This window comes from Oreochromis aureus, linkage group 4 (genome assembly GCF_013358895.1).
Source record: "Oreochromis aureus strain Israel breed Guangdong linkage group 4, ZZ_aureus, whole genome shotgun sequence".
NCBI lineage: Eukaryota > Metazoa > Chordata > Actinopteri > Cichliformes > Cichlidae > Oreochromis > Oreochromis aureus.
In genome coordinates this window covers 26958322-27077687 of record NC_052945.1, presented here as the reverse complement: position 1 = coordinate 27077687, position 119366 = coordinate 26958322, and the positions used below count along the sequence as shown (strand labels likewise).

Sequence of the window (119366 nt, the reverse complement as noted above, 5' to 3'; positions counted from 1 at the left end):
GCTGTAGCACAACTCAACCCTATGATGAGCAGCTTCAGACTGAGTTGTATCAGATGGAGACTGGAAGTGTGTCTTGTTCTTCCTGCGATGTAATAGCAATGTCTCGAACCTCAAAATCCAACCCATCACCCTGATGAGACGAGTCCAGAATGAGGCACAATGGATTAAAAGGGTCAGAGAATGATCATCATAATGTGCTTGTGAGATGTTGATGGCAGCAGACACCTTAACTTCAGGATCTTCATGTGAAAGTTCTTGCAAGTTCTCTGGGTTCACAGGCCAATTGTTCTCTGGCTGTGTAACAAAATGTAGGACCAGATATCCATTCAGTGTCACATAGAAAGGTCTCTGCCTTCATACCTCTGGAGGCAAAGTCTGCAGGGCTATGCGTTGTGTTCACATTCCTCCACTGGGAGGCACTAGAAGCCTTGAGGATCTCTGGCACTTGGTTCGCCACAAAAACACAGAACCTGGAAGTCTCATTATTGGTATATTTCAACACTGCGGTGCTGTCTGTCCAAAATACTGAGTTTAGGAGAGGTAGTCTCAACTCCCTCCTCCACATTCTATCCTCGCGAACTGCTACCACTGCTGGCATCAATTCCATGCGGTGGATTGTGACTGGTTTTAAAGGTGCCACTCTGGACTTTCCCATTATGAAGGAACTGTGTGTCTGTGAGCGACTGGTGTGCAGCAGCAGGTAAGCGCCATACCCCTTCTCACTCGCATCTGCAAAGTGGTGTAACTGAGCAGTGGTTGTCGCTCCAAAATCAGGTTTTAAACATTGTTTGGTGCTGATGTTGTCCAAGAGATGCAATTCTTCCACCCAGCTTTTCCACTCAGGAGCAACCGCCGATGGTATAGCATCGTCCCATCCTATCCCCCTCTGGCACAGATCTTGAAGGATCCCCTTCACTGTGAAGATGACAGGAGCAAGGAACCCCAGAGGGTCATAGAAGGTGCTTACTATGGAGAGGATCCCTCTTTGGGTCAATGGCCTATTTGAGATGGATATGCAGAACTTAAATGCATCTGACTGCATTTAAGTCCCAATGCTCGCTCAACAGGTCACGATCCAGGTCTATGTCCTTAACTTTCTTTGCTCTTTCCTCCTCATGTATAACTGCCAGAATGCTGCAGCTATTACTCATCCACTTTGTTAAGTGGAAGCCACCCCTGGCACAGATATCTCTGAGATCTGAGTAAAGATTGATGGCTTCGTCTTCAGAGCCTATTGAAGCAAGGCAGTCGTCCACATAAAAACTATACAGAATGGTGTCAATCACCTGCTGGCTGAAGTATGCTTTGTTGTCCTCTGCGCACTTCCGCAGGGCATAGTTATCACAGCTCGGAGAGGATGTTGCCCCAAACAAATGAACACCCATCCTGTACTCTTGCATGCTCTGAAGTCACCACTAGGCCACCAGAGAAATCTCAATAGGTCAGCATCTTCCTCTGGCACATGCACCTGGTGAAACATAGCCTGGATGTCAGACATCAAAACAATAGGCTCTTTTCTGAACCTCTTCAGTACTCCAACCAAAGCATTTGTTAAGTCAGGGCCACTCAGGAGCTGTGCATTAAGAGAGACACCCTGGAATGATGCTGCACAGTCGAAGACGACCTGCATCTTCCCCTTGGTAGGATGGTAAACCCCATGGTGAGGGATATACCAAAGCTTCCCATCACTGCCCTTTAATTCTGGTCAGAGAGTGCCAGAATTAATTCTCTAATTCTGGCACTCTCTTTGTGTATCCTCTAGATATGAGATCTGTCATGAAGGCCGTGTAGTCTTTGTGAAAGTCTTTATCTCTGATGAACCTTTTCTTCAAACCTAAGGCACGTTGCTCAGCAGTTGCAGGGTTATGAGGCATTCTTATGTCTCTGTCTTTCAATGGCAGGGCAATGCTGTAGTGCCCATCCCTCAAGGTCACTGTCTTGCAGGCCAACTCCAGGAACTTTGAGTCTTCCTTTGACACCCCCTCTGCTCAGCATGGCTGCTCTCAGGGAAGTCCATCTTGAACTGCTGTTTCCATAGCTTATCCAGTGTGACAGCAGAAACTCTGTTGGCGGCAACTGTTGCCAAACATCCTGGCCTTCCACAGCATTCTCAATTAAGTGGCCCATTCACTGTCCAACCAAGCACAGTCTTAACGGTGAAAGGTCCATCACCAACACTCCAGATGACCTCCAAAGGTTCTAGAGCTCTGGGCATATTCACGCCTATCAAAAGATCCACACTGGCCTTCATTTCTGGCAAATGAACATGCTTCAAATGTGGCCAGTCATCCAGGTTCTATTGATTTGAAACATTATCAATATCTACAGGCATTTTGTGCTGAGTGAAGAGGTCAGGCATATCACAGTATATGTCACTGTCCAATCCAGCAACTTCAAGTTCAGGTACAATGAACAATGAAACTGTCCACCACTTTCTCCTGTCCCATGGTGCGCAGGATGATCATTGTCTTCCTCCCAGCAATATTCAGCTTGTCCATAAGACTCACTGTACAAAAGGATGCTGAACTCCCTTGGTCCAGAAAGTCATATGTTTCCACTATTCTTTGACCTCTCTTCGATTTTACTTTAACTGGCATGATGGCAAGCTTAGAATCTCATTCACTGGCCCCAGTAAGACCACTAGTCTGGATTGTAACATGATTGTTATCTGCCTCATTATCAGGTTTGGCTTCGTTCTTCTCCTTGTGGTGGATATGGAGTATACATGCATGTCTGAAATCACAGGTTTTACATGAAAGACGTTTTCTGCATTCTTTGCTGATGTGCCCAGTATACAAACAGCCAAAACGGATGCCATTCCTTTTAAGAAATGAAATCTTCTCATTATGAGGTTTCTTATCAAGCAGAGCACATGACTCCAGTGTGTGTCCGCCTTTGCAGAACAAACAAGCCTTCACAGTACTGTGGCGATCTTGAGCCCCTGTTTGATTCTGTCTCTCAACATCAGAGTTGTACCAAAGCTACTTCTTTTAGCTCTCGGATGTGGTGAACGTTTCCCTCCATTGCTGCCCTTGGCTGTTATATATGTTGCTGGAACATCACATAGATTTCCAAAGATGGAATCTGTAGCAATTTTAACTTGGTGCTCAAGGAATGAAACAATCTCCCACGCAAACACGGGGAGAACATAACAGCTTGTGATCCACTCATTTTAAGCATTAAACATAAGGAGCATGCCAAAATCCAAAATAAAGGCAACAGCAATTCCTTCAAACTCAGTTGAACACCTGCAGAGCCACAGGACACACACGCGCACCCACCAAATCCAACAACAAACATAGCGGGGGCGTGTCACAACATCATCTTCGGGTGGTCGGAATCCAAACTGAGTTCAAACAAGCAATACGCAACACAAAACACAGGCTACACACCACTGTCATCTTCTCTTTCTCTGTCAGACAAGCCACTTTTGTGGGTGTAATGGCGACGGTGCATGACCTTGCATCAGTTTTTAATCTGCACTGATTGCGGGAAGCTCCATTGTCGTCTCCTTTTTGCTGACAAATGTTGGCGACTGTCAAATCTTTGAGTCGCCGAGCAGCTGAATAGGGAAATAATGTTGACGCGCCTGCTGTTAAAAAAAATTACTCACAGTTCCCATTTAAAACTCCTTTATTTGTTATCAAAATTCCTTAAAATCAATTGAAAAACAGTGATCAAACATTCCAGGTTTGAGCAGTCAGCAAAATTCGAGTTCCCCCATCACCCACTCATTCAGAAAAATTCCCTCGGGAGTCGAACAGGTGATATAGTAATCACTACTACTATTGCCAATACCACATGACCCAAAGCTACGCCTATCCACAACACCAAAGATCGTGGGTTCGAGTCCCATCTAGGGTGGGAAGTTCTTTTGTTTCTTTCCTTGTCCCAAAACTAAAAATCATGCGCTCTTTTTTACTAATTATCTTAGTTGTTCCAGTAGCTTGTCTCGAACTGTTTTCTGTATGAACACTGTTCCCTTTTTACCGCTCCTGGCCGCAGCCAATCAGGAAACGCTGAACTGGCATCACCTTTGGACTTTCCCTGAGTAGAAAACACAGATATCCTCTTTACCTGTGCCACATCTATTCGAACCATTTCTTTGTCCCGCAGCAGTTTTAGTTTTTAGCTCCATTCTCGCAGACATGTCTTCACTAAACTGGTTACATGTCTGTCTCTTATTCAGCGTGGCTGCGACCTTCAGCTCTGCTGACAGTAAGTAGGACGAGTCCATGAGAAATCATGAATGATTGTGTAAGGATCTGAAGAATCAGAATCAGAATGTCTTTATTGTCATTGTCGCAGGTACAACAAAATTAAAAGTGGTCTCCGATCAGTGCATCATCCATAGAAATATAAAAATATAAATAAAAACAATGACATTTAATTAAATCAATAAATAAAACACTTAAAGTGCTAATAAGAATAGTATGAGCAAACATTCACATACATTCCCACACACATGCTTCAGTCAGTGCATAAATCATTTCAAGAGTGGTGTGATGGACATTTTTTTTAGTAGCAGCATTCAGACGTGTTATTGCGGTTGGGTAAAAGCTGTGTTTGACTCTATTTGTCCTTAAACTAATTGCTCTGTACTGTGTGCCCGAGGGCAACAGTTCAAACAGGGAGTGGTGTGAGGTGATCTATTAATCCTGCGTGGTGTTAATGACCCCTTGGAGTTCTTTTCTCTGAGCCACTGTGCAGCTAGTGAACCAGATGCATATACAATAGGTTAGTACACTCTGGATGGTGGCTCTGTAGGAGGACACCAGCAGTGTTGGGAAGGTTGATTTTAAAATGTATTCCACTACAGATTACATGCCCCAAAATGTATTTTGTAATGTATTCTGTTACGTTACTCAATGACACTGAAATATTCTGACGACTTTGTATTACTTAATATATTTAAGTAATCCAAAGTCGTCAAAGTCGTCAATAACCTGTAGTTTTAAAAACTACAGGTTATTGGTATGGCGAAGGTTATTCGCCATACCATTTCCAACTAGATTTTTAAATCTAATATATAATGAGTAACAGTAGGGTGGACATTAATTAAGTGTGCACTGCATTGATCTCATATATAAAACAGGTCCGCTGCATTAGGATGTGGTCGTATGTAAACAGCTGTTATTATGACAACGGTGAACTCCCTTTGCATTTGTCAAACAATCCGTTGGTTTCATTCTTTCAGGAATGAAGTGGTGGTTGATTTCCAGTGTCCGTGCTGCTTGTATGAATGTGCTGTACAGATACTTTATGTCAGCTGTTAGTGTTGGGTCTGTGTTTCCACATGCCCCGCTAGTTTAGAGACTTATTCCTCATGAAGAACAGAAAACAAGACAGAACATCTTCAACCGGCTTTTTAACTCGCTAACGAGGGAAGTTTGGGTCAGAACCAGCTCTTGGAGCTCACGCTCCTCACCTGACCCCAGCCCAAATCCTTCAAAGAGCAGCTTCCCTCGCAGCTATTTATTCCCATGACAGTTACAATACACAATACAACACAACACAAGCACCTCCCACCGTAAAACCCCCCAGTGGTTCTAAGACAAGGCACTATGTGTGTGTATGTGTGTGTGTGTATTGGGGGTGCGTTTGTGGGACCTCCTGCTGACCAAAAGTATCATAAAAGCAGGAAGCTTACAACACAAGAAACAGATCTTTCACATAGGATGTATCTACAATAAAACCTCCCCCAGCCCAGAGTGGCTGGAGAGGTGGTCAGAGACAAAGGAATGTCTTGATCCTATAGATTGAACTAAGACTTTCAAATTTAAGAAACACAAGGACAACATTCAATAATTAGACTCAACAGTTAGGTTTTAAGTTTTTTTGGAGACTGAGTGAAGTGAAGTGTTTCATGCAGGGTGATCCCTAACCTGACATTTAACTTTCATTTTTGTTTGCATCCATTAAATCATCACAGCCAATACTGAGGGGAAAAAATCCCTAAAAGTAAAGGAGCTGGAATTTGTGGCACCCTTTTTGTTAATATTTTCATTATGTTGATGTCTTCTCAGAGCTGACAGCAGCCACTGTGTACTGGGACCCTGATCAAAAGCTTGTCAAGCTAAAGGAGGGGGTGATGGAGGTCGAGGGGGATGCTTACGGGTTCCTGAATAACACCCTATCCAGTACAGGCTGGAGTGTCCTTGAGATCCGAGCAGGGTATGGAGAGACTCCTGAAACGGATGAGATCACTTTCTTCCTGGCTGGCTACCTCGAAGGTTTCCTGACTGCCCAGTAAGTGCTGTCAGTTCTTATTACAACCTTATTTATTTCATTCAAATTCTGAGTCTGGACATTTTGTATTCATTCTTATACTTGTACTCATTCTTCTTCGCCTCTGTCAGTGCGCCCCAGGGCAGCTGTGGCTACAATGTAGCTTGCCATCACTAGTGTGTGAATGTGTGTGAATGGGTGGATGACTGAATGTAGTGTAAAGCGCTTTGGGCTCCTTAGGGACTAAGTAAAGCGCTATACAAATGCAGGCCATTTACCATTTACCATTCTTCCCTTGGCAGATGATGGACCACTACACCAACACATACCCACAGCTAATCACCGACCCAAAGATGCTCGGCCCAGTTCAGAAATTTATAGAGTGAGTCTGTTCCCTTTTCCTTTTAGAGTTACAACTAGAGCAGCGGAAATGTCACATACACTTCACAATCTGTCATCTTTCATATCCTCTTCTGAAAAAAAGTTCAACCAAACATTTAAGTGCTCTCAGTGTTGACATTCAGCCACTCTTGACCACACCTGTGGTCAAGAGGTGTGGGAGAGATTTAGGCAAGGTGCAGGTGGGGGAGAGATATAGGAGAGGTAGAGAATGAGCTTAACCTGGGTGTCTATTGTCTTGTGTAGTTTGGAAGATGATTGGATGATGGCTCGGGTGGGCTGCCCTAGGTTCTGTGGGGCTTGGCGGTGCTGCTGCCGTGGGCCCTGGTCCGGATGGGCCTGTGCCCCCTTGCCCTGGTGGATTCCAGAGAGTAGGGGTGCCTACTGGGGTCAGCGGGGGAGCTGGCCCCAGGGAGGTGCTACTTGCCCCTCCCTTTCCTTCCCTCCCCATCCCCATCCCCATCCCCATCCCCAACTGCCTCCCTCTTCCCGCTCCACCACACCCACCCACACATGCAGGGCATTGGGGTGCAGGTGTGTCACCAGGGTGCAGGGGAGGCATTCCCCCCTCTGTCTCCTTCTGGCCACCTGTGCCTTAATTTTATTCCACAACCTAGACATCTATATTACTCACACTCTCATAACACATACATATAGGGTCTTGGGGGTGTCCAGAGGACGGTCTGTGTATTCAACCTCACCTCTGGCACCGGTGCCGACCTCTCAGTTTCAAATGCACATAGACACTGAGTCTAAGGAGCTTGGAAAGAAAAGCGTCTGGACTTCTTCTCGTCTCCTCCTCTTCTCGAGAAGACTTCTCCTTGACTTCTCCTTGAGAAGACTTCTCCTTGACTTCTCCTTGAGAAGACAGATGGTTTGAAAGAGGAGTATAAGAGGCCATTTATGTCCACTGTGTCCACTGTGAGCGACCATCTTTGAACAGAGGCGGTGGCTTACGACACCAACTGTCTGCCATCTATAATCCAGTTTTGAGATCCCTTCCCAGACGCCTTAACGCCCACTCACACCCTGGGCCATCTGACCTCAGGAAATCACATGATAGGGTGGGGCTAGGTTTCACAATGAGCTCACCCGAAACCCTGGCTGATTGTGACCTACATCCATTTTCACGCCTTGGCTCATGTGATTAGGTAGAGGATCATCAGGGGGTCCTTTGTCCCTCCTTGGGGGGATACTCCCACAGGGTTTAAATCTGGGACTCTCCACCATTTGACCCTAGAACTGAAAAAGCTTCTCAAATGAGAGGTGAAACGTCTTCAAGCAACTTAAAGAAGTCCAGGTGCTTTTCTTTCCAAGCTCCTTAGATTACGATGACCTGGATGACTGAGAACCTTCACAGACATGTAGACATTGAGGGTTCTCGGGAGGGGCCGTGCTGACACCTGCTGCTCTCTGGCCGTGTTTTAAATGCACTTTAAAACAACACGCAGCAACACTACATGTGAGCGGGCGGAGGGAGGTATGGGGTCTTCACACACACCCGTTTCTAGGTTAGCCATCGGAGGGGCTGGGAGGTGGAGCTGGCCATCCGGTTGGGGTCTGGGATACAGGGCCCTCACCAGTACTGCGGAGCTGGGGACGGTCTGCTTGTCTCCACCCCAGGGAAAAAGGTAACATCTCCTGGGTCTAGGTGCGGTTTCCCCCTCTGGGGGTGAGGGTACCTGGACCTGGGGTAAAGAGTATGTTTGGGGAGTGTGATTGTGTGTACAGTGTCCATTTGTGCCTGTTTCGGGGTTGGGTGAGTGACGAGTATTTGTATATGTGTGCATGATGGTGGGAATGCACGTTTGTGTCTGTGTGTGCTGTATGTCTGTGTCTATATGTCAGGTTAGGTCTTAGACTCCACTTCTCTGGGAACATCTCAGGCCCTCCAAGGTATCAAGGCATATCTCCCCTCACCAGACTCCCTGCCGGTGGCTGATGCCCTCAGACATTGGTGTGTTGGTGGTCCTTGGTTTCCGGGGCTGGGCACTCAGGTATGTACCGGCTCACTCCCGGTGGCTGCTTGGCAGGGCCTGGCACCTGTGGCTCAGTCGGGCCTCTTCTGGGGCCTGGGGCTCGGTCCACTCTGGAGCAGCTGACTGCCGGCAGAGCCCGTGGGCATGTTACTGCAGCCCCCTCTGGCTTCTAGTCCTGGATCTCCTTCATGCCTGCTTCATGCCCTGGGGGGCGGGGCTATGGCTCCCCACACCCTCTAGCAGATCGTTAAATGGAGAAACCTTTTGAATTCAAGCACTCTCATCCACACAGGTGTGCACACAGTTGTACACACGGGTGTTCACAAACACAAACTACTCCTTTCTTAGCTGCTACCCCAAAGCACATTGTGCGCTGTCAGTATTGCGTGCTGCACAATAACATTCAATATTTAGTATTTACTGTTGTTTACACTTGGCCAGATTATTGAGATAGTTTTGTGTTTATTATGTTGCTCTCTTTTTTTGCTTCTTTCCTTTTCTTCTCTTCAAATGGACCAATTCGGCAAGGCTGTGGTGATCTACTTGGCAAAGTAAATCCGTTGGACATCTTTCTTGGTCTTCAGAAAATAATTCTGATGGATAAAGAACCAATCGGGATGTGCGAGGAAAAAAAAAGACCACAACAGACCTTAGAGAAGTTCACCCCTAACACTTATAATGTTGCAGAATAAAGAACAGTTTTGATCGTGTTTTTCTACTGATGCAGTGTTACAGTGGGGTTTTTATATAGTAGCATTTATCTGTTCAGTTGCATGTCAGTCTAATTATGATTCTTGTACGTTCAGGGAGCAGGACTCATGGGTCAGACAGCAGGTGAAAGGGAACAAGAGCTCCGATCCTCTGTGGAAACACACCGGCTTCATTGTGGCTCAGCTGGACGGATTGCAGGCAGGAATGGCAGCTTGGGCTGAGAAGCAAGGGAAGAAGGTAGGATAGCCATGTGGCAGGATTTTTGTCCCACAAAAACACAACAAAAAGACAAGAACGGTGAAAAAAAAAAACAACTAACAAATAAATCTGCACTCTGAAATGCAGAAGCATCAACCAACAGTTTCATATCAGGTTTCACAGGCTTAAGTCATGTTAAATATAAAAAGTAGAAGTAATAGTACTCAAGAAGATTTTTATAAATATGCTGTAGAGCCAATAGTGTTATATTAATGGCAGTAGCAGTAATACTACATACCAGCAATTATGAATTCAAATAATTATTTTATTTGCTTAAAGGATCGACTTTGGTTTGCTGTAAGATGTGAAAGGACTTTTTATGTTTTCTTTTCTCATAATTAATTATTTTGTAGCTTTTATTCTGTATGTTTTTGAGGTTTTTTGATAAATAGTTGTCTCACTTCAGGGGCAGCAGCAGTGTTTGTTTGCATTTGCTGACCAGCTGTTTATCTGTTGTCCTTCCCAAAGCCGCTGACGCTGTTTGACGTCCAGTTCCTGAACTCTGCGGGAGATCTGCTGGATCTGATCCCAGCCCTGGTCCCCAGCTCCTACACTTCACCCAGAGACTTCAAACTTCCAGGGATGGGCCACTGCTCTGCACTCATCAAGGTCAGGGGTCAAAACATAACTTAATCACAGACTGTATATAAAAGATGGATATGGAGACCAAAAGTGAAGCTAGTGATGCCTTAAATCAACTCATTCTTTGTTCTGGTTGCAAAAGGAAGTCTGACTTTGAAGAAGCATCTGATCTATGAACTCAGAAAACATCTTACTGATAAGTTCCTCCTCTCAGCGGCTGGTTTCAAGTCTTGGTGGATACATACAAAATGTTCCATAAAACGAGCAGTTAAGTTTACTTTATGAAGATGTGGTGTCTCCTCTTGCTCATCAAGTTTGAGGGGGAAAAAATATGGCAACCGATAAAATGCCAGAACTAGAGTTGGATGTCTCGAGACCAAGACCACTTTTACGTGGTCTTGGTCTCGACGGACTTTGGCCTTGGTCTAGTCTTGGTCTCGCTGTCTCGATCTTGCTGTTTCAGATCGACATAGTGGTCCGGAGATTTGGAGTCAACCATCGGCGGAGCAGGGGGTTGGCTTACTGGGCTTAAGCCCGGATCATTTTTTCAGAAGCCCGGGGTCTTTTGGGGTGTAATTTCTGTCATAGTTAGAGGCCTGACTGGCAACTGTATAAAACAAAAACTACACACAATATATGAAGCACATAGTGCACAGTCGTAAATTCCCCCTAATTTTGATATGAGCCGAGATCAGACATTGGGCGACTGAGCACAGCACTTACGCATGTAAACGAGGGGAGAGAAGCTGCTGCCTGCTAGCAGTGTTGCCAACTTAGCGATTTTGTCGCTATATTTAGAGAGTTTTCAAATCCCCTTAGCGACTTTTTTTTCTAAAAAGCGACTAGCGACAAATCTGGCGACTTTTTCTGGTGTTATTGGAGACTTATTTATGACGACTTTTTGATGTGAAAGCCGTGGGCACCTCGCCCGTGCCAAAGCGCTGATGGGCGGAGGATAGTCCTCCCCCAGCTGCTATCAGGTCAGGAGATGTTCACACCTATGCGTCCAAACTGCAAATGAATCGCGCATGAGCGAAGCCGCCGCTCCCGCACTGACTGTAACACAGTCAGTTCTTCTTTTACTCTTATGCTGTTTTGTGGATCACAAGGTTTAAAACTACTTATAAACACACACACACACAAAGTAACTCCACCAGAGTGCCTATTTCGGGTCACTTTTGCCGGTCCAAGCCTGGGTAAAGGAGCAGGGTTGGAATTGTGACATTAAAAAAACAATAATTGCTAAAAGAAATTTAATTTGTAGTTCTAAATAATTTCTAAATGCATTTAGAACGTTTTTTACTCACTTTATGTCTCTTCCACGATGTTATTTCTCTCTCCAACAACATAGGTTACAATTACATTAGCATGACCAATTATGCAAATTAGGCGATGACGTAATTTAGCAACTTCTAGCGACTTTTAGGACAACCAATAGCGATTTTCCTTACTGAGGAGTTGACAACACTGCCTGCGAGTTTGCTGTTGGAGAAGTGCAGACAGGCAGACAGAGGAGAGCTTAAGTTTGACCAAAGCAAATAATTCGTACTGTACAAATAATGTAAATATGACGGTATCACAAAAGATTGATGTCAAACTGATCACTTGACCCATATTACGTTACTTGCTCTTCGAGTGAATCAACAAATGGCAAATGAAAAGCCGAACAACAATGCTGGGCTTTTTTTAGAGAGTCTTAGCTTACATATGTATTTATTCATATTTTCAGTTGTTACCCTCCACGGCTAAACAAAGCACTCTAAATCGGTTTCAGTTATGTACTGATGTACACAACAATGGACATAAGGGGCTTCTTTCAAAGAAAAAACTCAGGTAGATGTTATTTTATATATTATGCTTTGTATGTTCTTCAGTATATTTCTATGCAAAACAAGAGGAATTTCAATACACAGCAGTGTATTCACAGTTGAAACCAGATATTTACATACACTTTAGGGAAAACCATAAAAACAATTTTTTTTTACTGTTAAACATGAATTTAGAGTAAACTGTTTTAGATAAATAAATATTGAAATAGCTTTTGACTTAGTTAAATGTCAGAATAAAGAGAAATTATCACTTTCATCAAATTTAGGAGTACATATACACTAAGTTTATTGTTAATTAATAAGAAAACTCCAGACGATTCCATTCTGAGCTTAAGAAGCTTCTGATAAGTTAGAGTCCATGTGAGTAAGTTGGTGGCACACCTGTGGATGCATAGAAGGCACCTTTGAGGGTGCCTTCTATGCAGAGCCTGTTTCTTTAACATGGGAAAATCAAGAGATATCAACCAAAACACCAGGAAAGGAATTGTGGAGCTTCATAAGTGTGGCTCAATTCTGAATACAATTTGGTGCCATTTGCAATTAAGAAATACAGACAATTTATCTCTTTACTCTTAAATTTAACAAATATGTTTTTTAGATTTATCAATCTAAAAAAAACATTTAGTCTGATTTGATGTTACAATTAAAAAGTGTTTGTGTTTTTATCTGAAGAGTGTGTAAATATCTGGTTTCAACTGTATATTTGATGATGTTGGTGTTTGGTTTGATTGTCAGCACAAAGAGGGAGAGAGAGGAACAGAGAGGGAGAGAGAGGAACAGAGAGGGAGAGAGAGAGGAGAATGAGGACAAAACAGAGATGGAACAAGAGCAGGTGAGACACACATGTTAGTCAAATGGTTGTTTGCCAAAACTCATCAGAACATGTATCTAGTGCCTAGTGTATCTTTTTAGATACCATTTGTTACTTTTCAAATTCTATATTTATTAAGTTATGCAGGCTTGTTTGCACAACAAGGCTAAATAATTATATAAACTTTTCTGAATCTAAACAGTGTACTTTCGTAGAATTAAAAAATAAGTGTAGTGCAGGTCTATGATGATTTTTAGTGCTACTATCATCTAGTTCTGATTCTGGTTCTGTCTTGGTTAAGTCCTAAGTAGTCCTGATTTTGAACTGTTGTAGTCCTGTTTTGATTCCGGATCAGTTCTGGGTCTGGTTGAATTGGGGTTTAGTCCTCGTGTCTTGATACAGCCCTGATTTTGTTCTGCCTTGCTGCTTAATTAAAAAACTAGTTTAAGGTGTCCTGCATATGTGATATATATTTTTATATATCACATATTCATCCCCCCCTCCCTCCTCACTGACATCAGCTGTAACCTGATTTTCATAGGTGTGCAAAATAAGAATAAGAAACGACCAATTTCCTGTGTAATTGAATGTGTTGGTTAGGGCTGGGCCATATCATACCGTTCACGGTAATACCGGTATAATGTTGGGCAACAATAAGAAAATGAAATATCGCGATAGAATATTGGTAAAACGCGCATGCGCAGTGCCTTTGTTTTCATACGCACATGGCAGAAAAAGCATGGCGGCGATGGAGAATGAGAAGGGCGAAAGCGGATCATTGAATGAAACGGATGAACCAGAATGTGTTTGTAAAAATGCTGCAACTTCAGTGGTGTGGAACTGGTTTAGCTCTCGTCCGTCAGATACACAACAAAGCACTATTTTTGGTAGAGCATGCTAGCGGGCCGTCGTTATTACCGTGTTTTTTGGAAAATACGGCACACTTAAAATCAATCCTTTGATTTTTCTGAAAATCGACAGTGCCCCTTATAATCCCGTGTGCCTTATGTATGAATTCTGGTTGTGTTTACTGACCTGGAAACGATTTTATGTGGTACACGGCGCTCGAAAATCTGTCAAATGTTTTAGTACGACTTTGCTAAGCTACAAAGCCGCACCGCTTGATGGATTGTCAGAGCATTACGGCTATCGTAGGCAGGAGCCTCGCGGAGTGATACGTACTGTGCTTCAACATAGTATTACTTTTTAAGTTTTGTGGATATTATACAGGGAGTGCAGAATTATTAGGCAAATGAGTATTTTGTCCACATCATCCTCTTCATGCATGTTGTCTTACTCCAAGCTGTATAGGCTCGAAAGCCTACTACCAATTAAGCATATTAGGTGATGTGCATCTCTGTAATGAGAAGGGGTGTGGTCTAATGACATCAACACCCTATGTCAGGTGTGCATAATTATTAGGCAACTTCCTTTCCTTTGGCAAAATAGGTCAAAAGAAGGACTTGACAGGCTCAGAAAAGTCAAAAATAGTGAGATATCTTGCAGAGGGATGCAGCAGTCTTAAAATTGCAAAGCTTCTGAAGCGTGATCATCGAACAATCAAGCGTTTCATTCAAAATAGTCAACAGGGTCGCAAGAAGCGTGTGGAAAAACCAAGGTGCAAAATAACTGCCCATGAACTGAGAAAAGTCAAGCGTGCAGCTGCCAAGATGCCACTTGCCACCAGTTTGGCATATTTCAGAGCTGCAACATCACTGGAGTGCCCAAAAGCACAAGGTGTGCAATACTCAGAGACATGGCCAAGGTAAGAAAGGTTGAAAGACGACCACCACTGAACAAGACACACAAGCTGAAACGTCAAGACTGGGCCAAGAAATATCTCAAGACTGATTTTTCTAAGGTTTTATGGACTGATGAAATGAGAGTGAGCCTTGATGGGCCAGATGGATGGGCCCGTGGCTGGATTGGTAAAGGGCAGAGAGCTCCAGTCCGACTCAGACGCCAGCAAGGTGGAGGTGGAGTACTGGTTTGGGCTGGTATCATCAAAGATGAGCTTGTGGGGCCTTTTCGGGTTGAGGATGGAGTCAAGCTCAACTCCCAGTCCTACTGCCAGTTTCTGGAAGACACCTTCTTCAAGCAGTGGTACAGGAAGAAGTCTGCATCCTTCAAGAAAACATGATTTTCATGCAGGACAGTGCTCCATCACACGCGTCCAAGTACTCCACAGCGTGGCTGGCAAGAAAGGGTATAAAAGAAGAAAAACTAATGACATGGCCTCCTTGTTCACCTGATCTGAACCCCATTGAGAACCTGTGGTCCATCATCAAATGTGAGATTTACAAGGAGGGAAACAGTACACCTCTCTGAGCAGTGTCTGGGAGGCTGTGGTTGCTGCTGCACGCAATGTTGATGGTGAACAGATCAAAACACTGACAGAATCCATGGATGGCAGGCTTTTGAGTGTCCTTGCAAAGAAAGGTGGCTATATTGGTCGCTGATTTGTTTTTGTTTTGTTTTTGAATGTCAGAAATGTATATTTGTGACTGTGGAGATGTTATATTGGTTTCACTGGTAAAATAAATAATTGAAATGGGCATATATTTGTTTTTGTTAAGTTGCCTAATAATTATGCACAGTAATAGTCACCTGCACACACAGATATCCCCCTAAAATAGCTAAAACTAAAAACTACTTCCAAAAACATTCAGCTTTGATATTAATGAGTTTTTTGGGTTCATTGAGAACATGGTTGTTGTTCAATAATGAAATTATTCCTCAAAAATACAACTTGCCTAATAATTCTGCACTCCCTGTACATGGTTATGCTGAGGATATGTCGGCCAATCTCCACTGGAAATACCTTTTGGTTAAACTGTCAGCTAGGAATTGCATTTCTACTGTTAAATTTTTATACAACTTTAATGCACATAAAAAACAGCTGCTTGTTTAAGTGAAAATACATTGATGGGGGTTTTTTGCACTAATAAAGTTGTGGAGTTATAAAATAAATAATAATGTATAATAAAATATTTTGTCTAGTGTCAATTATATCATCAGTTATATCGTTATCGCAAATTTTCAAAAGTATATCGTGATAAATATTTTTGGTCATATCGCCCTGCTCTAGAGCTGGTGCATTAGTGCAATAAAGCATTATTCATCTTTATTTCATATTTAAAGAAACTAAGTTTCATTTTCAGTGTCATCATTTAATCAGTGGACAGTTTGTACACAGAGGTGCATATTCTAAAATCTGTAACTTCAAAGTGTTTTTTGCACAGCAGCTTTAACAAATGTATGTTTGTTCTAAATGACAGACCAAATTTAAAAGTCCTATAACGTCACCTGTTCTGACTTCTTGTCTGTTTTGTTGCTTTTCTTGAAGGCAAACTATCGAATTTACAGTGGCTTGCAAAAGTATTCGGTAGTATTGAAGTTTTCCACATTTTGTCACATTACAGCCACAAACATGAATCGATTTTATTGGAATTCCACATGAAAAACCAATACAAAGTGGTGCACACGTGAGAAGTGGAACGAAAATCATACATGATTCCAAACATTTTTTACAAATAAATAACTGAAAAGTGGGGTGTGCGTAATTATTCAGCCCCCTGAGTCAATACTTTGTAGAACCACCTTTTGCTGCAATTACAGCTGCCAGTCTTTTAGGGTATGTCTCTACCAGCTTTGCATATCTAGAGACTGAAATCCTTGCCCATTCTTCTTTGCAAAACAGCTCCACAACTGCTCTGTGACGGCTTCAGATGTTGTCTAAGAGAATATTGGGAGCAACAACACCATGAAGCCCAAAGAACACACCAGACAGGTCAGGGATAAAGTTATTGAGAAATTTCAAGCAGGCTTAGGCTACAAAAAGATTTCCCAAGCCTCGAACATCCCACGGAGCACTGTTCAAGCGATCATTCAGAAATGGAAGGAGTATGGCACAACTGTAAACCTACCAAGACAAGGCCGTCCACCTAAACTCACAGGCCGAACAAGGAGAGCGCTGATCAGAAATGCAGCCAAGAGGCCCATGGTGACTCTGGACGAGCTGCAGAGATCTACAGCTCAGGTGGGGGAATCTGTCCATAGGACAACTATTAGTCGTGCACTGCACAAAGTTGGCCTTTATGGAAGAGTGGCAAGAAGAAAGCCATTGTTAACAGAAAACCATAAGAAGTCCCGTTTGCAGTTTGCCACAAGCCATGTGGGGACACAGCAAACATGTGGAAGAAGGTGCTCTGGTCAGATGAGACCAAAATGGAACTTTTTGGCCAAAATGCAAAACGCTATGTGTGGCGGAAAACACACTGCTCATCACTTTGAACACACCATCCCCACTGTCAAATATGGTGGTGGCAGCATCATGCTCTGGGGGTGCTTCTCTTCAGCAGGGACAGGGAAGCTGGTCAGAGTTGATGGGAAGATGGATGGAGCCAAATACAGGGCAATCTTGGAAGAAAACCTCTTGGAGTCTGCAAAAGACTTGAGACTGGGGCGGAGGTTCACCTTCCAGCAGGACAACGACCCTAAACATAAAGCCAGGGCAACAATGGAATGGTTTAAAACAAAACATATCCATGTGTTAGAATGGCCCAGTCAAAGTCCAGATCTAAATCCAATCCAGAATCTGTGGCAAGATCTGAAAACTGCTGTTCACAAACGCTGTCCATCTAATCTGACTGAGCTGGAGCTGTTTTGCAAAGAAGAATGGGCAAGGATTTGAGTCTCTAGATGTGCAAAGCTGGTAGAGACATACCCTAAAAGACTGGCAGCTGTAACTGCAACAAAAGGTGGTTCTACAAAGTATTAACTCAGGGGGCTGAATAATTACGCACACCCCACTTTGCAGTTATTCATTTGTAAAAAATGTTTGGAATCATGTATGATTTTCGTTCCACTTCTCACATGTACACCACTTTGTATTGGTCTTTCACCTGGAATTCCAATAAAATTGATTCATGTTTGTGGCTGTAATGTGACAAAATGTGAAAAAGTCCCATTACTGATTTCTGTCATCACTTTTAGATGCTGCCGGGGTACGAGAACCTCCTGTTTGCTCATTCCAGCTGGTTCGATTATGCTGTTTCGATGCGGATTTACAAACACTGGGACTTTCACATCACCGAGCCCCATACAGCCACTGGAAAACTATCCTTTAGCAGCTACCCTGGTATGTAAGAAAGCAAGAGCATCAGTGAAAATGTACTTCATTTATTTTGATTTAACCTTCATTTAACCAGGATAACATTACGTTACAAAACTTTGTTAAATGATGTCCTATCCAAGACTGGCAGCATTACAATCACTAACTGCATAGACTAGTGCAACACAGATGAAAATACACAGCAAAAACACACTAAAACTATAAGAATGTAAAAGCGATGGAGTAAAATACAAACACAACCAAAATTTATGAACTGCTGAAACAATAAACAGTCACTGACTTGGGTCAAAAACAGCTCAGTAATATTCATGCAGTACATTTGTAGTAGCTCCCTCCAGGTCATTTAAAGACGCCTTAAATGAATTTGGTAAGATCAGCTTCTTAAGTTTTAGATTTTTGCAGATGATTCCACTGTAATTCAGTCAGTGTCAGCCATCTCCAGCAGGCCAACCATTCATTCTGCTGTCTCTGTATAACAATGTTGGTTATCTCATCCTCTTCACACACGGCACACATGCAAAAGGAACATGTTTATCTTCTTATATCATCCATAAAGCTCATGTTTGTAATGTGGCTTGTTTGTGGCTTCAGGGATCCTGGCATCGCTGGATGACTTCTACCTCTTGGGAAGTGGTCTGATGATGACGCAGACTACCAACGTTGTCTTCAACTCCTCCCTTTACGACACAATCACCCCAAATAGCCTACTGGCCTGGCAGAGGGTCAGACTGGCTCACAGTTTGGCAAAAACCGGAGAAGAATGGGCCAAAACCTTTTCCATGTATAACTCTGGTGAGCATGTCTGACTTATGTACATGGATCTTTATACACGAAGCACAGAAACTGTGATAGAAAAGGCTAACTCATGCTAAGACCTCTTATCAGACGTTTTCTCTACCATAAATCCATCTTCAACTCTTGCAGGAACCTTCAACAATCAGTACATGGTGTTGGACACAAGCAAAGTGAAGCTGGGCCACAGTCTCGACGATGGTGCGCTGATTGTGGTGGAGCAGATCCCCAGCTTGGTGCAGTACTCGGACCAGACACAGACTCTGCGCACAGGTAGCTAATCATTTTCTACTTTCAATTGTATTTTTATTTTATTTTTAGACTTTTCTGTGATTTCCTTTCATCACCACATCCATTTCTGACAGGTTATTGGCCGTCCTACAACATTCCTTTCCATCGGAAGATCTACACAATGAGTGGTTACGTAGAAATGTGGGAGCAGTACGGAGAGGACTTCTCCTATGACCTCTGTCCCAGAGCCAAGATCTTTCGCCGTGACCAGGGTGATGTTAAGGACCTGGAATCCTTGAAGCGCATCATGAGATTCAATGGTGTGTGGCTCCATCTCAGCTTCTTAGTTTTAGCTCATTCTGCTGACTCTTTGTATGTTGCTGTTTCATAAGCTAGATTTTAGGCTACAGTACACTTCATTAGTTACATCTTGTTAGAAGCACACATTCAACATTGTGCTGGATGCAAATCACATCCAGTGGATAAAGTGACTTTTTTGGGGGGGGGTAAATTGTCACTTTCAAGAAAGCAGTTTGAGATGATCTGAGCTTTGCAACGTGGTGCATTGTCCTGCTGGAAGCAGCCATTAGAAGACTGATAGACCATGGTCATAACAGTCATAACAATACTGAAGTGGATTTTGGGATTAAATGAAGCTCAGTTTGAACTTTAGCAGGTTGTCGAGGTACTGCTGTTGTATTGTCTGATTAGATATTTGCATTAACAAGTAGTTGAACAAGTGTACCTAATTACATGGCCTTTTCCTATTTAGCTATTCTGATAGCTGCAGCTTGAGCAAGCATGACAGGGCTCTAGACTAACTTTTTGCTGCGGTTGCACTGCCTAACTGCCTAACGCCTAACTTTTGTGCTGGTGCGCCTACGGAAAAAAAGTTAGGCGCACCCAAATTTTTCAACCGCATCACTTAACACCGCAGTTTTGCATGTGCACTTTTTTGGGGGGGGGGGAATTGCTGTCCATACAGATAATATTGATTTGTAAATGATTAACTAACAATCTTGTTCACACAAAGTTCTTTATTTGGAGCACAGTTTACAAGAAAGACACGTTACTGAAAAAATGCTTGTGCTTAAAGTGCTTTGGCACTCTTTGGCAATATTGTAGACAATATTAAACTTAATCATCACATCGGCCTCCTCTGATGACCTGTTTGCTGCTGTCTGCCGCTGAAAGGCAGTGGGGAGAGGGGACACTTGGGAAGTGCATTTATCGGTGTATATAATGTTTTTTCTGGATACACTGCTTTTTCAACGTTCAGAGATTGATGGCTCCGTGTCAGAGCTGGCTATGAATTTCAGACGGATCAGGCCTTAACTTAACAAAAACTTTAGCAATAGTTCTTTTCATCTTTTCTTATTACCCACAGCTAAATCCACTTCTGTCGGGCCTAGGCTACTCACTAGGGCTGGATATCGTCACTGATTTCTATAATCCATTCGATTCCGATTCACAAGGTCCTGCAAGTTCTGCAGTAGATCAAAAGCTGAAGAATAACATGAATCAACATATGAACATTACCTGATGCTGCTGAAGTGAAGCAGAGCAAAGTTATAGAAGTTTTATTAGAAACACAGGCAAACGTTTTGCAATTTTGCATAATTTTTTAAAAAGTTTACATTTCTTCAGTATTGAACAGCAGAAATAAGGTTTTCTTGTCTGTGGTCATTTAAGTAAAAAAAAAGAAAGACAGCGGCCGACAGCGCTGTAAATAACGATAGACTGCTGGTAATGCAGAAAACAGAGATTTGAGATGGGAAACTGCTCTTGAAGTACAGAGAGAGAGAGCACTGTGTATGAAGGGTGATTTTATCGTGGTGGAAGCAAAGCAGCAAAAGTAAGAGGGAATTTGCTGCTGGTTCAGTGAATTTTGGCTGGAGAGAGACAAAACCTGCAGCTCAGAATCTAGCACAAAAGAGACGTAAACACCAGAATCAGTGAGCTGTCGGCTTTCAGCCCCGACGACGTGTCAGTGTACGTGTAGGAATTTTTTTTGTCGCACCATCGAAAAATTGGTCGCACTCTAGAGCCCTGCATGATATTATATGTTTTTGGTTTGCTTGTTTTCAGACTACAAGAAGGATCCATACTCCAAGGGTGACCCCTGCAAGTCCATCTGTTGCCGTAACGACCTGCAAAGAGAGAGGGCTTCACCAGGAGGCTGCTATGACACTAAGGTATTCCCAGAGCACTACAATAGCCTTTTCATCATTAGCAGTCATGCAGGTTTCATGAATTCCGATGCTTTTAAGCTCTACCCAGCTTTCTTCTTGTTGGCGTCTTTTTCCCTGTGCAGGTGACAGATTTCCACTTGGCTGGGGATTTCCGTGTGGAGGCGGTGAGCGGGCCGACAACGCAGGACGGACTCCCGCCGTTCTCTTGGGACAAATTCAGCAGCATCAGCCACCAGGGCCTGCCACAGTATTACAACTTCACCTTTATCAAGATGCAGCCCATTCTTTTCGATCCATGAGCATCAGTGTGTGACTGTGTGCACGCGACAGCGATTCTTTCAGGGTAATGAAGGTCCACGCCCATCAGTTTTATCTGTCCTTTTCATGTCCATCCAGCAGATGATTTTTTTTTCTGCATGTTTACTATTGCATCCCATGAGCAGATATCCTTTCTTCTCAGCTGTCACTTTTTTATAGGATTTCATTCAGCACTGGTAAACACAGATTTCCGATATATTTCTAAACACTTTTCTTTTTTCCTCAGGGTGTCCTGTGTGCAGCCATTGGTGCTTTTGACGCTGACAGTAGCTTTATGATATGATAAAATGCCAAATCACAAAATCAGCAGATGTGCCATCTTAAAGTAAAATCTTCATTTTTGATGCTTGAATGTCTTCATATATACAAAACACTATTGCTGCAGGAGTAGAGGAAACAATCAGTGCAATGCCGTACTCAGGTGCTGATCATCTCTTGTGATCTGATTTTTGTTTGCTGATTTTTGTTTGCTGCCTTTTTTGTGCTGTGCAAATTAAAAACGTTGCATGTCTACGTTATACCTTTATTTAATTTTTGTTTTACACTTAAATTCTCACAGCCTGGATTTTCAGCTACTTGGTTTAGATTTTTTTTCTGGTGCAGGGTCATTTGACGTGTGAGATTTTAAAACATATGTTTGAGTGATTAGGTTTAAACTTTACTCAGATTTCAGGTTTCCTCAAAATTTCTATTAAATCAGTTCTATTAAATCAGTTCTATTAAATCTACATCAAATTAAATGAGCTCAAGTTTAGGCTTTAAATCAGATCCCCACAAAAAGAAATCAAACCAGGACATTAGGGTTGGAATCTCATCGAGCTCTGCGGTGAACTTTTCTAAATGAATGTGGCTCTAAGCCTCCACCAGTCACTTATCACCAGATTTAGCATGGGAATCTTAAGCCTTTGATCTTTTGTCACCAAAGTCAAATCTAGTGATCAAGTGGATTGTTCATGTGAATTTGAAGCGTTCATAAATATTTAATGAAAAAGTAACAAAGCAAGACAATTTGAAAACATGTCTTCATCTGTAGCGGTCCTCCAAAAAAGTGATTTCTGACAGTTGCCTGTAAACATATGGCAATTTAATTAAGGCTATTAGAACCGGCTCTAATCGCCAAACAAGTAAAAATAACGCCATACCGCTTCATAAGACTTCTCCCACGCTTTACTTCAAGTGGACCAAAATAGTCCACTCCAACAAAGCTAAACGGGTTTCTCAGGGGCCATTTTGCTTTCATGCAAGTCAGCCATCTGCTGCTGGCCTGCAGCTCCATGAAACCTTCTACAGGTCACACACCTCGACATGTTTCTAATCAAACTACCAGCACCAGGAATCCAGTATTTTTGATGCAGCTTCGAGAGTATGTGGTTCCTTTCGCCATGAACCACTTCTTTATAAATATGCTGTAGAATGAGATTAGAAATGTGAAGATCTTTAGCAGTTATGACAGGATGCTTGGAATCTTCTGACATGACAGCCCTACTGAGACGTCATCCTCCAGAATCGATTCAACTTATGTATGTGGCTGCTTTGTTTCACAGTGTCTCCCCTTTGGAGGCAGGAATATCCTTTCGGGATATCTTTTCCTCTGACAGAACTTGATTATTTGCATCTCAGCATCCTCAATTTCTCCCAATGAAAGAAAGCCGTGGCAGAACCCTATGATGAGCACCTTCAGACTGAGTTGTATCAGATGGAGACTGGAAGTGTGTCTTGTTCTTCCCGCGATGTAATAGCAATGTCTTGAATCTCAAAATCCAACCCATCACCCTGACGAAACGAGTCCGGAATGAGGCACAATGGATTAAAAGGGTCAGAGGATGATCATCATCATTTGCTTGTGAGACGTCGATGGCAGCAGACACCTTAACTTCAGGATCTTCATGTGAAAGTTCTTGCAAGTTCTCTGGGTTCACAGGCCAATTGTTCTCTGGCTGTGGAAGAAATGCAGGACCAGATATCCATTCAGTGTCACGTAGAAAGGTCTTTGCCTTCATACCTCTGGAGGCAAAGTCTGCAGGGCGTTGTGTTCACATTCCTCCACTGGGAGGCACTAGAAGCCTTGAGGATCTCTGACACTTGGTTTTCCACAAAAACACAGAACCTGGAAGTCTCATTATTGATAGATTTCAACACTGTGGTGCTGTCTGTCCAAAATACTAAGTTTAGGGGAGGTAGTCTCAACTCCCTCCTCCACATTTTATCCATGCAAACTGCTCCACTGCTGCCGTCAATTCCATGTGGGGGAGTGTGACGGGCACAGATATCTCTGAGATCTGAGTAAAGATTGATGGCTTCGTCTTCAGAGCCTATTGAAGCAAGGCAGTCGTCCACATAAAAACTATACAGAATGGTGTCAATCACCTGCTGGCTGAAGTATGCTTTGTTGTCCTCTGCGCACTTCCGCAGGGCATAGTTAGCACAGCTTGGAGAGGATGTTGCCCCAAACAAATGAACACCCATCCTGTACTCTTGCATGCTCTGACTGAAGTCGCCACCAGGCCACCAGAGAAATCTCAATAGGTCAGCATCTTCCTTTGGCACATGCACCTGGTGAAACATAGCCTGGATGTCAGACATCAAAACAATAGGCTCTTGTCTGAACCTCGTCAGTACCAAAGTGCTCACAAAGCAGAGTCTTTGCTTTTACATATCCAGCACTAGCAGACATATATAGACAGTTTTTAACAAGTTCATTGGGCTGCCCCTTGGTGTACTGTGCAAGATAATGCAGGCAGTCGCCAGCATCGCCAGTCGTTGCTTCTATGGCCTGTTCAAACTAGCGCATAAAAGCTTGAAAATGTAAAGGAGCGCCATCAAAGGTTTGAATCTCCCTTTCTGGCAGTGAAGAAAGACTTTGCTGACGGCCCAACGCACAAGTTAAATCATCTTGTTTTTCCATAATGGACAACGGATTTTCATTGGCTACTGGATGAGCAGCTTGTTGATTAGACAAAGATGGAATTGGTCTAAAAGTGTCAGAAGGCCCCATAAGAGGGGGTGCAGGCCTTTCCCTTTTCATATTCTGTTGCACAGTTTTTACTTCAAGCTCTGCATTCCAGTGATTGCATTACCTTTTGTAAGCATCTGTGAAGCAAAAGTCTCTGCATCCGCATTAAGGATTTCAAGCCCATTTCCTTTTGTTTTAAAATGTGATTCTATTCCACTAGATTTCCACGAAGCAACGCTCCGCACAGTGGAACCAGTTCTCAGCACATTCACTTTTGTAACAGTTGCAGCTATATCTGCTTCAAGCTGAAGTTGTTCTTTCTTTCTCCATAATTGCTCCTCCTGTTCTTCAAGACGGTGTTTTTCTTTAAGCATATGTTGATGAAAGCAGCCATTTCAGCTTCTGCCCTGAGACGTGCAGATGAAGTAGATGATACTCTTGAGCTCGACCTACTGCCTTGATTTGACACACTACTTGCAACACGCGAACATCATTCTGGGGATTAAGAGTGTAGATAACAGTAATGTTATCGTTGTCCATACTGCCTGCCGTTGCTGCTGTTACGGAGAGTTCCAGCAGGTGTCGCTGTGGTGCTCTCTTGGTTATGTGTACTTCCTGTTACGAGTGTACGAATGTTCATGTTGGCTGCTAATAAACGCCTGGCATACAGTTACAGCGGACTGATTATTATAAGCAAACCTACAAAGAGATAACTGATTTTCTTCTCCAATGTGCTCTTGCACCTCCACTTCTCCTCCTAGGGAAGTTTCCAGGCCATCAGCTGCTTTGTCAGATGATGGCCTGCCTGAATGTTTGTCAGTTTCAGAAAGCCATATCTTAACATCCTCCATAAACCCTTTATTGTATTAAGCAGCGCTTGAGAGCCATTTTTTTTTTTTTTATCTTTCTCATCAAATGAGATTAAAAAAGTAGAGATTCAGGCAATGCACTGGCATCCTTAAACAGGACATAATCACACTTTTCTTCTTTTTTTTTAATTTATTTTTTGCGCACATTTACAATCTTTCATTGGGAGACAACATTGATGCAACAACATCTTGAAATGTTGAGTAAGAAAAACGAAATAGGAGAAAACTAACAGAAAAAAACAACAACAACAAAAAATTAAAGCTGCAAGCAGCGATATGAGGGCCCTCGCACCCCCGGCGCGTCGAGCCAAGCCCAACACCTAAAACCAGCGCTTCCGATCTGATGTCACATTGATGGAATTCATGCATTTAACCACCAGCTAAAATTTCATCTCATTCAACCATTATTATAGTCGTCCCACTAGGTGGCGCTCTAACCATTACTGACAAATGGCATAACAAACATTTCCGAGCTCGAGTCTCATCACGCCTGCGACCTTTGGGAGAGATTGGACATTGTGTTTTTGAGCGACAGCAGGTTACTGCTTTTTGGCGAGTGATTGAAACTCCACGTGCCGCCATGACCACCCCGCTTCCCTGAACGTAAAAAAGCTTCGCAATTTAACATCACAAAGGTCTTTAGATTCCACACACAGGAGATCGCGTAAATCTAATGAAATCCCTTGGAGGAGTTCGTCAAAGTATGAGGCCTGAAAAGAGGGAAAATGTCGCCAAATTTACACATTAATTTTAAAATGGCTGACTTCCTGTTGGATTTGGGATATTGCTCCAAGAGACTTTTTGTACATCTTGATATCTCCAATAAGCTTGCCAGGTTTCAAACTCATACATAAAACACAGAGCAGGGGCTGTTGTTTTGAAATTTTGTAGGGGCGCTGTGGAGCCATTTTGCGCTGTTCAAGGAAAATGAACATATAAAAGAAATCCTCATCACATTAGAGGTGTGCGCCAAATTTCAAGACTTTTTAAACTTTTCAAGCCCCTCAAAAGCCACTTCATCTTTCATGGTGAACTGTGTTGCCACCAGGGTGCGCCGTTCAGTTTATAGTCACAATTTTCTCACTGAAGCATCAAGAGGGACTGATGGTGATATTCACCGCTTTTGAGGTGGCCACGATGAACCTGTGAAAATCAGTACAACAAAATGAAAGACATGACATTTCCTGGTGCCACTAGGTGGCGCTCTACGTATTCCTGACAATGGGCATATCAATCTCTTCAGGGCGGGTCTGACATCATCCCTGTAAAATCTGGTACTGATCAGATTGGATTTCATTGAGTTACACTAATTTGTTTCTTCATGGCGAGACCTCAATGTTCGCCATGCTGCTGGGGTCACACCCTTCAGCGAAAACTCACAGTTTTCTCTGTAACCCAAGACCAACTCCTTAAGGCTTTCCTGGAGAAATTTGAGGCTGCAGATGTCACCCATTACAATACTGTACCCCAAAGTGTAAAACATGACATTTCCTGTTCCCACTAGGTGGCGCTGTCCCTGGTGTCAAATATGGCAGTTGAAATATGTTCAGGGGTGGAGCCTTATCATATGTGTCCACTTTGGTCAAGGTCGGACAATGTATGACAGAACGAGAGGCAATAAGATTTTCATGGCGAGTCATCGAAATTCGCCGTGGCGCCACGGCCTCACAGTAACCCGAAAACTCAAAAGCTCCGCAATTTAACATGGCCCAGGGGTGTAGTTGACACTGACCAAATATGAAGCTTGTACGATGAAATTCCAATGAGGAGTTCGCAAAAGTTCGAGGCATGGAAATGGCAAAATTAGAGCCAAAATGTCACCTTCACTTCCAAATGGCGGACTTCCTGTTGGGTTTAGGACATGGCCATAATAGACTTTTACGTGCGTCTCCGAACGTTAGATATGTGTTCCGAGTTTTATACATGTAGGTCATACCCATCTCGGGGCTCGCGTTTCTCATTTTCTAGGTGGCGCTACTGAGCCAATTTTCCCTGGACATGTCTACGGACATTAAAATACGTAAATTTTCACCAGACCTGACGCGTCTGCAAAATTTCATGAGTTTTCGAGCATGTTTAGGCCCTCAAAAGGCCGATTCATTTGCCGACATAATAATAATAATAATAATAATAATAATAATAATAATAATAATAATAATAATAATAATAATAATAATAATAAGAAACAGAGCAGATACAATAGGGCCTTCGCACTTTTGTGCTCGGGCCCTAACAATATAAATATGTGAAGGCCATTCTTATGACATTTAACAATTTCCTTTCTGTGAACACTTTAACATACATGCGGCTTACTTGGTACACCAAACGAAACACATTCATTAAAAGGATAGAAACTGGGTCCCATTTTCACATATCAAAGCAGCATCTTTACATGAATCCTTCAGTAATTCTAAAGATGACAAAAAAGACTTTAGTTCAATCTTCAATGCACTTAGGGAAGGTTTTTTATTTTGCCATTTACACTTATGGATGTGGTACTTGCCCATAATTATAACCATATTGTGGAGCATGGAAAGTTCCTTAGATGGATCACCATTATTGTATAAGACCTGTGTTAGAGTCAGCGGGGTCATCCCATCTATTCTTACACTCAACCAGTCTACCAAATCCTGCCAAAAGTCAGTCGTTACTGAGCAGGAAAAAAACAAATGATCAATACTTTCTTCATTTTGTAAACAAAATCCACATGGCTCCACCTCAAACCCAAACCTTTTTTTAAGCATTTCAGCCGCTGGGTAATATCCGTTAATTATTTTAAATTGCATTTCTTTGACTTTGGGGGGATAGGCCATTTTAAAAAATTGTGTATATTTGTTCGTTATTTTAACGTTACTCCCTTTTAATTTTGTGTTACTGTTAAAATCGTGAAATAATTCATTTTTAAATATTTTGTTTATGATTTTATTATTACACTTTTTATTAGTTAAAGGAATCTGATTTAGCTGTAAAGAAGGTAAACTAATTTGTCCCTTAGAGTAATTTAAATAGCCTTGTATCAAACTTAACAGAGGTAAGGGGATCGCCTTACAAACCTTGTCATATTCTCTAAGGGAACACTGAATGTTAAACTTTGCACTGGGAGAAACTGCCCCTTTTCATCAAGTAAGTCTGTTATAAAGATGATGTTTTTTTCATACCACTCTTTAATGAACAATGACTTCCTATTAATTGTAATGGTCCTGTTATTCCACAAGGTGGAGCAATGTGGCAAAAAGTTATGGGCAAAAACCATCTTCCAATAAGACAAGACCTGCTCATGATATTCTGATAGTTTCACAGGCAACTTCAATATATCAAAGTCACATTTCAGGAGAAAATCCAACCCTCCCACCTTTTTGAAAATATTTTTAGGGATATGGAACCATATGGAGTCAGGTTTCAAGAGGAAGGCTTTTATCCAGTTTACTTAAAATACTCCAACCATTGAAAATCAATTGTCTTTATACCACCTTTGGTGTAATCTTTGACGAGTTGTGATTTTTTAATGTAATGTGTTTTATTGCGCCAAATGAATTGATAGATTATGGAGTTAATCTTTTTAATACTTTTCGGGGTAATGTATAATGAGTAAGCTGGATAAACCATCTTTGAAACGCCCTCTGATTTGGATAATAGATTGCGTCCAAAAATTGTGATATCTCTCGTTAACCAATGATTTAATGTTTTGGACATACCATCAATTTTGTCTTTTAGGTTTTTTGACTCTCTAGTTTTGATGTCTTTGTTTAAATAAATGCCTAGATATTAGAGCAGGGCGATATGACCAAAAATATTTATCACGATATACATTTGAAAATTTGCGATGACGATATAACTGACGATATAATTGACGATATAATTGACACTAGACACAATACTTTACAATTCCTCAACTTTATTAGTGCAAAAAAAAAAACACCATCAATGTATTTTCACTTAAACAAGCAGCTGTTTTTTATGTGCATTAAAGTTATATAAAAATGTAACAGTGCAAATGCAAATTCCTTGCTGACAGTTTAACCCAAAAGCATTTCCAGTGGAAACTGGCTGACATATCCTCAGCATAACCATGTATAATATCCACAAAACTTAAAAAGAGGTCATACACACACAATACGGTAATATTATGTTGAAGCACAGTACGTATCACTCCGCGAGGCTCCTGCCTACGATAGCCGTAATGTTCCGATTGATCAAGCGGTGCGGCTTCGTAGCTTAGCAAAGTCGTACTGAAACATTTGACAGATTTTCCAGCGCCGTGTACAGTAGCGGTTTTTGATACGGGCGACACGGGCGGTTGCCCGGGGCGGCATCGTGGTGGGGGGGTGGCATCACGGGCATCGGCAAAAAAAAAAATTTACTCGTACTCATGCTGCCCCGACATCATGCCAGCGCAGTTTGGGGATGGCATGGGCACCAATCGATTTTCTATCGCCCATTTGCTGGGAGTAAGGGCGCCCTCTGTTTGTGAGGTGCGCCTGCTGCTTGCGGCACAGGGAGGAGAGGGCGGGGCGCCGGGGGATTCTCTGGCTGGCTGGAGCAGCATCTAATAACCAACTCGCAAAATAAAACAAAATAAAAACAAACCAACGAACACGAAAACACCGGACATTATGATACAGACTTATAATTTGCACCGATGTTTTTTCGAAATTCTATACACGAAAACTGAGCGCGAGAGCCCTCGGTGCGCCTGCTCGCTGAAGTCAAAGTAAACTTTATTGTCATCTCCGCTACATACAGTCCAGTATATAGAGAGACGAGACGACGAGGCTCCAGTTACAGCAGTGCAAGTAAACAAACAATAAATATAAGAAGAGTAAGAAAATAAATATACACTTTAGGACTCGGGGTAAAGGGATCAATAACAATTTAAAATGTATAATTTACAGTTTGATGATTTAAAGTCTCACACACAACCCGTCGAAAGGGGAGGAGCCCCGGCTGCTTCCAAATAGAGCACATTTCATTCATAATGTTGTAAATCCAAGCCCATTATGTATTCATGATTTGAATCCTGGGTTGTGCGAAATCCCAGAAATAAAACCTAGACAAAGTGAATCTGTGAACTAAGGTGTAGGTCTATTAGGTTATGTTGTGGTGATCCTCGGGTTGGGGGATGGGTGTTCATACTGGAGTGCAAAATTAAAACCAATGGAAGATGGACTAGAAAAGTTCAAAGCCATCAGGTGCTCAGTTTAGTAAAAAGAGAAAAGAAGAGGAGAAACGAGCAAATGATACAGGTAAACAGATGTGTCATTGGATAATGGCAGGTCATCCTGAAACAATCAGAATCAGAATACTTTATTAATCCCTAAGGAAATTATGTGGGTTACAGTTGCTCCAAGAAGAAACTGTAAAAATAGTAACAGTAACAGACTAAACTCCAAACAATACATTATGTTACAGATTTTACACATTTAAGAAATAGCACTAATATATACAGGTCACTCAATTATAAATATCAAGAATTAACAGAGGTGATTATAAATAACTATCAAGAAAATTGACAAGAATATTACAGAGTAGAAAAGAGTGTGTGTAAAAAGGATGTAACTGTTGCAGTGTTCACAGTGTGTTAGATGGAGGAGTTGTACAGGGAGATGGCCACGGGCAGGAATGATTTCCTGTGTCGTTCAGTGGTGCATTATGGGTAATCTCAGTCTCTCACTGAACATCCTCCTGTGGCTAGCCAGCATATCATGGAGATGAGTGGGAGGTATTATCCAGCATTGTCTTTATCTTGGACAACATTCGCCTCTCAGACACCACCCTAACGGAGTCCAGCTCCATCCCCACAACATTACTGGCCTTGTGGATCAGTTAATTTGGTCTGTTGGCATCTGTGACCCTCAACCTGCTGCCCCAGCATGCAACAGCATAGAGGATAGCACTGACCACAACAGAGATACAACAAGATAACATTAATTAGTAGGGATAGTGAAAACGTCTGTTTACGTTTGTTAGCCACTTGGCTATCATAGTAGACAGTAGGCACTGATGTAGCTGACTGAATCTTTTGGACTGTGTTCAGCACAATATTAATTAGTCATTGTCAATTCTTGATTTGTCCTGTTCTCATTGTATGAAGAATTATGATGGCTGTTTGGTAGCCATTTGCATGCTATGCATAGTCTCTCTCTCTTCATATATGTGTATGGTTCCAACAACAGTTTTATGTTTTACAATCCTTAATATGTTTTATATGTGTGTGTGTGTGTGTGTGTGTGTGTGTGTGTTTTGGGGGGCCAGAGGGAGTGTTCGCCCAGGGCGCCAAACAGGCTAGAACCGCCACTGGCCGTGTACCACATAAAATCGTTCCGAGGTCAGTAAACACAACCAGAATTCATACATAAGGCACACGGGATTATAAGGGGCACTGTCGATTTTCAGAAAAATCAAAGGATTGATTTTAAGTGTGCCGTTTCCAAAAAACACGGTAATAACGACGGCCCGCTTGCATGCTCTACCAAAAATAGTGCTTTGTTGTGTATCTGACGGACGAAAGCCAAACCAGTTCCACACCACTGAAGTTGCAGCATTTTTACAAACCAATTCTGGTTCATCCGTTTCATTCACCGATCCGCTTTCACCCTTCTCATTCTGCGTCGCCGGCACGCTTTTTCCTCCATGTGCGTATGTAAACAAAGGCACTGTGCAGGCGCGTTTTACCCATGTTCTATCGCGATATTTCATTTTCTTATCATTGCCCAATATTACACTTGTATTACCGTAAACGGTATGATATGGCCCAGCCCTACTAGATATTTGACTTCATTTTTCACTGGAATCGTCCTCATGTTATTTTCCAAACAATCATAAAGTGGCAAAAGTTCACATTTCTTTAGATTCAGACACAAGCCTGAAGCTTTAGAAAAAATTTAAATTACATTTAATGCTTTCTCAAGTATTAATTTATCCTTTAAAAATATTACTGTGTCATCTGCAAACTGACTTATTTTCAGTTCAGTATCAAAAATATTTATTCCTCCGATGTCTGAATGGTTCACAATGAGGTAGACCATTAACTGAGTGCAAAGAATAAATAATTTTGGAGAAACTGGGCAACCCTGTCGAATTCCACGGAATACGTCTATCCTAGGAGTTATGCCTGGATTGAGCGAAACATAACTATAAATCTGCTTGTAGAACAGTTTGATCACTTTGCAAAATTTGTTTCCAAATCCAAAAAGTTCTAAAGATCTAAATAAAAAAATTATGGTCTATTGAATCAAATGCTTTAAAAAAGTCAATAAATAATATTAAACTTTCTGAATTAATAAAGGATTGGTAGTCAATCATATCTAATATTAATCTTATGTTATTATGAATCTGCCTTCCTTTAATAAACGCTGATTGACACTCATCAATTAGTTTGGTTAAGACGCTCTTAATCCTATTTGCATATGCTAAGGATAATAATTTGTAATCATTACATAAAAGTGTTATGGGTCTCCAATTGTCTAGCACTTGTAAATTTTTGTTAGGTTTGGGCAATAAGGTTATTAATCCTGTTTTCATTGTTGGGGATAGTTCTTCATTTTTTAATGTCACAATTCCAACCCTGCTCCTTTATCCGGGCTTGGACCGGCAAAAGTGACCCGAAATAGGCACTCTGGTGGAGTTACTTTGTGTGTGTGTGTTTATAAGTAGTTTTAAACCTTGTGATCCACAAAACAGCATAAGAATAAAAGAAGAACTGACTGCGTTATAGTCAGTGCGGGAGCAGCGGCTTCGCTCATGCGCGATTCATTTGCAGTTTGGACGCATAGGTGTGAACATCTCCTGCCCTGATAGCAGCTGGGGGAGGACTATCCTCCGCCTGTGAGCGCTTTGGAACGGGCGAGGTGCCCACGGCAGCACCCGCTGCTTGTTGGGAGTAAAAGCGATACGCGCTTTCACGTCAAAAAGTCGTCATAAATAAGTCTCCAATAACACCAGAAAAAGTCGCCAGATTTGTCGCTAGTCGCTTTTTAGAAAAAAAGTCGCTAAGGGGATTTGAAAACTCGCTAACTACAGCGACAAAGTCGCTAAGTCGGCAACACTGGTCACAACATCATCTTCGTGTGGTATCCAAACTGCTTTCAAAAAAGCAATACGCAACACAAAACACAGGCTACATACCACTGTCGCCTTCTCTTTCTTTGTCAGACAAGTCGTTTTTGTGGGTGTAGTGGCGGCGGTGGATGGGCTCGCGTCGGCGTTAGAGTCGCCGAGCAGCTGAATAGGGGAATGATGTTGACGCGCCCGCTGTTAAAGCGTAAGTCAAAATTGCAATTTAAAACTCGTTTATTTGTTATCAAAAATCATTAAAATCCATGGGAAACAGTAATCAAACATTCCAGGTTTGAGCGTTAGGCAAAAGTCGAGTTCCCCCATCACCCACTCATTCAGAAAGATTCCCTCGGGAGGCGAACGGCTTGCCATAAGTAATCACTACTACTACACGTGACCCAAAGCTACGCCTATCCACAACACCAAAGATCGTGGGTTCGAGTCCCATCTAGGTTGGGAAGTTCTTTTCTTTCCTTTCTTATCCCCAAACTAAAAATCATGCGCTCTTGTTTACCAGCTATCTTAGTTGTTCCTGCAGCTTGTCTCGAAGTGTTTTCACGTGTCCGTACTGTTCCCTTTTTCCGCTCCTGGCCGCAGCCAATCAGGAAACGCTGAGCTCGCGTGACTTGGACTTTCCCTGCGTAGAAAACACAGATTTCCTCTTTACTTGTACCACTTCTGTTCGAACCATTTCTATGTCCCGCAGCAGTTTTAGTTTTTAACTCCATTCTCGCAGACATGTCTTCACTAAACTGGTTACATGTCTGTCTTTTATTCAGCGTGGCTGCGACCTTCGGCTCTGCTGACAGTAAGTAGGACGAGTCCATGAGAAGTCACTCGTGATTGTTTAAGGATCTGTTGGTTTAATTCTTTCAGGAATGAAGTGGTGGTTTATTTCCAGCGTCCGCGCTGCTTGCATGAATGCTTGTGCTGTACAGATACTTTCTGTCAGCGTTGGGTTTTAAGTTATTTTGGAGACTGAGTAAAGTGAAGTGTTTCATGCAGTGTGATCCCTAACCTGACATTTAACTTTCGTGGCATTTAACTTTCATTTTTGTTTGCATCCATTAATTCATCATAGCTGATATAGAAAAAAATCCCTAAGTAAAGGAGCTGGGATCTCCGCCTCCCTTTTTGTTTATATTTTCATTATGTTGATGTGTTCTCAGAGCTGACAGCAGCCACTGTGTACTGGGACCCTGATCACAAGCTTGTCAAGCTAAAGGAGGGGGTGATGGAGGTCGAGGGGGATGCTTACGGGTTCCTGAATAACACCCTATCCAGTACAGGCTGGAGTGTCCTGGAGATCCGAGCAGGGTATGGAAAAACCCCTGAAACGGATGAGATCACTTTCTTCCTGGCTGGCTACCTCGAAGGTTTCCTGACTGCCCAGTAAGTACCGTCACTTCTTATTATAACCTTATTTATTTCACTCTATGGGCTATGGGCATTTTGTATTCATTCTTATACTTGTACTCATTCTTCCTCCTACCGAGGCAGATGATGGACCACTACACCAACATGTACCCGCAGCTGATCACAGACCCAAAGATGCTCGACCCAGTTCAGAAATTTATGGAGTGAGTCTGTTCCCTTTTCCTTTTAGAGTTACAACCCAAGCAGCAGAAATGTCACATCAACTTCACAATCTGTCATCTTTCATATCCTCTTCTGAATAAAAGTTCAACCAAACATTTAAGCACTCTCAGCGTTGGCATTCAGCCACTCTTGACTACAACAGAGCTTAGAGAAGTTCACCCCTGACACTCATAATGTTGCAGAGTTAAGAACAGTTTTGATCATGTTTTTCTACTGATGCAGTGTTACGGTGGGGTTTTTTGTAAAGTAGCATTTATCTGTTTAGTTAAATGTCAGTCTAATATGATTCTTGTATAATCAGGAAGCAGGACTCATGGGTCAGACAGCAGGTGAAAGGGAACAAGAGCTCCGATCCTCTGTGGAAACACGCCGGCTTCATCATGGCTCAGCTGGACGGATTGCAGGCAGGAGTGGCAGCGTGGGCCAAGAAGCAAGGGAAGAAGGTAGGATAGCCATGTGACCAAAAACAAGAACAGTGAAAAATTACTAACAAATAAATCTGCACTCTGAAATGCAGAAGCATCAACCAGCAGTTTCATATCAGGTTTCACAGGCTTAAGTCATGTTAAATATAAAAAGTAGAAGTAATAGTACTCAAGAAGGATAAATATGCTATAGAGCCAATAGTGTTATATTAATGGCAGTAAAAGTAATACTACATACCAGCAGTTATGAATTCAAATAATTATTTTATTTGCTTAAAGGATCGACTTTCGTTTGCTGTAAGATGTGAAAGGACTTTTTATGTTTTTTTTCTCATAATTAATTATTTTGTAGCTTTTATTCTGTATGTTTTTGGGGTTTTTTTGATAAATAGTTGTCTCACTTCAGGGGCAGCAGTAGTGTTTGTTTGCATTTGCTGACCAGCTGTTTATCTGTTGTCCTTCCCAAAGCCGCTGACGCTGTTTGACGTCCAGTTCCTGAACGCGGTGGGAGATCTGCTGGATCTGATCCCAGCCCTGGTCCCCAGCTCCTACACTTCACTCAGAGACTTCAAACTTCCAGGGATGGGCCACTGCTCTGCACTCATCAAGGTCAGAGGTCAAAACACAAGTTAATCACAGACTGTATATAAAAGATGGATATAGAGACCAAAAGTGAAGCTTGTGATGCCTTAAATCAACTCATTCTTTCTTCTGGTTGCAAAAGGAAGTCTGACTTTGAATAAACATCTGATCTATGAACTCTGACAACATCTTACTGTTCAGTTCCTCCTCTCAGCCGCTGGTTTCAAGTCTTGGTGGATACATCAAAATGTTCCTTTTGTGCAACATAAAACGAGCAGTTGAGAAGTTCACTTTATGAAGATGTGGTGTCTCCTCTTGCTCGTCAAGTTTGAGGGGAAAAAATATGGCAACCGATAAAATGCCAAACCTGAGGATCTAAAACACAAGTCTGCGCACTGCTTACAATGACCATCTTTTATATACAGTCTACGATCCTGATCAGGCTCTTATTCTTATTGGATATTATAAAAAATGCACACAACATGAAAAGCAGCTGATGTATATGAGCAGTTCCTCAAATTTCCTTCACAGCAAATTAGCAATGCTTCACTGACATCAGCTGGAACCTGATTTTCATAGGTGTGCAAAATAAGAAGAACAAGAAACTACCAGTTAAGAGCAAATTTCCTGTGTAATCGAATGTGCTGGTGCATTAGTACAACAAAGCATTATTCATCTTTATTTCATATTTAAAGAAACTAAGTTTCATTTTCAGTGTCATAATTAAATCAGGGGACAGTTTTGTGCACGGAGGTGCATATTCTAAAATCTGTAACTTCAAAGTGTTTTTTGCACGGCAGCTTTAACAAATGTATGTTTGTTCTGTCTATTTTGTTGCTTTTGTTGAAGGGACATTCTTGAATTTAAGTTTATTATCTAACTAAACCAATGCTGTTATGTTGGTTAAGCTACATAACTGTTGGACATGACATGGGATTGTCCCATTACTGATTTCTGTCATCATCTTTAGATGCTGCCGGGGTACGAGAACCTCCTGTTCGCTCATTCCAGCTGGTACACGTACGCTGCTACGATGCGGATTTACAAACACTGGGACTTTCACATCACTGAGCCCCATACAGCCACTGGAAAACTATCCTTTAGCAGCTACCCTGGTATGTAAGAAAGCAAGAGCGTCATCATGACAAGTACAACACAGATGAAAATACACAGCAAAAACACACTGAAATAATATGAATGTAAAACTGATGAAGTAAAATACAAACACAACCAAAATTTATGAACTGCTGAAACAATAAATATAAATAAAAGTAAAAGTCACTGAGTTTATTGAATAGTACTGTGCTGTTAATATTCATGCAGTACATTTGTAGTAGCTGCCTCCGGGTCATTTAAAGACGCCTTAAATGAATTTGGTGAGATCAGCTTCTTAAGTTTTAGATTTTTCCAGATGATTCCACTTTGTAATTCAGTCAGTGTCAGCCATCTCCAGCAGGCCAACCATTCATTCTGCTATCTCTGTATAACAATGTTGGTTATCTCATCCTCTTCACACACGGCACACATTCAAAAAGAACATGTTTATCTTCTTATATCATCCATAAAGCTCATTTTTGTTTGTAATGTGGCTTGTTTGTGGCTTCAGGGTTCCTGGTGTCGCTGGATGACTTCTACCTCTTGGGAAGTGGTCTGATGATGACGCAGACTACCAACAATGTCTTCAACTCCTCCCTTTTTCAGACAATCACCCCAAATAGCCTACTGGCCTGGCAGAGGGTCAGACTGGCTCACAGTTTGGCAAAAACTGGAGAAGAATGGGCCAAAACCTTTTCCATGTATAACTCTGGTGAGCATGTCTGCCTTATGTACATGGATCTTTATACACGAAGCACAAAAACTGTGCTGTGTTTTGATAGAAAAGGCTAACTCATGCTAAGGCGTCTTATCAGACTTTTTTTCTCTACCATAAATCCACCTGCAACTCTTGCAGGAACCTACAACAATCAGTACATGGTGTTGGACAGAAGCAAAGTGAAGCTGGGCCACAGTCTCGACGACGGTGCGCTGACTGTGGTGGAGCAGATCCCCAGCTTGGTGGAGTACTCGGACCAGACACAGACTCTGCGCAGAGGTAGCTAATCATTTTCTACTTTCAATTGTATTTTATTTCATTTTTAGACTTTTCTGTGATTTCCTTTCATCACCACATCCATTTCTGACAGGTTATTGGCCGTCCTACAACATTCCTTTCCATCAGAAGATCTACACAATGAGTGGTTACGTAGAAATGTGGGAGCAGTACGGAGAGGACTTCTCCTATGACCTCTGTCCCAGAGCCAAGATCTTTCGCCGTGACCAGTGTGGTGTTAAGGACCTGGAATCCTTGAAGCGCATCATGAGATTCAATGGTGTGTGGCTCCATCTCAGCCTTTAAGTTTTAGCTCATTCAGCTGACTCTTTGTATGTTGCTGTTTCATAAGCTAGATTGACACTGGAGGCCACTTCAGTACTTTTCTTTTTTGTTTTGGTAAATTGTCACGTTCAAGAAAGCAGTTTGAGATGATCTGAGCTTTGCAACGTGGTGCATTGTCCTGCTGGAAGCAGCCATTAGAAGATTGGTAGAACATGGTCATAACAGTCATAACAATACTGAAGTGGATTTTGGGATTTAAATGATGCTCAGTTTGAACTTTAGCAGGTTGTCTTCACCATGTCTATGTGCATAAATGCACCGTGTTACTGCTGTTTTACTGTCTGATTAGATATTTGCATTAACAAGTAGTTGAACAAGTGTACCTAATTAAGTGGCCCTTTCCAAGCTATTCTAATAGCTGTAGCTTGAGCTGATATAGTTTTATACATTTCTTTTAGGTACCTCTTCTGTTCAGACTTGTTGCACATCTGTTTAAACCAAACATGCACAGGTAGAGCATTTCTTCCCAACCAGGACCACGAGTGTCCCAGGGCTTCTTCTGCAGTAGCCAGTGTGATAGCTCAACTGTGACACAGAATCAGACTTAGTTGGATCTCTGTTTAATTTTTGAAATCTTTTCATTTCTTTTTCCAGTAGCCACCCATTTACATTCGCAAGCATGATATTTTTGGTTTGCTTGTTTTCAGACTACAAGAAGGATCCATACTCAAAGGGTGACCCCTGCAAGTCCATCTGTTGCCGTAACGACCTGAGAGAGAGGGCTTCACCAGGAGGCTGCTATGACACTAAGGTATTCTCAGAGCACCACAATAGCCTTTTCATCAGTAGCAGTCATGCAGGTTTCATGAATTCAGATGCTTTTAAGCTCTACCCAGCTTTCTTCTTGTTGGCGTCTTTTTCCGTGTGCAGGTGACAGATTTCCACTTGGCTGGGGATTTCCGTGCGGAGGCGGTGAACGGGCCGACAACGCAGGACGGACTCCCACCGTTCTCTTGGGACAAATTCAGCAGCATCAGCCACCAGGGCCTGCCACAGTATTACAACTTCACCTTTATCAAGATGCAGCCTATTCTTTTCGATCCATGAGCATCAGTGTGTGACTGTGTGCGCGCGACAGAGATTCTTTCAGGGTAATGAAGGTCCACGCCCATCAGTACAACCCAGTGAGTTTCTGGGAGGCAGGTTTTATCTGTTCTTTCAATGTCCATCCAGCAGATGATTTTTTTTTTTCTGCATGTTTGCTATTGCATCCCATGAGCAGATCTGCTTTCTTCTCAGCTGTCACGTTTTTATAGGATTTCATTCAGCACTGGTAAACACAGATTTCCGATCTATTTCTAAACACATTTTTTTTCTCAGGGTGTCCTGTGTGCAGCCATTGGTGCCTTTGACGCTGACAGTAGCTTTATGATATGATAAAATGCCAAATCACAAAATCAGCAGTTGTGCCACTTTAAAGTAAAATCTTTATTTTTTATGCTTGAATGTCTTCATATATACAAACACTATTGCTGCAGGAGTAGAGGAAACAATCAGTGCAATGCCGTACTCAGGTGCTGATCATCTCTTGTGATCTGATTTTTGTTTGCTGCTTTTTTTATTGTGCTGTGCAAAATTAAAAACCTCTTTTTGTATTTTTGTGTTTCTTTCTTTGCATGTCTACGTTATACCTTTATTTCATTTTTGCTTTACACTTAAACTCTCACAGTCTGAACTTTCAGCTATTCGGGTTTAGATTTTTTTCTGGTGCAGGGTCATTTGACGTGGGAGATTTTAAAACATATCTTTGAGTGATTAAGTTTGAACTTTACTCAGATTTCAGTTAGTTTTCCTCACAGTCTAAACTCAGTTCTATTAAATCTACATCAAATTAAGTGAGCTCAAGTTTAGGCTTTAAACCAGTTCCCCACAAAAAGAAATCAAACCAGGACATTAGGGTTGGAATCTCATCGAGCTCTAGGCTAGGCTCCAGCGGCCCTGAAAAGGATAAGCGGAAGCGAATGGGTGGATGGTCTTATTTTACATTGTTGGAATTGCAGCTACTAGTACACAGATTGGAAAACTGATGAGTTACATTTTTTGGTCACCAAGACCGACTATCAATCAAAATGCATTTCACTTTGATCTGCCGACAAAGTAAAGAGATTTCTATGTCCTTTATTGGCTGTGGGACAGAAACATTTAATGTTTAAATGTATCCAGATTACAGTTTCAGAGCTCTGATGTGCACTCTCCAAATTAGAAAAAAACATCAACAAAATCCCAGATTTTCTGCAGCATTAATCTCTTGTCTTGTGTGCAAAGATATTGCATTTAACTGTTATGTTTAGTTTTATATTCTTTATACATTTAATCGTCATCATTTGTGAATAAGTTGCACTCATAGGAGCCTTCTGTTTTTGCTGCGGAAGAAGAGTCATATGACCCGAGAAATGCTCCTTTTTTTTGTTTATGCGAACACAGATCCGGGGTGTACCGGAAGCAGAAAACCCGACTTATCAGAGAAAGTTGATAACGATTGTCGCGACGATGGTTATCTCCAGCTGAGGTTTTGGGGTTTTGTCGATCCAGCTAACGCAAAGAAAGTCTGGCTGTACTGAATTCCCTTCGTAGTATATCCCTCAGAGAGGGTGAGCTGCTGTTTTCATCATTGCTATCGTAGCGAGCGCAATTTGAATTTGAAAGTTGCGGGTCCACTTTTAGATGGTGCCTGTTTTTGTTTTCTCCTGATCACAGTGGGGTTACAGAAAGCCTCTTTACCTGAGCTCACTGTGGTTTCTTTGCGTTAACTGACTGTCCAATATGCTGAACCACATCACTGGGTGCTGAAATTTACTCGGTGATGCGCTTTGAGCATTATAGCGGTTTTTTGCTCTTCTTTTTTTCTTATAGTGCATTATTTCTTACATGTCACTGCATCTCAGTATAAAACACAGTGATGTGTGTCTTTGCTCAAGGCTTGAGGACCAGCAGCATATAAGGTCAAATATCTGAATAATTCTTAGCCCCTCTGTGCAAAGGGGTCTGAAATCTGACCCCATGGCCTGTGCATTCATTGCAAACAATATTTCTAGTGATTGGGGAAAAAAGACTGATAAAAAGCCGTCATGTTGAGATGTCTGCAGTGAGTCAGTTTAATACAAACCTGCAAGCTTGAAAGTCAGGAACTCTTTGTTTTTGAAATAGAAACATGCTCTCTCTCTCTCGCTCTCTCTCTCTCTCTCTCTCTCTCTCTGTCACGCTGTCCCCAGGAGACACATGTAGTGATTCACTCTTTCCTATTAAACGGAGGAACTGAAACGTCTGTTGGGCCTTCTGCATTCATTTCACAAATCCTCCCGTCATAGCCCTCCTCTGAGTCTCACCGCTCTGTGTTTTTGTGTGTTTGTGTGTGTGCAACAAACACAGCATTAGACAAAGGCAACAGTCCACTTTACTTCTCATTACTCACGTAGCACCAGGAATGGATAAGAAGTCTTGTCCTGAGGGAGAAAAGTTTGACAACTTAGTCAACGCGTGTGTGGCCAGCAAGTCACTAATGAGATCTAACCCTGATCCACCAAAAGGTGAGTTTCACTGAATTCTAATTATTTTTTTCTGCCTCTTGGACACAAGTTTGTTCTCTCAGTGTCCTGCTTCTGTCTTGGATTATGTCTCAGTTGTGGATGTCTTTACAACTTTATCATGCAGACTTGAATTTTACCTGGCTACCTAATACGTCCCAGTTATCGTCTTCTTCTTTTTTCTTGTACAGCCGCTTATAAAATGAGTGAGTGAGTCAGACTTGAGTTTGTCCTTTTTCTTTCTGAAACTTTTCTTACATGTCAGAATGCAAACTGTTTAACTGTTGAGGTAGTCAGTGTGTGACTGTCCTCCCCCCTCACAGAGCCGCCCCTGACTGTCGTGAACCAGCTCAAAGCCATAAACACCACTGTCAAGCCCACCTCAATGGTGGTGCTGAGTCCGACTCTGTGGATTTCTGTGGTCCTGGTGGGGTCCATCTTGGCTTTGACGGTTTGGTTTATCATATACAAACGACAGACCAGACGCGGCAGCACCTCCGGTAAGTACAACAAGCTTTTGATGGTTTGTGTCACTTAGAGTGTTACGGTTTATAAGTTTGCCTAACAAGAGAAAGATCCCTGGCTCGATCACAGGAGGAGACACAAATCCCTTTGGGGTAGTGTCAGGAAGGGCATTCGCTGTAAAAATCTACCAAAATCAAACATGCAGACCTCCCCGCTGTGACGACCGCTTGTGAAAAAGGAGGAAGCTGAAAGCGGCTTTTAGAGTTGTTTAAATTCTGCTCATTAGACTAGATAATGAAATACACATCAGATGCTTTAATACATCTCATGATCAAGTGAAGTTATAAGTGGTCTTTTCCTAAGTTACATGTTTTATGAGACAACATGGTTTTTGAAGCTGTGGAGAGAACCCGGTTTATTTAAAAAGAGGAGATCTTACACGCAGAGCTGACAGTCGGGTGGAGGAAACAGGGCTGCAGAAGGGCAGGTGATGAACTGTGACGTTCAGCACAGTAGAAACTCCACAGTTTCTGTTCTCTTCTTCTCACTTGTCCCAAGGGTCAGTCCCGCTCCCTTACCATCTATTCTGGTTTCAACACACATCCGCTGGTTGGGCAAGAAAACTTAGGCACCCCCCACACAACACTGAAAACACATAAACAAACTCTTCCATGCCAGAGTTTGTACAGGGCTGTGAAAAAGTATTTGGCCCCTACCTTATTTTTTGTGTGTTTCTGCTTGGTTATATTTACATGTTTCAGGTCAACAAACAAATTTTAAGATTATTAAATACAAAATGATGTTTTGAAATGATTATTTCCCTTGTTAAGACTGCCTGCTCAACCATTTGGTTTAGCATATTTTGAGAGACTATATATAATGAACTGGAGTACTTAGCTTAACTCAACCTTATTGAGCCATCTCTACCACTTGGTTGAGTTATGTTATCCTAAAAAAAAAACACTAGATGGCACTGTGTCAGGATATGGCAGGCCTCATCTACAACCCTCCAACCAGGAAATCAGAAAGCAAAAAATCACTCTGGACACATGGACTGTTTTGGCTAAAAATTTTAAAGGTAAGTACATTTTTCTGCAGTATAAACATGTCAGAGTCTTTACTGAACATGATTATGTCATTTGATACCAGAAAATAGCTGTAATAAATCCATAATATTTTTTTAAAAACATGCTCAACCAAACAGTTGATTTGTCAATTGATGGTAAGAGTAGCAAAACTTAGCTAATGTTTAGAACTGTTGTTTTAACATATGAAATTGACTATTTACTATTGAATATAAATAATTTAATGATCTATACATGTAAATATGACATGTTTAATACTGACAAATACTGTATGTTACAAAATGTTCTAATGTTTAAAGATTTACTCACTTTCTGTGATTATTTTTTAAAGTACAGTTTTAAATGACACATGGAAATCAAACCAACTATATTTCTACAATTTTATTTTTTTTAATGTTTATTAGATGGATTGCAAATCCTTTTATGGAGCAAGACAACGCACCTACCTGGCCCTTGTACCTGAAAATTCTCAGGACTCCGATGGTGAACTGAGTGATGATGACCCCAATAGAGGATCCAGATTTTCAACCCAATTTTGCAGATGATAGTGATGAAAGCTGCTTTGATGTTTCCCTGGATGAAGATGCTCCTTCAACAAGTAGATCTAATAAACTTTTTGACAACACTTTGCCAAACCATAACACAGCCAAGGCTTTCTGTTGTGTTCTGTGACAACTATTTTACCAGTTTTAAACTGGTCCAGCACCTAGACACCTCATTGGGTGTCAAGTGCATTGGCACTGTTCGACCAAATCGCACAGGTGGAGCCACTTTGATGACAGACAAAGAGCTGATGAAGAGAGGGCGTGGAGCTTTTGACTACAGGTCTGCTGAAGGTGTGATCGCAGTTAAATGGTTTGACAACAAATGTGTGAACCTGCTAAGTAATGCTTCTGGGATCATGCCACTTTCAACTGTCAAACACTGGAGCAAAGAGTCCAAGGCGAAAGTTATGATCCCATGCCCATCACTCATCCCTGCATACAATGAGCATATGGGAGGGATAAATCTCTCTGACATGCTGGTACACCTGTACAAGACCCCAGCCAAGTCTACAAGATGGTACCTGCCACTCTTTGGTTACATGCTTGATCTGTCCATTGCAAATTCCTGGCTAGTCTACAAGAGGGAATGTGGACAACTAAACCAGAAACCAATCACACTCAAAAGATTCCGCCTGGCAGTTGCGCATAGCTTGAAACAAGTCAACAAGCCAGCATCCAAAGTTGGCCGACCATCATCCAGCTCTCCACCACCACCAAAGAAACGATACACCCCAAGACCCTCACAACCACAGCCAGATGTGCGATATGACTGCTTTGGGCATTGGCCACTTCACTGTGACAAGCGAGGCCGATGCAATTACTGTCCAACGGGCGTCTCAAGATGGAAATGCCAAAAATGCAATGTTTTCTTGTGCTTGAATGCCAGTCAGGAATGCTTTGCAGTGTACCACCAGAAGATCTAATCATCAAGGGTATTGGTGAAGTTGCATGAACGGCAAAAGAAAAGAGCCAGAACTGTTTCAGTGTGTTCTCAAATTTTTCAGTGCAAAATGGCAATGGTATATAATATACCACCAGAATTTTCTGGAAAATAAAATAAAAAATGTTAGTGCTGTTCCAACACTACAGTGAAAAGTTTATGTTAACAACAGGTCAAAAGTGAATTTGTATGTTTACAATTTTTTTCGGTAATTGCAGATCAAGTTTTTGATCAAATTTACAATATTTTTGTGTTTTATACATTTTGTGGTTTGTTATTATAACGCCCACTGTTGAAATGGAACCCAACAATAAAGTGGGTCAAACACAAAATTGGGTAGTTATTGTTTTGCAAAATGAGTATAACCTTTACTTTTTTCTACTAGTTATGTCTGTAGAACTTTATGGAGTTGTACCATAGAGAGACATCTCAACCGTTTGGTAGAGGGTAATATTTAAAAAACTATAAGGTGTGTATAATTTTTTTTTTTTTGATTGTGATCATTATTGACCTAAAGGAATAGAAAATATGGACAAATAATTTTTTCATTGTATTTTTCTTGGTGAGGCAGTCAAAGGGCTAAGGGGGAAAAAGTTATCCAAACTCTGTGTGAAAAAAGTAATTGTTTGCTTAAATAGAACTGGTATGACAAAGTAAAGTAGGCTGAAAAATCTCAAAAAACATCACAGCATGCCACTATATAAAAAAAAACTGAGAGACAAAGTCATTGATATCTATTTGTCTCGAAAATGGTTACAAATTCAATTCAATTCAGTTTTATTTATCCAGCGCCAAATCACAATAACAGTCGCCTCAAGGTGCTTTGTATTGTAAGATAGACCCTACAATAATACATCCAGAGAAAAACCCAACAATCATATGACCCCCTATGAGCAAGCACTGTGGCGACCGTGGGAAGGAAAAACTCCCTTTTAACAGGAATAACCTCCAGCAGAACCAGGCTCAGGGCAGCCATCTGCCACAACCAGTTGGGGAGAGAGAAGGAAGACAGGATAGAAGACATGCTGTGGAAGAGAGCCAGAGATTAATAACAAGTATGATTCAATGCAGAGAGGTCTATTAACACAACAAAGCCATTTTGGAAACTTTGGAACTCCACTGAACCACGGTGAGAGCCATTATCCACAAATAGAGAAAACGTGGAGCAGTGGTGAACCTTCCCAGGACTGGCTGGCCCACCAAAATTACTCCGAGAGCGCATCCATCACTCATCCAGGAGGTCACAAAATAACCCAGAACAGCATCCTAAAGAACTGCAGAAAGATACTGGGCAAAAAATGGCATCCATGGAAGAGTTCCAAGATGAAAACCACTGCTGACCAAAAAGAACACAAGGACTCGTCTCATATTTGCCAAAAAACATCTTGATGATCCCCAAAACTTCTGGGAAAATATACTGTGGACTGACGAGACAAAAAGTGAAATTTTTTGGAAGATTTGAGTCCCGTTATGTCTGGCATTAACTAACACAGGAGTTCATAAAGACAACATCATGACAACAGTCAATTATGGTGTTGGTAGTGTGACAGTCTGGGGCTGTTTGCTGCTTCAGGACATGGATAACTTGCTGTAATCAATGGAACCATGGAATCTGCTCTTTAGCAGAAAATCCTAAAGGAGAATGTCTGACCATCAGTCCATGACCTGAAGCTCGGGTTATGCAGCAGGACAATGATCCGATACACACCAACAAGTCCCTCTCTGAAATCTAAAATAAATGTTTTGGAGTGGCCTAGCCAAAGTCTGAACTTAAATCCAATTGAGATCTTTTGGCATGACCTTAAATGGGCCATTCATGCCTGAAAACCCTCCAGTGTGTCTGAATTAAAACAAGTCTGCAAAGAAGAGTGGGCCAAAATTCCTCCACAGTGATGTGAAAGACTCATTGGCAGTTATCACAAACGCTTCATTGCAATTGTTGCTGCCAAGGGTGGCACGACCTGTTATTAGGTTTCGGGGAAATGACTTTTTCATACAGGGCCAGGCACGTTTGGATAGATTTTTTCCCCTTGATAAATGAAACCATCATAATAACAGCATTTTGTATTTACTCAGGTTTTCTTCGTCAAATACTAAAATGTGTTCCGAAATACGCAGCTGTGACAAACATGCAAAAAAACTAAGAAATCAGAAAGGAGTGCAATTACGTTCTCACAGCACTGTATAAGCAGGTCTTCATCTTGAATCCCGGAGGCTGAACATTTGAATGCTACAGATTTACTTTGTGAAAACACAAAACCTGTGAAACTAAAACTGACAGTCTGACAGCCAACAGCAGCTGCTTTTTAAGGCCTCTGTGTCTGATGAAGGCCTGAATCAGACACACGAGTTTTTGTGTTTCATAAATACACCAACATGACTGTGGCCATTTTTTTTCAATCTCCTGGAATGCAGCTCTTATTCAGTCTTAACTTAATTTAAAAGAAGGCGAAAAACAAAGAAAGGGCTGAGGAGAAGCTCAAGTCACTTGGGCATCCTTTGCGTCAGTGAATAATCTGTCGACTCACACCTCTTACCACAGGAAATCTGGAATGTAAAAACATTACTAGCATTACTGCTTAGCTGCTGTTTGTTCTGCACACAATGCAGTGCAGTAGTTCAAACATTTTAGTTGCAGGCCTACATTCTTCCCAATCTTTAGTTTGATAACAGCTCATACTGAGCTTTTTTTTGAAAGTCACAGTAAAAATGTTCTCTAAGGGATGAAAAATGAGGAATTTAGCAAATAGGATGTAAATTAAAAATCATATATGCAAATTATTATTTAATTTTCTTAAATTGTCAGGAGGTTCACTGAACAATCAACTAAAAAAAAATAGAATTTTCTGGCAATTTTTTTAATGGTACAGCCTTTAAATGGGCAATATATTCATCCCAGGCCCGCAGTGAGAAGTCCCACCCACTTTCTGTGCAAACCCTCTGTTTTTGAGGGGCAACCAATGAGAGGAAATCCTCTGTTTCATACAGAGGATTTATAACCTCAACAATCTTATGACCTCTTTAACTGTTTTAATAAACATTTGTGTAATTATTTTAAAGCATGTTATAAGACTTTAATTTAAAAAACAAAAAAAAAACATTATTACCTTTAATATATAAAAAGCACCTTATTGATCAATTGAGGAAATAAGGGGGGTATAATGTTGCGAATGGTTGAGGAGTCTTTCAGGGTGAACATTCAGTGACAGTTTTTCTGTTGTTTGTGTCACAGAGGATGGCATGCCAAGACAGGAACTTCTTCAGAAAGTGCAGCCAGCTGCCAAACTGCACCCTCTGCCCTCAGAAAGAAACGGTCAAGCTGAGATATTTCAGAGAGCGGCGGAGGCCCCATCACCCTGCTTTCACGTGCACTCTGGGAGCCAAACGGGCTCAGAGTGGGAGAATGGCTTCACAGCTTGCAGGGACCTCATGATGCGTGGTGGAACAGAGGTGGGCGGAGGCTTGCCTGCATGCAGCACAATGGCGGAGCACAGGATCCCACTTCCTGCCACAGAGCTGGGTGGCACTGCTTTAGTTACAACTAAAACCATGTAAGGCTGCAGGTGTGTGGTCGTACTCTTTAAGCACGCTGTGGGGAAACACATTTGTTTGCTTACTAACATTGTGGCCACACGTCTTCATTTTGGGGACAAAAAGCAAGTCGTCATAACTTCATTAAGCCTTAGAGTGAAGACTTGGCTTCTGGTTGGGGTACAGCTTTCATGAGTACTGAGAGGGTAAGTCTCCATGAAACGTCAGGTCGAAGTAATATTCTCTAAAGAGATGAAAACACAACTGTGTTTTTAAAACCTTATATTCACTGCATTTATTCTGCACGTTGTACTCAGTATACTGAGATTTCTTTGTTTCTACCATGTTTTTATGGGTTTTTTTAAAATAAGATTACGATTTTCTACAGCTGTTTTTATTCCTCTGCACTGCTTGTGTGAAAAAAGTGTACCAGGTGACTGTGTATAGTTTGTTGTTTTTGCTGTTGTACAGGAAAAGTACAGGAATTGCTTTGAATCTTGTGCCCGTATTTCAAACATGTTTTAATAAAACAAACTAAAAATCAACAGAAATATTTCTGATGCTGTGAAAACGGAAAGGTAGCATCGTTACAATGCGAAATAGTCTTGACGAGTTTGGATAGAGTTCCAGAAAAAGATATTTACACGATAAATATATATTTTTTTATCACATGTTGCTCAATCAGTGAGCTTCCTGCAGGCAACATCAAAACATAAATAGAAGCATGGCTTATAGTAAAGAAGAGTGCACTGGGTATCCTCATCTACGTTATCTGGATCGCTTATGGAGAAATATTTGTATATAAATATGCCACTCTCTGTACCACAGCAATAGCTACTTAACATCTTTAAAGGATCAGTGAGGCGAGTTGATCTCAAGGCGTTAGGCTGTTGGGGATGAAGAGAAGTGCTGCTGCTCCGGCATCATCTCTCCAACCGATGAATGAACAAAGCTGTCCAAAGAAACCCAGCAGTCCTGAATCAAACATGACAAACTTGTACAAAGTCTACGTCTTGTGCTGAAAGCTCTTCCATGATCACAGGTAGGTGCTCGGGTTCTCAGTGACAGCTAGGTGGAAGTACTCTGGCAGGCTGTCGCTCTGCACGCTGCTGTTGGTCTCCCTCCGGCGGATTCTGGTGGACAGCGTCTTCCTCTTTTTGAAGCTGTCCCCTCCACGCTTCTCCAGACTTGACACGATCATTTCTGACAGATCTTTCTGAAGTGACTGGAAGTTCTCCCTGAGACAGTAACATTGTTTTAGATTATTGTGTTTGGATGTAAAACTAAAGTTAGGTATCACACTGATTCTGAAAAAAACTGTGGTGCAAAGTAAAATGTAAATTAAAAACATAATGCTTAACATTAACACACTTTAAAGGAGGTGGTAATTTAATAATATAAAGAACAAAGATTATTTATTAAATCATAATACTGTTTTGTGTTCAGGGTATACTACAGTCCAGAGTTCTTCAACAGTTTGTGTAAAAATAGTTTTTTGATTAAACTTTACTCACGCGGTCGGTGGCGTCGGCAGGTTGTAACTCCCCCCGGTCACGCCTGTTAACCAGTATGTCATCATTTTTCCTTTACCCTGTGGGTGAGGTGTGGGATGCAGACAAACACACACACACACACACACACACACACACACACACAGGAAATATTACTAGTGACCTCTGTTTGTGTGGTTTGGCATTTAAAGTAAATGTCTACATGTAAGTTTTTAAGTAAATTAAAAAGCCCAGCTCACCTTCAGATAGGTCTCTCCTCGTTTTTCATACTCAAACTTGCAGTCCGTCCTCTGCAGGATGTTGATGGTAGACTGGCTGACATGAATTCTCAGAGCTGGAAAGATGATGTGAAAAGCAGCCATCAGACTCTGTGCTTGCGCCGGCCCTCCCTTTGTGCCAATTCAAGCTAAGCCCCTAAACTGCTAGTGTTGTGTGTAAAATGTGTGTGGTTGTCTTACGCAGGCCTGTGGACTCCATGCGTGAAGCCGTGTTAACCGTATCTCCAAAGAGACAGTAGCGAGGCATCTTGTTTCCCACCACTCCCGCTGCACAGGGTCCTGGAAACAATTACATAACAGGATTCAATTTATGCTTTTTAAAAAAAAATTTATTTAATTTTTCATTAGCATATAATTAACATTAACATATACTTATATTATTTGGCCACTAGATGTCAGCAGCTCCATGTCACGTTTGAGTTTTCCTTTGTCTGAGGCCTACACACAGAAATCTCTAAACGTAATGGTTTGTGTGACCTTTAATGACAGAAATGGATCATGTTCTGTGGCAAAATAGAAAATAAATAAGGTTTCCTGAAAGTGAGAGTTCAGTTCCAGATAGTTCAGTTTAAAAATGTTTATTTTTTTAATCATATGCTTTAACATTTTTGGAAATGTATGGCTGCAAATCTTGGAGATATTGCAAATATTTAGCATTAACTTGTTGATAATAACGACACATGGTGCCTCTTTTTAGTAGAACATAAGAAAACATCAAATTATGCTGGCCTTCTAGGATGTGTGACCTCACACTTCCATTGGAACTAATGCACACAGATCAGAGATAGAGAATTATGAACTGAGTGCTGCTGAACACCTGGATGATGCCTACCCTCTCTAATCTGGAGGATGGGACACATCCATGTTTGCAAAAGAAAATTTTGATTCATCTGACTGCAAAAGAGTTTTTCACTTTGGCTCAGCATAGACAGAAGTGTTCCTGCATCATGTTAATGTTTGGCGTCCTTTTTGCATGACCGAGTTCTAACCTGCATTCGTAGATGGCACGGTGAGCTGTGCTCACAGACAGTGATTTCTGGAAGTTTTGCTGAGCCCATGTAGTGATTTCCATGACAGAATCATGTCTGTGTTTAGTGCAGTGCTGCCTCAGGGTCCAAAGATCACAAGTATCTTTGTATTGATTTTCAGTCTTGGCCCTTGCACGGAGAGATTACTCCAGATATCTGAATCTTTGATCATATTATGTAGTGTAGAGATGATGAGATATTCAAAGTCTTCACAATTTCACTTTGAGGAACATTATTCTACAATTGTTCCACGATTTTTCCAGCCTTTTGTTGTCCCACTGCCCATGTTGCTGCTATTAACCAATAGTTGTCAGTAGTTTTCTTAAAATGTTAGATTTTCTCAATTTAAACATTTAATGTGTTTTTATGCTCTGTCGTGAACATCTGATGAGGCTTTGTGAGGTTTGTAAATCACTGAACTTTGTCTTATTCAGATCTTACACAGCATCCCAACTTTTGCAAAATTCAGATGATAACATAGTAAAATCTTTGCGAATCTCTGTTACCTGAATGTACACCAATACGGATCCACAGAGGAATCCCAGGGAGGTGTTCCAGCTCAAACGTCCCCACAAATGACAGGATGTCCAGGGCCATGTGGGCGATGTCCACTGCATGCCTGTTGCCGTTGCGGTTGGGCAAACCGGATGCAACCATGTAAGCATCTCCTATTGTCTCAACCTACAAGACAATAAACACGTAACTTTCTCTATAAAATCCTTATCTTTATTCAAAAAATAAACATCAAAGTGAGTAAAGTTTTTAGGTCTAACCATAACCACATTCTTACAAATTCTAGGTCAATGCTTAAAGGAGTTAAAACACTAAAAACCGACTTGTGACCTCCTTGATAGCAGAGGCCTGGGTTTCTGTTGTCCTGCTAAGCTACCTTGTAGACATCATGGTGATCAAGAATGCTGTCAAAGTTCTTGTAGATTTCGTTGAGCATATCAACCACCTCCATGGGGGTGCTGTAGTAGCAGAGGGTAGTGAATCCCACAATATCACTGAAATAGATGGTGACCTCCTCGAACAGCTCTGGCTCCACACTGCCCGTTTCCTTCAGGGAACGCACCACTGGGCTATGGAGACGCAGAGAGGAAGAAAAATGTGGTTACTGTCAGATATATTAATACTACGTGACTATAACATATAAACATACATGCAAATACAGCATCATGGGGTTTTTTCAACCACAAGTGCTAAAGCTTTTCTTGCTGGAGTTTCAGTCTGGTGTTGTTCCAATGGAAAAAGCACATTCTGCACTCAGTCATGACTATGCAGTTAAATGCCAGACAGAAGGCACAGGGGAGGTGGCAATCATTACTTCAATGGTAAATGCACAAGTGTACAATTACATTTTGGAAAGCATCATTCATGATGGCAAAGTCATTTTGAGGATCATAATCCATCGTTTTGCAGAGCAACAAGTGCTAAAGCTTTTCTTGCTGAAATGCAATCATAGGTTCTGCTGCAAACAGTCTGAATCTCAATCCAAAATAAAATCAACCTACCCAGGAAGAAGCATAAAGTTGAGGCGATCCGCTCTGTCCCTCTCAGCTTTGTACAAAGCCGTTCTCTCCTCCACCAGATTCTCCAAAGTCCTGGAGTACATCTGCAGACGACGGATCAGGTTGTCCATGTACGTCTCTGTGGCTTGGTTATGCAGGTTGCTGCATCAGATCAAAAATATTTTATATTCGCATATCAGCTCTCACTGATCTTCATTTAAGAGAGTACTACAGAAGGACATAGCAGGAGGTTATCCTCTGAAATAAGGCTTTGAGGTGAGGCAGTTAGTCTGGCCATGTGTCAAATTATAAAAATCAGTAAAAGCCACACTGAAGAAATATATGATGGCAATCTACCTGAAAATATTTCCAATTGTTAACTCGATTCTCTTAAAATCTGGCCTCCGTTCTGGATCTTCCTCCCAGCAGTTCTTTATCAGTGTGTACAGCTGTATACACACAGAGTTACACACAAAACACACATAAACAAGACAAGGAAAGAAGAGGAGAAAAGTGATTTTTTTTATCCACTTAATTTACTTTAATTGATCCAAATAATTTTATAAACTCTATAAAAATCGGGGTTTGGCTTTTTTACCTCGGTCTCTCTGTCTGTAACACCCTCAAAGTTTAGGTCAGGTCTGAAGATGTTTTGTCCGACAGGATACTGCACTCTGTAGATCTTCTCTGAGGGATTGCACAACAATCACTTATACAATATAACTATGGGACATGGGTTACTCTGTGACCTCTGTGTTTCACAAGTCTGCAGAATTTCGCATCTTGTATGTGTAAAATCATTTTTGAATTAAAGAAAATTCCCAAATTTTTCACAACTGACTGACAAAGACAGACTCGTTTGTTCAGTTCTGCTGTTTATGGCAGTATAATTGTGGCCTACCTCTAACATCAGTGCAGTACTGCGTGTAGAAAGGGGCTTGTCTCATAACAATCTCATGGGCAATGATGGCGTAGCTGTAGACGTCGCCTTTTTGAGACACTCCGCCTTTGCGAAGATGCTCCGGGGCGGTCCACAAATCTGAGGGGAGAGGACACCGGTTACATTTAGCCAACTATTGGTTCATTTTTCATTTACAACAAGAAAGTGAGAGTTTAACACGTATACAATTGCCATGCCCAACTCCAACCCACAGCACACACACTGATTATTGTAATCAGAAGATAAAATGCAGTTTTTCATCAGTTACTTTTTACAGGATGCCGCCGATTTACCCAAGCAGAATCACACACTTTAATGTCATACATATTTTTATAATATATACATTTTGTTTTTAAATCTTCAGCTACCCAAACCCTGAACATAAGTTCAACATTTACAGATCCAGTCCCCTTCATCTGATTACCTCAGATGCTCATCTTAGCCTGGCCTATTAGAAAGTTCATCAGACAAACCTTCCTACACTGTGTTGCAGACTACTTTTTATTTTTGCAAACCAAAAATAAAAAGACTGTTATCGAAAATTACCCGTAAACCAGTGAGCAACTGCTGGAGCAAAGACTTTGACAGCCAAGTCACAGGTGGTGCAATGTTTCCTCAGGATGACAGAAAAAAAACTGTGATTCTTGCTCTTGGATTTAAATATGCCACATGTCTTTTTGTAGACTCTCCACTCTGTACTGGAGATCTGCACTGCGTGTCTCTTTGGGAGGTTCGTACAGGGACCTCCAGCTGCCCCTAGGAGACGACCCCAGTGCCGACACGCTAAATCAGCTCAACTCAGTGATACTTTGTTGAAGACTTTCAAAGGTACAGTTAACAGAGCCTTCTTCAACACCTACAACACCTGACTATTCATAGTTGAGGTATTTGAAAAGATAATAGTGATTCTTCTACTTCATCCTGCTCCTCCACTGCAGCAGTGATGAAAAGTCAGGCAAGGAGATTAATTGTTTAACTGCAGAATGAGTCTCTATTGCATCTCTAAATAGAACAAGATGAACAATCCTGACTTCAGCCAGCTTCTTCTCAAGAAGTTACTGTTAAGTCTTTGTCTGCAGGGTCAAGGAGAACTTCAAAATACCATCCATGCTACTCTGTGAAGTAACATGGATGCCATTTAAAACCAAAGTTTTTGTTGTTTATGACAGGCATACTGTTGATAGGTGTCGTAGCCACAAAGCAAAATCCTGCTATGTGGCTACGAAGGTGGATCAGACCCTGCGCGCCTCCAAAGCAGGAATCATTCCCAAAGAAATTATTGGCTCTACAACAATAGCAAAGTGCCACATTGTGCTTCTATTAAAAATTCTGTATTCTCATTTCATAATAATGGATTGCATTTATATAGTGCTTTTCTAGACACTAGACAGAAGCGAGGCTGCCATATCGCGCCATCGGCCCCTCTGGCCAAGGACACAACAGCCAGGACAGACAGAACTGGGGATCAAACCGGCAACCTTCCGTTTACAAGATGAGCTTCCCAACCCCCTGAACCACGGTCACCCCTAATAATAATTAGCCTATTGAACTCCTCAAAGTACTTTTAAATTACTCTCTGAATCAAAAGTTGGGTTTCTTTTTTTGGTTTATAACTTTTGTAATAGCAGTTGCGTGTTTTGTGTATTGTTAACAAAAAACTAATTTGTTTTGCCAACTTCCCACCTACAAATAAGTCATTAATTTTTTTTTCTCTCACACTGACTTTAGAAGTCAGAGAAAGACTGACAAGAAAACCTTGTCCTGATTTAGTCGTGCATCACAACGCCAATAAGGTAATGTCAGAGGCCAAACCAGTCATATTTTAGTTAAACTAATGTTTATGTTTGATAAACATTAATCCTCTGCAGTTTATGAGGGGAGGATTAGTATTTGAGGAAGTCCGAAGAAACCCATGCAATCAGAGGGAGAAGAGGCAAACTCCACACAGGCCACAGCCAACAGGGAGGTTCAGACGCTGATGCTGTGGCGTGATGGGGCTAACCACCACACCACCGTGCTGCCCTGACCACAAACATGTCATCCTCATTAGGGAAAGACGACAAGCATATAACACAATTAACCAAGTTAAACTCTCTAAGTCCCGAAATTACATAGTTAAACTCCTCTTGCCAATCCAGTAAGGACAGATGAAAAGATGAAAAATCAAGAAATTCACTTCAAACACTCGAAACCACTCAAACGAATGCCCAAAGTAGAGTAGGATAGTAACCCAGCAGGAGCTTATAGAGGAGCAGGATGATCTCAGAGCATAGATCAATACTCAGCCACAGTGATGATATTTCTTAAAAAATATTTCTTTTAATTTCTTAAAAAGCCCACCGTTTCCTGGTTTCAGGATGGTGTTGCAGCCAAAGTCAGTGATCTTGACCACCATACGGTTGTCGACCACACAGTTGGAGGACTTGAGGCGGCCGTGAACTGCGATGTTACTGGAGTGTAGATATGACATGCCCTATGGAATATATACAGCAGAGCAGTAGTTATTATTTGCTATTTCAACTTCTTTTTTTTTAATCACATGTTTTGGTTGCATTTCACTTAAGAAAATCCAGAAATTTAATGGCGGAGGTGCTTTAAAAACTGTAGTATTTAATAACAAACCAGTTACTCAAAAGAAAACAGGCAAAAAAAAGCATATAAATAAATGACATACTGAGAAAGACAAGTCAAAGAAACAATACCTTTGCTATGTCATACATGACTGATATTTTAAACTCCATATCCATGAATGTTTCATCTGGGTAAGAGATCCTGTCACTGAGAATGTACTGAGAAAAAAACAGATGAGCAAGTTCACGTTTTAGTATTTTTAGAAGTCCGAAACAATTCTGTGTGAATCTGAATCACGTATTCATACACACTGTGTGTCCATAACTTATTAACAAGTGAAAATCAAAGTCGCTGTGAACTATGAGCTCCGCCACATTAAATCAAATCCAAAATAGGCCAAAAATGGTCTTTTTCTGCATGCAGTGTGTGAATGTGACCTTTAAACTGTTGTCCTCGAAAACAGTGACTTTTCATTACAGTCAGTGCGGATAATACAAGAAGTTATTAAATAATAACACAATAAAAAAAAGATATGCGTAGATAAATCAAAGACAAACATGATCTGAAATAGCACATGCCTTACAGAATGTTTAACTAGAAATCACTGAGAGCGGTCATATATCTATTAAGGTTTTGCAATTCAAAGTTCACAAAGTGTGACTGAAATGTTTTCATATGCACCACAATGAAATCATACACTCACTGGTCACTTGTTCAGGTACACTAGTTTCACTGTTTGTTAGTGCAAATATTGGATCAGACAGTCACATGGCAGGAACTTCATGTATTTAGCCATGTAGACGTGTTCAAGAAGACCTGCTGAAGTTAAAACTAAGAATCAGAAGGGAAAGGAAAGTGATGTATGTGACTTCGAACATGGCATGGTCATCGGTGGCAGACGGGCCCGTCTGAGTATTTCAGAAACTGCTGATCTACTAGGATTTTCCCACACAGCTATCTCTAGGGTTTATAGAGAAGGGTCTGAAAATGAAAAAATATCCGGTGTGAGGCAGTTTTCTGGGTTGGATCTTGTTGATGCCAGAGGAGAATGACTAGACTGCTTCAAGCTTAGAGCTGTACTCAAAAAAACACTCATTGCAAATGTCAAACCATGAAGTAGAGGGCCAACAGCAAACACAAAGCTCAAATCATCTCAAATTGGTTTCTTGAACATGTCCACTGTACTCAAATGGGTTCCACCATCACCAGATCTCAATCCAGTAGAGCACCGTTGGGAGTGCTGGAATAGCAGATCACATCATGGATGTACAGCTGACAATTCTGCAGCAGCTGCATGATCGTATTATATGAATATGGACCTAAATTTCAGAGGAATGTCTCCAGCACCTTATTGAATCTGCACCATAAAGAATTAAAACAGCTCTGAAGGGAAAAGATGGTCCAACCCAAAACTAGTAAGGTGTAACTAATAAAGTGGCTAGTGAGTGTATTTCTGTACTCAAAGGTGTTTTTTTATTGTTATACACATTAGAAAACTAGGACTAAACGATAAGATGAACTGATTTACGAACACGTCCTTGCAGCAGGACCTTATATGAAGGTAGTGTGTGAACGCTGGTTTGCTCTTACCCTGAGGGAGCCCCTCTGACACAGCTCAAACACGCCATACACACCATATTCAAACTTCACCGTGCCATAAAACTTGGTCAGATTGTAGTAGTCAATCCGCAGCAGCTGAAACGTGAAGACAGTGGCAGGGATAGTTAATCATTTTTTGATGTAAATACTTTTAATAACCTCTAAGATAAAACGCAGAGATATCATACGGTGTTGAGCTCAATCCTCTGGTCCTCGGTGAAGTCTCCTTCTGTCTGTTTCAGCTCTTTTAAGATTACAGGCTGGAGAACACAGAGAATGGAAAAAGACTGACATGGTCATTTCCCTTTTAATCTTTTTCAAATCAGATATGAATTTTTGGCATTGCTGTTACCTTCTTGTCGTAACGCCCTCGCTGTCGGAAGTACGTACTGTCCTTCCTCTTATCTTCATCAATCTGTTTCATAAACACACACACACAGTTGTCTGATTTCACATTCTTATCTTGAACCGCCATAGATCTGAAAGCTTTTTGATCGTCAATGGTAAAAGCTTGAATTTTAGATGCATTTTAGGACGAGCATAGAACAGGTTTCATTTTCAATAAGATATCTGTAGGTGTATGGCCCAGTTCTGGCACAAGAATCATTGAGCAAAGAGAGAACAGGTCCAAAACAGAGCAAACATCCATGACTTAACATTCACCTTCCCTCTTGATGTATTGTGTTGATCATGGGCTGCAAAGCAGCTTGCAGAGGCATTAGGATCATCTGTTATCAGCTGAGATTGCGTGACTCTTGGCCATCAGTTTCAGTTTTTATTGAACTTTAACAATTTAGCACATACTCCGACATTTTCATGTAGTCTTATCTTATTTAATGTGTATCCAAAAAATTATAGCCTTATTGTGTCTTGTGTCATAGAGCCGTGTTTTATCAGCAGTCAGGAAATAAAATCTGGAGTTAAAGTTTGCTGATAAGGGCATTTACCTTCAGAGATACCTCCTTTTCATCCAGAGGGCCAATCAGGTGAGGTTCGATGTGAGACCATTTCTTCTGTAGAAAGCGCTCTTTCCTGTTCTGCCTGTGAGTTTTTAAAAAAAAAGGCATTCAGCACATGATCGGTACAGATAATTCAAGATTTACTTTAACAGACACTGCATCTTCTCCATTAGTGCCCTGAGCTGCAGATAAAACTATATGTTGTTGCCCAGGTTCAAAATCATTTTGCCACAATTTACAGTTCATACTCAAAGCTGTCCTCCTTTGCCTAAATAAGGCAAATACTGCCTGATTTTGTCAGCTCAGCTCTAGTGATGCACTTGTGCTAAAATGTGACATGCAGCTCTTCTACCACGACTGGGAAATGAATCTGCAGTTTACCTGTAGAAGATAAGAGCGACTCCTGTCACCACCACAACGCTGAGACTCAGAACAATCACAATGATTTCCTGCATGTCAAACTCTGAAAGCAGAAGAAACAGAATAAAAAGAAAACAATTTAGAGCTTTGCCTTGAACAGAGCATTAAATCATTCTATAAATCCTTCTGCCAAAAGTTCATGTGTGTTTTACCGTCCGGAGTTTTTGGCTCGTCGGAAGGCAGCTTATTTCCTGCCCACGGCAGACTGGGGTTTTGGGTGTAATTGATGGTCATATTTTGTGATGTATCAAATAATAGCAGAGTGTTATACTAAATAGGGAGAGAGAGGGGGAAATGTAAGAAAAAAACAACTATTCGTTTTTAAAGCAGCAGTGTTAACTGATTAATAGACAAAGGTTTTACCTTGGCAGTGTTAGCTGATGTGTAAATGACTGAGAAGTTAACGTCTCTGTCCCCATATTCATCAAGCACATAGTGTCCTCCCATACCTGCTTGCACACACAATCATATAAACAGAAAATAAAACATTTTGCATTGTGCTTTTTCAAAAAGTTAAATTTAAAAAATGCTTTGACTCAATGTTCATTAAAAATTTGACATGAAAACCTGCAGATAATTATTATGTTTTATCAATAAATTCTGTTTATATCCTTTATTAACTGTTAGTTAATTGTAGCTATGAAACATGAGAAAATCAGCATTTCTAAATGTCAAAGTTGATCTTTTAAAGCTTTTTTCTTTTTTACATGATAACTACATGGTAAATGGTAAATGGCCTGCATTTGTATAGCGCTTTACTCAGTCCCTAAGGACCCCAAAGCGCTTTACACTACATTCAGTCATTCACCCATTCACACACATTCACACACTGGCAACGGCAAGCTACATTGTAGCCACAGCTGCCCTGGGGCGCACTGACAGAGGCGACAAAACCTAAAAGTTATTTATTTACTGCAATAAAAGACAAAGATAATGCCATGATAGAATATTCAGTTATCAAAATTATTGCCAGGCTAGCGGATTAACAGACAAATCTCACACAAAAATGCAAAAGCATTAACTGAAAAATTAAAGTCATGATTAAGTGGCAAAAACTGCAGTTCCTGAAGTCTCCTATAAGATAGATTACGAAAGTATTTTAAAAAAATTATTCCATGTAATTATATATTCCATATATTATATATAAAAACAACAACAGTTATCTGAACTGTACAATTGAAAAGCTATTCATTTTTTACTGTAGCAATGAGAGAAACCATGCGCATTTCCCCAAACCCTAAAATGTAGGCTTCATAACGCAGAGCCCAGAAATAGGTGGCCTTCTGGTGACTCGTCCATCTTTTATATACAGTCTATGGCATCTCACTATTTCTGTTGGAGTTAGAGTAGAAAATTGAATCACAGTGGAATTGTTTTTTTACCTACACAATTTAACCCTAAAGAAGAATTAAGGAGACTCAAGGACCCTTTTCCTTGGGTACAGAAGAGTTAGCCAGAAAACAATAAAAGTTGCCAAAAAACATAAGATCAAGTGCGAAGTGTGAATAATCACTTTGATCTGATACTCTGTGTAACATCTTTATATACTGTTTTTTTGTGTAATAGTTGCGAAACCTCAACACACAGCAGTAGAATTTTAAAAAGAGCCATTAGTGTTTCATGTGAGAGCCACACAAAATGTCTTGTCATCTTTGTTTCTCTGCTGCAGTCAAACTTTGATGTAACCAGCATCAATCTTGCGGACATAAAATAAAAGAATGTTTAACTCATCCTTTTTTTATTTCAGCTACTTGAGTAGACGTGGTGTCTTCCCAGATACTGCTTATCAAAGTCCTGGCATTCTGCCTCCAGCTGTGTTGAGTTATCTCTGGTAATACGCACCATAAAAGGAGATGTTTCCAAATGGATTATCATTTGAGCCATTATATGTCCTGTTGTTTTTTTGATTGGTGAGCATCCTCTCTCTGAGCACTTTACCAAACAGAAGAGTCCCATCATGATATCCGGCCACATAATCGTTTATCTGCCAGAAAGAATGAAAGATAAAAGACTGTAAATGAGCAGTTATTTCATGTGGTCTTGTTCGTGAGCTTGAGGTGCAACTCACCGTTTCATTGACTGAAGATCCAGTGGTGTAGTTTCTCTGCGGCAGAGTGACCACTAAGACATCTTCCATACCCACAACAGATGTGGTGCTTACATAATAATCAGGGCTGGATGAAGATAAAGGGTGATAAGAGTTTGTTGGTATTCAGATTTCTTGATTCCCGCTTAATAAAAACTTTGTGGTAGAAGTGCATGTGTGAAACAATGAATTCATGTCCAGGCTTACTTGTAAACATCTATGAGAATAAACAGGAATTCTTTGGGAATCTGGCCCACCATCCCCTTTACTGAGACTACCTCATCAGTGTTCCCACATAAGATTAAAACTGAAAGAAAAAAATCAGTTTTACAGTAAACAAGAAGGAAAATTCTTCAGCTGTGTTAGTGCACTTCTTCAGTCTGCTGTAGTAGACTACTGGCTATTCAGCTCTTTCCGTCTTGACTACTGGTACGGCTTAAATAGCAAACTTACAATGAAATCCCCAGAGGACCAAAACACTTTTCTACTTTATTGAAAAACTATAAAGTGTCAAAAACAGAAAAAAATATATATATTCACTGTTGCTGTGTCTTTTCGGAGACTGGAAGATTTTTTTCAGGCCATCCTCTCCATGAATTGTCTCTGTGTTTGTGCCCAGCATAAACTTGTTAGTAGCTGCCGTCAGCGCGTTGATATACCTGTAGCAAAGCAATGAAACAAAGGCGCTGACCCTGGAGTACAGATAAAGCAACAGAGGTTACTTATAATCACTGAACTTGGCTCACCAGAAGCAGTCCTCAGAGACGTTGTTGGCTTTCTTATAGACGTAGAATCGGCTCCATGGCTCCTCCTTGAATGGTAGAGTTTCATTCATGAAGTGAAGGAAAAAGTCACAGATCTTTCGTGCTGGAGGCAGAATTCTGGTCAGTTTAGGCTTGTAGTCGCACGAGAGGCCGAAACTCCCAGCAGAGATGATGGGAATGGTTAAACGCAGGCCAATGTTTTCACTTGAAAAAAACACAAATGGGCAAAAATTAAAAACTCATGAAGCTGCTAAGTAATACAAAAGTCAAAAGAAAGAGATTCATACTTACTCTACTAACTGGTAGGTGGCATATGTGCAGGAAGGCCCCAGCATGACGCATCCAACTTCACCATTAGCCTGCAGAAAATTACAACTGCATTCAGGAAAGTGAACTTGCAGTGCAGTTATTTCCCAGTCCAGTACTTCCATTTACTCATTTTCTTTCAATCCCTCCTTCTACCTAGCTCTGTAATTTTGCAATATTTCCCAAAATCCATTTCATTAGTCCCCAGTAAAATTAGCTGCATCTGCTGCTGTTGACTGTGCTGGACGAAGCAGGATCAGCTGGGGAGTTTGTCCTGATGAGGTAAAACATAAGAGATGCACTGACTGAGCTCACTATGCAACAAGCTGTGTCTACATTGCACTGTGGTTCTATTTAGCCTGGTGTTTGTGGTGATACTTGTATCTTGGCATACCACTGATTTATAAGCATGATAACCTCTATATCGCAAAACCTTCTGGTAAACTTCCTCCTTAGCTCAGATGCCTCTGTGACCTATGCACAAGGTTACCTTGCAGTTTAAACCAAACATAGCTCATGGTTTTATCTCTTGCAAGTGATGGCAGTATCATCTGCCCTTAATCAGAGTCTGCAGCATCAAGCACAAGTCATCCTGCCCCCAGCACTGACTGGCTCTCCGTGAGGCTCCTCGATTAAACACAATATTCTTTTCATTACAAACAATTCCCTTCAGAATAATATTTCAGTATTTCTCTGATCTCTTTCACTTCTGCCACCCTCCTCATAAAGTCTCTGCTTGTCTGACACTGGGCAGTTGTTGGATAATCTCTCCATGATGCAGGCCATATATACTGACTATTGTTTACCTAAGGTCTATGCTGTTGGGACCTTTTGGTACACTAAATGGACAAAAGTATTGAAAGAGCACTGATGAAAAGAGTGGGTTGTTCTAAAGAGCCTGCTGAATTCAGACATGGCACTGTAACAGGTTGCCAACATTGCAAGAAATCAGTTCACGAATTTTCTTCCCTCCTAGATACTCTATGATCAGCTGTAAGTGGTTTTATTGCAAAGTGGAAGCATTTAGGGAGCAACAGAGTTCCAAATCCCTTCTGGCAGTAACATCAGCATAAAAACAGTCCACTGGGAGCTTCATGGCACTCATTGGAGCTTCTGTAGGTGTAACGTGTAGGTGTCCCAGTACTTTTGTCCGTTCGTGATGTTAAATTCATGTTTACAATTAGAACTCTCCTGCTGTAGATGTTTAATAGATGCATAATGATTCCAGTTACAAGCCAGTTTAAGCATAAGAACCTCAAACCCCTCAGACCTGTTTACAATATCTAAAACAAAGGCTTTAAAAAAAACTCAGGGGCTTTAGGACCAACAAAATCACGTCAGAAAGTGTTACGTCTCATTGTGTGCGCTGTGTTTAAGCATGTAACCACACTTACATTTAGTTTCTTGAGTATTGTCAACCCCTCGCACGTGCTGCTCCCGCAGCCCTGCCGCTTGTACAAGTTGGTGTTGAACCCGTTGAAGTTAGCAGTCAAAGTGAAGTTTAAACCTTGAGTCATGGGGAAAAAAAGATAAGACTTATGAATGTCAAAAACAATGAGATTAGATTAGTCTGATGTACTGGCAAAAATAGGTCTAATGGTCAAATCTGCATCAGAAGCAGGAATAACAATAACTTTTTTTTAGGGTCCCTCAATGACAGATATTTTAAATAGGCAGTGCATGTCTCTAAACTAGTTTAATTTGTGTCATATCTGTCGATATGTTTTTTTCCTGCAGAATATGATGCTGAAAAATAACCTAAAATAGTATCATTGCATGCTTTCATCCAGAAGAGCAGCTCCGGATCTGCTTTTAACAGCGCAGCCAAGGCTGATGTGTAAAAGAGTACGTACATCACCTCGCAGAGTCAAATGGTGTTACAGGCAGCTATTAAATATTCCTTTGAACTGGTACTTCTGGAACGTTGATAAACTGTGACTCATCTTTTGTCCTTCTGTTGGCACTGACTGCAGAAATCTTCCATCACTTCTGCTCTAATAATAAAACGAGTAACCTTGAACTATTTAACAACAGATTTGATACATTTAACTTTTTCGTAGTAAACACGTGAGCAGTAAAACACTGGTCAAACGTCAGTGAGCCAGATTCCTAGAAGAATGATTTAAATACGCAGAACACTTTTAAAGCTATTTTAATGGTTTCCTAGCAGGACACGACTATTTCAGCCTCGCCTAGTAAGCAGTAAAAAAAGACCTAGAAAGAGGTAGGTAGGATTTACATGGAGCTTGAAAAAGACGTATTTATATGCTATATCTTTTTAGCCTACGTTAAATACAATTTAATGTCTAAAATAAGATAATAGGACGCATGTCTTACTTTTAGACTAGACAAACAAAAAGTTTTTTTCTAGTTTTTTAATTGTTTTTTTAAGCCGAGTGTGAAATATGAAGTGTGAAGTATAAAGTAAAGTATATTTTGTGTAGCTTAATGTAGTGGCAGAGAATATCTAACAATGACCCTTTCTTTTGTTTTTCTTTTTTCTTTTTTGGGGTGGGGTTGTATTTAGCGGTGCTGGAACAGAAATATTTGCATGGATGCACCGCTGGCCTCCCCCATACTCAAAATATTCTGGAAACAACACTAACACACTCGCTGTATTTGGTTTAATTTAATCTGAAAGCCTAATCAAAAAGCATTTAAGTCACATTTTAAATCTTTCTTCTCCTCAGGAATCAAATAATTTTACTCTTAAGATATCACCATATTTATTAACACCCGTTTTTGTTGTTAAAGTCAGATATCTTTTGTTTTGTGATCTTTTCTGTAGGGTATCTATCTGTCCATACCATACTTATCATTCTCCAGCTTGTCAGTTAGAATAGCTTCTTCCACAGCTGCCTTCACAAGCGGCATGCTCCATTCATAAGTGTTGTCCTCCAGCAGTACAACATTCATGTAGTAAGAACGGTTTGAATTCAAACAGTCTTCGATCATGTCACTTGTGACCATGGCCACTGTAAGCGCTCCCAGGTAAAGTAAAGCGGACATCCTGATCCCCGATATTTTCATTTTTCCCTCTGAATTTTTGGCTCTGGTATACATGTCAAAAATATAGACATCTGCTCAGGTAAACAGGAGGCTAGGAGCACAGCAGGTCCTCTCCAGTGTTGACATAAGTCCAAAAACAGAAGTGAGCACGTCTCTGCAGTAACCAAGCTGAAGTCACTCTCTTGATCGCTCAGTCTTGATCCAATGCCCAGAATCCAGGCAAGAGAAGTTTTGTGTAAGAGCTTGACCTCCAAAACTTTCAGTAAATACAAAGTATCTAGATTAAAGACAAGAAAAAGAAGAATTAGGTTCCTCTTGGTAAAGACTGACTTCAGTAATCGTTCACCTTACTACAGGCTGGTCTACCTGTCTTCCTTTTGTTAATGAACAACTGAGACAGGAGGAAGGCAGGGCAGGAAAAACTCCCACACTCTACCTGGAATGGCACGTTACTTTAAAAAGTGACCAAGATCATAATTCACCCTATTTGTAAACACCATGTTTAGACCTGTCTCCCTGTTACCGTCTAAAAAAAAGTGTATTTCCCTCGTTTCAGCAATGATGACGTTAAGTGTGAGAACAATCTGTGCAGACTTTTAACAACAGCACATTAAATCTGGCTCCTGGAAACAAAACACACCAGTACACAGTGGCACCACTTAAACACCTGTTTTGTCTTTTTTCTAACCGCTTTGTTTCCTGCACTGCAGACTTCTTTACGCAGAGGCCGGGGAGAAGCTTTCATGCTGAGGGGGTCAAAGCTCACAGGAGGCCATAAAAGCGAAGGCTTGTGTGGAGCTGATAAATATTGTCGGCTGTAAAAGCCAGGTGGATTAAGCCTGTAAAATTCTTTGCAAAATGCTCATAAAACCAATGTCACCGCATTTTCAGAAGAAAAAACATTTTAATCCTCAGAGGTGCTGTTCAATGTTTCAAGTAATTTCCATAATCCTCAAGAAAGTACCTTTTAATTTAGATCATCTGTATTTAAAACATTATTAGTGTATAGCTTATAAATAGTGTAATTACGACCCAATTAAGACAGTATTTAAATTATTATCAAAAGCATCACATAAAAACTTATTTATCACAGCAGGATAAAGGTCAAGAGCAAAGTTATAACAATCTAATAACTGCACTGATTTGGTATTTTCTGCTTCCAACAAACTAAAACTTTCTCCACCACAGAGCTCAAAAACAATTAAATATGGATTCACTCTTGTTGCCAGCAGAAAGTCTAGAATGAGTTTTAACTTTAGTCAGTTATCCAACTTTTTCATTAAAGCTAATATAAGGTCAAAATCTTTGACTTTCAATTAAATGTATTATTCAATAGAATATATATTGTCATTAATATCTGTTCATCAAACCCACTAAAAATCAGTATTTTGGCTTTCCCATTGTGAGCCAACACGTAGCTAAAATTATGACAATATACTCGTAATGCCAGTTTCACATGGATTTGTCCAACTTGACCGGATTGATTAAAATAACTTAAGTACAGATTTATGATCTGCATCATCTGGCTCATCTGAGTATTTGAGAAACTGCTTATCTACTGGGATTTTCCCACACAACCCTCTCTAAGGTTTATAAAGAATGGCCTGAAAAGAGGAACTATTCATTGATCATGGGCAGTGAGTTACTAACATGGTACAAAATCTGTTAGCAGCATGATGTTGAATCTGTGCATTGAAGAATTAAGACAGTTCTGAAGGCAAAAGTGGGTTCAACCCACTGGATGTATTCTAATTTCCTCCATCTCCATTCAGGTAAAACTGAGGTTCTAGTGCTCAGCCAATAACATCAAATCATCTGCTAAAACCCTGGGTATCATTTTTGAGTGTGATTTGGAATAAAAACATTTAGACTAAAGTTAATTTTCCCATCAACTGATATTGTTTTATTATTGTGTTAATATAGCACAAGTTTCAGTTAGCTTTGCACAAAAATAGAAACATCCTCCAAAGAGCTACTTTTTTACTTTGTTGCTTTGAGTACATTTCAGAGCCTGAACTTTTTAACTTTTACTTGAGTAAAGAAGTAAGTAGTACTTGTACTTCCACTTAAGTACAGAATGTCAGTGCTTGTCTGATATTTTGCAACTATGCGTGCATGTATGTGTGTATGCTGGAATGGATGATTATTTGTCTGTTTATGTGTCTGTATGTTTTAACATGTGTGCTTATCTTCAGAAGGTGTTTTTTATTTGACCTTTGAAGCACTTTATTTTTTTCTCTGTGTTTTAAAAAGTCCTATATAAATAAAGTTATTATTATTGTTATTATCTTATTATTCTTTTCTAATTTTTATTTATCAAATGCCAGACAGTCATAAAGCACATAGGTACATACAGAAATGTATGTACTTATGTATACAGAATTTTTTTTATAACATTCAGTAAACATAAATAACATAGATGACATGAATAACCCTCCCCCTTCCACCCAATAATTTGAATGTGAATATGTTACAGAAAGATGGGTTAACCCAAACAAAAGAAACAACAACAACAACAACAAGAAAGCTAACAATGAAGTGCTAGTGCTTATCCTTATGGATTAATATTAACATTAATATTAATATTAAAAAATAATATTAACATTAATCAACATTATTTAATATTAATTAATATCAATATCAATGGCTACTTGCTCCTCAGTCAAAGTAAATTGATAATGCTGGTGTATCTTAAATGAAATAATCTTAAGCGGTGGAACAGCCACTGCCGGCAGTAGCAGGAGAGCTTGTGCACGGGTGTATGATGGACTACAAAGAGATTTCTCGTGCTGGTAGTTTTTAAGTAATGGTTTCCAGTGAGTAAAAAAATCTATCAGCCTCTGAGGGAGAATTTTATCTTCTCCAATTTTAGTCCTAGGATGTCATATCATTATTATTATTATCATTATTATTATTATTACTTATTGAACATCACTTCGATGTCTTTGTTAGACTTTTTAGCAAGAAAGAAACTTGCAATGTTGACTTGAACTCATAACCTTGTGCAACTTCAAAGATTCAAAGTGCAACAAATGAGTTAGAATTTAGATGTGAATAAACAGAAAAACCTAAAAAAGTGTTGTTTAGGTTAAAAAAGCTGGATTCAGTGTGACTAGTGTGTATATGACAAGAAGATGTTTTTGACTGTCTGTTCACAGGCATGTAGTAAACCACATTAGAGGTCATTGTTTAAAAAGAACTAAACAAAGAGTGATGCATTAAAATATTGCATTAAAAGAGTCAGATGCAGTGTTGCAGTGAGTTTACCTCATGACTTTCCACTGGGAGGCTGGTTTGGATCTTCGTGAATCCAAAAGTGAGCACTGGCCTTTCTTTACAGTGTAAAGCTCATTCTGTGAGAGGGAATATGCCTTAAATTTAATATTGCACATTTAATATATCCCCCCACCCCACCCCCAAAGATGCCCCACCCCCAAAATCTATTCCTAAATCTTGCTTGTGGCAGTCATTCTCTTTGCTTCAAGAGGAACAAAATTGTTGTTCACATCTAAAGCCATATTTACTTGTTTCTGTGCACGTGAATTTAAATGGCATCCTGTAGAAATAAAGTCTTTCACACAGCTGTGTTTACTTACCTTTAACAAACGCATTATTAATGCCTAACCCTATTTACACAAAACCAATAAACATATCTGGGATAATGCTCATCATTTCTTCCTGTACATCACACAGCCTCCTGTCCGGCTGCCACCTTACAGGGTCGTAAACATCTTAAGCAAACACGCACAAATGACGGTGTAATTGCACAGTCAGCCCAGGGCCACACAGTCATTAGTCCCATTGCAGTCCCATGTGAAGAGGCTTTCTATATGTTTTACTTGGAGATTTATCAGCCACAGGAAATTATAACGTGTTAAAAGGAACACATCTCTTTGTTTTATTGTCTGATCTTGACTGTTTAATAGCAGCCAGAAAGCATTAAGTGTCTGTTATTGTTAGTCAGAGAAAGCTTTAGATCAGGGGTCCCCAATCCCAGTCCATGAGGGCCGGTGTCCCTGCAGGTTTTAGATGTGTCGTTGATCCATCACAGCTGATTTAAATGGATAAATTACCTTCTCAACATGTCTTGAAGTTCTCCAGAGGCCTGGTGATGAACTAATCATGTGATTCAGGTGTGTTGACTCAGGGTGAGATCTAAAACCTGCAGGGACACCGGCCCTCGTGGACTGGGATTGGGGACCCCTGCTTTAGATCTTCAGTATGGGCTTACAGCAACAAGACAACTTTGGATTTGGGATTGGGTTTCCTGTTTTCATGGGCAACAATTAATCTTAGTTTACAAAAGAACCAAGCTCATGCTTTAAACAAAGGTAAAGGCTATAAGACTCCTGTCAGCTCAGGCTGGAGATAACAGAAATTTGTGTCAGAGTAAGATAAACAGGTATCTTAAATATTTCAGTAGCTAATTATTAGTCTGTTTGTAATTAGTCAATAATTGCCCAATGCCTCCCTTCTCATACACTATATTAACTATATCGACTGGCAGCATACTAATAAATCTGTAGCCTATAACTAACGAGTTGAACTTGGTGGCACAGTGTTTTTTTCCACAGCCCTTTCCAAAGAGTTTTATCACTCATATTGAAATTCAGTGCAGTGGGGATTTATGGTTATTGTGAAAGATAAAACAGGTAAGTAATTTATGGTTCCACTATTAAGCCTGGGACTTGTTGCAAAACTGGACATTTCATCACATGCTATTAAGTAAAACTAGGTTAGTTCAGTTTAGTTTAGTCGCTGCAAAGGCATTACAATATTGATAATTGATGACAACAAATCTCACACAGCTTCATTTTGGTCTGTGTCATATATTAAAAGAAATAAACCAATAAACCGAAACAGGAGATAGTGGTGAGTGGGGTTAGATGAGCTAATAGCTAATTTTGTATACATTTGGGTAACCACCTACATTTTGCATCTAGATCTAATGTATTTGAGGAACTGCCCTGAACTTATCTGACTAATATCTCTTTTTCCATTACCACTGCCAACTACTATTCTCACCTCCACTGCCTCACTTACCAGTGGTGTACCTCAAGGTTCTAGTTTGGGTCCATTTCTGTTTTGAATGTGTAAAACTTGTGTCTCACAAAGTTTCTTCAAACCTAATGAAAATAAAACTGACCACAACTGAGACACTCACATTATTTACACTCTTATGACACATACATATAGGACCTTGGGGTTCTGTGTGCCCATTTTGTCTCCATGTTGGACCCTATGAACACAGGTGTTCACACATGTGTACAAACAGGTGCTCACAAATGCACACTATCTTGGTCACATGACGTGTGTCTTTAGTTCTGTATGCTGCTCAGTAACACTTAATATTTATTATTTGCTGCTAGTTGTGCATATGTTGGTTGTTGATGTGACCCTGCTGTGCTGGTTTTTGCTTGTTTTTTTTTTTTATTCAGCAGATACTGAAGCAGATTTTCAGTGTCTTTTCTCTCTCTGTCCCTCTTCTCCTCTATTTTTGCTGTGCATTGCTGTGCAATGCTTTCTGTTGTGTCTAAATGTGTATTATAAATAATTTTACTTGAGTTGCTTACATTTTATTTAAAAAGTGTCTGTTTTTTGTCCCATGCCCTCTTCTGGCAAACATGACTAGTTCATCTTGTTTGAAAAGAGCAGCATGACTGCTGCTGGATGTGACAGTCATCCTGGACACTCTGTGCATTTGGATACAAGTGATGGTGAATGCATTTGCATTTGTGCTTGTGTTCAGGTTTGAATGTGACTGCATTAAAGCTTTCTAAATATACTGTATTTTGACACTGGTAATCTGTGATATTCTGTTCTGCTACTATCGCTCTCTCATTCTGCCCTCTTGTGGCTGCTGTGCTTCAATGACGATGATAAGTTGTGGAGAAGATGTAAATATTCTGTAGTTTGCATGTCAAAATACGAGGTAACACTTTAAAACATGACCCACGAATAAGGTTGCAAGTACCCTGTACTTACATCTAATTTGCAGGCAACAAGTCAGGTTTTTGCAGGAAACAATGAAACAAGTACACTGTAAGCAGAAATGAGCAGTAACGCATTACAAGTAACAAGTTACTATAATCTGATTCAATTTTTTTCAAGTAACAAGTAAAGTAAGGGATTACTACTGCAAAAAAGTAATTAGATCACTGTTACTTTCCCATAAGCACACTGCGTTACTAAACCGTGATTTTGTTTGTGAGAGTTTCTCATGACAATGACGTACGAGCGTGCAACGTCCAAAGTAGCAACAGACGTGTGCAGATCAACAATGGATAATATGGCGTGTGGGAGAGAGTCCGACCATGCAGCGCTTAAAGCTTGGAAGTACTGACATTACTTTCAGTTTGATTGTGACAAAACATTAGCGTCCCCTGTACACTGCATGGGAAAAAACTTTTTTCTACAGCAAAAAATTAAACTTGAAATCTGAGCAAGTACCTAGGACGCTGCAACGGGAATGTGAAATTCACAGAAAAACTCCTGGATCCCCCCACTGACATGACCACTGCAGCACCGGAAAATTTAAGATTTAAGAGCAACAAGACTTATTGCTGCTGAATCTTTGATTTTATTTTATTTTCTTTGATTTTATTTATTTTCTGCTTTGTTTTACTTGCATCTATGTGAAAGACTGAGTGTAAACACACACAAAAATTATTTTATCTGCTGGAATATGCAGAAAATAGGTTAAAATGTTAAACAAAATTTTTCCAGTCAGAGAATGTTGCATCTAATTTAATTTTTGCTTGATGCAATGTGCATAAAGGTAAAAGATAAATAAAACAAGTAATAAAACAATAAAACAAAACAATAAAACAAGTTTTAAAAGGCAACTTTTTCGTTTGATTCAGTTTTATATGATGGATTATGCAGAAAAAATTGAATTGGACTGAAAGGTCTATTGCTTTATTACGTATGTTTTTTTTTAAGTAACTAAGTAATAAAGTAACTAATTACATCACTCAATTACTTCACTCAGAAGGCTGTAAATTCGGCTCACTGGTCAGATCAAAACCGTCCCCCCGGTGTCTCAGTGAGCCTGCCCCTCTGAAATGACTTTATTGATGTGTCTGGGAGGAGTTTGAGATCGCGGCCAGGGGTTATAGCCAGGGGGCTTTTTCTAGTAAGTCAGGTAGGTGAGAATTTCCGGTCACTTGGGGTCGCAGGTTTTGAGCGAGGGTGGTGGTCATAGCCCCCAAACAGCTATTTCACAGAGATCAGGTTAAACCGGACCTCCTCCACTCTCTCACTGGTCAAAGCGAGAGCCTGCCTTTCTGAAATTGCTTTACTAATCAGTGGTTTTTCCCAAAAGGCTAGGGCCACCTCTAATTTTAAATTGCTTTATTGGTGGATCAGGGAGGACCCCCAGTTCGGGGGTCACACTGTGAGTCAGAGAGATTGTCATTTTACCCACACTGGCTGCTGTGTGAAGAAGCATTTTACTTTTCTCTGGGATGCTCGCTCCTATACGACCGTCTCCCACTGAGGGGGAGTGTTTGTAAGTCTTTGATTCTGATTTTCCTTGTTTGGATTAAACAAGTGCAAATGTAATAAAGCTTTCCATCAGGCACGCAGCCTCCAACTCTCCCCATCCTCACTATTACAAAAGCACCGGTTTAACTAAGAATAACTTAAATTTAACTAGAGTCCAACTGATATATAAATAATGGAGCCAATTTGCCAATATATCAGTACTCCCACTTACAACAGCCAAACGATGAATATTAAAAAAGTAAAGAGGAGGTCAGAGAAATGCCCTGCAACACGGGTGTCAAACATAAGGACCCAGGGCAAGATTTCAGTCTGACTTCAATCCTGCCCGCGGCATAGCTCTGGAAAATGTAAAGGAAAACATTTTGGACTTCTAACTGTATTTTGATAGGTTTTACAGCTTTTGCTACATTTATCTTACATCAAAGTAATTAAGTAATAGAAAACAATCAAATGACAGAAAAGTTCTTATTTTTCCCCTTTTTTTCCTTTTTTGTGAATTAACAAAAATCTTCTTATTTATACTTACAGCGCAGTCTGGGCAATGAGCTCCCAGATTCTTAGTCTGCATTTTTACATATGTAGAGAATAGCTTAATCCCACAGAGTCATGCTGACTGATTTCTTTCTTTGCTGGAGCAGCATTTCTTCATCATGTAGAAAAACAGAGATGTGCAGTTGAAATTAGACTTCTTTTTCTATTATGAAGATATCTCAGGGATTAAATGTGTACATTGACAGAAATTGGAATTTCACTAGTGGTGCTTTGTGTGTGTTTGGCACGATATAAATGAGCTGAATTGAACTGAATTGGTCTGGCTTGTTTAAGATCAAAGTCAACTACATGTGGAACACAGTGTAAAATGAGGCTAATGTCCCTGTCCTACAACTATGCTATGACTGATATTGCACAGTTTGTCCAACAGAGGGCACTCTGCAACTTCCCATTTGGAAAAGGGTATTTGGAAGGCCACAAACAACCAGCTGAGTAGTCCAGAGCATAAATTAATTTAGACACAGCCCCCAATTTTCAGAGATTTAAATGTAACCAGACAAACATACATAATTTTAAATATCAGAACTGTTTTTTTAATAGCAGGATGAATTTACAGAGGCAAAACTGCAAAATAAGGCTATTGTGCAAATATTTAAAGACATAACTGCAACAAATGCAGCAAACCTGCCCATGGTCAGGAGACAATGACCAAATCAAAACCAGGGTTCAGGTAATTTGAGCCTGAGGACATGAATATAAAGTAAATGCTATTTGTCATCTATTATAGGGTTATAAGAACAGAATTATCACATTTTTCCCATATTAATTATTGTATTACTACATGGTCACAGTCTGGCAGTGCTTTACAGTCTCTATACTAGAACACTGAAAATGTTTCAGAAAGTTTTACATTAGTACAACTTACTGTGCTTTGAAAACATTGTTTGTTTGTTTTTAAATATATATATGTATATATATATATACATATATATACATCAAAACCTTTTTTACAATGTTTTGGTCAGATAAAAATATATGGGGTTTTTTAAAGTTTTTAAAGTTGCTTTAAAGATTGAGCCAGGAACTACTCAATCTACAGATTGGTTTAAACGAATGGCTAACTCTTGCATTTACAGAAATGTTTATTAATGCACATCTCTGTTAAAAATTTAAATAGAAAATAGAATGCAAAAATCTAATATAGAAAACCTTAAGTATCTATTACAAAGATGCATTTTAAATACATGTCAATACATCCAGACAAAACAGAAGAGCTCCCTATGCATTGTGAAAAATATCCCTGGATCATAATTCTGACCAAGGGCGTAGATTTGGTTTTGGCATTGGTGGGGACGGATGACTCAACCACCGAACCCCGCCCTGTTTCTTTTTTTTTTTTCCTTTTTGTCTTTGCTTCTTGATAAAAAAAGGAGAAATATACTTGCCTACATATGCTATTCTACGTGCTTTTAAACCATTTAAAATTACAATTCATAGTTTTATATGTGAATTATATAATGTTAAATTACTATTAAACAAATGACTAAGTATTTTAGACTTTAGTTTACTTCAGCCATATTCCATATAAATCAGGTATCATACAAAAATAAAAAAAAAGCTTCAAATAGAGTCATGAGTCATGACAATAAAAGAATATGACTTTAAGGACTTAAGAACATTACTTCAGTTATAGTACACCAACATCTCTTACACATTAGCACTAAAGGAACACTGAATGACCTGGTGGTTTTTGTCCATAAAACTACTCATCTAAGATTACCACAAAGTAAAAGATCTCTCAGCAAAATTATGCAACATTTTAGGCACTGTTGCCCCAATCAAATCAGTGAGTTGGGACTTTTTATTCTAAACATGAACTACTGTTACAGCAACACACATGGATTACTGGTGCCCCACACAACAACTCAATGTCCACTATGTGAAGGAGTCTATACTATACTGTCTATACTATACTGTCCTGGTGGACATGGCAACACTTTTTTCATGGTTACATACAGTTTTAGACTGATGTGGGCCAAAGCCTAGCACATACTTGCCAACCTTGAGACCTCAGAATTAGGGAGACATTCAAAGGGGTTTTCTGACATACTGCAAAAACACAAAACTCTGGAGGAATGTGAGAATTAATTCATCTGGATCTGTAACAAACTCAGCCTGATAAACAGAAATGTTCTCTCAAAGCATATTTTAGAAATACTGTGGCTTAATTTTCTAGAAAAACCTGCATCATATGATATCCTGCTGAACCTGCTATTAGCAGACACTCTGAGCTTCCGCAGTTGCAGTCAACACTGTTATTCAGACGCTTCTCATAAACAAAGCTTTGATCAGTGCTTTTACCAAACATCCTCCTTGTTCCAACCACCACTTCAGCTCCTGCTCATCGCTTGTAGGTGAAAGGTCATCGGCCGTTGAATGGCGAGTAAATTAACCTGCCCCGCCTCCTGACGTCACGTATGTCCCCCGGCTGTGATTGGCTGGTCGTTTAATGAGCGCTGCAGAACAGAAACAGAGAAATCCAACACGTACGGCACGCTGCGTGTGTTGAAGTGTGATCAGAGCTGCCTCACTGAGCCAAGCGGACCCGAAACAAACAAGCAGGACTGCAGCTCAGAAGAAAGATAAGGGAGAGAAGAGCCTCGCACTGAGAAAGATAATCATCCTTATTTATAAAGCTGGAAGCTCATTTTATATTTTTATTTTGTTGGTTTTTACCCTGCAGCTGATAGCGGATGTATTTTTTTCTTTATGTAAATGAGATATTTTTATGCGCCTCTTTGCACAAGAGTGGACCTTGCAGTAGCATTTCTGCTGAAAATCTCTAGATAAGAACAGTGAGGGAGAAGAAGAGATGGAGAAAGCACAGGGCTTCTCTCCGGACAGAAACGTCCTCTGCCTGTTTGATGTGGACGGCACTCTGACACCACCGAGAGAGGTGAGCTCGCTTCCCATCGATAATGTTATTATTATTGTTATCGGTTATGATCAGCTTTCATGACAGCTCTCTCCTCTTCTGCCCTCATCATTTACCTCTGATGAGAGGTACCTCACTTTACCTCACTGTAGAGAGAACATCAGAGGAGAACATGGTGTCCTGATGACTTCACGTGCTCTTTCTCACAGTGTTTACTTTCCTTTTTGCGCTCTTTGCGCCTCCTGTACACATACCCAGGTACTGGTCTGCGGGGATGCACATGGGTGTATATCTTCAATGTTATATTAATGGTGCTCCAGGGCGATCTCTGCAACTGACCAATCACAGGACTGTGATGTCATAGTTGCATCTCGGAGAAAAAGACAGAAAAAAGTGCAATAACTGCCAACCAGGAGGTTTCAGTCCAATGTGAATTCAAACCTGGATTCATTATTTTAGGTGTTTTTTACAATTTAATTTCAAAGTTTTTAACCTTTCACAACATCAACTGTGCATGAGAAAGCCGTTCTATCATAAGTTACTGAAGGCAGGCTTCGCCATTCAGCTGCAAAGCCTCTCAGTGAGGTACACATCTTGCTGTGCAGAATATCTCGTAATGCATGGCTCAGCTGGCTTATTGCAGGAAATTTAAAATAACCATTTTTATTACCACTTATGTAAGGGTTAATGGGGCCTTTGGTTTTTGTATCTGGAGCATTTGATTTGTGCACACTCTCTTGTTCTTTTGTCTTTGACTTTCTATGCTCAGGTTCATGCAGGGTCACTGATGTGTGTGCGTGTGTGTGCGCGTGTGTGTGTTTGTGTGTGTGTGTGTCTAGGACGTGTCAGCGCCCGGATATTGCATAATGTGGTCTCCTTTGAGTGCAGCTCGGAGAGTTTTCTTCCTTACATCGGGAAATTTTAAATCTGCTCCAAATAAATGACACTACATCTCTTTGCAAGACAGACTGAGCTTGTTGTTGATGCCAATATGTGTGTTTGTTTAGGTGTGTTTGTGTCATTAAAACATAAAGTGTTAATTAAAGTGTGCTTTTCCCGTTTGTAGAAAATCGACCCGGAGCTGGATGAGTTCTTCCAGACTCTGCGGAAGAAGGTGAAGATCGGCATCGTGGGAGGGTCGGACTACTCGAAGATTGCAGAGCAGCTTGGGGAGGGAGATGATGGTGAGTGGTCTTCTTCCTGTCTCAGCCACAGATGCTTGCGAGCTCCATCACCCAACATGCCGTGATACAGGGTGCAAGGGGTGGAGCTGAGGTTATGATTAATTCTGGAAGTAATTTTGGATTTAAGCTGCAAATTAATCTAAAGCAAGCATCCTTCTAAAAGTGAGACCTGCCATAAATAAATAACAGCGCAAACTGGTTGGGCCAGTCATTAACTTCATGTGTGTTGCAGTTGATGAGAATGGGTTAGTAAATGTCTCACAGTGACTAACAGGTCAAAACATGCTAAGCCTAGTCGCCCTGCACTGTGACTACCATCTGATCTCTCATGGTATGTTCACTTCACTTTATGATCTTGTGATTCCCCAAACCAGCAGCCAAAGCACACATCGTAACACTGGGCATCGCACCAGCAGCCTCTCAGCTGAGTTCACGCCCAGCTGCAGCGGGCAGGCTGATAACCTGCCTGTCAGTAAATATGAGGTTACTGCTGGAATGCAGCTGCATTGTGCCTAAAAAGAGCTAGGCAGTTTCATTTACCCTGCCAAGTGTGCCAAAGGTGAACCCTCACTTACTTTGTGTTACAATGTCACAGGTAAATATTAACATTGCATATATGAAATTCGATACAGCTGTTGTAACTAACGTGTTTTTATGCAGTTCTACATGCTTTTGTTTTACTGGCTTTTGCCACTGTTCAAGTTATAAAAGCGGCTTTAACACAGGCTCAGCTACAGAGCTTCCTCGATGGCTGTCATTGTCTTAGCACAGAGTGAGTGTGAAAGTCAGGAGGATTAAACTTGTCCAGCCAGCGTTACGCTTTAATCTGCTGTTGGGTAAATATAGCAGGTATGTCTTCAGATTAGCGAAGGACCTGCTCCAAATTTAGTATGTAGGCTAAAGAGAAATAGATGAGCACATTTAGGTACATTTGACCCGTCTCTTCTCTTGCAGTGATACACAAGTTTGACTATGTGTTTGCTGAGAATGGGACGGTGCAGTACAAAGATGGGAAACTCCTCTCAAAACATGTGAGTGCTCCTATACTGAGATACACGTTTTTATGTCCTGAATCAAAAAATAACAGTAAAAAGAATACAAGTAGAATTGTAATGAAAGGAAGATTGCACAAAAGCATAAACAAAGTAATTTGCTGTCATAAACCATGTTGTAAAACTTAGTTTTACTCCATTTGTTTACCCGTGTCATTTCGTGTACTTTAATCCCTTCAGGCCATTCAGAACCAGATCGGGGAGGAGCTGCTGCAGGACCTGATCAACTTCTGCCTCAGCTACATGGGACTCATCAAGCTGCCAAAGAAAAGGTGAGATAGTAAAAAGAGCTCACAAGAATTAGGCTACAAGCTATTTTAACCTAAGGCAGAAAGACAAACCTGAATTCCAGCTTTGCAGGAATGTGAGGTATTTTAGCACTGACCTGAGGCGCTGAAGCAAGAGAAAAAAATTATGTTGGGATTTCTCATCAAATATAAAGCTATAACAATACTTTAAAAGTTTTTTTCACAAGTCAAGTATTATGTCCTGACCATGCCTTTCTGCCGCAGGGGTACATTTATTGAGTTCAGGAACGGAATGATCAACATCTCCCCCATCGGTCGGAGCTGCACGCCAGAGGAGCGAATTGAATTTTCTGAAATCGACAAGGTAAACTTCATTGGCAGAAGTACTTTATTCAGAAGCAAACACCAGTGTATTTATTTATTGTCCCTGCAGTCATTTTAGCAGCAGCAAAACTTCTGCAGTGCAGTTAAGCTGCCATTTCTTTGCTACAAAAAAAGAAAAAAAAGCAATAAAACATTTAAAAAAAACATCTGATTAACATCTGACTTCTGGGACAAAGTCGTTTTGACAGACGAGACCAGGGTAACGATGTTTGGTCAAAACAAAACACAGCGTATCAGCATGAACACCTTAGACCAACCATCAAACACTAGGGGCGGTGGAAAAAATTGATAAAGCATAGCATTGCAATAATTTTTGTGCCGATATTGTACTGATAAGGATACAAGGGCAGGTCAATATTTATATTTTATAAATTAAATTAAGATATTCTGGGAATACCTGTGAACAAGACTGAATACTGTGAACATGCACTGCCTTCTAGAGATAACATTAACCAAGGGAACTCACATTAAATCGGTTGAACTGAAAACTCATCCAACACTGAACACGCTTACCTTGACAAAGCTCTCTGCTAATTCAGATCAGGATAAGGGATCAGAATTTCTGCATGAGTAAAAATAGGACCTCCTTAAGTCTAAAAAACAATCTCTGGCTGTCTGCTGATCCTTCTACCAAGCACGGTGATGATTAAGCTTTGATTTACACTCGCAGGACTTGGACACTCGGATATTGAGTTCACCATTAACTCCTCTGTATACCAAAGTATTCTAGACTCAAATGCGAAGCCATCTGTTTAAAAGCTAAAGCTTGGTCCAAATTGTGTCATGCAACAGGGCAACAATCCCAAGTACATCAGCAAATCTACAACAGAACGTCTGACAAGGAAAAGAATGAAGGTGTTGCAGTGACCCAATCAAAGCCCAGACTTTAATTTGATTAATTTGCTGTGGTGGGACCCTAAGAGAGCTGTGCATAAGCAAACATCCACAAACCACAATGAACTGAATCAATGTTGCAAAGACGAGTCGGACAGAATTCCTCCATAGCTCTTCAAGTTATTGCTGCTAAAGGTGTTTCTACAATCTGCTGACTCATGGAGTGCACTAAGTTTTTCACACACTGCATTTGATAGTTTTAGATTTAAATAACTTTAGAAGCTGAAGGACCAGATGATTGATTTTATTATGTCCTGACATATGAACCTCAAAATTAAATATCAAATATCAGTCACTGAGAGTTACAGCAAGTCGTGTTACTGTCTCGGTTACAAAGACAAAGGACGTTAAACAATGGCGAGCTTTCAGGACTGCTTAACAAGCGCCCCATTGATGGCTCACAGAGACAGGCGATATGGAGGAAGTTGAAGGTTAACTCTTCAGTTACCTGCTAACATTTAAATTACTGCATCCTCTGCTGTGTTCATAGAGAAAATGACATGGCTACTGCAGCAGTTTCTGTGAACTTGACGAACTTTCACTTTGCAAAAGCACTTATAATTTGTTTTTTCCATCAAGCTAATTGGGTTGTCATTCCCTCCACAGAGAGAGAAGATCAGGGAGAAATTTGTTGCTGCCCTGAAAAAGGAGTTTGCTGGGAAGGGACTCCGGTTTACTAAAGGTGAGAGAGTTTAAACTCAAAGCATCTTCACACTAGGGGTGGGTTTTTATAATCGTTTTATCGATTAAAATCGATTCTGGCTTGGACAACGTAAAATCGATTCATTAAAATCCTGAATCGATTTTTTAATATAAATTTATTTTGCCCGAAATGCCAGAATCTCAGGTGAAATCTCACAAAATTTCAACAACCACCAAACAGCTAAGACAGTAAGTGAGAGCAGGTACACGGATTCTGCACAAAGACGTAAACACACAGCGCGGATCAGTGAGACGTCGCCTTTCTCACCTGACGGCACGGACACGGTCGGGGCTAAAAGCCGACAGCTCGCTGATTCTGATGTTTCGGCAGGTCCGCGCTTTGTGTTCACGCCCTTTTTGCGCTGATTCTAAAGCTGTTAGTTTTATCTCTCTCCAAACAATATTGACTGAACCAGCAGCAAAAGAAACAACAACAACTCTGACTTTTACTGTTTTGTTTCCACCAGGATGCACAGCTCTCTCTCTCTCTCTCTCTCTCTCTCTGTACTTCAAGAACAGTTTCCCGTCTAAAAATCTGTTTTCTGCATTATTCGCTTGCTTGTTACGCACAAGTCTACTGTTGTTTACAGCGCTGTCGGCCGCTGGTTTTTTCCCCTTTTACATACTTCTGAAAAGAAAACCTAATTTCTGCCATTCAATACTGAACAAATTTAAACTTTTTAAAATTATGCAAAATGCAAAACGCTCAGCCGTGTCTCTAATAGACGTCAGAGTTCATATGTTGATTAATGGTTTTCTTTCATTTTTGATGTACTGCAGAATATTTTTATAAAATCCCAGGCCAGGAAAACCACCTTCATGTTTTTCTGTGTTTTATCTTCAGCTACTTTGACACAAAGGCATCTGCTGTGACGCTCACACCTTTGATAAAGACTTGCGTGTGTCAGCTTCCTTTTTATAGATACAAAAATATGTAAATGTACTGATCTGAATTATAATATTTCTGACTGTCAAAATTTCCCAGATTTAAATTGAATTGAATCGAATCAAATCGAATTAAATCGAATCGTGGATCAAATCGATTCGGGACCTTGTGAATCGGAATTGAATCGATTCTAGAAATCAGTGACGATACCCAGCCCTACTTCACACCCACTGATAAATGTAATAAAACTCTCTGTAAATCCTCCTTCATGCAAGAAAGCTGACATTACTGGGACACACCTCTTGAAGCAATGATTAAAATAGTATGCGACTGATACTTTATGACTCTGATTGTAATGTATTTGTCCTGGTAATCACTTCAGTTATCATCAAAACATCAGCCGAATCAGTTTACCATCATCAGCCTAACACTGGTTCTTTAAGGCTTTGAACTATTTTAAGCGACTCACTCTTCTGGTTTGTCAGACCAGTAAGACCGTCTTACTGGTTGTTTTTATGTTCAGTCAAATCAGTGTTCAGCTCACTGTAGTTTAATGACAAACCACATCTATCTGCCTGCTGTATCTTATCTCAGTTTACAAAGAGGCCCCTCTGTCTCCCACCTGTATGCAGTGTCTTGGACCTTGTGCTGTTGATCAGAGGCCTCGGTTAACTATTACATACATGCTGTTCCCCGTCTGGCTTCATTAAAGTGTGTCAGGGAAGGTGAATCAAGTACTTGATGTTTGCTTACGTGCTCTGTGAGGTGTGAACTTCAGCTGGTGATGCATGAAGGCTGCCCACATGCGAGACAGCTGGCCTTGTTTACCCTTGGCAAACTTGCTTGTGAACATCCTCGGCATGTAGCAGCAAAAGAAGGGATGAGATCTTACTTCCCCAGATAAATGAATAGAAAGATACTGAGCATATAGTTATATTCTCTTATGTTTAAAGCAGCTGTGTGTATGTTTTTTTAATGACTCCTAAAGAAGCAGGTCAGTCGATCCAGCGGATGTGATGCGGTGGTGATTTATTGGTTTGTTTTGCTCAGAGTTTATCTTCTTGCGAATGGCTGCCCCGTTAAGTGATATAGCTGATCTCTGCGATAGGAGTTATGTAACTGAGTGACACTCTATCCAGTCTGCACTGAGAGTACAGAATGTAAGGGACACGCTGCGCACAAACGTTTGACACGAGGTAAAGAGCACCCTGTGTTTTCTTCAATTAAATCATGCCTGTGGTTTAAAGAGGGCTCTGTTTATATGAGGAAGGTGATTAAGAATCTGATTTATAACTATTTAGTTGGAGCAGTTGAGTAAGTTTTGATAAAGGTCAGATGTGTACATCTGTGCAGTGTCAGCAGTCATCTGGGGGCAGTTGATGAGGGTGAAGAATGCATGTCGAGGGGGATTGGTTGATTACAGATGTGACTGAAGAACTGCCCTGTTTAAAGTCTGAGGTTGAAGGTGTTTGGGACAGAGGCGTGTGGAGGGTGTGTGAGGGAAGTAGCGCTCTGATTGGTTGGAAGCTTCTCGGCTTTTGTTGTTGTTTTTGAGCTCTAAAGGCTTTAACTGAAAGACAAGACAGCAAAAAATTTAAGGTATGATGGGGGAAGGATGAGAGAAAGAGGGACGAAAGACGTCCTGCTAAAGGCCTCCGAGCGAGATGTTTCACCCACATTTCACAGTTTAAATGTCACCGGGGTCATTCAAGTCAGCACAGAGCAACGACAGAGCTTCTTCTGTTACATTTAAAGTTAAAAAAATAAAAACTTCAGCTGCAACATAAATCACCCTGCAGCCATGATAATATCTCTGCTCCCATGATCCCACACATCACAAACAGGACTCTTTAAACACAGAAACGTGCTCAACGCTGTTTAGACAAAGATTAACGTAGATAAGTGTGTTTTGGGGACACATTCCTTTTCCTAGTACGGTGGGGTTTTTGTGCCAACAAAGTTCCTAGAAAAACACTCCTTTATGTTGCCAGTAAGAAGCCAAAAGTTTAATTTTTTTCTTTATACTACAAGCTATTCTTAGAAGTTGTCATTCGCGAAACTCACAGTGTACATTTAACGTCTGAGTCATTATAATGACAGCCATGTTTCTTGTCATTATCTCCTCTTAGGTGGCCTCATCAGCTTTGACATTTTCCCAGAGGGCTGGGACAAGAGACTGTGTTTAGAGGTGCTGGAGAGGGAAGGCTTGGATGCCATCTACTTCTTTGGCAATGAGACCTCAGATGTAAGTTCACCACGTTTGCAGTCATAAACGGTTAAAAAGCAGGAATTTCCTGGAGACTACAATACCCCAACTGCATGTGATTGTGAAATAGCTCATTGATTGGCCAATCAAGCTCTCATTTTTCATATTTTATAAAGCTGGATTTGTGCTTTGGCACGTTGAAGACAACAGAGACATTTCCTGTGAAAAACTCTTCACATTGTCACAACTCATCAGCCACAGTGTAACCACTCTCTAAGTAAGGCCCTATTGTACCACTTGTTTTCCTATGGTGACCATAGTTTATAAAATAAATGTCTATTCTATTAAAAATGACTTGAAACTATAACTCGCGAGGAAAGTGTTTATGATTTCCATCTAGTCTGACTTGTTTTTAGCTAACAGATAAGTCCCCCCCTGCTGGCCATCAGAAAGAATGCAGGTTTAAAGGTTTAAATCTTACTTGCTTTCACTTTTATATGAGATATTTAATTGGCACCAAGGAGTTTTGCAGTTTCATTAAGCCTGTATGTATTTTTCCTAGATGTTTTCATTTATGAGCAATTGCATATCTAGAAGAAGTGCAGAAATTTGACAAAGTAACTTCAATAATAGCATTAGATTCTACATGCACTGGCCGCTTCATTAGGTACACCTGCTCAGTCACTTCAGACTATCAGAATGGGGAAGAAGTGACTTTGAACGTGCTGTTGTTGTTGATATCAGATGGCCTAATGTGAGCGTTTACACAGAAAAATAGAAAATATCAAGCGGGCTACAGAAGCAGAAGATTTGTTGTAAACAACATGAAATCCATCCTGCCTTATGACAGTGGTTCAAGCTGCTGGTGGTGTAATGGTGTGTGTACCAACTGAGCACCATTTAAACACATCAGCCTATCTGACTATGTCCATCCCTTATACCATCTGACAAATTTTCAGCAACTGTCTGATGATATGGACCAAAATCTCTCTTTGAATCAGTTTGATAAGTTTTGATCAAAATTCATTTTTACCATATTTGACAGAAATAACGTGGAGACGTATAACTTAGTTTTCTCTATGAGAATGTAAAAGGGTTTAGATGTGGAGAGAAACAATAGCACTGCACTTCTGGGAAACCCTGGAAAGACTCCTGCTTGTTAAGTGTTCATTCAGTTGTTTTGCAATCTCAGTCCAAAGGTCCCAGAATAATCAGGCCTCGGCCAAATGAGGATTTATCTGTTTTTTATGGTTTGTTTTGCTCAGAGAGAACAAAACAAGCCAAACCAGGCGGAACTAATCTAATGGTTTATCTTTTCTCTCTGCAGGGAGGAAACGACTATGAAATTTTCAACGACCCACGGACCATCGGCTTCACGGTCTACTCTCCAGAGGACACAGCTCGGCTCTGTCGGGAGATTTTCTTTGACGCTTTACCACATGAGTCCTGATGTCCCGAACTGCCCCCTTTCTCCTCATGCACAAGCCCCGTCTGAACACGAGTCTGTGGCCGTCTGCCGGCGAGCCCAGGCTTTTTTAAACTGACGAAAGGTACTGATCTCTCCATGTTTTTAATATTTCTATTAAATTTAAATGGACTGAAGCGGGGTGAATGGGCTACACCTGTACGGAAAGTCACAGTTCTTTTTTTAAAGAAAAGAAGGGATGTTGACGAGGGAAGTGTTACATGTGCAGAGGACTGTGCCAGGAGATGTTCTCTGACCGGAGAGTTGCGTTACTGTGACGTGCAGCACGTTCACTTTGAGAGATTGTAACACTTGATGCAGTTTTTAAATAATGTCATTCTCCAGATTGATGATTTGCACTAATGCTGACATAATTTTTTGCCAATAATTGGTATTGTCTTTTTAACTCTGCTGATGGAGGCGAGCAGTGTGAGAGACTGATATTAAACAGAATGATTCTATGAGAATTTCTATGAAAACGAGATCGGATTTAAGGGCCTTTTTTTAAATCTCAAGTTGAGGATACAGAGGAATCATTCCAGATGTTTTAATGTCTGAACTGTACGTGTTTGACTGTTTTACCGTGTGATCACAAGGACGTTGGATTTATGTTTTAACTTCTTTAACAGAAAGAAGCTTGCTGCCATTTCTCAATCTGCTTCTCAAAGCTCTTTAAATCACATCTAAGGGAAGGTTCTAAAGATTCTGACTCGGTGAATTTACTGTAATCAGTGAATTAAGCTACTGCCACTGTATACTTATGTGACTCAATATGGAAACTTTTTCTTACAAGCTGTACTTTTGCCTGCATGTGATACGCGTGACTGCATCTGCTGATGGTTTTCCAGTTGTATGACATCATCAACAGCTGCTTAAAGTGGACCATCAGGCTCATTTCCAGCTGCTTATATTTATTCTTTGACTCATGCTAGTCTTTAGTTATCCTACACTGAACCTTGCTGCAGCTCATCCTCTGTCTGAAACAAGCCACTTTAGCTCCTCTCTTCTTATGCAAACTTTCTTCTGATTGGCTGCTTGTCCTAAACCAAAGGTTTGAGAACAACAGGAGACAATTGAGTACTGAGGATATCCGTAGATGGAGCCGATATTGGAAAAAACTCTGTGAAACTGAGGTTTTAGAGCAGTCTGAAGCCTGAGGTGTTCATTCATGTAAGAGCATTATAGGTCCTCTTTAAAGTATTGCAAAAATGCCTTTTAATCATGTTTAAAATGTGTTAGCATCATTTTTCAGTCACATCTGTTATTGGTCTGAAAAAATCCATCGTACATCATGGATCATTGATGCAAATATGTGGATTTTATGTCATATATGGAACATATCTGTTTCTGACTGTAAGCACTCCTTCAACCTGAAAGACTACAGGGGTTGTGTAGACTGACATGCGCATCTGAATATGAGCCTGTAACACTGACTATACTGTAAGATTGGTAACATATGGATGGAAATGAACCGTATTAAATGTTTATTCATTTTCTGTTCAGTGTGATATGTTGTCCAAGGACTAAAATGTTTTTTCCAGTAAATTTTTATTGAAAATCAAAGTGTGCAGGAATCACTTGTCTACTCATTTCTCCAGCCAGAGCTCTCTGTTGGTGTTGGTGTTTTTCTCAGCTATTTTACATGTGAAGCACTTCAGGCTGACAAAAACTTTCTCTGTAATCTTGTCACGATTCCTTTCCTGGTGGTGCTCACACTGCAGAGACAAAAAAGTCCAGTTCCACCTCTCTGTGGTTGGATTTGAGACTGAAGCCAGATTGGGACAGTAGCTCTTCAGTAAACAGCCTTTACCTGCCTTTCTCCACCCAGCCACTAGATGCCCTCTGACTTAGAGGATTGTCATTTTATTCATGCTTTGTGTTACAGCTCTTTTTCTCGCTTCCTTCTTCTTTGTTGTCATCTTCTTTGACTGTTATCAGCTGATTATCGTGTGTTAAGCCCCTGTTCCTGCACATGATCCACATCCTGCCTTCCACGCTCACCACCACGCTTTCCTCCCACTGACTGGACATGTTCAAGTTGTCCTGTCCACCAATCAAGCTGCAAACATCATCACTGCACTGGCTGACTGTCCACTATGACCCTGAACTGAATGGTGGATGCATGGGTGGATTATAATATCAAGCTGTACTTGTTTATACTTGGTTTTATATTGAATATACCTGAAACAAACCTTAATATAATTTCTTTTCCAGTTAAAATCCAATTAAACCATTGAATATTATATTGCATGTAACTAATTGTGCATGAAATAGTTACTGAGCAATAATAGAGGCTTGTTACTCATAGTCAGCAATAGAACCACATACTTGTATTTAAAATGGGCTCAAAGAGAACTTCTAATGTTTTAGAAGCAAAATTATTCAGTCTCTAATAAACTGTGGTAAATTACCTCTTGTTTAAGGAAAGATCACCTTTTTCCTTGTTTACTTATGCATTTTTTTTTTATCATTGCTTATTTCTTATACATATTAAGAGCTTAACAGTTTAAAACGAGACTCTCCAGCAGCTACATCCACCAAAAACAGGCATTTCCTCTGCAAGCCGTCTACCACACAAGCTGCCTGAGTTGCAGTGGTCAGTGGTCAAGCATTTTTCAAAATAGACACACCTTCCAAGAGTCAACTGATTCATAACCTGCTTTAATGTTCTTTCAAGGCTCAGTAGAAGTGATGACTAGGATGACCACAATGGTGGCTCGTCTACAGAAAGACAAAAACGCCTATTAATGAAGGAAAATTTCACAATGAAAAAACAAAAAACTCGGGCAGTGACACTGACAGAAAGACAGAGACTCAGTGGAACGCATAAAATGATTTACAGTACAGTTTTTAACCTGAAGAACAACAATATGACAATATGCACTATTGGCACCCAGCTCTGCAACTCCGCAGTCAAGTTGGTTGCAGCCCGTTCTCGTTCTCATGGCGTCTAATACTGCTGTTTTGGTAAAGCCACTGGCGTCTCCCAATTACACACACAGTGGCCTTTTAGGTTTAGACATTAGGTGTGTTACAAAAACCCTTTAGGATCACATTTTTCCCCATCTTTCAAGATTTATTTTTGACATTTTTGCATTTGTTAGACGTTACAGTGACAAAAAAGTGGTGAAATAATTAGGATAACATGTCATATATAAACTCGCTGGGAAAGCAGCTCTTTATAAACCAAGCAGTGTTCAGTGCCTAAACATGATTAGTAAGTAAAAGTGAAAATAAAAAGCGCCTGAAAACTAAAATCATCCAGCAAAAAACAAGTAAACCACATTTCAAAGCGTTAAGCTCTCAAACAGGAAGCAAACCACTGAATCCTGGCTAACTAACTTCTGAGTTGCAGCGCCACCATCCCTTCAAGCTCCTCATGTGGACTTTAAAAGAGGGCCATTAACTTGCAGCATGCACAAATGCCACAGGCAGTGTGTCGAGGTCCAGGCATCAAAGGACATGTTATGCATAATTTGCCAACGCTAGCCGCATCTGAGAGAACAGCAGGATTTGACGCTCTGGGAAGAGAACGCATTGGCAGTTCACAATCACAATGACTCAGTAAATCACACACATATATATTTCTATGAATAGAAAAAAAGATTTACACACAAGTAATCCATGGCCCCAGATCCTTTGGCGAAAGGATTTTTTTTTTAAACAAACTAAGACAAATGTCTCGAGTACCGCTGCAGTTTTCATATTGAAAGTTTCTTAAGTGCAACTTTTAACTGCATTATTTGAAACACAAAGCCTGTAGTCTGACATACACACACACAAACAAATCAACAAGCGAACGATAAAATGAAGTGACCACAAACAAGACAATACAGCAAAAGGTGGTTATTCTTAAAGGAAACGCTTGCAGAAGCCTGTATATGTTTCATGTTTTTGAAATGTTACTGTTTGATCTTGTCTGCCTCGGTCTCCCATCACAACAGACAACATTTTAAAGTTTACTCTAACATTGACAATAACACAGAAGAACATTTCCCTCTCAGTTGTGTGTCTTAAAATGGTGATCTGAAACAAAAAGGAGGTCCTGTGAAGGGTGCAAATATGGAAGTAGTTATTGTAAGATTTGTAAGGATTTAGTTTTTGTGGGTTTTTAATACTAAACCAGTTTTAACTTCTTTGTCTCAGAAACAGAGTACTTCAGATCTTTTCAGACTTAATACTCTTAATATTTTTTTTTAATATTTTAACACATTGAATATAAAGTTCCTACTCATCTGTTCAAAGTTGGACATATGAGTATGTTGTGATAAGTGCCAGACATGTGATCCCTGAAACTTTGGTGAGCTGCTATGACGGGAAGTAAAACCGAATCCAGCCTGTTGTTCAACTTTCTCTCCTCAGTTTACTCCTCACTTATGTCAATTTTCAGAACAATATAACAGAGGTGCATGATGTTTTTTCTGTTTTTTCATCCTTTACAGACCCATCCTTTCAAAGCTCTCACAGGTCAGTTTACAATCCCAAACAAAATTCATGAGAGCAGTGGACACTTTTAAACAGGATATGTCAGCTCTGTAGGGTGGACACAACAACAACTTCATTATGGACTCTTTGTAACACCGGGCACGTTTTCTGTGAAAGGAAAACCTTTAAAAAAAAGTGTCAGTCCCAGAGCACCTCTTTCAACGCACACCAAATCCAGTCCAGTGCAGCCCACCAGGCCCACAGCTCTCTCCCTACGAGCTGATGATCTGCCCAGACCAGGTCTCATGTTTCGTTCCTGGCTTGAGATGTGTGATCTTCACCTCCACCGCCTGCACCTTCAGGTTTTTGGGCGGGACCCGGCATACTTTGTATGTGACTTCATCTCCCTCGACTGGGACGTATTCCCCCTCGATGCTGAAACACAGAAAATTCAGGACAATGAAGCAGAATTAGAGCGTTTTGCTTTGCGCTCTCAATGCAATGAGGATAAAAGCTGACAGGAACACAGAGTGAGGGAAATAATTATTTGATCCACAAAAAAAACAAAGCCTCTAATTTATATGGTAGTTTCATTTTAATGAAAAATGAATCAACAAAAGTAATCCAGAAAAAAAGAACAGATTACATAAAAGTTATCAAATGATTTGCATGTCATTGAGTTAAATGAGTATTTGATTCTCGAGCAAAACGTGACCTAGCACATGGTGGGGAAATCTTTGTTGGCTAGCACAGCGGTAGGACGTTTATTGTAGTCAGTCACCAGGTTTGCACACATCTCATGAGGGATTTGTTACTTCTCTTTACTACTTATGTTACTCTTTACAGAAACTCTAAATCTTTTAGGTTTCTTTGCTGTTGCTTGGCAACTCGAAGCACCAGCTCCCTCCACAGATTTTCTATGAGACTGAAGTCTGGAGACTAGTTTGGCCACTCCATGACCTTAATGTGCTTCTTCTTTAGTCTCTCCTTTGTTGGTATGTTTTGGGTCAGTGTCATGTTAGAAGACCCATCATGACCCATCAGTGTTCTGCCTGGGGGAGCGAGGATCTCGTCCAAGATTTTGCAGTACATTGCCACATCTATTAGTTCCTCAACGAACTGAACCTGTCCTGTACCCTTAGCAGAAAAATAGCCTGAAAGCATAATGTCTCCACCTTTGTGCTTGGGTTTGGGGATAGTGTTCTTTGACTTATACTCAGTATTTCTCTTTGTCCATGCGGGTCAAGTTCGAGACCCACCATGGGTCCAAAACTTGACCCATCATGGAGCTAGATTTTGGTTTCACCTAACCATAATCCTTTCTCCTAATCCTTCTCTGAGTTATTTAGGTGTTCATTGGAAAACTTAAGATGGGCTGGTACATGTGCCTTCTTGAGCAGAGGGACTTGCAAGATTTCAGTCCATTACAGCGTGTTCTTGGTTACTGTGGTCCAAGCTGCCATTAGATCATTAAAAAGCTCCTCCCATGTAGTTTTTGGCTGATCCACCATCTTTCTCATGATCATCCTCACCCGGTGAGGCAAGATCTTGCATGAAGCTCTAGACCGAGGGCGACTGATATTATATTTCTTCCATTTCCCAGTAATCATGTAGACAGGTGTCTCCTTCTGACCAAGGTCTTGTAGTCTATTCCAGTCGTTTGCAGGTCTACAGTCTTGTCCCTGATGTCCCTCGGTGGGCCTTTGGTTTTGAGTATCATGGTGGAGAGGTTGGAATGAGAGAAACTGTCAACAGATGTGCTGCATGTACATGAGTTTGGATCATAAACATCTGTAACTGATTGATTGTAAGCTCTGTGCCACATGGGTACACAGCCAATCTGTGAGAGCCAGAGTTCTTGCAGGTTTGTAATGTATCAAAGACTTATTTCACACAATGACATGCCAATCATTAAAGTGTGGTGCTAGAGCACAGAGAGAAAGAGAGAACAGCTTTTCTCCCTCCATTCAGAGCCGTAACATCGACCTCTCATCTCCTCTGAACCCTACCAATGAACTAAAACAGATTTAAAACAGTGGCTGTTGTTTTTACATTTATGTGTACTGTCAGAGAAAGCTACATGCCTCCTCCTTTCACTCTCACAAACAGACATGAGAGTAGTAAAACGCCTCATCTCAGCATCTCATTCCCCTCCAAAATGTAAGACTGCTCTCTTTAGAGGAATTGTTCCCTTTACACAATAAGGTCCAGACATCCGTTCATAGAAAGAAAATTGGGAGACAGCTCCAGGATAACAGGATCATCCTGCATAATCACTTTGCTCAACTCCACACATTGGCGTTTGCAGAGTCTGTACTAACATTTGCTGCATTGCTTGTCAAAAAATAATTAAAAAAAATCACTACAGATGAGCTTTTCCTGGATTCAGAGTCCTAAGAGAAGTAATAAAGTGAGAGAGAAAAATGCTTTCGATTTGAAAATAAGCACAGAGATGTTTGCTCAGTCCTTCCTGTCCTTCCTGTGCAGTTGACACTGCAGATCTGCTATTTTATATTCAGCTAAGACAACATATTAGTCTGCTGTGCGTTCAGCTTTATTTCCACTCACTCTGAGATGTGAACAAAGATGTCTTCACCGCCGTGGGAAGGCTGGATGAAACCGTGACCTTGTGACCTGGAGAAGTTCTTACATACTCCTTTAAAAACTGGACCTGAGTGAGCGCGCACAGTGCTGTGGACAGAAAGAGGAAGGCAATGAAATCGCTTACATCAACAATAAAATAGGCTTTTTATAGTCCAAACGCTGTTCTATTCCTCCAGCGGAGAGTAAACAAACAGGACAAAAAGCAGTTTGGAACAATGCTTATGTGATACATTTTATGGGTCACAATCTTTCAGCCTGACACATGGAGGCGTGGGATAACAGAGAGAAGCATTTAACAAGGAGGTGAGAAAAGCAGATGAAGTGCTGATGAAATCTGCTCCCACACACACTGCCTCACAACGTCACAGCACAACGACAGCAGAGACGAGAGCACCAATCTGCTGACGCACAATCGTTCCACGATGTGTCAGTCCTTGACTCTGCCGATATAGAGCTAATCAAACATTCTGAGTAACAATACTACAATTTAAAATTACTCTGTTGCATGTAAAAGTACTCAGCAACCTGTGGTAATCTGTCAGTCAGTGTTGGATCTGATAGATTAATGTTGCTGCTGTATCGAGTCAAGGTGGAACTACATTAAACTATTTTATATACCTTTAATTACCAGAGAGTTATGTTTTATCACCAACAAGCAGCTTAACCATCAATTAACTTATTTATGACCTTTCGAAAATCTATTACACCAAAAAGATCAAGTGTTTGTATCATACACTTAACACTAAACTTGATGCTTAACCTAAACATTATTCTCTTAAATGTAAGACAAGCATTTTTCTTTAAGTAAGAGATGGAAACATTGAAGTAAGCTGCAAGTCCATGAAAACTTTTCATCTCTCACTGCTTTGTAAATAATCTAATGATACATACGCAGAGTATGTGCGGGTGCGTTTGGTCGGCAGTGGGCTGGGCAGTTCTCGTGGCAGGGGCTGCTCCCTTCCTTCCTCCCACACCCGGCTCCTCTCGCTCAAGAAGGGGAAGGACAGGGTGACAGAGCTGCTGGGGGAGCGCAGAGGGGTCCCAGAGGGCGATGTGAGACTGGGGTCCGCCATGTCAGACGTGATAAAGAAGAGGACGATTTAGGGGTGGGGGGATGTTGTAGATGTAGCTGCTGACACTGCTGTCTGTCTTCCTGTGTATCTGTTAGCCCGTATGCTCAGAGTGGACCGCCTCAGTTTGGGAAACAGGTCTGGGGGAAATTCAGGTCAGCGCTGTTGCCTCGGGTCTGTTAAGAGGACTAGCTGTGAGGAAACAGAGAGCAAGAGAGACCGGGGAGATCAAGGAGCTGTCATATTTGGCCTGATGGCAGGGTGGAGCATCCAGACAACGAAATGATTGTTGAAGCCAAAAACCACAAACAATTCAAAGAACTAGATCCAAATGTATGTCTTCATAGATAGATAGATGAAGTTTGCTGAAGAAGAAGAATTATTGTGCAAGCGATTAGTGTAAATCGCATTAATTAATAATACATACACTATAAATCTGCAGCCCTCCATGCGCATAATGATTCACAAAGCAGGGAAATTTGTCATTGACAGATTAATAAGATGAGCAATGCAACTGGATGCCAACATCTCACATTTTTAAATCCTTAGCAGAGGTCCTATAGCGCAGATGTATAGGACGTAGCACATGATGACACAGTTAAAGCTCAGTTCTTCCTTTCAGGTTAAGAAGAGTCACTAAAAGCATTATATAGCTGTTTCTGTGTTTGGATAAGTGCATAAACTCATTTTGGGATTACCTCTTTGCAACCTTCGATTTTATTCAAATTACAGGTACCTGAATTCCACTTCCAATCAATGTATCAGTGTACCAGTATCAGCTGCAAAAGCAGCTGATCTATCTATCTATCTATCTTACTCAATTAAAACTAATAACATGGTCCTGAAAACTAACATCATAGCCTATATTTCATATAAGCTGGGTAGGATATAGAGCGCGCGCGCGCGCGTGTGTGTGTGTAGGGTGTATTTTTCTTTACGCCCACTCATCTGATGATGCAGGCACGCTACGTGACGTCAAAACAGCTGCAGAAGTCCGCGGAGAGTGGCGCGTTCGTGACGTCAGTGTAATCCCAGAGGACTAACATAAAAGAAGGCCCACTTATACCAGCACCTGATATGTCTGCATGCAAATAAAGAAATAAATGAAATGAAATTTAAAGAAAAGCAGCCCTCTGCGTTAATGATAGGTGACTTTTAAGGTGTTTATCACAGAGGGAAAAAAAGAAACGAAGCGACAGTTTTCACTTTTACGCACATGCAACAGCTGGAGAACATCTGAATGACAAAACGAATCAAGCAAAAAGAATTTAGATGGAAAGGCCTGACTGATTGTGGAGTCTGTCCTCAGAGAATCCACTATTATACACTTTACAACCGGATAAACTGTCGTTTCCTTTGTTTTCGTTTTTCATAGCATAAAGAAACATTCTCCTCGACTCACACCTTCAAGTGTGCAATTTCTGCGAAAAATAAGCGGATAAAGCGCTCTGTGTAAGTTGGAACAAAAGCAGGGTGAAAAGTGGCTTCGTCAACAGTCAGAGAGACGACGGAAGGCGACCGATCCTCCACACAATCAGGGAAACACATATCAAGCCTGTCTTTTTCTGATCCAGCTCTGACTGTCACTCAGGCATGCAAAGAACACAGTACGTCCCGATCCAAGCACAAAGACACACTGACACACACACCCTCTCTGCTGGCACTTACACACGTATGCATTCCCAGAAATGATACTTACTGCATCTGTTCCGTTAGTAGGTTGAGGACGGTCAGAGAGTGAGTGCGTGTGTTTTAAGTCAGTGCGTATTATATAACGAGTAATTAAATAAATAAGCCAAATCCGCGCAGATCGACGGAAAACCCTGATGTGACGGAGAGAGAGGCGGGGGGAGTGAGGGGGGGGGGGGTTGCTGGTGAGTCTGCGCAGCTGGCGGAGATTCCGATGCCGTGATGCGACTCTGTTTGTGTGGGAGAGAAAATGACTTCCCTCATTCCTTGACTTCCATGCCAGCCTCGTGTGGTGAAAGCTGGTTTCACCGTGCATGTCATTTATGCGCTGTCCAGCTACCCTGCTAATGACGGCTTTGCATTTAAAGATTTATATTGATGACTGCTGACAGAGTCAGAATGCAAAGATGAGCTCGTGTTCGCATTATTTAGTACCCTACATAACGCTACTTATTCAAATGGTGACTTAGTTCATATGTAACATTTCTGCTGCTCCCTTTCCAGCGCAGACTGTCTTTGTTTCACAACATCAACTGTCCATGCAGTTGTCACATGAAACAGCCCACTGATTGCACAATATACACATGTGTGTGGGTGTAGACTGACATTAAGTGTGCAGAGGGCAGATCTGACTGTGTCCTTCGCTGCCCATTACACTGAAGGATTTAAAGGCTGCTCACTAATCCGTTCTGATATACTTTCTATAATCACACAGAATGAAAAATTCACAGAGCAGCTCGCTCTCATATTGACTTTTATTGTGGAAAAAAAACCCAGGAAGGGGTGGGTGTGGCACACACTGAGGATGTGTGCAGCAGATCCTGGAGGTGGAGGTATGTCAAATAAAAATAACATCATTTACAACATGCAATGCTGGTGAAATATACTTGTTGATTTTGCCGCTGGATGCAGTTTATATATACAGAAGGGTCACACTTATTTCCCCCACCTGCCTGAAAGATGTTAACTTAATTACATTAAATGGTAAATTATATTCTTGCATAAAGTCAGTACTTCCATACAAACTGTCTCGGTTCAGGATGATCGTCCCTTTTATATTACCCCACCTCTGCATGTGACACAGAAAGGATCTGTTCTGAAACCCCATAAATGTGGGCTGCTGCTCAAAAGGCAGCAAGGAAGAACTGGTTCTCCATCACACGGACACCACATGGGTGGAAACAGGCACCAAAACAGTGGGGTTCAGCAACCTTTGCCGAGGGTCCCTCGTCCGTCGGATCAGCTATGATGTTCGAACAGCTAGCGCTAAAGACTCAGCGCTAGCTGTTCCACCATGACAGCAGCCCGAGCCCCGGCTCACAGATGGTGCCCTGAAACAAGAAATGGAAAAGGTCAGGATGGGTGTGATGCTTCACTTTTAGAAGAGTTCAAGCCACTGCACATCCACAAGGCTGTCTAGGTCTCTTGTTTCAGGAAAACGTATACGAACCGGTCACATCATTCTCAAATTCTTGCCGTAGTGGACACAAAAAAAATCAGTGCTGGCTACGATGCTTTTACATAAAGCTCAAGAGCTGAAAAAAAGCTACTTGTCACTATGGAAGAATTCTGATTTTACAGATCCCACTTACATTATCTATTCTGCTTACAGGTCTTGTTCAATATAAATTTTCCATCAATTTTCTTCAGTTTTAAGCATCAATTAAGATTCCAAATGATCTCTGGGTCTGAACAAAGCAAATAAACAGCAGAAAAAAAGGCTTCCAAAAAGCTAAACCTCCACTGCCACAAGTTTGACATTATTTTGCAATCCAGCATTTAAAAAGTTATCTATAAATAAGCATGTACCTAAGGCTACGTTCACACTGCAGGCGAAAGCGCATCAAATCCGATTTTTTGACCCTATGCGACCCGTATCCGATCTTGGTATGACAGTGTGAACGGCACAAATCCGATATTTTCAAATCCGATCTGGGTCACTTTCGTATGTGGTACTGAATCCGATACGTATCCGATGTTTTAGAAAGCGACTGCTGTGTGAACGGTCAAGTCGCATTAAATCCGTCTTTTACGTCACTGACACAAGACAGACGCCAATTATCAGCGCCGGAGAAGCGCCCGATAGGACATCGCGAATGATTTCTTGCCATCCGGTGAAACTGTTGGGAAGACAACGTTGGAGAAATGTGAACATTTTATTTTTACTGTATTTTCTGCAGATTCTGACAGAAATCTGCAACTATCCTTTGAAGCACCGCTCCTCTAAAACAGCAAAAAGGATCATTATTAGGTCATCTACATTATTATGTAAATAACAAAATAACTTAAAGCAAAAATTTGGAAACATAAAGTCCGAAGTCTTTATATTAAGGGCAATCAGTCAAACAATATTGTTTGCTCTGGGTCTAAACAGAGCGAGTTGTGTGTGACATCTTCTTTTGCGCATGCGGGCCGCTTTGAGCGTTCACACTAGAGCGCGTTTGATGTCGCATTTTATGTGTAGTGTGAACACGCAGACAAAAAAAATCGGATTTGATCAAAAAATCGGAATTGAGCATTAAGACCTGCAGTGTGAACGTAGCCTAATTTTGTATGCATGAGGAAATAGAGAGACAAAACTGATTAGAGCAGAGGTTCCCAAAGTGTGGGGCCCGCCCCCTAGGGGGGGCGCAGAGCCATTGCAGGGGGGGCGCGGTATGAAAAGAAAAAAAAAAAGAGCGCTTGGACACTGTGGACAGGTTTTTGACGGGGCTCCCACATAAACGCAAAGCAGGAGATGAAGCATCGCCAGATATGTTTCCAAACCAACTTCCTTCCAAGCCAAAGACAGGAAAATATGGTGAAGCATATCTTCCCTTTGGCTTCACCTGCACAAGTGCCAAGGTAGGTCTCCCCTGCAAAATTAGTTTCCCTGCATCGGGAGCAGCGCTGGGCTCTCCAAATCACAGACAAACAGTATCCCACATTCTTGATTTTTAGTTCACAAACACTTCTTGTAATAACTAACTACTCCTGACATTTTGGACATGTTAGCTCTTTATACAGTAAAGTTACAGCGGGATACAAATAATATCAGGCTGATCCTGCCGTAATTTGTCCCCCCGGTTCAACAGTATCCCACAGCTGTTTATGTGTTTAAACCCATTTTGCACAGAGAGGCATTTTTTGAAAAATGTATTGATAGCAATGTTGAATATTATTACACAGGAAAAAAACAACTACAGGTAAAATAATTACACCGTGACGCCTCTGCCTTTCTAAATGGAGGGACAGTAACTGCGTGTGTATATGTAAGCGTGTAAAAGCTGAAGATAGTCAGATTAACAGTATTTTGTCTCTATCTGCCATTCTGCAATTCATCTCATGTAAACAATAACGTGGCGCACAGCGTGACGTGAAAAGAGGCACATACCTTTGTCGTTGCGTGACGAACTCTGTATTCCTCGTCCACACGTAAACGCAAAAAAGGAGTTTTAAATAATCTCCGTTTTCGGTGAATCGCAACGCCGTTTACGTGTTGACGAAAAGCCCAAACGCATAGAAACAGCTGAGTTTTCAAAACCCGTGTAGGTGTGGACGTAGCGTAAAAGAGTTAGTAGTATATTTTATTACTACCTGTAATTTATTGCCGTTTACTTGTATTTGCTTAATTGTTTACTAAATGTTTGAGGTGTGAAATAAACCGCAATGGAGTTTGTAAACAAAATATGGGTGTGTGTGTTTGGAGGATGTGTTTGTGCGGGGGGGGGGGGGCGCGAACATTTTTCTTGTAAAAAAGGGGGGCCTGGCAAAAAAAGTTTGGGAACCACTGGATTAGAGGTTGACAGATTTTTTTAACATGCACACGCATAACATTTTAATAGTGACCCATTTCTAGACGTGCATGTAATGATATTTGTCCCGCGTCAGTGCTGCACCTTCCTCTTACTTCTTTGTACACCACGTGTCGATACAGCTGCACCTGTAATGCTAATGTAAATGTCCTGTATCAGTCAGGTTAGATAAAGATAGCAAAGTTTATGGTCTTCTACTGCACTCCAAACAGCACGCCTGTCAGGAGTTAATAGGAAATATCTACTTTAATCAATTGTTTTAGCTTGCTATCTGGACAAAGCAGTCTCTAGATGTCCAAGCTCCCAGCATCATTTTCATGAGACCGAACAGCATGTCCATAAGAAACGAGGTCTACCTCCAAAGGCGCTCCCCCCAGAAAAGCTAGAGAACAAAACTGCTGTTGCCCTTTAAGACCCTTCTTGTTTTTTTTTCTTAGCTTGTGACACTGACCATTTTAACACAGAGGGATGCAAAAGTCTTGATCACTTTAGTTACACAGTGCTAATTACTTCTTTCACTGTCAGCGGTCAACTAGAGCAATGAAAAGGATGGTTTTAAAAAACTTTCTTGTGTCCATTTAGAGACAGTTTGATAAGAAAAACCTGGTTGACTCCTTCAGCCATACAGATGAAGGCAGCGCCTTAATTACCACACGGTTACTGTTAGCGCCGTAATTTGTTGGGCACTTTTTTTGTAGTTTTTGCCCCTCTACATCACTGTAGTGGATTTTATATCGATCAGTCATAATGCGAGCTTTCATTCAAGGGGTTAAAGAAAAGCATTGCATTAAGTGTTACCAGTGTTGGGAAGGTTACTTTTAAAATGTATTCCACTACAGATTACAGAATACATGCCCCAAAATGTATTTTGTAACGTATTCCGTTACGTTACTCAATGAGAGTATCGTATTCTGAATACTTTGGATTACTTAATATATTATCAAGCTTTTTACAACTACATGAATGTACTATTGCTGTGTGATTTATTACTATTGCTGAAGGCTACTCGCCATACCAACACCAACTAGATTTTTAAATCTTAATATAAAATGAGTAACAGTAGGTTGACATTAGGTAAGGCTGCACTTTTTGCAGCGATCTCGTATAGAAAACTATTCTGCGCGAATATAAAACAGGTCCGCGGGTCCGAACCGTAGTAAAGGGACCTCTGGCTAATACGTCGGGTTTATGTCGGGCTCGTAGCCGACAACTAGCTTTACTTTGTTGTCTGGGTCAACTTTGCTAGCGAGAGACAGAGAGAGGCGTTGAAAGGCTACTCAAACGGAACTTATTGTTTGGGAGAAAAACACAAACACGGTGTACAGTCGAGTCTTAATAGCTTACTTACAACTGGGCTACACTATTGCCTTCATATTAAATAACTTTTTGAACAATAATTTTTAAAAATATTTCATCACTTCATTATGTGGGCCGAAAGTAGAGGTGAGAGGCATTAGAGCCTTTTGATGCGTGTTTTGTTTGGGTTTCCACCTGCGTGGAATTACCAAAAACAGAGAGGGCATAGCCTAGGATATGAAAGGCCGTGTAATCCCTTTATTTCAACAAAGTAACTGTATTCTGAATACCACCTTTTTAAACGGTAACTGTAACAGAATACAGTTACTCATATTTTGCATTTTAAATACGTAACGCCGGTACATGTATTCCGTTACTCCCCAACACTGAGTGTTACAGACATTTTTATACAAAGTCCCTCATGTTCAAAGGCTCAGAATTAACTGATCAATAACAACTGGTTGTCATTTAAAAATAGAGATAGTTTTTAATAACTGGATGAAAACAGTTTGTAGTCAGTGACTGTGAAGTCTTGAAAGACCCGTGGTCATCGCCAAATGTTCTGTCTCCTCCTTTGAGATGCTCTACCACATTCAATAGCTGCTTGTTCGTGTTGTACTTGTGGGTGTCAGGTGACTGACTCAGCCACCGAAGAACCTCCCGTTTCTTGAGTTAAATTTACAGTTTAATTCAGGTCATTATCCAGTTTTGCAGCATTTGTCTGAATCTCAACAGCGAGTTCAACACTCTGCACTTCACAATTTATCCTGCTGCTTCAAAAATGGGTAACGTCATCAATAAACACTAGTAAACCAGTTAAACAGGTATGTCTATATGTATATATGCTCATGCAATAACATTTCCAACACTTTGCAACACTTCCATGTTTGACAGGCAATGCGGTATTATGTGGCTTATCACTCCTTCATACTTTCCTCTGTCTGTCAGTCAAGTTCGTCTTGTTTTCTCTTTGTTGCTCTTTTAGATGTTTTCAGGCGAGGTCTAATCTTACCTTCTTGTGCTTGAGTGTAACCAGCAGTTTGCTGTAAACTCTCTGTACTTCCATTAATGAAAGTGTCTCTAGCTTGTGGACTTTAGTAGACTTTAGTCCACACACTTTAGTTGTCTTCTGTGGTCTTTTCAGGCCTTTTGGGGTTGCTAAGCTGGTGAGTTCTTCACCAGCTTGTTGATTTGCCTCCTACTGAGGTTTCTGCTGTGCTTCTCTGAGATGTTTTTATTTTGGTTTTTCAGCTTAATGACTGCTTCTTTCACTGCCATTGACATCTCTTTTGGCCTCATATACAAATTACAGTGAAAAGCAACAAAAATGTGAGGCCACAAAACCAGTTTTCCAATTCCCGTCTGAAAATGTGGACTGTGTATAAATTACTTAAACAGCGAATATAATTTTTTTGTGAAACACTTTGAATTAAAAGCTGAAAGTCTGCATTTCAGTCACATCTTGACTTTTGATTTAAAACCCACAGTTAATGATGTTTATTGAAGAGGATAAAAAAAATTGTATTTTCTTACAATCAGCGTATACGGTGCCTCTTTCTTCTCCCCGCCGTCTTCTTTTGGTGGTGCCGTTGACTGTCCCGGTTGTGCCGCCGTATCAGAGGCAGCAGTGGCTGGGCCTGTTGGTGACGTATCCACAAATACTTCATCTGTCACCCTGAAACGGATCTCCTCTCCTTGGTCCATGTAGAGGTCATGGGCACCCTCATCTGTCTCATACTCCCAAAGCCAAACTTGCTCGGCTTCATCACTGAAGTGGCAACTAAGGAAGCCTAAACATCAGTTTGATTACAATAACAGATATTTGGAAACAAAACTGCACTTTATGTAATTCACAGAAACATATGTCAGGATACAATTTTGCAGGCTGCTGAAGTGACTCTGGTGGAATGAGGATGTCATCAAAGAAGCCCATGGTCACTGTGAAGCAGAGAAGTGGTTTAGAAAGGTACTTTTATATTGTCTGCTGCAGATGAAAGTAGGGACACAGGAAGTTTCTTAAGCAGACTTTAAAGAAAAGCTTCAAGATCTACGATCAGCTTTAAATACCTTGTAGAAAATATTTTAATATATAATATGTAAGACTGCGCAGTGAGAAGATTGCACATAAGATGAAGTGAGAACTAAAGTGCGACCGACCCGCTTGCATATGCACTTCTGGGAGTTTCTTTCTAAAGGCACAAAAATAGGGAGGAGAATATTTAAATCAAGCGTCCAAACTGATTTACTAACATTCACAACACAGTGCTAATTGTTCCAATATTTAAAGCCAAAAAAAATCCAGTGATCATGGTGGTAACGCTCCAGTAACAGCAACTGAAAGCTGTTTGGTATGTACACTTGAAATAGGGTGTTGTGCGGTAAGTCTGACAACACGGTAGAGGAGATCATCCATGATTTTGAATGATGTGGTGGGACTGATTTTGTATTCTCCCGATTTTTTTGATACAGACTTTGACATTTTGTAGGTTCCTGCTGTGCCTTCCATACTGTCTTAATCATAATGGGAAGTTATTTGGAGGGTACCAATGAACCATACATGAGGGTGGCACCTTCTGGCACTGTCAGGTCATTTATATTTTTTACGCAAAAGTTTCCAAAATGTTGATTTGTAGACATTCTCTGTATTACTGCACAGTAAATATCTTAAATACTGGTTAAAAAAACACATCTAAAGATGTCACCCTGAACTCTGGGAAATTTTGATGGTTGGTTTCGAGGCTAATATCAGTCAGCAAGGAGAATGTCTGAGCTTGTTTGTTGCAGCCCTAACCTTCCTCTGAGGGTGTGGAGAATAAACGTGCGGAAACATGTGTTAAAATGTCAGAAATTACCGTAAACTCCCTCCTGACTGCAGTACTTGATCTTGCCGATGAGGATCTCATCAAGGAAAGGGTGAAAAACAACATATCTGAAATGAACTGACACAAAGACCAGAGAAGGTAAAGCTGGGCATACACTGTGCGATTTTTTTCAGTCACGTTATTCAGCTCCTGCTCAAACTGTCCGATTGACTCCCAGGGGTTAGAAGTTCGTAGGTCACGATGCAGGGTCTCACACTATACGGCCCGATGCTCTGATGCAACCTGAGTGCTCACACTGTGCATCCCTAACACGAAGGTTATAACACAAAATCTGTCTCTCGCTCTCTGTCTTTCACTCACACAGACACACACACACACCACCACCATCAACTTTGCTAAATTGCTAATGAAAAACATTGATCAGGCAGCTGTGATTGAGCAGCAACGTCCATCCAACTATTTTCACGGTTGTTGTGGTCGTGACAATTTTGTGAGGCCACATCGAAAAGGCTCAGATGAGCTTGCCAAAGTTCTACATGTTGTGCCTCCATCGCTTGTGTCCAGATCACACGCTGCACTGCCGTGCTGCTCTGTCTTTTCACTTTCATTTGTGTTTGTGCGTGCAGTGTGGGAGGCTGCGTTGACACCCTCATGACGGCCGACAGGATTTCAAACAGGTTTGATTTTCTTACGACCAAACAATTGATGATCGGGAGCTGGTCGTGGGGTGTTAATCGCTTCTCGTTACCCCATGTATACTACACGATGCGTGACACACGATTAAGGCGAAACTCGGGCCGATCCCCAAAACGGTCGCACAACTAAAAAATCGGCTCAAAATGGGCCAAAAATTGCACAGTGTATGCCCAGCATAAGGAGGAGGAGTCACCACTCACCACCATCTGCCTTGTTTGTGCATTAACAGTAGAAAAAGGGTTTTGCTTTAATGTCTGAGGTACTACAAGCAGTATTAACTTTAACTCAACTACACCAAAGCTGTCTCAGCTATTTGATGGTGATCGTCATACCTTTGGTGTGTGAGGCTCCGTCTCCTGGGAATATATAGGAGTCCTCGAGTTTTGTGATGTCGTACAAGCAGATGCAGAGTCCCACGTTATAGACCACCTATTGTAAGCACAGCACTACACAATTTAACACACAAACTTCTGCTAAAAGGACAATATATGTTCAGTATTTTAGCTAATGAACTGTTAGTACAGTGTGTTTTGTGTGGTGAAAATTGATCCTAAGTGTGCTAGAACGGTCTCCATCACCTTGTTGGCCAGCTTCTTGTTCAGTTCCTCCGCCACAGCCTCGTTGAGTTGCCGGTGAAAATTCCACGGCGGAATCCGCACCGTGTCGACCATTTCCACCAGCACGAACATGATGACCGGACACTGGTGACCTACCCACTAATTACCATACGTTCTTATAATATTAAAAGCAATAAAAAATATTAAGTAATGATCAGAAAGTAGTATCCACGTTTCTTGTTTGTTTGTTTTTGCGACAGCTTTTTTACGGCATGTCGCAATTCTAGACGACTACAGCAGGTTTCTGGTGCCACCTAGTGGCTGTAACACTGCAATTGCTAACAAATACCGTAAACCATGGACTCGTTAGTGTAACGTACCACGGCCTGCCACGACATGCCAGAAACTGCCAATTGCTTGGAGGTTCGGGTACTTCATACACCCGGCTGTGTAGTCCAGAAGGGTCAAGTCAAGTCAGAAAAGCTGGTCTGTTGAGTGCAATTACCAAAGTCACCTTGAATTTGGCTGCTACTTTATTACCGAGATTACGGTAAGGGTGCTGAGTAGCTTTAGTCTGCGCTGCAATTTTGAAATTGTTAATTTATTTGCAAATGTTACATTCTGCTACTTAATCCAATACAGGTTTTTATAATAAATTATTATACATACATTATAAATCATAACAAAAAATGCCATGAATCATATATCATGTAATACTTAAATCCTTAAGAGTTGACGACAAATCTGTAAAGAAATTCCATTTTGACTTTCATTTTATCGACAATTACTATTGATTGAGTGATTTTAATTACAAAAAAGATTTAATAGGTTCCTGTAAATTAGTTTTTTAGTTTTAATTAATAATAATAATTATAATTATAATGAATTTTTAAGTTTAACATGTGTCAGTCCATGGTAACTGTCCTATAATACTAGTGTACATTTAAAAAATATCAGTGTTACATGTAATAAAAATCAACAAATCAATCTCGAGGAGTGGCTTTATGTTTTCATAATTTTTACACACACAGCTGACAAAAATGGACACTGGTTAATGCCAGAAATCACAATTGACCATCTGTTCCTCACAATGGTAAATGTTTATGTCTTTAATAATGACAGACTGGACAAAATCTCCTTTAAGAGAGAATTAAGGTGATTTCAATTCAATTTTATTTTAGAAGACCAAATCACAGCAACAGTTGCCTCAAGGCTTTTTATATTGTAAGTAATGACTGTATAATAATACAGAAAACAGAAAAACCCCAACAATCATACGACCCCTTATAAGTAAACATTTTGGCGACACTGGAAAAGAAAAACTCCCATTTTACAGGAAGAAACCTTCAGTAGAACCAGGCTCGGGGGAGGGGTGGTGATCTGCCGTGAACGTTTGGGGTTAGGGGAGGAAGACGGGACAAAAGACACGCTGTGGAAGAGAGCCAGAGATTAATAATTAATAATAACTGAATGCAGTGTATAAACACATAGTGAGTAAAAAAAAGTGAGTGAAGAAGAAACACTCAATGCATCATGGGAGTAGCCCCCATCAGATCTTAAAGCACTGTATCTCACTGATTATATTATTCTGGGTGGTGATTGGATAGGTGGCCCCCGAGATTAGGGAAACAGCAACACAATGCCATGATTAATGACTTTATGGGGGGCAATAATTTAATAGATATTTGGGGGACATTAAATGCCAGGCTTACAGGAGTTTCATGAATAAAACCTAATAGACCGAGTAAATCAGCGTAGGATTAGGCTGGTTAGTGATAACCTTTCGAGTTATACTTCACAGTCTGTAATCTCTAAAGTGCCACTGTACATTTAATGTGACTTTAATGGATAATGATGCTAGATTAATAAAAAGGTTCTCATCTGCTTGACGACAGTGATTTATTCACAGGTTCCTCAAGCCAGGTCTGTTTATTTTGGGCTTCAGCTTTTATATGAATCACAAAGGCAGAATAAAGGAAGGTCAGGCACAAGTAGGGCTTTTTAAAGATAGCGTTTTTATTTGTCATCATAGATCCATTATAACTGCAGGTGTGGATCATCAACTACAAACCTACAAACGTGTTGAACAGCCACACCCTGAGTGTACTTGACTACGAGATCTTTGATACTCAGTTGTTTTTAACACTGCTTTCTTTATGATATATTCATAGGAAAATGTAGGATGGAGAATGTGTAAACATGCGAACAAAACTGAGTAATTATCTGATTCCTAATCTGTGCTTTTTGTCATGCTAGTTGTGTTTGAGCTCACCTCGCTCAGGTTGATCTCAATATTTTGAGCCTTTATCTGGGACCAAGTTGTCTTTCAACTGATCAGCCTGAGAGGCAGTCTCTGTAAAAGAAGTCACAAAAAATATTAAGGTAAGACAGTGTGACTGAAAACTATAATACATATTAATACAGAGACAAGCGGTCAAAGACTGACCTTCACGGCCAGTTTTCTCCAGGTATGTCTTCATACGGTGGGTGTAAAGGAGATACAAATTGATGTGAGACTGAAATAATGAACATTTTGTTTTAAATGTCAATTCTGACCTTCTGCGCACAACGCTGATATTCTCATGCAACTTCTCATAATTAATGCTGGAGCCTGGCTCGAAGTGATTCATGGCCACCTTGGCTTAGGCTCTGAAAGCTGGAGAGACATGTACCCGTCTTGCCCCGCCTCCAAGCACCAGCTAGACCAGGGGTCTGCAACCTTTTACACCCAAAGAGCCATTTGGACCCGGTTTCCACGCAAAAGAAAACACTGGGAGCCGCAAATACTTTTTGACATCTAAAATGAAGATAACACTGTATATATTGTTTTTTATCTTTATGCTTTGTGTGAACAACTGAGGTGTGCTGCTTATGAAATCCATGAAGTGCTACAGAGAAAATTAAATTATATTTATGTAATCAACACATTTTGAACTCTTAAAGAAATATAACAAAAGGAAAGACACCAACCTGAACTAAAATGATCCATGTAGCAAACAAAAACTGTTGTGAGCCACCACCCTTATATCGCCTTTGGGCTGTTGGAGCCTTGACCTGACTCTTAAAAATAATTGGAAAAAGCACTATGCTGCTGAAAATGAAAAATAGATATTTGCAAAATTCTGCCTAAATATGTATTTTACCTGGTTAATGCGTGTAGCGGGCGTGGTTTGCAGCGCCGCTGCAGGGGAGGCGGACGCACCTGAGCGACACCCGCAATCACGCCTCGCCGCCTTTTACGTCCTGCGCTATCTGTGCTGTTGTGTTGTTGGTGGTGTATGTCGGGCTGTGAGCTGAAAAGCTACAGCCGGCTGTATGCGTGCAGCAACCGTGTGTGAAAAGTGCTCAATAAAGAGATGCTGAAAAGCATGCTCATGGAAACATCGTCGGGTCTGCCGTGATTTGTTTACAATGGGACTTCTGCTCCTGAACCTCTGCGCACAGAGTCCGCAAATCGGGGCTATACGAAGTCAGTTTACGCAGGACTGTAAGCTGTCATCTGTCAGGCGTGAACGGTGTTTGTCTTTAACATAGTTCACGGTGGAGAACAGCTGCTGACATCATGTGGATCCGAAGATCCATAATTGGCCTACCTGGGGTTGAAAGTCTCGATAAATGCACGGCGTTTCTGCGGGTACACCGGCTTCCGCCAGTGTGACTCTTATTTTGAGCGATGAAAAAATAATAGAATATAATTTTATTTTTATATTTCAATATCACAATAATCTTCCAATTTAGAACTACGAGTTAAAAAGAACTAACATAAATAAACTACACTTCAGCTAAATACTTCTAATTTATTTGCCCAAACCAGGCGGAGCCGCAGTATAAGGACTAAAGAGCCGCATGCGGCTCCAGAGCCGCAGGTTGCCGACCCCTGAGCTAGACAAAGGGAAACAGAATATATTTCAGAGACATAACACCATAGAAAAAGGCTTCATTATACAGTTAAGAAGAGATACAGTTCAAATTTATTCAATAATCTTGTGTTTAAAACAGTTTCAGTTTAAGCGCTGTTTTCAATAAATTGCATGCTCCAAAAAATGTCTCACTCCCATTTCTTCTTGTTGCATGTTGAAGCTCTACTTGCAACCTTGTTAAGCTCCAACCATGCAAAATATGATTTTTTTTTTCCATTTTTCAAGTGGTCTTAAACTTTTGATCGGGACTGTACTTGTTATTAATCTCTGGCTCTCTTCCGCAGCATGTCTTTTGTCCTGTCTTCCTTCTCTCACCCCAACCGGTCACGGCAGATCACTGCCCCTCCCTGAGCCTCGTTCTTCCGGAGGTTTCTTCCTGTTAAAAGGGAGTTTTTCTTTTCCACTGTCTATATGTTTTTCTCTTTATGTATTATTGTAGGGTCTACCTTATAATATAAAGCGACTTGAGGCAACCGTTGTTTTAAGTGGGTGCTGTATAAATAAAATTGAATTAAATTGGACAACTAACTTGAGCAAACTAACTCTTTTATTCTGCACTTATGTGCAGAGGATTTTCATGCAGACTTTAAATAGCACATTTAGTCAACCTCAGTTTGTTTTACAGCCCGTTTCAAAATATATTTTTTTAAAAAACATTGTCACATGTACAGACCCAATATCTGGTTTAAAAACATGAGGACTTACATGTAAGCTTTAAATTTCCAGTTTATCAAATTCCACTGAGCAATCCTTACCTTTAATCCTTTAATCCTTACCTCTATTCTTCCTCTCCTGTCCTATCTTTCTTGTCTTCTTCTGGTTAAGAAGGCCAATCAGCACGTCTTTTTCTTGAGGACACTGAAGAGGAACCACCTGTCTGCTGACATACTGGGTAACTTCTACCGCTGTGCAATAGAGAGCATCCTGACCAACTGTGTCACAGTATGGTATGGGAATTGCTCTGTTGCTGACCTCAAGGCACTGCAGCGGGTGGTGAAAACCGGCCAATGCATCACAGGGACTCCACTTCCTTCCATCGAGGATGTCCACAAGAAGAGATGTCTACGCCGAGCACGCATCATTCTCAGGGACTCCTCTCAACCTGCCAATAAACTATTCCAGCTCCTCCCAACTGGAAGACGCTACAGGAACCTACAGACTAATTGCAACTCTCTTCTGCATGGTCTCTCCCAAAAATCCCTCCATAAGCTTCAATTGGTTCAGAACTCTGCTGCTCGCATTATCACCAGAACCCCCTCCTACCACCACATCACCCCTGTTCTTCAGGAACTTCACTGGCTCCCTGTGAAATCCCGGATAATATTCAAACTTCTTCTGCTCACCTTCAAGGCCATTCATAACCTCGCTCCTCCTTACCTTTCTGACCTGTTAACCACTACCTGTTCTGCCCGTTCACTTCGATCTTCCTCTTCTATCCAGCTTGCTGTACCTTCCTTCCGCCTCACCACCATGGGAAGCAGAGCTTTCAGCTGCTCTGCTCCCAGGCTGTGGAACTGCCTACCCCAGAAATAAGAAACATTGGTTCTCTCCCCAGTTTAAATCCCAACTCAAAACTCATCTGTTTAAATCTGCATATTCACTGTGAATCCACTGTTTGTTAATTTTATCTTGTGCTTTGTTTTATTGTTCTTATTTTTATTGTTTTACTATGTGTCTTCCTATTGTAAAGTGTCCTTGGGTGACTTGAAAGGCGCTTATAAATAAAATTTATTATTATTATTATTATTATTACTAAAACCAGCAGATTTAGGAACAGCTTCTTCCTGACAGCTGTCACCCTACTGAACTCAGTCCCCTGCTGAACCTTTCCATCCACACTCACTTTTCCATCCACACCCTCCTATCTCTCCCAATGACCATGATAATGACTGTTATTCATTCTCAACATTCACCATATGGTCACATTGGTTACTGCTATAGTTTAGGACACTGACATCACATAGTCTCTGGTATAGTGCATACACTGTTCACTATTATAGTCTGCTCAGAGCACTATGCTTCCACTGCTGTAGATATATTCATAGGACTCTGTAGATCTGTTTACCACACATCGGTACATCTGTATATATGTAGCACATCTGTATATATTTAGCAAATATGGTCTAGCTGGCGCTTGGAGCTCCCAACTAGACCACAACCGGTCGTAGCAGATGGCCGCCCCTCCCTGAGCCTGGTTCTGCCGGAGATTTCTTCCTCTTTTTTCTTCCTGTTAAAAGGGAGTTTTTCCTTCCCACTGTCGCCAAAGTGCTTGCTCATAGGGGGTCATATGATTGTTGGGTTTTTCTCTGTATGTATTATTGTAGGGTCTACTGTACAATATAAAGGGCCTTGAGGCGACTGTTGTTGTGATTTGGTGCTATATAAATAAAATTGAATTGAATTGAATTGAAATTTGTTCATAACACATCTGTATATCTGCCCATCTGTATAGCAACATAGAACATCTGTATGCTATACAGATCATCTGTATATCTGTACATATGTATACACATTACATCTGTACATTTGTCTGTAGTCCATCTGTATATTTGCTAAACTTATCTGTGAATAATCTGCTCTTATTTTCACTTAATACTCTTGCACTTCTGATTAGATGCAAACTGTATTTCGTTACCCTGTATTTATACATGTGTAATGACAAAAAAGTTGAATCCCAATCCTAAAGTGAAGTTAGCTCTCTTTTTTTTGTCTCCCTGTGAAATACTGCAGCTGGACCTTTGTTTCTCTTTAGGCCCACAGCTCCCTCCAAATGCGTTTAAGCAAAAGTAACAAGCCTGTTTTGAAACTGTAAGGAGTAGAAAGTACAATTTTTAAAAAGAAAAATGTAGTCAAAAGTAGTCAAAGTAAAAAGTAGTCAGAAAAATCCATCCATCTTCAGAAAGTAGTCTAACTTCCAAAATTATTTATGTTAAACCAAATAAACAGTCAAGTATCTTTTGTAATTAAGTGTTTTGTAAATAAAATCCAGCTTTGTGTTAGCCAAGCAGTATATAGTACTGTATTTATTTACTCACTTTTGAAAAATGGACCTTCAAACTGGGTTGAGCTTATAGTGCATGTCCCTCCTGTATTCTGGTCTTTGTTGAAAATAATAGTCTCTGTTTTTAAAACATTTTCCATCTAAATGTTTTAAATCATGCTGTTATTATTAGTGGATAAATCTGTTACATGAGTGATTGACTATTGTGTTATAAATATACTTTTACTGTCAGACTAGAATACTGAACACCATCATTATCCAGGCTAAACAAGCAAAAAGTATTAAAGGGATGTTTAGGTTATTTATTTCAGTAAGTGAGGTACAGAAACTGCAGGATATTCTGGCCACAACAGATGTTAAAGGGAATAATGAGCAGCCTTCATCATCAGCATCATGGTGCTTGCATCAATCTGCTGCCCAAGATAAATGGGAGAAAGCAAGGCCCTATCATCCGATCTGGCTGTTGTCTTCCAACGTGGTTCCAGAGAGGAACAGCAGCTACTGAATGAGAAATGACAGTCCATCGTTACTTTCAGAACTGAAGGTCAGTCAGTCCAGAAAATTGCTAAACCTCTGAGTATGTCCCCAAGTGCGATCGCAAAAACCATCAAGCGCTACGACGAAACTGGCTCACATGAGGACTGTTTCAGGAAAGGAAGCCCAAGAGTCATCAGCCTCAGAAAACACAAGTTAACAGCAAAAATTTTAAAGAATCTAAAATATAAAACATGTTTTGAGTTATTTCACACTTTTGTTGTTTACTACATAATTCCATATGTGTTCATTCATAGTTTTGATGCCTTCAATAAGAATCTACAATGTAAATAGTCATGAAAATAAATGAGAAGGTGTGTCCAAACTTTTAACTGGTAGTGTATATAAAAATTTTAATAACAATGTATTTATGTACATATGTACCATATTTTGTTTATAGGTCGGTATGACAGACAAGTATATATATCTATATATATATAGATATATATAGATATGTATATATGTACGTATATATATATGTATGTATATACTTGCTTCCTGAACAGACTGAACTTGCTAATATTTACATATTAATAATTAATAATATTAATGTGGTCGCACTAAACTAGCGACCCTGTGTTACATGTTTTAACATGACTGCACTGTAAGTGGCTGATAGCTGCTGTCATATGCTGATTGTCCATGTGTATGCTCGAACATGGGCAAGTCTGGTATTTATATTTGACATCACAGCAAATAGGAGATTCGAGTCTGGCATTGATATTTGACATCACAGCAGGAAGGTGATGCGAGTCTGGCATTGATATTTGACATCACAGCAGAGAGGCGATTCTGGTGTTGATATTTGACATCACAGCAGGAAGGCGATGCGAGTCTGGCATTGATATTTGACATCACAGCAGAGAGGCAATTCTGGTGTTGATATTTGACATCACAGCAGGGAGGTGAGGCGAGTCTGGCATTGATATTTGACATCAGAGCAGAGAGGCGATTCTAGCACTGATATTTGACATCACAGCAGGAAGGTGATGCGAGTCTGGCATTGATATTTGACATCACAGCAGAGAGGCGATTCTGGTGTTGATATCTGACATCACAGCAGGAAAGCGATGCGAGTCTGGCATTGATATTTGACATCAGAGCAGAGAGGCGATTCTGGTGTTGATATGTGACATCGCAGCAGGGAGGCGGATCTGGCATTGCCATTTGACATCACATTATAGAGAGGCGAGTCTGGCACTGATATTTGACATCACAGTATAGAGAGGCGAGTCTGGCATTGATATTTGACATCACAGCAGAGAGGCAATTCTGGCTGCCATGGTTACGGGTTGTTGCCATGGTTGTTGCCATGGTTACGGGTTGTTGCCATGGCTGTTGCCATGGTTACGGGTTGTGGTTGCCGTGGTTACGGGTTGTTGCCATTGTGGTTGCCATGGTTACGGGTTGGCAGAGTTGTGGTTGCCAAGGTTACGGGTTGTTGCCATGGTTGTGCGATGTTGGCATTGTGGTTGCCATGGTTACGCGTTGTTGCCATGGTTACGCATTGTCGGCATTGTTGTTGCCATGGTTACGGGTTGTTGCCATGGTTGTTGCCATGGTTACGGGTTGTTGACATGGTTGTTGCCATGGTTACGGGTTGTTGGCATTGTGGTTGCCATGGTTAAGGGTTGTTGCCATGGTTACGGGTTGTTGCCATTGTGGTTGCCATGGTTACGCATTGTCGGCATTGTTGTTGCCATGGTTACGGGTTGTTGCTATGGTTGTTGCCATGGTTACGGGTTGTTGACATGGTTACGGGTTTGGTTGCCATGGTAGTTGCCATGGTTCCGGGTTGTTGCCATGGTTGTGTGTTGTTGGCATTGTGGTTGCCATGGTTACGGGTTGTGGTTGCCATGGTTACGGGTTGTTGCCATGGTTACGGGTTGTTGCCATGGTTGTGTGTTGTTGGCATTGTGGTTGCCAACAACCACAATGCATGCAATGTGATGTCAAATATCAATGCCAGACTTGCATCACCTTCCTGCTGTGATGTCACATATCAACAGCAGAATCGCCTCTCTGCTGTGATGTCAAATGTCAATGCCAGACTCGCTTCACCTACCTGCTGTGATGTCAAATATCAACACCAGAATCGCCTCTCAGCTCTGATGTCAAATGTCAATGCCAGACTCGCCTCTCTGCTGTGATGTCAAATGTCAATGCCAGACTCGCATCACCTTCCTGCTGTGATGTCACATATCAACACCAGAATCGCCTCTCTGCTCTGATGTCAAATGTCAATGCCAGACTCGCCTCTGCTGTGATGTCAAATATCAATGCCAGACTTGCATCACCTACCTGCTGTGATCTCAAATATCAATGCCAGACTTGCATCACCTTCCTGCTGTGATGTCACATATCAACAGCAAAATTGCCTCTCTGCTGTGATGTCAAATGTCAATGCCAGACTCGCATCACCTTCCTGCTGTGATGTCACATATCAACAGCAGAATTGTCTCTCTGCTGTGATGTCAAATGTCAATGCCAGACTTGCATCACCTTCCTGCTGTGATGTCACATATCAACAGCAGAATCGCCTCTCTGCTGTGATGTCAAATGTCAATGCCAGACTCGCATCACCTTCCTGATGTGATGTCACATATCAACAGCAGAATCGCCTCTCTGCTGTGATGTCAAATGTCAATGCCAGAGTCGCTTCACCTACTTGCTGTGATGTCAAATATCAACACCAGAATCGCCTCTCTGCTCTGATGTCAAATGTCAATGCCAGACTCGCCTTTCTGCTGTGATGTCAAATGTCAATGCCAGACTCGCATCACCTTCCTGCTGTGATGTCACATATCAACACCAGAAACGCCTCTCTGCTCTGATGTCAAATGTCAATGCCAGACTCGCATCACCTTCCTGCTGTGATGTCACATATCAACAGCAGAATCGCCTCTCTGCTGTGATGTCAAATGTCAATGCCAGACTCGCTTCACCTACCTGCTGTGATGTCAAATATCAACACCAGAATCGCCTCTCAGCTCTGATGTCAAATGTCAATGCCAGACTTGCATCACCTTCCTGCTGTGATGTCACATATCAACAGCAAAATTGCCTCTCTGCTGTGATGTCAAATGTCAATGCCAGACTTGCATCACCTACCTGCTGTGATCTCAAATATCAATGCCAGACTTGGACCACCTACCTGCTGTGATGTCAAATATCAATGCCAGACTCGCCTCTCTGCTGTGATGTCAAATGTCAATGCCAGACTCGCATCACCTTCCTGCTGTGATGTCACATATCAACAGCAAAATTGCCTCTCTGCTGTGATGTCAAATGTCAATGCCAGACTCGCATCACCTTCCTGCTGTGATGTCACATATCAACAGCAGAATTGCCTCTCTGCTGTGATGTCAAATGTCAATGCCAGACTTGCATCACCTTCCTGATGTGATGTCACATATCAACAGCAGAATCGCCTCTCTGCTGTGATGTCAAATGTCAATGCCAGACTCGCATCACCTTCCTGATGTGATGTCACATATCAACACCAGAATCGCCTCTCTGCTCTGATGTCAAATGTCAATGCCAGACTCGCATCACCTACCTGCTGTGATGTCAAATATCAACACCAGAATCGCCTCTCAGCTCTGATGTCAAATGTCAATGCCAGACTCGCCTCTCTGCTGTGATGTCAAATGTCAATGCCAGACTCGGATCACCTTCCTGCTGTGATGTCACATATCAACAGCAGAATTGCCTCTCTGCTGTGATGTCAAATGTCAATGCCAGACTTGCATCACCTTCCTGCTGTGATGTCACATATCAACACCAGAATCGCCTCTCTGCTCTGATGTCAAATGTCAATGCCAGACTCGCATCACCTACCTGCTGTGATGTCACATATCAACACCAGAATCGCCTCTCTGCTCTGATGTCAAATGTCAATGCCAGACTCGCCTCTCTGCTGTGATGTCAAATATCAATGCCAGACTTGCATCACCTACCTGCTGTGATCTCAAATATCAATGCCAGACTTGCATCACCTACCTGCTGTGATGTCAAATATCAATGCCAGACTCGCCTCTCTGCTGTGATGTCAAATGTCAATGCCAGACTTGCATCACCTTCCTGCTGTGATGTCACATATCAACAGCAAAATTGCCTCTCTGCTGTGATGTCAAATGTCAATGCCAGACTCGCATCACCTTCCTGCTGTGATGTCACATATCAACAGCAGAATCGCCTCTCTGCTGTGATGTCAAATGTCAATGCCAGACTCGCATCACCTTCCTGCTGTGATGTCACATATCAACACCAGAATCGCCTCTCTGCTCTGATGTCAAATGTCAATGCCAGACTCGCCTCTCTGCTGTGATGTCAAATGTCAATGCCAGACTCGCATCACCTTCCTGCTGTGATGTCACATATCAACACCAGAATCGCCTCTCTGCTCTGATGTCAAATGTCAATGCCAGACTCGCCTCTCTGCTGTGATGTCAAATATCAATGCCAGACTTGCATCACCTACCTGCTGTGATCTCAAATATCAATGCCAGACTTGCATCACCTACCTGCTGTGATGTCAAATATCAATGCCAGACTCGCCTCTCTGCTGTGATGTCGAATGTCAATGCCAGACTCGCATCACCTTCCTGCTGTGATGTCACATATCAACAGCAAAATTGCCTCTCTGCTGTGATGTCAAATGTCAATGCCAGACTTGCATCACCTTCCTGCTGTGATGTCACATATCAACAGCAGAATCGCCTCCCTGCTGTGATGTCAAATGTCAATGCCAGATTCGCATCACCTACCTGCTGTGATGTCAAATATCAACACCAGAATCGCCTCTCAGCTCTGATGTCAAATGTCAATGCCAGACTCGCCTCTCTGCTGTGATGTCAAATGTCAATGCCAGACTCGCATCACCTTCCTGCTGTGATGTCACATATCAACACCAGAATCGCCTCTCTGCTCTGATGTCAAATGTCAATGCCAGACTCGCCTCTCTGCTGTGATGTCAAATATCAATGCCAGCCTTGCATCACCTACCTGCTGTGATCTCAAATATCAATGTCAGACTTGCATCACCTACCTGCTGTGATGTCAAATATCAATGCCAGACTCGCCTCTCTGCTGTGATGTCAAATGTCAATGCCAGACTTGCATCACCTTCCTGCTGTGATGTCACATATCAACAGCAAAATTGCCTCTCTGCTGTGATGTCAAATGTCAATGCCAGACTCGCATCACCTTCCTGCTGTGATGTCACATATCAACAGCAGAATCGCCTCTCTGCTGTGATGTCAAATGTCAATGCCAGACTCGCATCACCTTCCTGCTGTGATGTCACATATCAACAGCAGAATCGCCTCTCTGCTGTGATGTCAAATGTCAATGCCAGACTCGCTTCACCTACCTGCTGTGATGTCAAATATCAACACCAGAATCGCCGCTCAGCTCTGATGTCAAATGTCAATGCCAGATTCGCCTCTCTGCTGTGATGTCAAATGTCAATGCCAGACTCGCATCACCTTGCTGCTGTGATGTCAAATATCAATGCCAGACTCGCCTCTCTGCTGTGATGTCAAATGTCAATGCCAGACTCGCATCACCTTCCTGCTGTGATGTCAAATGTCAATGCCAGATTCGCCTCTCTGCTGTGATGTCAAATGTCAATGCCAGACTCGCATCACCTTGCTGCTGTGATGTCAAATGTCAATGCCAGATTCGCCTCTCTGCTGTGATGTCAAATGTCAATGCCAGACTCGCATCACCTTCCTGCTGTGATGTCACATATCAACACCAGAATCGCCTCTCTGCTCTGATGTCAAATGTCAATGCCAGACTCGCCTCTCTGCTGTGATGTCAAATATCAATGCCAGACTTGCATCACCTTGCTGCTGTGATGTCAAATATCAATGCCAGACTCGCCTCTCTGCTGTGATGTCAAATGTCAATGCCAGACTTGCATCACCTTCCTGCTGTGATGTCACATATCAACAGCAAAATTGCCTCTCTGCTGTGATGTCAAATGTCAATGCCAGACTCGCATCACCTTCCTGCTGTGATGTCACATATCAACAGCAGAATTGCCTCTCTGCTGTGATGTCAAATGTCAATGCCAGACTCGCATCACCTTCCTGCTGTGATGTGACATATCAACAGCAAAATTGCCTCTCTGCTGTGATGTCAAATGTCAATGCCAGACTCGCATCACCTTCCTGCTGTGATGTCACATATTAACAGCAGAATTGCCTCTCTGCTGTGATGTCAAATGTCAATGCCAGACTTGCATCACCTTCCTGCTGTGATGTCACATATCAACAGCAGAATCGCCTCTCTGCTGTGATGTCAAATGTCAATGCCAGACTCGCTTCACCTACCTGCTGTGATGTCAAATATCAACACCAGAATCGCCTCTCAGCTCTGATGTCAAATGTCAATGCCAGACTCGCCTCTCTGCTCTGATGTCAAATGTCAATGCCAGACTCGCCTCTCTGCTGTGATGTCAAATATCAATGCCAGACTTGCATCACCTACCTGCTGTGATCTCAAATATCAATGCCAGACTTGCATCACCTACCTGCTGTGATGTCAAATATCAATTCCAGACTCGCCTCTCTGCTGTGATGTCAAATGTCAATGCCAGACTTGCATCACCTTCCTGCTGTGATGTCACATATCAACAGCAGAATTGCCTCTCTGCTGTGATGTCAAATGTCAATGCCAGACTTGCATCACCTTCCTGCTGTGATGTCACATATCAACAGCAGAATCGCCTCTCTGCTGTGATGTCAAATGTCAATGCCAGACTCGCTTCACCTACCTGCTGTGATGTCAAATATCAATGCCAGACTCGCCTCTCTGCTGTGATGTCAAATGTCAATGCCAGACTTGCATCACCTTCCTGCTGTGATGTCACATATCAACAGCAAAATTGCCTCTCTGCTGTGATATCAAATGTCAATGCCAGACTTGCATCACCTTCCTGCTGTGATGTCACATATCAACAGCAGAATCGCCTCTCTACTGTGATGTCAAATGTCAATGCCAGACTCGCATCACCTTCCTGATGTGATGTCACATATCAACACCAGAATCGCCTCTCTGCTCTGATGTCAAATGTCAATGCCAGACTCGCCTCTCTGCTGTGATGTCAAATGTCAATGCCAGACTCGCATCACCTTCCTGCTGTGATGTCACATATCAACACCAGAATCGCCTCTCTGCTCTGATGTCAAATGTCAATGCCAGACTCGCCTCTCTGCTGTGATGTCAAATGTCAATGCCAGACTCGCATCACCTTCCTGCTGTGATGTCACATATCAACACCAGAAACGCCTCTGCTCTGATATCAAATGTCAATGCCAGACTCGCCTCTCTGCTGTGATGTCAAATATCAATGCCAGACTCGCCTCTCTGCTGTGATGTCAAATGTCAATGCCAGACTCGCATCACCTTCCTGCTGTGATGTCACATATCAACAGCAAAATTGCGTCTCTGCTGTGATGTCAAATGTCAATGCCAGACTCACATCACCTTCCTGCTGTGATGTCACATATCAACAGCAGAATTGCTTCTCTGCTGTGATGT

At 41.0% G+C, this 119366-nt stretch overlaps 8 protein-coding genes across 13 annotated transcripts; 5 read left to right on the top strand and 3 right to left on the bottom strand.

The window, feature by feature from the left end:
* Positions 1–4071: 4071 nt before the first annotated feature.
* Positions 4072–21960, top strand: LOC116315257 (phospholipase B-like 1). The gene is made up of 12 exons (XM_039611257.1): positions 4072–4218; positions 6027–6249; positions 6527–6610; positions 9413–9554; positions 10044–10184; positions 17793–17937; positions 18523–18723; positions 18856–18996; positions 19089–19274; positions 21043–21149; positions 21269–21489; positions 21691–21960. Exons 1-11 carry the CDS (start codon positions 4149–4151, stop codon positions 21443–21445), a joined length of 1617 nt encoding a protein of 538 aa, XP_039467191.1. The 5' UTR covers positions 4072–4148; the 3' UTR covers positions 21446–21489; positions 21691–21960.
* An 11949-nt stretch (positions 21961–33909) lies between these two features.
* LOC120439922 (phospholipase B-like 1) lies at positions 33910–39976 on the top strand. The gene is made up of 11 exons (XM_039611258.1): positions 33910–34149; positions 34511–34733; positions 34838–34921; positions 35242–35383; positions 35834–35974; positions 36918–37062; positions 37554–37754; positions 37899–38039; positions 38131–38316; positions 39029–39132; positions 39252–39976. Exons 1-11 carry the CDS (start codon positions 34080–34082, stop codon positions 39426–39428), a joined length of 1614 nt encoding a protein of 537 aa, XP_039467192.1. The 5' UTR covers positions 33910–34079; the 3' UTR covers positions 39429–39976.
* An 847-nt stretch (positions 39977–40823) lies between these two features.
* Positions 40824–49016, top strand: LOC116327861. Of its 4 annotated transcripts, none has more exons than XM_039611421.1 (4): positions 40824–40972; positions 41798–41908; positions 42229–42405; positions 48173–49016. In XM_039611421.1, the coding sequence occupies exons 2-4, from the start codon at positions 41806–41808 to the stop codon at positions 48493–48495; spliced, it is 603 nt and encodes a 200-aa protein (XP_039467355.1). In that variant the 5' UTR covers positions 40824–40972; positions 41798–41805; the 3' UTR covers positions 48496–49016. The 4 variants fall into 4 exon arrangements, with proteins under 4 accessions (XP_039467355.1, XP_039467357.1, XP_039467356.1 ...); XM_039611423.1 differs by having other exon boundaries at positions 41757–41908; XM_039611422.1 differs by having other exon boundaries at positions 41751–41908.
* On the top strand, positions 42412–44927 carry LOC120439953 (piggyBac transposable element-derived protein 2-like). The gene is made up of 2 exons (XM_039611419.1): positions 42412–43448; positions 43860–44927. Exon 2 carries the CDS (start codon positions 43997–43999, stop codon positions 44921–44923), a length of 927 nt encoding a protein of 308 aa, XP_039467353.1. The 5' UTR covers positions 42412–43448; positions 43860–43996; the 3' UTR covers positions 44924–44927.
* Positions 48975–68806, bottom strand: gucy2ca (guanylate cyclase 2Ca). Of its 2 annotated transcripts, none has more exons than XM_039611418.1 (27): positions 68721–68806; positions 63839–63951; positions 62430–62497; positions 62121–62342; positions 61915–62033; positions 61582–61681; positions 61357–61462; positions 61131–61272; positions 59652–59737; positions 59441–59558; positions 59250–59331; positions 58857–58950; positions 58262–58324; positions 58098–58169; positions 57901–58005; positions 56442–56528; positions 56080–56212; positions 53701–53838; positions 53398–53486; positions 53157–53248; positions 52803–52961; positions 52178–52370; positions 51795–51969; positions 50441–50539; positions 50222–50316; positions 49986–50062; positions 48975–49709 (listed from the first exon to the last, which is right to left on the bottom strand). In XM_039611418.1, exons 3-27 carry the CDS (start codon positions 62471–62473, stop codon positions 49508–49510), a joined length of 2892 nt encoding a protein of 963 aa, XP_039467352.1. In that variant the 5' UTR covers positions 62474–62497; positions 63839–63951; positions 68721–68806; the 3' UTR covers positions 48975–49507. The 2 variants fall into 2 exon arrangements, with proteins under 2 accessions (XP_039467352.1, XP_031605398.2); XM_031749538.2 differs by lacking the exon at positions 68721–68806 and adding an exon at positions 65252–65938.
* A 7183-nt stretch (positions 68807–75989) lies between these two features.
* On the top strand, positions 75990–86973 carry LOC116327827 (phosphomannomutase 1). Of its 2 annotated transcripts, none has more exons than XM_031749494.2 (8): positions 75990–76407; positions 77453–77570; positions 78525–78601; positions 78803–78894; positions 79135–79234; positions 80755–80830; positions 83866–83981; positions 85270–86973. In XM_031749494.2, the coding sequence occupies exons 1-8, from the start codon at positions 76324–76326 to the stop codon at positions 85390–85392; spliced, it is 786 nt and encodes a 261-aa protein (XP_031605354.1). In that variant the 5' UTR covers positions 75990–76323; the 3' UTR covers positions 85393–86973. The 2 variants fall into 2 exon arrangements, with proteins under 2 accessions (XP_031605354.1, XP_031605355.1); XM_031749495.2 differs by lacking the exon at positions 75990–76407 and adding an exon at positions 76430–76644.
* Positions 86974–88050: 1077 nt separating this feature from the next.
* csdc2b (cold shock domain containing C2, RNA binding b) lies at positions 88051–95363 on the bottom strand. Its single transcript, XM_031749532.2, has 4 exons — positions 95206–95363; positions 93328–93698; positions 92401–92523; positions 88051–90267 (listed from the first exon to the last, which is right to left on the bottom strand). Exons 2-4 carry the CDS (start codon positions 93507–93509, stop codon positions 90105–90107), a joined length of 468 nt encoding a protein of 155 aa, XP_031605392.1. The 5' UTR covers positions 93510–93698; positions 95206–95363; the 3' UTR covers positions 88051–90104.
* Positions 95364–95932: 569 nt separating this feature from the next.
* Positions 95933–104660, bottom strand: polr3h (polymerase (RNA) III (DNA directed) polypeptide H). The gene is made up of 6 exons (XM_031749526.2): positions 104382–104660; positions 104136–104232; positions 103138–103224; positions 102160–102223; positions 101819–102053; positions 95933–96526 (listed from the first exon to the last, which is right to left on the bottom strand). The coding sequence occupies exons 1-6, from the start codon at positions 104490–104492 to the stop codon at positions 96476–96478; spliced, it is 645 nt and encodes a 214-aa protein (XP_031605386.1). The 5' UTR covers positions 104493–104660; the 3' UTR covers positions 95933–96475.
* Positions 104661–119366: the final 14706 nt, after the last annotated feature.

Bases quoted from the DNA above. Each gene is read 5' to 3' on its own strand.
- LOC116315257 (XM_039611257.1), top strand. From the start codon at position 4,149: ATGTCTTCACTAAACTGGTTACATGTCTGTCTCTTATTCAGCGTGGCT. The intron at 6,611-9,412 runs GTGAGTCTGTTC...TTGTACGTTCAG, and splicing joins CCAGTTCAGAAATTTATAGA to GGAGCAGGACTCATGGGTCA. The intron at 9,555-10,043 runs GTAGGATAGCCA...TCCTTCCCAAAG, and splicing joins CTGAGAAGCAAGGGAAGAAG to CCGCTGACGCTGTTTGACGT.
- LOC120439922 (XM_039611258.1), top strand. From the start codon at position 34,080: ATGTCTTCACTAAACTGGTTACATGTCTGTCTTTTATTCAGCGTGGCT. The intron at 37,755-37,898 runs GTGAGCATGTCT...CAACTCTTGCAG, and splicing joins CTTTTCCATGTATAACTCTG to GAACCTACAACAATCAGTAC. The intron at 38,040-38,130 runs GTAGCTAATCAT...CATTTCTGACAG, and splicing joins GACACAGACTCTGCGCAGAG to GTTATTGGCCGTCCTACAAC.
- LOC116327861 (XM_039611421.1), top strand. From the start codon at position 41,806: ATGGATAAGAAGTCTTGTCCTGAGGGAGAAAAGTTTGACAACTTAGTC. The intron at 41,909-42,228 runs GTGAGTTTCACT...CCCCCCTCACAG, and splicing joins TAACCCTGATCCACCAAAAG to AGCCGCCCCTGACTGTCGTG. The intron at 42,406-48,172 runs GTAAGTACAACA...TTTGTGTCACAG, and splicing joins CAGACGCGGCAGCACCTCCG to AGGATGGCATGCCAAGACAG.
- LOC120439953 (XM_039611419.1), top strand. From the start codon at position 43,997: ATGATAGTGATGAAAGCTGCTTTGATGTTTCCCTGGATGAAGATGCTC.
- gucy2ca (XM_031749538.2), bottom strand. From the start codon at position 65,507: ATGTATACCAGAGCCAAAAATTCAGAGGGAAAAATGAAAATATCGGGG. The intron at 61,463-61,581 runs GTAAGCCTGGAC...ATCTTCATCCAG, and splicing joins ATTCTCATAGATGTTTACAA to CCCTGATTATTATGTAAGCA. The intron at 61,273-61,356 runs GTGAGTTGCACC...TCTTTCTGGCAG, and splicing joins GATCTTCAGTCAATGAAACG to ATAAACGATTATGTGGCCGG.
- LOC116327827 (XM_031749494.2), top strand. From the start codon at position 76,324: ATGGAGAAAGCACAGGGCTTCTCTCCGGACAGAAACGTCCTCTGCCTG. The intron at 76,408-77,452 runs GTGAGCTCGCTT...TCCCGTTTGTAG, and splicing joins CTCTGACACCACCGAGAGAG to AAAATCGACCCGGAGCTGGA. The intron at 80,831-83,865 runs GTGAGAGAGTTT...ATCTCCTCTTAG, and splicing joins GGGACTCCGGTTTACTAAAG to GTGGCCTCATCAGCTTTGAC.
- csdc2b (XM_031749532.2), bottom strand. From the start codon at position 93,509: ATGGCGGACCCCAGTCTCACATCGCCCTCTGGGACCCCTCTGCGCTCC. The intron at 92,524-93,327 runs GTATGTATCATT...TTCTGTCCACAG, and splicing joins CGCACCCGCACATACTCTGC to CACTGTGCGCGCTCACTCAG. The intron at 90,268-92,400 runs GTGAGTGGAAAT...TCTGTGTTTCAG, and splicing joins ATCTTTGTTCACATCTCAGA to CATCGAGGGGGAATACGTCC.
- polr3h (XM_031749526.2), bottom strand. From the start codon at position 104,492: ATGTTCGTGCTGGTGGAAATGGTCGACACGGTGCGGATTCCGCCGTGG. The intron at 104,233-104,381 runs GTGATGGAGACC...TGCTTACAATAG, and splicing joins ACAAGAAGCTGGCCAACAAG to GTGGTCTATAACGTGGGACT. The intron at 102,054-102,159 runs GTATCCTGACAT...TTGCCACTTCAG, and splicing joins CTTCAGCAGCCTGCAAAATT to TGATGAAGCCGAGCAAGTTT.